The sequence below is a fragment of the Takifugu flavidus genome, chromosome 11 (assembly GCF_003711565.1).
Source record: "Takifugu flavidus isolate HTHZ2018 chromosome 11, ASM371156v2, whole genome shotgun sequence".
In the NCBI taxonomy this organism is placed as follows: domain Eukaryota; kingdom Metazoa; phylum Chordata; class Actinopteri; order Tetraodontiformes; family Tetraodontidae; genus Takifugu; species Takifugu flavidus.
In genome coordinates this window covers 4,342,083-4,463,978 of record NC_079530.1, presented here as the reverse complement: position 1 = coordinate 4,463,978, position 121,896 = coordinate 4,342,083, and the positions used below count along the sequence as shown (strand labels likewise).

The 121,896-nt window shown below is 44.9% G+C and overlaps 13 protein-coding genes and 1 long non-coding RNA gene across 43 annotated transcripts in view; 6 read left to right on the top strand and 8 right to left on the bottom strand.

The window, feature by feature from the left end:
- Nucleotides 1-6,956: 6,956 nt before the first annotated feature.
- Nucleotides 6,957-11,963, bottom strand: ubac2 (UBA domain containing 2). Of its 5 annotated transcripts, none has more exons than XM_057048418.1 (10): nt 11,764-11,963; nt 11,276-11,400; nt 10,370-10,489; nt 9,704-9,810; nt 9,286-9,409; nt 9,157-9,204; nt 8,974-9,082; nt 8,550-8,692; nt 8,327-8,473; nt 6,957-8,179 (listed from the first exon to the last, which is right to left on the bottom strand). In XM_057048418.1, exons 1-10 carry the CDS (start codon nt 11,792-11,794, stop codon nt 8,072-8,074), a joined length of 1,062 nt encoding a protein of 353 aa, XP_056904398.1. In that variant the 5' UTR covers nt 11,795-11,963; the 3' UTR covers nt 6,957-8,071. The 5 variants fall into 5 exon arrangements, with proteins under 5 accessions (XP_056904398.1, XP_056904402.1, XP_056904400.1 ...); XM_057048422.1 differs by having other exon boundaries at nt 8,580-8,692; XM_057048420.1 differs by having other exon boundaries at nt 11,276-11,395; nt 11,764-11,950.
- A 1,937-nt stretch (nt 11,964-13,900) lies between these two features.
- On the bottom strand, nt 13,901-28,469 carry dachc (dachshund c). Of its 4 annotated transcripts, none has more exons than XM_057048408.1 (12): nt 27,667-28,469; nt 23,065-23,174; nt 21,034-21,141; nt 19,448-19,629; nt 19,115-19,235; nt 18,906-19,037; nt 16,812-16,865; nt 16,470-16,663; nt 15,953-16,103; nt 15,326-15,454; nt 15,112-15,237; nt 13,901-14,313 (listed from the first exon to the last, which is right to left on the bottom strand). In XM_057048408.1, exons 1-12 carry the CDS (start codon nt 28,248-28,250, stop codon nt 14,276-14,278), a joined length of 1,929 nt encoding a protein of 642 aa, XP_056904388.1. In that variant the 5' UTR covers nt 28,251-28,469; the 3' UTR covers nt 13,901-14,275. The 4 variants fall into 4 exon arrangements, with proteins under 4 accessions (XP_056904388.1, XP_056904389.1, XP_056904391.1 ...); XM_057048409.1 differs by having other exon boundaries at nt 15,953-16,100; nt 27,667-28,467; XM_057048411.1 differs by having other exon boundaries at nt 13,901-14,319; nt 15,139-15,237; nt 27,667-28,463.
- Nucleotides 28,103-37,842, top strand: bora (bora aurora kinase A activator). Of its 4 annotated transcripts, XM_057048414.1 has the most exons (16): nt 28,103-28,242; nt 32,525-32,640; nt 32,762-32,851; nt 32,932-33,096; nt 34,281-34,348; nt 34,591-34,751; nt 34,880-34,998; nt 35,091-35,136; nt 35,224-35,302; nt 35,420-35,464; nt 35,545-35,601; nt 35,680-35,945; nt 36,055-36,214; nt 36,301-36,863; nt 36,965-37,096; nt 37,180-37,842. In XM_057048414.1, the coding sequence occupies exons 6-16, from the start codon at nt 34,596-34,598 to the stop codon at nt 37,198-37,200; spliced, it is 1,644 nt and encodes a 547-aa protein (XP_056904394.1). In that variant the 5' UTR covers nt 28,103-28,242; nt 32,525-32,640; nt 32,762-32,851; nt 32,932-33,096; nt 34,281-34,348; nt 34,591-34,595; the 3' UTR covers nt 37,201-37,842. The 4 variants fall into 4 exon arrangements, with proteins under 4 accessions (XP_056904394.1, XP_056904396.1, XP_056904395.1 ...); XM_057048416.1 differs by lacking the exon at nt 34,281-34,348 and having other exon boundaries at nt 34,892-34,998; XM_057048415.1 differs by lacking the exons at nt 28,103-28,242; nt 32,525-32,640; nt 32,762-32,851; nt 32,932-33,096 and having other exon boundaries at nt 34,164-34,348; nt 34,892-34,998.
- mzt1 (mitotic spindle organizing protein 1) lies at nt 33,361-34,148 on the bottom strand. Its single transcript, XM_057048424.1, has 3 exons — nt 33,930-34,148; nt 33,699-33,844; nt 33,361-33,477 (listed from the first exon to the last, which is right to left on the bottom strand). The coding sequence occupies exons 1-3, from the start codon at nt 33,979-33,981 to the stop codon at nt 33,454-33,456; spliced, it is 222 nt and encodes a 73-aa protein (XP_056904404.1). The 5' UTR covers nt 33,982-34,148; the 3' UTR covers nt 33,361-33,453.
- Nucleotides 37,793-43,457, bottom strand: dis3 (DIS3 exosome endoribonuclease and 3'-5' exoribonuclease). The gene is made up of 21 exons (XM_057048405.1): nt 42,971-43,457; nt 42,621-42,778; nt 42,354-42,550; nt 42,206-42,279; nt 41,909-42,076; nt 41,662-41,820; nt 41,376-41,483; nt 41,088-41,225; nt 40,836-40,982; nt 40,610-40,726; nt 40,363-40,464; nt 40,100-40,164; nt 39,919-40,003; nt 39,726-39,853; nt 39,529-39,615; nt 39,268-39,424; nt 38,806-39,020; nt 38,531-38,699; nt 38,304-38,462; nt 38,098-38,220; nt 37,793-37,980 (listed from the first exon to the last, which is right to left on the bottom strand). The coding sequence occupies exons 1-21, from the start codon at nt 43,187-43,189 to the stop codon at nt 37,912-37,914; spliced, it is 2,844 nt and encodes a 947-aa protein (XP_056904385.1). The 5' UTR covers nt 43,190-43,457; the 3' UTR covers nt 37,793-37,911.
- A 237-nt stretch (nt 43,458-43,694) lies between these two features.
- pibf1 (progesterone immunomodulatory binding factor 1) lies at nt 43,695-53,844 on the top strand. 4 transcript variants are annotated; one of them, XM_057048407.1, is made up of 18 exons: nt 43,696-44,292; nt 44,375-44,475; nt 44,609-44,807; nt 44,896-45,015; nt 45,475-45,608; nt 45,942-46,050; nt 46,128-46,247; nt 46,317-46,378; nt 46,461-46,586; nt 46,721-46,819; nt 48,170-48,335; nt 48,987-49,137; nt 49,299-49,389; nt 49,804-49,906; nt 51,373-51,503; nt 52,166-52,250; nt 52,774-52,962; nt 53,112-53,844. In XM_057048407.1, the coding sequence occupies exons 1-18, from the start codon at nt 44,026-44,028 to the stop codon at nt 53,112-53,114; spliced, it is 2,256 nt and encodes a 751-aa protein (XP_056904387.1). In that variant the 5' UTR covers nt 43,696-44,025; the 3' UTR covers nt 53,115-53,844. The 4 variants fall into 4 exon arrangements, 2 of the variants coding, with proteins under 2 accessions (XP_056904387.1, XP_056904386.1); XM_057048406.1 differs by having other exon boundaries at nt 43,698-44,292; nt 53,107-53,844; XR_008952874.1 differs by having other exon boundaries at nt 43,695-44,292; nt 52,166-52,962; nt 53,107-53,844.
- Nucleotides 53,845-54,154: 310 nt separating this feature from the next.
- klf5a (Kruppel like factor 5a) lies at nt 54,155-60,371 on the top strand. Its single transcript, XM_057048417.1, has 4 exons — nt 54,155-54,501; nt 55,300-56,377; nt 57,171-57,230; nt 58,727-60,371. Exons 1-4 carry the CDS (start codon nt 54,343-54,345, stop codon nt 58,903-58,905), a joined length of 1,476 nt encoding a protein of 491 aa, XP_056904397.1. The 5' UTR covers nt 54,155-54,342; the 3' UTR covers nt 58,906-60,371.
- A 3,546-nt stretch (nt 60,372-63,917) lies between these two features.
- On the bottom strand, nt 63,918-72,523 carry pgbd5 (piggyBac transposable element derived 5). Its single transcript, XM_057047786.1, has 7 exons — nt 71,471-72,523; nt 68,884-69,314; nt 68,189-68,323; nt 67,557-67,737; nt 66,543-66,740; nt 66,358-66,463; nt 63,918-66,113 (listed from the first exon to the last, which is right to left on the bottom strand). Exons 1-7 carry the CDS (start codon nt 71,829-71,831, stop codon nt 65,918-65,920), a joined length of 1,608 nt encoding a protein of 535 aa, XP_056903766.1. The 5' UTR covers nt 71,832-72,523; the 3' UTR covers nt 63,918-65,917.
- Nucleotides 69,288-69,800, top strand: LOC130533991 (uncharacterized). The gene is made up of 2 exons (XR_008952764.1): nt 69,288-69,379; nt 69,571-69,800. It is a non-coding gene; the product is annotated as an uncharacterized LOC130533991 (long non-coding RNA).
- Nucleotides 72,524-72,648: 125 nt separating the features above from the next.
- On the top strand, nt 72,649-77,764 carry cog2 (component of oligomeric golgi complex 2). Of its 2 annotated transcripts, XM_057047721.1 has the most exons (18): nt 72,656-72,819; nt 73,062-73,223; nt 73,503-73,568; nt 73,636-73,716; nt 73,957-74,057; nt 74,169-74,277; nt 74,477-74,656; nt 74,737-74,861; nt 74,934-75,060; nt 75,139-75,278; nt 75,716-75,777; nt 75,851-76,002; nt 76,118-76,303; nt 76,374-76,446; nt 76,594-76,736; nt 76,951-77,090; nt 77,178-77,361; nt 77,447-77,764. In XM_057047721.1, exons 1-18 carry the CDS (start codon nt 72,763-72,765, stop codon nt 77,534-77,536), a joined length of 2,178 nt encoding a protein of 725 aa, XP_056903701.1. In that variant the 5' UTR covers nt 72,656-72,762; the 3' UTR covers nt 77,537-77,764. The 2 variants fall into 2 exon arrangements, with proteins under 2 accessions (XP_056903702.1, XP_056903701.1); XM_057047722.1 differs by lacking the exons at nt 77,178-77,361; nt 77,447-77,764 and having other exon boundaries at nt 72,649-72,819; nt 76,887-77,090.
- Nucleotides 77,765-77,870: 106 nt separating this feature from the next.
- Nucleotides 77,871-81,255, bottom strand: agt (angiotensinogen). Its single transcript, XM_057047798.1, has 7 exons — nt 81,109-81,255; nt 79,843-80,284; nt 79,401-79,767; nt 79,091-79,215; nt 78,862-79,010; nt 78,487-78,643; nt 77,871-78,409 (listed from the first exon to the last, which is right to left on the bottom strand). The coding sequence occupies exons 2-7, from the start codon at nt 80,254-80,256 to the stop codon at nt 78,233-78,235; spliced, it is 1,389 nt and encodes a 462-aa protein (XP_056903778.1). The 5' UTR covers nt 80,257-80,284; nt 81,109-81,255; the 3' UTR covers nt 77,871-78,232.
- Nucleotides 81,256-83,145: 1,890 nt separating this feature from the next.
- On the top strand, nt 83,146-84,925 carry rps27a (ribosomal protein S27a). 2 transcript variants are annotated; one of them, XM_057047824.1, is made up of 6 exons: nt 83,146-83,191; nt 83,300-83,364; nt 83,715-83,769; nt 84,122-84,207; nt 84,529-84,660; nt 84,750-84,925. In XM_057047824.1, the coding sequence occupies exons 2-6, from the start codon at nt 83,317-83,319 to the stop codon at nt 84,897-84,899; spliced, it is 471 nt and encodes a 156-aa protein (XP_056903804.1). In that variant the 5' UTR covers nt 83,146-83,191; nt 83,300-83,316; the 3' UTR covers nt 84,900-84,925. The 2 variants fall into 2 exon arrangements, with proteins under 2 accessions (XP_056903804.1, XP_056903805.1); XM_057047825.1 differs by having other exon boundaries at nt 83,183-83,206.
- Nucleotides 84,926-86,502: 1,577 nt separating this feature from the next.
- On the bottom strand, nt 86,503-104,341 carry LOC130533953 (bone morphogenetic protein receptor type-1A-like). Of its 6 annotated transcripts, none has more exons than XM_057047793.1 (14): nt 104,147-104,335; nt 96,469-96,549; nt 95,801-95,883; nt 92,734-93,001; nt 91,157-91,301; nt 90,987-91,089; nt 90,783-90,882; nt 90,621-90,708; nt 90,393-90,537; nt 90,050-90,242; nt 89,588-89,885; nt 88,833-89,008; nt 88,137-88,267; nt 86,503-88,048 (listed from the first exon to the last, which is right to left on the bottom strand). In XM_057047793.1, the coding sequence occupies exons 4-14, from the start codon at nt 92,789-92,791 to the stop codon at nt 87,923-87,925; spliced, it is 1,563 nt and encodes a 520-aa protein (XP_056903773.1). In that variant the 5' UTR covers nt 92,792-93,001; nt 95,801-95,883; nt 96,469-96,549; nt 104,147-104,335; the 3' UTR covers nt 86,503-87,922. The 6 variants fall into 6 exon arrangements, with proteins under 6 accessions (XP_056903773.1, XP_056903775.1, XP_056903772.1 ...); XM_057047795.1 differs by having other exon boundaries at nt 92,734-92,887; XM_057047792.1 differs by lacking the exon at nt 95,801-95,883 and having other exon boundaries at nt 104,147-104,337.
- Nucleotides 104,342-105,384: 1,043 nt separating this feature from the next.
- Nucleotides 105,385-121,896, bottom strand: part of LOC130533935 (LIM domain-binding protein 3-like) — a 36,656-nt gene continuing 20,144 nt past the window's right edge. For 4 of the 10 annotated variants that reach the window (XM_057047730.1, XM_057047734.1, XM_057047731.1 and 1 more), the window contains 13 exons: nt 118,054-118,205; nt 117,098-117,164; nt 115,788-115,951; nt 113,787-113,966; nt 112,788-112,939; nt 112,492-112,531; nt 109,949-110,047; nt 108,991-109,184; nt 108,215-108,590; nt 107,960-108,140; nt 107,239-107,359; nt 107,051-107,166; nt 105,385-106,900 (listed from right to left, as the gene is read on the bottom strand). In XM_057047730.1, coding sequence (XP_056903710.1) covers nt 106,811-106,900; nt 107,051-107,166; nt 107,239-107,359; nt 107,960-108,140; nt 108,215-108,590; nt 108,991-109,184; nt 109,949-110,047; nt 112,492-112,531; nt 112,788-112,939; nt 113,787-113,966; nt 115,788-115,951; nt 117,098-117,164; nt 118,054-118,205 — 1,932 coding nt within the window. In that variant the 3' untranslated portion in view covers nt 105,385-106,810. Of the gene's footprint in view, nt 106,901-107,050; nt 107,167-107,238; nt 107,360-107,959; nt 108,141-108,214; nt 108,591-108,990; nt 109,185-109,948; nt 110,048-112,491; nt 112,532-112,787; nt 112,940-113,786; nt 113,967-115,058; nt 115,082-115,787; nt 115,952-117,097; nt 117,165-118,053; nt 118,206-121,896 lie in introns of all 10 variants that reach the window. The other 6 variants (XM_057047732.1, XM_057047733.1, XM_057047736.1 and 3 more) reach the window with 6 other exon arrangements.

The following is a 121,896-nucleotide window of genomic DNA, read 5'->3' as shown; positions in this document are numbered from 1 at the left end:
TCTCCTGGTCCTGTGAAGACTTGATCTCAGGAACCACTGTAGTCCACCCAAGCTCAAGTGTGTGTGTGCGTGCGCGTGTGCGTGCATGTGCCCAGACTGTGTGGCAGCTTCCAACATCAAAGCATGGTACTCATGCCAGTGGCATGGGAGGCAGCAAAGATGTAATTTACTAAATATCACAAACACAACACTTCAAGAGAACCACAACTTGAAAATCAGACACAAACATACACACACCTACATTCCAACCTGTGTCAAAACATGTTTCAGGAGTTCCAAATACCTTTCAGGAAGGAGGAAGGAACACAACAGAACAGGTCACACTGCTGTCTGACAGCACAACAGAAGCCTGAAGCCGCCACCACCACACCCCGCCCCCGAGGACATCCCCATTATACACATGCTCTCTCTTCCTTTACATGCCGCCGCTCCCTCAGCCAATCAGCTGGAGCTGAACAACCAGCCAGACCAGTCAGAGAGTCAGAGCTAAAGATGAGTGACGGAGAGCATTTCAATGGTCTCACCCAACATTCAGGTGAGACTAAACAAATATTTTTTCCTCTGATCACATGACAGCTGAAACAAAAATGTGACAAAGGAAAATAAGAAGTAGTCCGGAATTATTCTGATGATGATACATAACTCATTACATAATGCAAATGATCTCAATGTGGCACATTTAAAGTGGGCTCATCAGAATTTTTCCAAAATAAACCATCAAACACTTGATGATGGATTCACCATTAATGGCACAACAACCAAGAAGCTTAAACAAACTGGTGACATATATTTGGTGAGCATAGGCAAATGCACCCGCACAAAGAAATAGCGCTCCTTCATACCTTTTTGCCTTTCTTCTTTCGATGGGCTGCTTTTCCACTGCCTATTTTCTCTTTGGCTTCTTCACTCATGTTCAGAATCTCCCCCGTTCCACTCCTCCAATCACTTCTGTTAATCCAGCAAGTAGGAGCCTGTGGAGCAGCTGCTGTCCTCACTGTGAAAGGCTGCCACAGAAGCGTCCATTTAGGAGTGAAGTAAAGATTGTTCCATGAAGAGTGGGAGTACGTGTGAGAAAGAGAGAGGATTGTAGCGATGCTCTCTCCCTCCTATTCTTCTTCACGTTCACAAAACACACACACATTCAAGCACGCTCGCCGATGGTCCACTCCCACTTCGCTTTCAGCGGTGCGCAATTGGCGACTCTCTCCAGTGCACTCAGAGGCAGGGCGTGGAGGCTGGAGAGATAGAGGCAGAGGAGGAAGAAGAGGAGGTGGAGGAGGATGTCTGTGATGAAGAAAGGAAGAGAATATAGAGAGCGAAGGAGTATATCCCATGGTAGATGTAATTCTGCCTACCTGAAGCTGGAGACTGGAAACACTCTCCCAAATCAAAGGGACAACTCCAAAAAGAAACAATATAAAAATGGACAGTCAAAAATGGACACATGGAGAAAATAAAGTGGTGGGTAACACAAAAAACATGAAAAGGTATAAATGGCCTGAGACAAAGGAAGCATGTGTGATCTACACGGTGGCAGGATCTCTTGGTTTCTGCTATGGCTTCCTGCACAGACGGTGTAATATGAAATGAGACTCTCAACACGTCTCACAGACCATTGGAGGGGGGAGGGGGGAGGATCATTACATGATGCATCAGGTCCTTCCAGAAAAGGAAGTCTCCCCACTCGGCTCTGCCAGCAGGATCAGCTTACTGGAAACTGGGAGAGAACCGAACAGCAGTGAGTGCTGATTGACAGACTGGCCCACTGTCTGGCTGTGTTGGTGTGTGAGACAGAAGGAAAGGAAGCCCAGAATGAAGATGGAACAAGTGCACATGAAGGGAGAATCCAAGCGTGTCTCTGTCAGGAGATGAGACAGAAATAACACAACCAAACATCCAGCTCTTCCCTAATGAAATGTCCAGTGTAGCTAATAAGCTGGAAGGACAGCGAAGTAATCTGGGAGACAGGGAAAGACACAGAGAACCTGGGAAGGAAAAGACACTAAGTGATCAGGAGGACTTTGAGGAATATGCAGGAGAGAAAGGACTGAGTTTCTTCTGAATATCAGAGAATATCAGGGGCAAATGGCTCAGACATCATCTAACTAGGGCTAAGCTAAGTTAGCATGGCTATTTCTTATTTTTTAGCATTTGTTGTGATGATTTTGTCCAGATGGGATCTTACTTTGGTTCAGGTTGGTTCTTCAAATGAATCTTTGGGATATTGTGGAGGAGTGAGCAGCTACATGATGGAGGAGTGAGCAGCTAAATGATGGAGGAGTGAGCAGCTCTATGATGGAGGATTGAGCTACTGTACGATGGAGTGAGCAGCTGCTAGGTCAAAAGGTGCCTACAGCTGATGATCAGGGTGGAGCTCCTCTCACGTGCTGCCAGTAGTTCGTGCTTGTGTTTGTGTTTGAGAGTGGACCTCCACGCATGTGGCCGGGTTACAGTCCACTGATGGTATCGTCATCAGCAACACAGACATCTGTCCTGGTCACTCAGATTCGAATCAGGCCTACTTCTTGCAGTAATCAGGTCGTGTCCCAACTGCTGCTCACTGATTCAAACTGACCCTCGTTCACGCGGTAACAATGACTACTAAAGACTATTAAAGGCAAATCTCTTGATGCAGTTTTTGAGTAAATGAAAATATGGAACAAAAAGATGCCACATCCTGAGATGGAAGTCATGTGATTCCAATTGGACACCTTCATTGTTGCTCAGTTCTACATTCAGAAGCATGAAGAAGTCTCCTCTGACCTCTCTGACCTTGATCCTGACCCCAGCAGCAGATAATACTAACGTGCGACAGGCAGGCAGGCAGGCAGGCAGGCAGGCAGGCAGGCAGACAGACAGACAGACAGACAGACAGACAGACAGACAGACAGACAGACAGGACAGACAGACAGATAGATAGATAGATAGATAGATAGATAGATAGATAGATAGATAGATAGATAGATAGATAGATAGATAGATATTTTCCTTCCATTACTAAAATGACCATATTTTGTCCTTTCTTATTTTTTGTTCGCACTCAGGTTGGCTGTGAATGTTGAAGGAGGTTACCGTCTGGGTTAGGGCAGTTCAGTCCACCACTCCATTCAGTGCAGAGCCGTTAATGTGTGGAGGGTGTCCCCCAACATACAGAAGATTAAACTAGTATGAGGAAAAAGGCAGCATTTCTGAGTGAGGAGAAGCATCATGAGGTAAAACCATGATAGCTCTTCTCCACTTACTGAGACTTTTTCCCTCCACTGCTGCATATTTCCATTTTTGTACAGCAGTCACAACCGTCTTGGTTCATATCCTCATGAACGAATTCTCCTCTGCTACCTTTCAGCGACTCCTCAGCAGAAGAGAACATCTGCCCCTTGATTCACTCACATGCCTCTCAAACATCATCTGGAACCCTCTTTAAAGGCTCAGCTTCTCCAGGTCAGTGCCCAGGTTTCACACAGCCAGTTTTCGCCATCACTTTCTTTTAATTTGGCAAACCTTCATAACTTGTGGTGTTTGATCTGCAGAGGTTTTTTTCTGTTCTTTAGTAGGTGAGTGTGTGACCCTGAACCGTTGCCGGGTGCTGACGGAAATTTATTGGTAAAGTTTTCTCTTCAGTTTTTATCTTTTTACATTTGATCTCTAACTGAATTAAAGCTAAGTTTCAGACAGTGCAAGATGAGAAAATCCCCCCATATACACACACTTCTGGAGGTGAAATGACATTTTGTGTGTGTTGAAAAACATGGTTGATTCAGGGCTGCTGTTCTACCAGCAACATCATCTCTCCACTTCCCCTTGTCTCCATGGAGACAAGCTTCCCGAGCAGACTGATTTCAGACCGTTGTGAATCAGCACACACAGCGGGTGGGGTGGTGGTGAGGAGGGGGCTCTCTTTCTGTTCAAACATGACCCTGGGAGTCTGTGCAGTCTCTGTACTACAGTGCCAGGATTACATGTGTATGTGAATGAATGAGGTCGATTCTGAGTGAGTGTTCACCTTTGGGTGTACACCATTTGCCGCACATGTACGGATGCAAACATCACAATAATATAATCATGGCCTGTTTTACAAACTTCTCAAATTTCATATCTCCCAAACTAATCATAACATCTGTGAAAGGTCATGTTGGAGGAATCTGGGGGAGAGAACAGTTGGAACCTAATGGGGCCACTGGGCCAACAACAGAACCACAGTTTCTACTTCAGCATTCATGTGAAACATCTGACAAGAACGAGTCTGACACACGTGCACTTAGGGCTCTAAAAACACTGATTTCAAAGCCAAAATATAAGCTTTCATTTGTGCGTGTACAATCGCTGTAAGAAAAGGGTGTATATGTCTGTGAGAGAGAGAGCTTCAAGTAGACAAGCAACATAAGAGAAGGTTTTCATCGGCTTGACACCTTTACTAAATGTAAAACTCTCAGTGACACACAAACAAACACACACACACACACACACACACACACACACCACACGCACACACACACACAACACATAGATGCTTATAAATAAACCCACCCACGCACAAAGCATGCATTCATGCCATACCGTGTGTGTGTACAATTACAGAGGAAGTTAACCTTAGTTAAGGTCAGAGGCGACACAGAGATTACTGAGAGTGCATCTAAGGGTCGCGCTAAAAAGTAATGTATAGTTGACAGAAGGGGTGGGACTACATGACGCACCAGGCAATCACTGAGTCTTGTTCTTGTATTTAAATGTGATCTAAAGTTACTTCATCTCTTATTAATCTCATCCTCTGGGGTCGTGGCAGTGCTCAGGTGGCTACAGCTTCTTTCTCATCACTCTTAAAGAACTAAAATCAGACAAGATCCAACAGCCTCTTGTGTCATTATTATTATTGTTGTTGTTGTTATCATTGTTGTTATACTATGTGTGGGGACTGTAAATGGCTGTTTTGCAGGTGTGCATGAACAGTGTTTCTGGCAACAGGCAAGTCTGGGCAACAAAAACAGTCAACTGCAAGTCTGGGCAACAAAAACAGTCAACTGTCACTCTTTACTACAAGATAATTAACAGATTGTACAAAGCCATAAAGCCTGACATGAACCTAAACAAGTGCTAATGATTAAAGAAGACAGTCAAATGCCAAACCTACCAACGCCTGCAGGCAGGTGCATTTGTGTGCTCCAGTATTCGTGAAGCTCTGGAAATGACAAGGGCAAGTCATTGGTGGTTTTTCTGGTTTTCCTTAGCAACTTGGCATGGACAAATGTGATTCAGGGTACACACACACGCAAACGCACAGCTGAACCCAGAGGTATGTGCAGCCCTGGTGTAAGTACGAATGTAAGAGTGACTCAAACAAACAAATGACATCATTATGTGAAAACACACCAGTGTGAATAGTGTTGGCAGTGGGAAGCTTCTGATCCAAGGTAGTTTTCTGTGTCAACTGTACTGGGTTTCTTCTCTTGAAGACGTTTCGCCTTCTATCCAGAAGGCTTTTTCAGTTCTGAAATCGCTGGGGAGAGAGCTTGAAAATATATAGCCCCTGTGTTTCAGAACTGAAGAAGCCTTCTGGATAGAAGGCGAAACGTCTTCAAGAGAAGAAACCCAGTCCAGTTGACATAGAAAACTACCTTGGATACAATGACCTGGATGATTGAGAATCTACACAGAAGCTTCTGATATTCATATCCTTCACAACTCCAGTCTGTTCTGACTGTTCCCAAACATCACATATTTACAATGAGCAAAGTCACCGTGGGAACGTCAGGAGCTTGTTAGCATCGATCTCTGAGGGGGCTCCCCTGTGCTGTTTTTCTAAAGCAGTTGTGTATGACAGGAATATAAATGATCATGTAGAAATATGAGAGCAGTAGATAGGCTGTTATGTGGGGGTCTCCGTGGCAACCACACAAAATGGCACGCACTCACCATGGCAACAGCAGTAGGGAGGGAATGAAGAGGAAATGGCGTCAGCCATGGTGTTGGCCTCTGATTGCTTTGAAACGATGCATGAACGTCAGCAACACAACATAGACGTAGACTAGAAGACAAACATTTACCATGTCACAAGCATGCATACAGGCTGTGTAAAACACAGCTTAGGTAAAACCTCACCCATTATACATGTTAGAGCTGCATCAACCAGCATTGAGCCATATGAAATTTCTATTAATATGATTTTCATGTAATCATTTTAAATAATAGGTTAAATGAAACTATATACTTTTAATTATGTAAAACTATTTTTGCACTGTTTTCAATTAGACTGATCAAGAACATCACATTCGCCCTATTTTTCAAAATGTTTGGGGTATCGCTTCTTGCTTTACAAGCCAATTAGCTCAATACTATTTTAGTAGTTTTAGAGTTCTGAAGCTATTTTCTGGAAGTATTTGTGAGGCCAAAGGTGAGGGCTTAAATATGAAGCGCTTGTCAAAGAAAAAGCTGGAATGGATTTGACAGGGTTGACAGCACCAGAAGACCCTGAAGAGCTGAACATAAAACATGGCTGCTGCTTCAGATGTACCTTAGAGATGGAAAGTCTTTCTGAAGTGGGAAGAAGCGTCAGAGCAGGTGGGCGTGGCCTGTAGGCGTGACCGGGTGCTGACTGAAAACTTGGCGACAAGGTGCAATATCTCCACTTAGTGACCAGAGAGTGAACTACAGCAGGTGTGTGGATTCCGGGAGAGGGAGAGAGTGTGAGAGAAATTGGAGGCTTATGGCACCTGGGTAAGAATGTGAACACCGTGGACCACTGCATCACGTTCACGTGATGATTGAAAGCTACTTAATTACAACAGTTCAATTCTCTGCTGGAAAATGGGGCCATACTCCACTTTTACTTTAAGGCTTATTTATATTTAATGCTGGCACATCTTGATGCAACAGGTTTAATAACTACACAGTAACCCAGAAAATTCAATGGTGTTGCCAATTAAACATGCAATAAAAGCAGGAAGAACAGACACAATGTGGCCAATATACCTCGTACACATGTACAATTGGATTTATTCCAGAGATGAAAATGATTTATGTCATCAAAGTTGACCATGAGGCAACTTGCCCATCACACATTATAACCCTTAAAATACAAATGGTTACAGAATCACCTCTAATCATATTTTGTAGATCTTATTATAAACCAAATAGAAAACTAGCATCTGTCTTTGACATCAATACATAGTGGCTGCAATATTTATCACTATTACATGTTTATATACATATTTTTTGCCAGTACAGTCATTCATCTCTGTTATTGCATAATAAATACCTTCTTTCTTTCAGATGAAATGCCACATGCATGTGGTAGCACAGATAAAAGCTAATAAATCACAGCTTGAGGCTGAGCAGATACAGTTGCGAAGGAAACCAACAGGACATGACTGAGCTGAAAAAGACACAGCCATCTCACCTTAGAGGGGGATGAGCATTGGTCATCAATCAGCGGTGGAGAAATCAGACCAGTGGCTACGGTTACACACCATCAACATAGAGAAAGAACAATAATGTGGTGTACTGTTAGAGTGGACTCCATCGTCACTCCTACAGGTGACCTGAGACCTTTGCATCAGCATCTAACAGGTTTTCCAGTTGTGTCTTCCTGTACTAAATCTCACTGGTCACGGTGAATCTACTGAGCCACCCTCACAACTGATGTGCACACTTTGCAATCAATAATTTATCTTTCAGAAGCAATTTAGCTGGAGATGCTGGTCCAACTGGTAGAACATGATGAAGGACACTTTGTCTGATTTGTCTGCTTCATCATTCGCTCTGCTCTGAAGGACTTTCTGCACTGGGGAGCCTGCTCTTCCTCCTACACTGCGATGGGAGTCCTGACCCATCTGGTTTCTGTATATATTTTAAGAGGACATCCTGGGAGTTTGTCAGGTCCAGTTTACGCCCACCCATCTCACACGGCAGCTGTCCTCTGGGTGTTAATCAGCCGGTGCTGGTCGCTTAGCCAGGCACATTTTTAGAAGCTGTGTTCCACCTGCCACAGTACCTTTACAAAAGTCTGTCCACATCTCCACTGGACTCTGGAGCTTTGCTCTTTCCTCTCCCTCTGTGTCTCTCTCCCACTGCTTCCTCAGTGTTGTAACAAAAAGTTGGTTGCCACATTGATGTCATTGTTTGAAGCTCTGAGGGCCTCCAGGGCATCGATTCTGGAAAAGCCCATTTCCACCAGCCTCGCAACCTGCCAGGGATCAGTTGATGATCATCATATGTCAATTACCTGACAAGGCTGCCCTGCAGCTGCGCAGGCAGACAGATGCTAGCAGCACTTCATTCTGCTTATTTATGCGAAACAATATCAAGAGAATAAAGCGTGAGTGGAGAATACCTGCTCTTCTGCAATCACAGAGTTGTCCAACAGTGGGGGCTGTGTGGACGCAGGTGTCTGGCCCTGGGGGAGGGGTTGTGCCAGCGGGCGATTGTGTCCTCTGTGTCTCAGGGAGGGGAATAATCTGGTCCAGTGTAAAAAGCCAGGCTGCACAAAATGGAAAACTTTTGAGTCTGGGCTTGTTGCCCTTGTTCATTGGTGATGGGGCACATGGGCCATGTACCTGTGGCTGATTTCTGGGGTTCCTTCTTGCCTCGCTGTAATGAGCCAAGAGCATCTGCTGGTCGAGCAAGTCCATCCTTTGTTGCCTCTGGATTTCCAGAGTGGCGCCCATCCCCAGGGGTGCCTCCTCACTGGGCTTGGAGCCTTGGCAACAACACATACTTCAGAAGCCAAAATCAGCAGGCGTCATGTAGAACTGGCTGATTATGAATATTTCCATCATGCATCATGTAGAACTGGCTGATTATGAATATTCCCATTGCCATTCACAGATCACTGATGTATGAGCTATGCTGCACCAGCAAAAATATACAGTTCTGCAGCTCCTTTGTTGAAACAGTTTAACTGGCTGCTCGACATCTTCCTCTCCAGTGTGTTTGGTCAGAATGAGACCAGGCTGGTAAGCGTGATCAGGGTTTACTCACATGAGAATAGCGGCTCCAGAAGACAGTGTCCCACATGAGACATCCACATGGGTACAAAGAGGAGCTTCTGTAACCAGAGAACGTTGGAGTGGTACAGAGCTCCAGAGATCTGAAAACACAACGGAGACAGTCGGTCATCAACCGCCCAAACCTCTGCTCTATTTAAGACAACAGCCTGCTTACCAGTCCGCTCAAAGCAAGAAGCCACATAAAAGGACTGGAAGTCAGCAGCTGGAAGAGAAATGGACCCTTTCATTCATTAAAGGAGAAGGGAAATTAATTTAGTGCCATTCATCCCAACACAATACTAACCTGCAGGCCTACTACATAGACCAGAGACTTGTTAGTGATGTGGATCTGTCCCAAGACCTGTGTTACAGGCATTCTGGGAATTAACAGGTAGAAAGGCACAAAGAAAGAGAAGACTGGGGCCAGCCTGCAAGAAAAAAACACAATCTTTAAAGGTTTGAAACTACTGTGATTAAATAATTTCTTTAGTGTTACGATCGTAGAATGGACGTGAATGCACATAAGCACGGAGGTGAGGAAGGATTGCTTTATTTTAAAATAGGCTCAAGGGCAAGTTTGGAAATTTACTCAAAAACTACCCGGAATGGACCAGGATACTCATTTTCCAATGCTAGCATCAAAACACGGTCAGAAAAGCAGTTCGTGAAAAAATAAAAGGCATTTTAAGTCAATTGACTTCTATGGTTTCCAAAATACTCACAATCCTGGAGGAAGTTCCTTTACTTCATATTCAAAGAGGATGTGTAAAACCTGGACCAGCAGGACATCCAGCAGTGCAGAGAGACACCAGCAGCCCAACAGGAAGGACTGGAAACATGACAGAGGTCTAAACGACTGAGCAGAAGACTTGTAATCTTTACTTGTGATGGTCACAGGAAGCTTTGTGGAGCTCTGAAGCAGCAAACTGGTTCAGCAAAAGGTTCATTTCTGGAGAATTCATCTGCACAGTATATCAGTTTATTCTATCTCACCCCTGAAAAATAGCAGTGATTTCAGCAGAGCCAGAAGGTGCTTTTGTAGCAGCACAGTGATGTCAATAACATAAGAGCTTTGATTCATTTTTATCAACAACAGTTTTAAGATCGTATTCAGGTTTAGTAGATAAAACTGCAGATAATTTAGAGATTAAGACAGTTCACTCTGAAACTATATAATGACCAAAAGAACAGAAAGACTTCCTGGATTACTCAACATGCTTGGAGGTGCCAGCTTCAATCATTACTACGGCTCTTCATGCGTTATAACCAGATACAGGTTATTATCCAGTTATAATACAGGTTATTAGAAATAACGTGTTTTCAAACTGAATAATCTGAGCTATTTACAATGGAGTGAGGGCTCTGCTCTCAGCAGCTTACATACTTACAGCGAATTTCCTGGTGCCAAATCTTCTCTCAAAGACTCTGAAGTTGTAGATGAGCAGACTACTGCAGAAGGCATCCTTCACATCCAGACACACCAGCCTGCCACACAAGAGCCTCCACACCTGTAAGGAGACCACCAGACACACACCACAGGTGGTGGGTGAAATAATTCACTTGGTATTGGCAAAACAGCAAGAGCAAGGTATCAATGTTAAACCACATGAGAGGATGACAGGAAACAGAATCAGTATTTCCAGTAACCACTGCAGCAGTCAGGTGAGTGGAGTATGAAACAGAGGCCATGATCCATTCAGAGCAGAGGTGTGAAATCTGAACCTCTGTTTTATCAGCTCGGACTCAACTCTCAGCTTGTGTCATCATTGGGTAGTGGGAGTAATCCGATTACTGTAACACTCGGGTCTGGAGTGTTTACAAGCATGTTAGAAAAATGAAAATCACAAAATCCCGGTCTGCATGTTTCATCACATTTATGGGATTTCTTCTGTATGTGTGTAGTGACCTAAGACTCAGATTTGTCCTGTTAAACGCATCTTCAATCTCAGCATCAGTCGTCCTAATGTGGGAGCTGATGGACAAAACAGGCACCATGCTGCTCCAGTCCTTCATTAACGCTCCAACAGGGACACGTGCACAAAGACAGAGTACTGAAGGGAAAATTTTGGCATTTCCTCCCAATTTCTCCTTGTCAGATAACAACTGTCTGATAAATCGTATCACATTGTGTCATCACATGATTGCTTGAATAATGGATAACTCCACTCATCAGATAGTCAGGTGATTTTCATTGTCGGGTTACACTGTGTTTGCATCACTACCTTTACGTTTGTGAGAAGAGGGCATCAGTAGAGCTGCATATACCAGCTTTAGACCCCCTAGATGGATCATACCTGGTGTTGCTGCCGAACAGCCTGCAGGTTGTACGTGAACACATTTTGGTGCTGTGGCAGGAGGGCGAAGATGACCGTCAGCCCGTTCAGAAGCAACAGAAGGCCTTTGGACAGAGGAGCCTTGTCTGGCCATTAAACACACAACAACATACTTCACAACCAAATTACTCTGGCTTTCTTCAAAGGTCTGCAGAAGTGGGAGAACCGGTTAAATTGGGGAATAATTTTAACCAAAACCAGGATCTTTACTATTATATCAACAGTACTTGGTGAGCTTAAAGTCTCATTTGAACAAGACAGATTTGTAATGAACTCTGACACACCGCTATCTTCGATAAGTATATAACAGCAACAAAGGTGCTCTTTGGCTTATTAACTAGTGCAGCTAAAAACGACAGTAGTTGACTGAATTTGTCGACTGACAGCGGGAAGCTAACTCCAGATAGCTAAGCTAGCCGATGAAAATAAGACGGGAGATAAATACTTACACAGGCCACGAGAGCCCGTGGAGGTAAACATGACATCCACAGAGATGAGACAGGGTCCAGAAGAAGACTGTGAGTCAAATGGGTACAGAATTAATACTTAGGGTAGAAGAGTAGCCACGCTGTGAGTGGTAGAGAACGAAGGGAACGGGAAACGCTACAGAAGCCGCAAAAGCCAAAAAGGACGTTTCGCCGAGTTGTGTGACAATATCGAAAATATCCTGGTGGAGGCGCTGTGGCGCCGCCAAATGAATAATAATGATCAATTATTCTTCCTAATGGCTTTTTTTTTTTTTTTACTTTTGCCTCTAAATGCCTCTAAATCAAATCTAATGGTAAAAAAGCCTTGGATATATATAGATTTTTTAAAATTGAACATGTTATTGACCTCAGCACTAGCGCTAGTCTTCCTCTTCTTCTAGCTATTATTTTAATTGTTGTTGTGTCTTACACATAAAACCATTCTGTGTCTGTTCCTTACACTTTGCACGAATACTGTTATAAAAAAAGTTTTGCTCAAAGCATCCATGTAGGTTCCATTCATCCAGGTCACAGTCATCCAGTCCATCCATACTCTCTGCCGGACCTTTATAGAACTGAGGCTTTATTTCCTTGAATGATGTGAGCAGCGTATGAACCATTTTCCAGAGGTTGTGTATATTTGTGACAGTCCCTATGGCTTAAACACTGCCTTGTGAAGTTTTGTTAAGAATGAATTATCCTTGAGCTTGACAGTGGCTGAACGATGTCCAGATGAATCATGTTTTCATGTGGTTTTGGTCTCATGCTTTTAGGATCATATCACACACAGACCAAATCTCCACATGGATCCATCCAGCCGCGCATTTCTGTGTGTGTGCGTGCATGTGCGTGTGTGTGTATGTATCTTCCTGTGCTGTTGAGCTTGCCCAGAACTGAGAGTCCATCTGATAAGATGTGGCAACATCTGTCTAATCGTGTTGCATTTCCCATCATCCACAGATGCAATGGCGTGTTAGTTCCCATTGGTTAGTTCCCACCAATTCAGTCTATTTGGCTGCTTGTGGTTGGATGTGACTACAAAGCAGAGCTCAGGAACAGCTTGCTAATTGTGTTTCAGACCTTCTCTGTCACCGATGTGGGAGTGAGGCCGAAAAGGGTTCCCCTGCCCCTGTTCTCAATCAAAGATAATCAGATTGAACACTGTGGATGTATCTGTGTGTGTGTGTGTCTGTCTGTCTGTTTATCAATAAAAGACTACAGATTTAGAGACAGCCTTGACTCCTGCTGTTTGCTTTGTTCATTAAGAGGACATGGGCAGATGGTTTGCTGGTCTGCTGTGAATCACACACACACACACACACACACACACACACACACACACACAGGCTCAATCCTGTCACCTCAGCTCTATCCCCCATTTATCTTTTCCATTACACATCTCTCGGCAGGACAATACCACAGTGAGGGAGGGATGTGTGTGTGTGTGTGTTTGTGTCCGTGTGTCTGCATCTGAGGTGGTCATCAGAAAAGCTGACTCTCGTGTTCATTAAAGATGGCCAACACTCATCAGCTCATTTGTGTTCAAGCAACTAATTTCTCTCAAATGTTTTTGTGCTGCTGATCTTCCTACAAAATATATATCAAACAGGCTAACCTGAACCCTAACAGGCTAACTCTAATCCTGACCCTGACCCAAACCGGCTAACCCTTACCCAAGACAATAAAAGAAAGTTTGTGAGAAGAATCACCAGAAGGTCTCCTGTGGTTTCACTTTTCCAGGTTGACAGCTGAACGTTGATGTTCCTTTAAGACATTTTTTGTTGTTGTTTTGCCTTTCTGGAGAATAAATCTGCAGATTTCACTTTCAGGTGGAATCAGGTTGGATTCTTTAACTTTTGAGCTTTTCAAATGTTTCAGTTTCATGACTCTAGTGAACCTTTTACCTTTCTCATTCACTCTTTATTCTACTTTAACTAGATGAACCTTTGATTAACTGCTCCACCTGTCCAACTCTGTCACTTCAGTCACTTCATTTTCACCTTTTATGTTAGTCTGTGGTCAGACTAATCTGGATTAAATGACCTGATTAAATGATTATAGGATTAAATAATAATAATCATCATCCATTGGTTTGCAATGAATCACAGACACAAATGAATAAAAAGAATTTGCAATGTTTGTACGGTCAAACTAGGAAACTACTACAGAACATCCACAATACGGGTCATTTACTGACTGTACAACATGCCAATATCTTAGTTTTGTATAATAATAATAATAATAATAATAATAATAATAACAAAACCATCACCATATATATGTATACAGCTCTGCTACAAGTCACATGAATGTCTGGAAAAACAAAAAAGAAAAAGAAACATTTTCTTCCAGGAATCAGAGCTGATGACTGGTCGATTGAGAGGAAACTCAGATAAAGACATCAGCAGAATAAAGACGAGCTAAGATTCAGTGACAAGTCCAAAGATCGCTTCAGACGAGGTGGATGTGAGGAATCTGTCTTCATCCTTTGTCTTCAGTACATCCCAGCAGCCTGTAGGAACACTCTGCCTTCTGAGACTGAGACACACACACACACACACACACACACACACACACACACACACACACAGAGTGTGTCATCAGTGTGTTTGATAAGGTCACACCAACAGGAGCCCAAACAAACTTGATTATTACAGGAGGATTTTTCTGATCACTGTTTTTGGAGCTAAAACTTCCTGGCTCAGAGGAAATGCACCCTGCCCTGCTGTCTGACAGACAATCCCCTTTTAAATGATTTATTACTGGCTGTTAATTATGCAAATAATGTCCAAACAAACTCGTCACGAGGACAATTAAGGCAGACGTTAATTAGTGGCCAGCTCTCTTCGTGCTTCACTGACATTCAATTAAAAGCGGCCCAGAACAAGCGTGGCTGTCTGCTCCGGTGGTCCTGGCACGGCACTGGGCCGGAGCACCTCGCCACCTCGCACTCGCTAATCTCCTGCTGTATGGACAGTAACGTCAGCAAGAATAAATATTTTAAATATGTGTCTCAATTAAAGCTATCACCATGGTGACGCTGTCACCCTTCATTAGCTTCTGCTGTTTCTCGGGAGCTTTCTCCACGATCAAAGGTGAGACAAGAAGAGAGAAGGAAATTTGACTAAGATTAGTGGACCAGAGGAACAAACTAAGTATGCTGCACAAGCTACAAACATGTGAACAGAACCAGTCGTGTCTGTAACTGGAGGGAAAAGGCTCCAAACTTTAATAAGATCTTTGGATGCCAGTCGTCCTTCTGAAAGCAGAAACTTCTCTCTTCTGAAGGTTCGACAATAAAACTCTGGGAGTGTTCTCATGTTTACATACTGAGAGAGCAGGTTTGGGGATCCGAACCTTTTCCTGGTGCCTTGGTGTCCACGCTGATGTCATCGTGGCCACTCACATCCAGGTCTAAGGTCACGTCTGTGTGTAGGCCTGCTGACGACTGATGGCCTGTTGTTTGGTTATTAATCCAGCAGATTGTTAGTTTAGGGCAAATGAACAGCTTAGGGTTCTAAAACATTGTTTTCTGTGTGTGTACCTGTGTGTGTCGTAGCAGTGTGCAGAAGTGTGTGTTCAGCCTGGTCGCGGAGTTTCACCTCCTCCTCCAAAGCCTCCTGTAATCTCCTCTTATTTCTCTTTTCTTTCTTCAGCCGCTTCTGGATCAGAACTGAATCATCCAAGTGACACAAAGAAGCTTTATCATTTCAAAGCATTTAAGAGACTTATCTATGAAATACAAAATAAAGTAAAGATTTTAATACCAGCATAAAGGTACAACACTATCATCAATATTATTATTTCAATATCATTAAAATCCTGATCATTGAATCACTGATCATTGTCATTTAAATAATGTGCATAAACTTGTACTTATTGTTTATACTGGGTCAGTTATGCTAGATTTATCTGTTATATAGTATACTATATATATATTATATGTATATTGTATTTCATAATATCTTATTAACAGTATATAAAAACCTAAATTATAATCTATGATGAAATGGAAACATTGTCCCAAGTAAATCCAAAAGGAAGCAACTGTTTTAGGCTGTTGGTGGAGCTTGAGAGGATCGTTTCTTGGTAGTTTTACGGTCCTGCTTCGGTCCAGTCAGCAGCTGCTGCTGAAACATCTGTGGAGCAACATCTGTAGCAGAAGCTCTACCTCGGTTTTTCTGCTCCACGCTCAGCTGCCTCTCCAGCGTTTCTCTCAGCTCCCTCTCTCGGACCAGCTCCATCTTTAGCTCCGTCCTCTCCAGCTGGTCCTGCTTCTCTTGCACCCGTGCATTCTCTATAGCAACCCTCAACAGACCCTGCTTGGAGACAGAGAGACACACATCAACGGGTCACAGGCTGAATCCCAACTACAGAGATCTGATATCTAGCTAAAACACGTGATGGTTCATTTCTGTATCATGTAAAAACCAAACAAGAGTTCAGTCTCGCAGTTGAAGAATTTTTTGATTTCTCCCAGGAACAGATGAGGCAGAGCCAGAGGAGAATAAAGAGGCTGCTGTTCCTTTCATGGTGACTCTGCACAAAAGCATTCAAAACCTGAGAAGCAGGTCAGCACACGCCCCCAATGCCTTCTACTCAACTATTTCAGGAAATCCCAAAGAGTCGCTGGTTTCCCTCCCGGTTCCAGCTGGAGGGTCATAATGATAAAGTTGGTAGAGCCTCACCTGGATGTTGGTGAGCAAGGTCTCTATGGAGGACAAGCCTTCAGGAAAGATGAAGGGGGCATGGTGGAGAGCTGCTGTGAGCTTCTGGCCCACAGGGAAAGACAGCCGCTCACAGTTCTCCCTGACTGATGGGGGTTTCTGGTAAGCCTGTCCGTCACAGCTCTCCCTGCTGCTCTGAGTGGTGACAGAAGCGTCTGCAGGGCACACAGAGACATTTCCATGAGCTAAGGAAGCGCCGCAGGTCTGCAGGTAAATCAGTTGTACAATAGAAGCTTGGATTTTAAAGGGTGCTCAGCACAATGCACTGAGCTGAGGTATAAATATGAATATATGAGAGCTTACCCTTACTCTCTCCACCACAGAAATCCACTGACAGCTGGACACGTTGATGTAATCCTGCAAACAGGCCACGGCCACTGATCAAACTAATCATTTACACGTTACTAACAGATTTAATTACTTGTACAGAAATAAATCCAAGCATTAAATGGCTGTTTGCAATAATTACTGTGTGCATGTAAACAAAGACATAAGTCTGGCTGTGGAAATGTGCTTGATAGCGTTCTGCCTGTTGGTAAGGCATCACAGCTGGACTCCTCCTATAAAGAGCAGCAAAAAAGCTGCATTATGGACAACCATCTGTCTGAGGCCGTGTTCCTGATTGTGGGGGACATAAACATTAGCTGCTTCCTTCCTTTGCTCGCTCACTTGCTCTCTGTGTGTGGACCATCCTCTGAGACACCAAAGACGGAGACGTCCTGGGAGCCGCGTGCCTGCTGGAGCACAAGCATGCACGTGACACCTGACACATTTCTCAGTCTGTGACAAATGATGCCGTTTTCTCCACTTAACTGACCACAGCAGTTACTCATCCAAAACCATGACTGTCGCATGTCCTCCTAGCAACTGTCATATTCAAGGTGTTCCACAGATGAGAAGCAACCAAACACACACACTCTCTCTCTCTCTCAATCTTTTTTTTCTCCCACTTTCTTGCTAAAAGCATTGCTCTGTAGAGAAAGGTAATTAGCAGGTGCTGGCAAACTCAGCAGAGGGCATCCAACTACACTCTCGTGGCAGACACATACACACACGAACACACACACATACAGATGAAGTGCACAGTCAGCAGTGTAGGCTACCCAGGCTCCTTGGATGTGACTGATCCTTTATTGAGTTACTGTTTTCCGCCTACTTTACCCCCACCGCAACACACACACACACATATACATACACATGAGCGCATGCATACAGCTGCCAGCTTGTTTGATCATTTAGCCATCCCTCTAACCAAGGTCACTGTCTGGGTTTCTCTTTTCTGCACAACTTCATCTCTCTCTGTCCTCCCTGATGAACTACAGCCTGGGAAGACTCTCCATGAGTGGACGAGGAAGCGATGGAGGAGAGAGGACAGGAGAAAGGGAGAAAGAGAGGGAGAGAGAGGGAGGCGGGGGGATAAAATTCTGCTGATGTATGGTTAAAGGGAGTGAGGTGTCAGGGATGGCCTCTGATCTCTGCTGCTTGGATATGTTGTTCAAAGACCACTGAAACAGCACACACAGCCGAAACCAATGCAGACACACGCGCGCGCACAGATGCACGTACACACTTACATACAGTAGGTTGTCAGCCCTGCTCTGTACCTTTTTCAGCTCATTATAATATCCATCCTGTGTAGGTCAAACATAAAAGCCTAAAATGGAGCAAACGTGCACGTGACTCATTAGCATACACCTCAATCACTCAGGTGATGTCCTCAGGTGGCTGCTGCCTTTATTGCTTTGTCAATATGTTGACAGAACCCTGACAGGTCTGAAACCAGAGCTGGGAGGTCTTTGTGATGTTTCCATTGGATTACGGAATAATGGGATTCAGTACTAGAACACAGGCATGCGCTCCCACAGACAATTCACTGTGGTTTTCTGCTGACTGTTTGTCCTTGAGCAGTCCTCATTAAGCTAATGCAAACTTCCCTGACAGAGAGAACCAAACAACTGACGTGGCAGCACTGTGGCAACGCAGCTCCTAACGACAGAGAGGCAGCCGTTATGCAGATAAGGTCCAGCTGAGAGCGCGGGAGGCCGCCTGGCTCATTAGGCCACAGACCCACAAATGGCGCGCTAATGTAACACCGCTTCCTGCTCTAATGGATCCTGTTTCACAGAATTATTTGTCTTCTGCTCTCAGTAGGAAGCCAGGAAGCAAGAGCAGCGATGAACCAGAGAAGAGGCAACACCGAATGGTTATCCACCCGTTACTGAGATCCCCTTAAAATGCGTCTTCACGCAGGTCAGACGATGTTTCCACTGACAACACTTTAAGACAAACTTCAAACTAGAATTAGTCCATAAAAAGAGCACATCTGACAGAATCAAGCATGAAATAGCAAATAAAGGTTTATAATTCCATAGATACAGACATAAGAATGTACCTCACCTCTGTTGTTGTGGGTCTTCTTGTTGTCTCTGCAGTGTTCCACTGGACTACTGGACTCTCTGGCTGCTTGGACCACAGCAGGAGAATGTCCCATGGCACCATGACCTGATGACACGCTGCTGTCCTGTGTGGCTGCAGGGACAGGTTGTATCAATATAATGTTCTTGATGAGTTCTCTTGGCTGTAGATCAGACAGCTGAAGCACATACGTGTGTTTTCTGCTGTTGGTTCTGTGTGAGACGGTGAACTGGACACACTGCTGCTGTGGTTTGAGGACATGTGAGCGTCCTCCAGTGAAGGGGTGGGGGACGGACTGTCGCGCACTCGCTCCTACAAAACAAGGTCCCACAAAAGGTTATCTATCTCTCTATCTCTCTATCTCTCTATCTCTCTGTCTCTCTATCTCTCTGTCTGTCTGTCTGAGCATTATTTCCATGGTATGGATGAAGTTGTCAGCTGCTGCACCAGTCTGACCAGTAATCCACTCCCTGTTAAACTGGTCACTGGTCAGACTACCAAGGCTGATGGGCCTTTGAGTTCACCTTAATGACGGAGGTGGGAGGAGCCCTGCTGAGGGGCTTGGCGTGGAGATGTGCGGCGTTAGCCATGCTGGCCAGCGTGCTCAGGCGGTTTATCTGGCTCATAGTCATGGACACGGAGGCTGGCGCCAGACTGGCAGGGATCAGAGGATGTGACATCATCATGAAGGGCAGCTGATCCAGAACTGGTGGAAGAAACCGAATATAAAGAATTGTTGAGGGAGAGGAGAACACATCTGTTGTGTCCTCGAAAGAAAAGACGCTTCTTTTGTCCATCACAGCTTCAAAGATCAGCTCTGCTCAGTCTGCTGGAGTCTCTGAACCAGGCCCCCAATAGGTCCCCCTCCTGGATGTTGGTACTACCTGGACATCTGCTTCCGAGCCACAGCGAGGACATCTGCGTGATGAGTGGGAGGACAGTAGAAGGGCAGAGACCAGAAGTGGACACATACAGGACACAAATATCATGTCCAAACTGTGAAGAGAAGGCCAGACGGCTCCACCAAAATCCAACCCCTCCAAACCAAACTCTTCATCCCAGCCAGTGGGCTGTTCTTAAGAGAGACCCCCCACTGGGAGTTACAGCTCTTCTCTTCACCAAACCATGGGGCAGTTGGGGGAGGAAATGACAAAAACTATTCATAAAAGGAAAAACAAAAGAAACACAGGAAGTGGAACAAAAGAAGCTGATGACAGTCCTGGTGTTGGGCCAGCAAAGCATGCTGGGTCATTATCCACAAAAAAGAAAACCTCTTGGCCTCCGATGCACATGGAGAGGAGAGAGGCTGAGGTGGAGAGATGAAATAGGAAAATAAGATGAAATCATGATGGAGGGTTGGTGGCAGATTAACCTCTCGCCGTCTCCCAGAGCAGAAACCAGCAAACATCTGCTGCTACAGGAGCTCAACACCAGCAGCAGCCAGTTTGAATGCTGTGCTGCGCTGGCTGCCCTGTTTCTGAAGCTCCCTACTGTAAGCGCCCCCCATCGTTCCTTCTCACGCTTCATTAGAAGACATCAAAAGTCACAGTTCTTCTCTTGTGATCATCCAAACAAACATGACTGTAAACAAACACTTGTGCTACATCTCCCAGAAGATCTTGTTAAATTCAGAAATGACTGCTTGCTGTCCCGCTCAGCACTTCTGTGAGGGTGTGTGCACGTGCGTGTGGGTATATATCGCCTTTGTAGTGGTTAAAGCTCTTGCAAAGAGCCCACAAGGCTGTGGGTGGCGCTATGGAAAGACACACAACACACAGCGTGTTATGTGCTGTTGTGACTGGTTGTGTGTGTGTGTGTGTGTTGTGTGTGTGTGTGTGTGTGTGTGTGTGTGTGTGTGTGTGTGTGTGTGTGTGTGTGACTGATTGTATGTTGTGACCACAACTTTAAAATGATACCAAATGGAGGATTTTTTTCAGTTGCAGCTTTTTGTAGCATTTGTGTCCCAGATGATTAAACTCTCTCTGTCTGAACACTCCAATATGACGTGTGTGAGTGTGTTTGAGCTTACAGGATGTCATGTGATCCTTCTGTGACTCTCACCAAACATACATGTGTATTTTTACTGTATGTGTGAGGACTCAGGACTCACCCAGTCCTGGACTGTCTCCATTCTCTCCGTTGGACCTGCCAAGATGATGGCTGCTGCCGTAACTAGCCATCGTCTCCAACTTGATCTTCTTGGCCAGGACAGACAGATCTGGACCACAGAAACAGATACAGAAAAGAAAAAGGAAAGAATCAATAAGAGACAGAGCAAAGAGCCCAGTGGAGGATGGAGGAGGAGGCAAGAGGTTGTCATGGAGGACAGAGACCAGTGCTGCAGCAGCTGGTTGGTGTGTCAGACATTTGTGCATCTCTGCTTAGAGACAGAGCTCTAGCTTCTGCTGCCAGTCCAGTTAGAAGCACCAGTAGCGATGCAGCAGCACTTGTGTGGCCTGAATTGGAGAAGCTGATTTGACCTACAAAGAAAATTAAATATCTCTTACACTAATTCAGACAAACACGGTGAATTATTAAACTTGGACAATACAACCGTGGAAACGCAAACACAATGTAATTCTTAATTTCCTGAAATTGTGAAAGACACTGAGCTGTTGTCACTGAGCCATTATCTTCGTCTCTTCTTCTCCTTCCAGTTCTCCTCAATCTTTACTCACTTTACCTTTGCAAATGTCAGCATCACAGCAGGACATAAGCCAGTGCCTCGCCTGTGGGTAGGTTTGAGAGCCAGAGGCCAAGAGGCTGTGACCAAGAGGACACATCAAAGATCTTCACCCAAGCGTCCTCCTCGCTGTCTTCTTCTGTCCTCTCATGTGGTGACTTCTAATCAGCACAACTGACATTGATGCCTTGGCCTCGGCTTTGGTGGGAAAAGATTCTTTTGTTGATGAGAATGATGCTCTTAAAAACACACACACACACACAGACTCCAGCACCTTTGAACAGAGACAGGAAGCGGCTGTCACAGAAAATGGCTTCTTTTGAGGAAGAGAATTAAAAGATCAGGCTGGACTGAAGAGCATAAAGCCAAAGGCAACTCGAAGAGCTGCAGTAGGGTGCCAACAATTACCTCACACACACACGCATACACATATGCGCGTGTGCGCACGCGCGCACACACGCACACACACACATGGTGGCTGATAGGGATTTATTAAATGTGCTATCTGTATGAAAATATCTCTCCACTTCAGTAGAAAGGGCGGGAAATATTGAATGGAGAAACTCTACTGAGGCCTCAGTCCTTATTTTACTCGCAAACTGGGGCCATTTGCTGGTCCTCACAACAAATTTCCCCAGACTACCCAATTTGTAGTCTTTCCATTCCTGCTGTATTGTTGCTATATTGTAATATGTTATTTTGAGTTCATTTATTTCAACCTCTGTAGCCACCGTATGATGATAATTTACTCCAGAGCCAAAACAGACTTTTTAGAGGGACTCCAGCGTGGATTTGCAAGGCTGAGCGTGTGGAATTAAGAGTTAGGGAGGCGTTCTCATGGGGACGGTTGATATTTGGATTTAATATTAACTGGCAGAGATCACCTCTTCTGAAGTGGAGCAACCATGTGATACCAGCTGAATGGGCAGACAGAAATGTCTTTAAAGTGTTCATGTCCACCCAACAAAGAAAGAGCAGCGTGTAAATCAATGCAGTTGCACATAATAGCAATAATCGGGATTGCTTACATTGGGTTGGTGCCCATATGTAATGAGCAGATTAGCTGCTATCCTTTCCTCCACATTATTCCAGCTGTTCTATTCTAATCCACTCTTATCACTGTAGCAAATGCTAATTAAACTACAGATTTATTCAAATACTGTTATCATTAGCCACTTTTAGGAGAACAATATCGATGTGTGATTAATTTAAAAGGCAACTTCCTTTTTCTTCCTTTTTCAAAATAAAATATAAAATCTAAATCTCAAAACAGATTATTTTGCCTCTAAAACACTGAGATATTAAACTTACTTTTTGACCTTCTCATCGATGAGCTACAGTTCATTTAAATATCAAACAGAAATAATCAGACTTTTGTTACTTTTTCAGGCTCAATATTTTGGGATATTAAGAGCAGCTGAATGGTGTGTGGTTCTTTGACAAAGCCTGGGTGGTCACCTGCAGGAGGCATGATCCCAGCATGCATCAGACTGCCGTGGGCCAACATGTGGTGAGTCCCGCCCTCAGTCCCAGGCTGCAGCCTCTTGGGCGGTCGGCCGGGTCTCGAGCTGCAAACACAAAACCAAAGCTGAGGTTAGTTAGGAAGCAGTCTGAAAACTGTCCTCCATTAGTCTGTAATTCATGCTGAGCAAAAGATGGGTGGCCTTTTCACAAGAAACAAACCTCTGAACCTGCTGAGGAGTCAACAAGCTAAACAATGAAACCAGACCAGTTTCAAGAATGCTGCAGGACGCAGCAATTTGATCTCCCTGTGGATACAAGCAAGCAGAAAGGCAGTTCCCCTAAAGCACCTCATTACTGTTCAGCTTACTCCTTTGTTTGCTTATTAAATGTGTTTGCACACCTCCATCCCTTCCCAGCCTTCCCCCATTGTTCTTTTCCATGTCATAGTAAAAGCTGTGACTACAAGCAGATTCATACGCTTTAATTGAGCCAGACATGCTCCATCAGTTGGAGAGGAAATCTGTGAAAAGCTGTCAAACATCACTTTGGCTCTGACGAAATGGTGTGAATGTCCCGACAGGGAAAATGACACGGGACACATCAGGCTTCATGACAAGAAGCACAATTCAGCTCCTTTCACAAACACACTGGCACAGAGATACAAAGATGGCTGAGGAGAGAGAGCCTGAAATGGTGGGAAAGAGTGACAAAACAGAGAGACATAGCAGCAGAGAGGTGACAGCAGCAGCAGCAGAGCAGTGACAGCAGCAGCAACAGCAGCAAAGCAGCAACGGCAGCAGCAGCAACAGCAGCGGCAACAGGAGCACCAGCAGCAGCTTCCTAGTGTGGAGGCGTCTTAAAGCAGATTTTAATTAGAATCTAATCCAGCCGTCATTAAAGCCCCATAAACAAAGCTGTCAGTCAAGAGATTAATGGCGCTTCATTTGCATATTGCATATAATTCATCAATTACCCAGCAGAAAGGACCAATCCCCTGTTGACACACCCACCGTTGGGGGGGCCACAAAGAGACTGTGTAGTCACTAACTGTAGGAGAGAAACAGGTACCCTGTTTGCGCGTGTGTGTGTGTCTGTGTGTGTGTGTGTGTGTGTGTAGTGTGTTCAAAGGTTAATTTGATGAGCCGATGAGCTCCACAGTTCCTGCCCTCAGTTTTAATGAGTTGTTATTATTGTCTCTTATTATGGGCCAAGACCGACTGGGATGTGACAGCTGACACCAGATATCTCACACACATACACACATACATGCACACCCCACACACACTCTCTCACACACACCCACACACAGGCCTATAGACCACGAGACACATACTTACAGGACATGACAGACAGGCTGCATAATGCAATGAAATTCTACAAATCTTTAGTGTGTGTGAGTGAATGTGTGTGAGTGTGTATGTGTGAGTGTGTATGTGTGTAGTGTTTGTGCATGTACCAACACCGTAACAACAATGTAACACTACAGTAATAGCAACACTATAATAAGAGTGTATCAAGAGTGTGACTGAGTAGTTAAGTTAAAACATGAACACAGACCAAAGCCTGCATCTGGAGTTTACTGCAGCTGCTTCCTTCTTACTGGCTGACGTTCACATGCGCTAATTAATGGCCAGTGTGTGTGTGTGTGTGTCTGAATCGTGGCCACATGGAGCTGGTGTCTTTGTATTTGTTGCAGTTTAGGAGGCACAAAGAACTTATTTTGTGTTTAGTCTGCAACTGTGCTGATACATTAAAATGACCCGTAGAGGGAGGTCGATGTGTGCGCTGTGCACATGAGTGTTTTTTGGGTTTTTTTGAGTGTGTGTGAGATTGGAGAGCACCAGTTCCCTGAGGTAGGATTAATGAAAAAGCCTTTCATGGAAAAGTCATCAAGCTGAGGGGATGGAATGAGAGAGGGGAGGGGGGTGAGAAAACAGTGTATTGTGTGAATGTGTGTATATGAGAGTGTATAATGCATGTGTGTGCATGTGTGGAGGAGGGGGTGTGTGGCGCATGACCTATTTGTCTCAAACTTTAATTAAAATCTCACCCAGACGTCCCACCTCATGCCAATGCTCTGGACTCTTTCTCTCTCTCTCACACACACACACACATACACACAGACGCACACACTCTCTCTCACTCTCTCTCTGCGGTGACCATGGAATGTGAGTTGGTATCAGAAGATCCTTGCTGTGACCAGCCTGGGTCTCTTCCTGCCAACCTCACACACAGCTTTTTTCAGACCTTAATTTCAGGTGATCACAGCATCAATCTTTGCCTTCTCCAGCAGAACCAGTCTTCCTGCACACGGCACCACCAGTCTGATTTTGACAAGTTTACCACTTTGTACACACATACACACACACCCGCACACACATACACAAACTTTCAAGCACACACATGTTTTTTAATGGCTGCACTCCTTACATAGCATGTGTGTTACATGAAACATGAAACGCCAAACATGGCAGCTGGAGCTTAGCACAGGTGACACAGAAACAAAACAAAGATGATGGATCTCTCTGTTCCTCACTAATACACACACAAAAACACTTACACACAAACAGGTAGCGGTGAGAGAAACATAATAAAAGAGGAGGAAGTGTTAGAGTCAAAATACTGAAACAGCTACTGGCTTTGAGAGACTGAGGTGGTGATCGGTAGCAGCTGTGTGTGTGTGTGTGTGTGTGTGTGTGTGTGGTGTGTGTGGTGTGTGTGGTGTGTGTGGTGTGTGTGTGTGTGTGTGTGTTATGAAGTTATGAAGACACCCTCTCTCTCATCACTTCTTCTCTATAAAACATCAAAAAAAAGTAGAGGTTAAAGATGAGCTGATCAACCCTTTGCACACACGCGCGCGCACACACACATTCACATATACAGTACACACATATACACACTCTCTCACAGAGACACAGACTCAAACACATACAGACACACACTCTCACACATACACACACTCTCACACAGACACACAGACTCAAAGATATACACAGACACACACACACATACACACACAGTGAGAAAGAGCTCTCCTCTTCATCTTAATACTGCTGACTTTGACAGTGAGTTATGACAGTAGGGCTCAGCTTTGAAGAGTCCACCTTCACACACACACACACCACACACACACACACACACACACCACACACACACACACACACACAGACAGAGAGAGAGAGAGAGAGAGAACTGCTGCTTTGTAAGGATAAAAGAAAAGAACAGAGGATCAGGTTGCCTTCTACACACCATGTTCCCTCTGTGGAACTAATGTCATTTAGCAGAAAACACACCAGCGTGACCGTCTGTGTGTGTATGGCTGTTTGTGTGGGTGTGTGTCACAATTACAGAGAAAAAAGGCAAAAAAGCAGGCTGTTGGGATGTAAAGTTAGAGGAATGAGGAGCATGTATCTGGGCTCCTGAACAATCAGCTGAGACCTGCTGCCCTGCTCCACCTTCAGTCACCTGCTGACCTGTAGCCCCATCCCAAAGTTCTGTTCCATGTTCCAAACCACTGAAGACCATTACAGATTCATTCTATAGAGAACATGAGGTGCTGTGTGGTGTCAGAGGAGACAGACAGGACAGGCAGACAGACAGGCAAGCAAGCAGGCAGGCAGGCAGCAGGCAGGCAGGCAGGCAGGCAGGCAGGCAGGCAGGCATCAACACCTGACACAACAGCATGAGCCACCAGACACAGATTCTATAAGATGTTGTTGAAACCTGCATCCAAAAAGAAGCACTGCTGTTATAAAGCTGTAAACTTCTATACTCTTTCCAAGTGTGAATTCCAGGACAGGTGGTGTTAATGTGACCCCTCCACCTAGCTTCATGTGTTTGGAAGCTCAGTGAGACATCGGGACTGGTCTCTGTATGGAGACCCATGGAGCCGGTCACCATCTGACTCCTCAAAACAACTCATCTACATAATCACATCATAAACAGCAGAATTCATTTAATCATCTCCTCTGTTCTGATACTCAGGGCTAAATAGTGTTGATATGATAAGACAGCAAGTTATTAGGGAAGGAAAGCGAGCACAGGGATGAGAGAGGGAGGCAGAGAGCTGTTCCTGATTTAAGCTGCCGCTTGGGGCCAGAAGGAAAATAATTAATTTCTGTGAAGAATCAATTTCTCAAAATGACAGTGTCAGATTCAATGTGTGCTGTGTGTTTCAGAGAGACAGTGTGTGTGTGTGTGTGTGTGTGTGTGTGTGTGCGCGCGCGCGCGTGAGCAGTGACAGATCACAGTCTGTGATAACATGGCAAACTTTTAAGAGTTTTTAAGATGCCTAAATCTCTTCATCATCCTTTTATTAACAAGTCATTATAACATGAATCTAATCACCCACTATCAGTATTTAATAACCTGCCAACAACTTTTAATCTTAATCTATAACCTACATCATACATCACACCTCAGCCTTTCGTGGTTTGTTGTTTATAAAGTGATATTGAAAGGCTATAGCAATAATAAGAAAAATGATATTCTTCACAAACTTTTTTCTGAGTTCAGGTAGCACATTTCTCTCGCACACACAGAGAGACACACACACACACACACACACACACACACACACACACAGAGCAGACTTACTTTGCGTTGGTGCAGTCGTTGTAAAGCGTCTCGAAGTCCTGCCTGGAGATCAGCTTGCACCGGTTCACACCGGGGGCGATGGCCCCCAGGCCCCGCAGCACACGGACCTGCTCCACGTTGCAGACTACCGGTGTGATGTCGAGCCTTTTCAGCTTCGTGTAGACGGTGTGAAGCCCCCCGACCAGGTGCTTGAGAAACACGTCGAAAGCCTGCGGCAGACAGATGAGTTCCCTGTCTTTGACCGTGAACGAGGCCAGTTTGGCCCCTTTCACCTCCACCAGTCTGCACTCGTTGTTCTGTGGCGTGCTCTCCACGGGGGACGGGGTGGCGTAGACCGGCTTAGCGCTGCTGGAGAGCGGAGCTCCTCCGCTCTTTAACGGGCTCCCGTTCGGAAGTAAGAAGTCCCCTCGGAACTGGTGCAGCAGCAACGAGTGAGCGACCGGAGGAGCCGGGGAGGAAGCGGCGGAAGCGGCCGCAGGTGGCGGAGAGATGGTGGTCGGAGAGCCGGAGCATGGAGCCGGGTGGTGCGCCTGCGGAGCCGTGGAGAGCAGCGCCGGAGCAGCCGGAGTGGCCATGGTAGACATTCCCGATCACTTGGGGGGGGGGGGGGGCAACTACCAAGTAAACTATTTAAGAAAGTTGCATTGACAGAGAGAGAGAAATAGAGAGAGAAATAGAAGAGAGAGGGGGAAGAGAGAAGAGAGAAGAGAGAAGAGAGAGGGGGTTGGTAGAGATGAATGCAAGAGAAGAGAGCAGGTCCGAAACACAGATTTTATAATAGTTGGGTCAAACTGAGGAGAGCTGAAGACCCTGTCACATCATCATGGGAGGAGGAGCCTGGATATGTTCGTAGAGGGGGGGGGAGTATCCTATACATGTATAAACTTTTCAGAAAACTATTTATAAAGCCTTCATTGGAAAAATGATGCCCTGATCTTGATGCTTCTAGGCTGACAAAAACACCAAAACAATCAGCTTTGTTCACTGGACACAGATGAAGAAAAGTCATTATTTTATTATCACTGTTGTTTTTGTTATTATTATCAGTATCATCAGTATTAATAGAACAATAACCTTGCTTTGACAAATTGACCTCTTTACCTGTTCCTTGCACTGCGTTCTCTCTCTCTCTTTCTCTCTCTCACAGACACACACTCGCGCGCACACACACACACACATCATTTACATATGGAGCTTGCAGTTCTTTCAAAGTGGCTTTCACGGAACATTGTGTTGATAATGATCTTGGTCGTAAGGGGGAGAGAAGGGGGGAGATCTCCGGAGACCATCACACCTTAAGACAAGAGGATAAAACTCTGACTGTACTCCAACTCAAAGGACTTGAACACTCTTTTCCTCATACCCCCTCCTATAAACCCTCTTGTGTTTTTTAATTGGCAGAAATTAATCTTTAGGAGGTAGATGGTAGATTTACATTCATTAAAAGTCAAGAGAGGAAGCCAGGCTTGATGCTAATCAAATCTGCTTAATTATGCTTAACATGAGTATCTCCAGGGGAAGAGAGAGAGAGAGAGAGAGAGGAGGGCTGGCAGATAAGGCAAACTTTTTACTTTTTGCCTTTGATAACTCCTGCTGAGTCTGGCCTTTTCCCTGCCAAAACCAAATGTCACGACTCTTCTTCTCCCCATCTGTAGAAACTAGAGCAAAGAGCCAGAAGAGTGAACCAGGCATGGCTGCTGGTATTATTTCCCACATGTAAAAGTATTAATCCCTCAGACTGCTGATTTGAGCTGAAAGATCTACTGAGTGTTGGAGCTTACAGAAATGATTAGAATTGTCACCTCTGATTTTATTGGACACAACCAGGACACATATGGCTTTACAGCATGGTGGAGTCTCCTTTGTCCTATCACAGGAAGGCCAAAGGTTTCATTCCTCCTGCAGCTATTGTGCTTAAAAGGCCATGAAATGGTCCAACATGTGCTGTCAACTCTGTTATTGAAGAATAAAACTTCAATAGGTGATGAAAAATAAACACGATCATTTCTTAAAGATGAATGTCACTTGTTTAGTTCGCATCCAAGGTCATCACTCTGTTCTGTGGTTGGCTCCTAAATCATAGGTTGGGTCACCTCTGCTACCTCAGTGCTCACTCACTTCTTCAAACATAACTTTTGTTACATTTCTTTTGAACTGTGTGGTTGTCATGGCCTAAAGATCATGTTGCTTTCATGTTGGAAGACCCACCTCTGGTCATTGCTACACATCTGATTTGGCCACGAAGCAGAAGAAGCATGAAGGAAATGTGTAGGTGGTTAGATCATCCCATGAAGTGTAAATACCACTCAATCTGTTCTCATTAGAGAAAGAAAACACACCAATCACTTTGCCTCTATTCAAGAGACTCTGAGGTCTTGGGAAAGATGTGTAGGCTGTGTGTGTGTGGTGTGTGTGTGTGTGTGTTGTGAAGAGAAGGAGGAGGTGACAGAATGATGTTTTGGCATTTGTGTCTACAAAGGGGATCTGAAATGCCACCACCATCAGCGCTGCTTAATTCATAGAAACACACTCTTAATCTGAGCAGACAATCCATCCTGACAGTAACTGTTATGACTCAAATCAACGTTAAGTGAAGTTAGTGTGTGCGTGTGTGTGTGTGTGTGTGTGTGTGTGTGTGTGTGTGCGTGTGTGTGTGTGTGTTTTGGTATGTGATTAGGTGTTAGTGTGTGTGTGCTTATCAGTGTGTGTGTGACTAAGATATCACACATCCAATCCACATTGTGCGATGATAATGTGGATTGATTATGGATATGATAATGAGAGGCCGGCGCGGCATTGTGACCTTCACAAGGTCTAATTGAAACAAGCGTTGGTCCTCCAAAGCACTTATCAAGTCACACAGCACATCATTAATCACGGAGAATACAAGCTGTCACTGTAAAGCGCACGCACACACACACACACACACACACACAAACTTCATTCTTTTCTAACATGCACATCATCACTTGCTCTTCACTCTCTGGCAGTCTTCCTTCTCTCTTTCTCTTCCATGTTCACACATTCACAAAGCTGCCTGTCAGTGCGGAACGCCTTGTATTGTCTTCTTTAAAGGAGAGTGGACAGCTCGTTCAACCTCCATCTTGATTTTCTACAGGAAAAGTTGAGAAACAAACAGTCTGTTAAATGTTAAAAAGATGAAGAAGAAAGCAGGGAACAAGGTTGGACGCATGCAGGAACAGCTGCTCGCCTCACCCAAAATTGAATTAGTTGTTTTACTAGCTACCTTTATTAATAGACAATTTTAGGCTTAAATGTGATTCTGCCACCTGATTAAGGCAACATATGGTTCCTACCTGTTAAACACGAGCGATGCCAGATTTACGCCTGACTGAGCCCCTCTCATTAACTAATAAGGCAAATATGATATTAGTCATTACACAGTCCAACACACAGAATATCAATTTGATAAAGGTGGTTCCGTGATCAAAACACAATGGAGCCACTCTGCTGTGTCAATACCATCACTAACTTTGTTAATTGTTATTCAATTAAGGCCTTTTGTTAATGAAGACAATTAATACTTTCAAACCAGCAGGCAAATATATGATTATTATGCATCTATGCAGAAGATGCTAATTACATCTGCAAATCGATCAATTCCACATTAATCTGCCTGGAAAATCTGAAAAAACAACAAAGTCACTAAAAGACTTTGGAAGTTGTTTAAATATTATTATTTTGAGTGTCATGTCATTATCCTGTCTGATGATCTGTAATGATGCTTTTAATAGTTTATTACCCAATGTCCTTGTTATGGTGAGACTGGGATCTCGGGAGTAGCTCTAACAAGGTCAAGCAGCAACCCTTCAGGTCAAGCAAGGGTAGAAAGATGTGGCTGCAGATGTGATCACATGTGTTACACCTCTTTTGTGACTGTACTGTGGAGGTCAGACAGCGACCCAAGCCACCAACGGTGCAGCACCTCTCATCGCCTTTAATCTCCACATCACCATTGGCCTCTGAAGCTTCTCGAACTTAAAGAAAGTTAAAGCTGTAGCAGCTCATGAGATGTGAGCTTTCTTACTATAAAAAGTTTTTTAGTCCAGCGAGAATTCCACCAGATAGCTGAATATTCTATCCCTGAAATTCTGATTTAATGAGAAATGAAATGTGAAATGGACACAAACAAAGCCTTGTTTGTGCAGGTTGACCATTAGAGCTGCTTGTTTATGGCTGGTGGTAATTAGTAAACTGAACTTCACTCAGATCTCTGACTGTTGCTGGAGATGGCTTCACACCATCTTAGATGTTTTTGATGAGACAATAAGGTTGTAATTTGGGTTTGTACAAACATCAACAGACCATCTTTCTGTATGCATGAACAGTATCTAATCAGTCTGGTCTAATTATTTTTTATAATATCCAATACAAACACCTGGCAAAGCACAGATCTTCCTAAGCTAAATGAGAGCGGCCTCGTAAATCATCCAATCCTCCTTAGCTGGGGTAATTATCAGACGTACAAACACCCTCAGATGTTGGGAAATGAGGACCTGCTGTAGCCTCCTGAGTTTATATAGTCATGTGACCTGACCAGCGCCCTAGTTTAACACCTCTCAGATGTTTATGCATATGTGGACACTAATCTCTCCATCAGGACTTTGGGATTTGTGCTTATTTTCTTTCATAAGATCAAAGTAGATGGCCAACATCAGGAAGAGCTTCAGCACATCAAACAGAGCATCCTGAATCCACTGCATTCAGACGTGTCTCCCTTTGTAAACGAAGCCGTTCCCGGGTCGCCCCCCATCGCACAGATGTGTGCAGATGGTAGAAACAAGTTTAAGACAGTAAATGCATTTAGACTTGCTGCTTTCTTCGGTCCCATTTTTAGGGCTGATGTGCCACGTTTACAAGCCTCTGGCTGAAAACCTTGCAAGTCACATGCATGTGCATGTCCTCAGACAGAAGAGATGTGAGTTTGAGCTTCTACCATCTGCGTTAGCCCAGGTAAGAAAATTTTGTACTCTCAGCACTTTTCCTCATCTTGAAGATGAATAGATCTATTTCACATGCTCTGTGAGCTCAGACATGATGTAGGAGCTTCATTTCTTCCCCTCTTTTTTCCCAGGCTTGTGGCATATATGAAACACTCTTTCAGAGATGGAGGGCACACAGAAATGCATTTAAGATTGTGGTTTGACAGGATCTCTCTGCCATGGTACGCTTCTGTTTTGTTGGGAATGTTCTAGCAGTCTGTCCTTTTCACCTAAGATGACTGAAAAATCACTTCCTTTACAGGACAGCTGGAGTAAAAACTGGTTGTATCCTACAAAGACATTACAGCAAAGCAAAAAATGCATCCTTTGTTAAAAAACAAACCCAAAACTGCTGTTGATGCTGGCACCAGAAACCGTTCCAGTAGAATCACAAACATACAGCGCCACCTTCTGGACACTCAGTGAGGTATATTATGTTATTTATTAAGCAATAACTGTGTAGCAAAAAATAGTATAATAATATTAACAATTAATAGTTATAATACAAATATATTTAAGAATAGCATGCAATACATTTACTAATCAAAAGGAATTACAGTACTGTTAACAGAGGATGATGTTACCACAGAGGGGCCCCGGAAAAGAGTAAGCCCTGCGACAGAAGCTTCTGGCTTCATGTTCAGAAACAACTCCAGTCAGGTATGAAAAGTGGAGCCATAAAGCCAAACAATTCAAATTTAAACGAGAATTTATTGAGCACCAGCAGAGCCAGCCAAGGTGGGCTGGGCAAGCCAGAGCTGGCCCCAGATAGCAGAATCCACCCTCAACTGGTGCAGTTTTCAGAAGCCTAAAGGAGAAGACATAAAATCACAACCCATTATGTTAGGCCTTCACAATAGACTGTCCCCGTTAAACAAACTCCTCTTTCTGTCATCTCATGGTGTCCAATGTTAAGCGGTCAGCTACAACCACCCAAAGGAGATAAATATTAGACATTTGTTGGTGACGTTTGGCTAGCACGTAAATACCCCACAATGTGTTTTCGTGTGTCCACGGAGGCTGGTGTACCTTCAGGGACTCCGACGCTTTGCGCAGCTCTTTGATGACAGCAGATAAGGCCTCTGGGTTGATGCCCTGCTCACACAGTCTCACACAAATGGACAGAGACTCCATGTCCAACCCAGTGTTCAATAAGCGGGAAATTTCCAGCAGGACTGTGAAAAAAACATGGTCACGGATCCGTCGGTGGTAGTGATCAACACTGACATGGTTTGATCGTTGTGGTACACCTGTCCTTACCGTCCATGGTCTCCCGAACTGCATTCATGTTTGCGTTCGCTGCACTTGCCATAGTGGCTGCGAAAACTGTGTCAGAATACTCGAGATTAAACCACCGGAACTGTTACGGCTGCAAATTTTGGATTCAATCTATGCAACATTAACATGCATCACATCATATTTTGAATGGAAAATAACAGCAACTATCATGGACGCTAACGGCGGATGTGCTAAGGAAACTATAGGCGGAAGTGACGACACCATATTCCTTTTCTGATTGGTTCCCCGGAACTTCCGGCCCAATTTCTATTGGCCAGCTCTTTTTACGGGCTAAGTTGAAATAAAGGTTTGAAAGCTTTCTGTGTTTGCTAGGTGGTGTTGGCAAAGCCTTCAATGGAAGCAGGTTTTTGCTCTGCGTTCCTTCTGATTTTTTAACACTTGTAAGTATCGTTGGGGATATCTCACTGTAATTAATTGTTTTCGTACAGGTCCGTGTAAAGTAAGCGCACCAACATAATTTAAGTTAATAGAATTCCTTCCTGCTCGTTTTAGAGAGCCTGTAAAATAGAAATGTAGTTAATGTGCTCCACTAAACCAAAGGAGTCGTGAATTAAGACAGATGTTTTCCTTCTTTCAGTAGAAATGTGCTGCTATTTCTGCTCATTTTGCTCACTGTTGTCAGCTAAAATGGGAGACCATGTCGAGATTACGTCACAGATCACCCCAGAAACTCCAGGCAGGCCTTTCATTAGAAATCCCTTTGAAAGTCCGAATGATTACCATCACCTCCGAGAAGCTCTGGTGCCGAGTCCTTCTGTCTTCAAGTCCAAGCCTTGTAAATCTGTAAGTGTTAACACACCTTATTTTAAATCCTGTACCACTGTATGACCCTTGGAGAGGCGCATCATGCCAATCCACAAGTGTTGATTGTGGACAGCTTTACTTTACTTATTTGTCCCTGTCTTAATCTGTCTCGCATGGAGACTCCTCCAAAGTTTGATTGGTCTATTGAGGAAATGGCAAGTCTTCTCCCAATACACATAGACCAGGAGGAAATCCAGCTCCAGTCTTTTTGCCTCAGCCAGACCAGGTAATGGCTGAAAGACACATAATTGTCCTGTTAGATGATGTGATGTATGAGCAGTAACAAAAGCTGATGCTAGTTTTCTCTAAAAATTCTAGACTGGATTCTGACATTGAGGAGAAACGACAAAATGCTATTGAACAGGCATGAGATTCAAGTTGAATTTTTATTCCTAAATATTTTATATTATGTTCACTTTTTTAAATTTATATTTGCCATCTCCCATTAAAGTTTTTCACCAAAGGGACCATTGTACCTTCTCCTTGGGCAACGACTAACACCCGTAAAACCTGTCAGATCAAAATGAAAAGTAGGGTCTGATTTCCTTTTTTTTTTTTTTTTTAATCGCTCTGTTATTTGATTTCAATTCGTATTTCCTCTGCATTTTAAAGTGAGATTCATTGAAGGTTTATCCATGCACTTGTAGGTTGTGGATCTGTTATGATTGCAGAAGAGCCAGAAAAAACCTCAGGTAGGTTTAAGTGGACACCTTCAGGCTCTGATCTCCTCCTCTCTCTTTTACTGATGTCATTGAATGCTCTTTCTTCACAGTTGCTTGTCAGACAACTCTTTCGTTACCTTTGACCTTTGATTTAGAGAAAGTTCTGGGTAAGATTTTGACATTTGTCCTTGAACTCAAACCATATTATCTTCTAGCATTAACCCCCCTCCCCAACTGTCCTGCAGGGGACTATTACCGCCATGCCGGGGAAGCATCTGACGCGGTGCAGGAAAGTCTCAGTTCCTCCTCTTTAAGGAGAAAGCTCTTCCTTGATGGTCAGGGCAGTTACAGTGGCTCTGACTCTTCTGGTCCTCCAACTCCAGAGAGAAGTTATACCAGGCAGGAGAGTCCTCCTCTAAAACAAGTCCATGGCGCTGCAGAGGAGGAAGCTGTATCTTCTGTTATTGACTCCCCTCTGGCGTGTGGAAGGTTGGCTCTGACTCCCTCTACGGTGAGGCCATGTTGCACATTTATCCTTGAACAATTTGCCTGTGATGAAAGGTTCATAAATAAGCTGTTGTCTACCCAGACTTTGGAAGCTGTTCTATTTCTAATGGCAGGGCCAGTTCTCCTCCAGTCCCATCCAGAATGGCTGCTTTCGTGACTGCAGCCTTGGCAGTATCACCAGCCCTCTGTTCCCTGACAGATCGTCTCCTGCTGGCCTGAGCTCCCCTACAGTGTCTCCTATTGTTGCATATGCAACAAATGCATCAAGCTCAGGTATTTTCTTTTGCTAGAATAAATTTTGTGATGGAATTTTATTGCATTTCTCTTCTACCTCGGTCTGAAACAGTTAATCATTTCAGCTGACAGCAATCAGCCGAGCAGCGTTACTCCATACGATGTCCACCCGAGTGTAAATATGACTCCCTGCACCGAGAGGCCATTTGTGGAGGGTTGCTCTCCTATTCATAGCTGCTCCCCGCATCACCTTCAGAGCTACAGTGAACACCAGAACGGCAGACCCAAGCCCCGGCTAAGACTTCACTCCAGACTCTCTCCTCCCCTCATCTCCCCAATCCTTAATCCAAATCTACCAGACCATCAGAGGGCTGAGGATCTGCTTCCTTTTTCCTCCTCTTCTTCATTTCCTCCTATGGATCTAGATCCTACGTCCCCCTTGGGCCACAATCCTCAACTTGATGTAGGTGAGAAAGTTGCCCCGGATCCTTTGGAACCTCTTAAAATGGAGGAAGACAAGCAGAATGGGATGGCAGGAAGGTTGGAAGATGAAGAGGAGGAAAGTGGAGAGTCTTCAGGACACCTGACCAGCTCTCGTATGGGAAACATGTCAGGGACAGACAGCACTCACATGTGTGTGTCCGTCCTGATGGAGGGCAGCAGTTTACGCTACGACTCCAGCATGCAGGTTGGTTTCTATACTTGGATTTGGAGCCTGCAATTAAATACAGTCGCTAACTCTGTGCCGGTGCTGCTGCCGTGTTTTGTGACTTTATTGCATGTGTTTAGGTGGACAGCGGCTACAACACCACATCAGCGGGGGCCAACAGTCTCACAGACTCTGAGAGCCACTGCAAAGAGTCCTTCAGTTCAAATCTGCTTGAAGAAGCCTTTCAGATTCCCAGACACTTGAAAGTAAAGGTACTATTGAGATCCCACAAATATCAGTCTGTTCATTTGTATTTTTGTTTGTTTGTTTTATTCAGCCCCAAAATCTTTTGCAGGTATTCTACCCTCATCTCTGAAGCTCGACTGATGCGTTTAGGACGTCCAGTTCAGAGAATTGTTAAAGTGACATTTACACTGTATTTGTATCATTTATTGTAATGAATTTGTAGCACGTGTAAAATTTCCTGCTTTTATGTGGTTTAAGGCTCCGTGTTTAGGTCACAGGTTTGATCACAGCTGAGCTTCTACTATCAATACTAAAGAGAACAGTGATGGTTGACAGCATCCCTACGAAGAGGACAATTTTCACACATGTAACTTTGAGCATCATTTCCCATCACTTCAATTTGATTTGATACTGATGTATTCGGTGCAGTCGATGCTGCCTCCAGGCAGCAACAGAGTATTTATGTATAAAGCAGTTTTATCATGGTTCAATCATGTCACCACTGTGGATCATATCTGGATTGGCAGGATATTCTTAAACCCTTCAATAATTTCACTAATTGCAGCACAGCCTCAGGAGCATTTTTAGCAGATTGTGACATTAAATCTAAATTGAATTATTTCTCTAAATAATTTTTATGTGTTTGACAACCCAACATTTTCAGGTTCTCTTTTGCCTTTAACTGCTCTGCGAATTCCAGAGTTTAAATAATGAGTGCAGTGTTGCTTCAATGGGGCACATTTATTAAAATGAATACTTGCTTCAAATGAAAGAGTGAATTGTTTCAACAGCAGGTCTTTCATGGGCATTTAATCCAGAGAATCAGCTGTTAATTTCTGGATCAACAGTCCAGTTTTGGTTTTTTGGCCTGTGGTTCCACATCGGGGGCTGGCACACTCACACCTGGGATCTGAAACAGGTCATGCATTGTGGAAACTGGTTAAAATGGTAAATGGATAAAAACATTGTTTCCATTCTTTAGAAGGGCGCAGGATGATGCAGCACTGGTACGTGAATGTATCCTTACCACCGGATCCACCAGAGCCATGCGGATTTTTTGATGCTGGATGTTGGAATCATCCAGTCTGATGGTGACTTTCACCTTATCAAATATGCAAAAGGTGTGTTGCTCAACTTTCAGAGTGGGGCCCTAAAACACACACATGCAGGAGACCCTTAGACACACTGACACACAGACGGTGCTCCAGTAATACCAAACACTTGGATTCATACCGCTTCATCAAAGACAAGATTTGGGGCTGACTTGTCTTTGGTGTCAAAGAAGACGGTTCCCTCCAGACCAAACCTGGGGATGAGGATGATGATGGCGTTCTTCCTCACAAACAAAACAAATCCCTCTTCATTCAGAATGCCTCTGCTCTTGAAGAATAACTGGAAGGAGACAGTTTGTGTTAAAGCCAGACTGACACCGCAGAGCTGTTGCTTTGAATTGGCACTACCTGCGTGTGGAAGGCCACAGAAGCTCTTTGTGCATACTGGGCCATTTTATGTCTGTAGTTGAGGTTGTTGGAAAGGGCAGACTGCTTGTGTTTGTCCATCAAATCTGGGTAGGTGGTGTCTGCTCCTATAGCCACTGCAAGCAGACGGTGAACAATGATATCTGCATACCTGTGAAGGAGACCAAGAGCACCGAATGTGCAAGAGAGGAAAGGTATCAAAACCTGGGAGATACACTATGAATGGCTCCCCTCCCCAGCATGCATCATCTTCTTACCTCCTAATAGGCGACGTGAAGTGTGTATAAATGGGCGAGGCCAGGCCATAGTGGTGAAAATCACTGTCCATGCCAGAACAAAAATAAACAGCCTGCATCATGCAGCGGGTGGCCAGGATACGCAGCAGAGTGTTGAAGTAGAGGAAGCCTTCCACGCTGGCCTTGTCCAGGGAGTAGGCTAGTGCCTTGGCTGAATCTGTGTGGATCTCCACATTCTGACGTGAAAAAAGGTGAAACAATGAAACAGAAAATTATGAGTAGGATATCTGTCATAGTTTCAAATAAACTGTGAGGGAAATTAGTCACAACATAGTAAAATAACTAAAGGTAACAAAAGCAGCTAACTAAAAGAAGTAGTGTTACATCTGAGAGGACAAAGCTGGTCACCAAAAAAACTGAAATCAAAAGAAACAATCACTTTCTGCTAAAGTGAATGAACATAAAGTTCTGAGGGTCTCTCACCTGTGACTTTGAAGCCTTATGCAAGATGTCATAGTTTGATGGAGGGGGAGCTGGATGTTTCCTCAACATGGCACAGTCTGGAAATTCATCGTAGATTTTCTGGGCAACTGATATATTAGCCAGCAACATGAACTCCTCCACCATGGAGTTGGTCTCCCTGACAATCAGCAGAGGCTTTTTAATTTTTATCTACATAACATCAACCCAGGAAAGGTCCAAAGGAAAGCTGGAGGGAGAAAGCTTCCTTCTGAAGCTACTTACAAGAGCTCCTTTGCCTGGAGGTCGATGGGGTCGTGGGTTTCACTGTCGATGTGGAAACGTACCTCTAATGAGGATAACGTCAGGGCTCTGAGGGGGAATCCAACACTCATCCCTTTAATATACAACTATTATATAAAAGAGAAAATTGCCGTGGCAAAAATAAAAGCCTCATTTTCAATTCTCAGCTTTGGGCTCACCCATTTTCAATCCTCCGTTTCTTAAGAATTTTGGCTAATTTGTTGAGGCCTCTTAAGCTCTTGGTGATATTGTCATTCTTGGTGCTATCATCGATCCTCATCTGGGCCTCAGCATAGGTCAAAGATGCCTGAAGAGGAGTTATTGCTATCATTGACTATTTTGGCTCCTGTTTTCTGCGTGTGCGTGTTTTACCTTCGAATTAATGACACTTTTTGTGAACCTTGTTTTTAGAATCTCAGACTTCTGGTTCAATTCCCAAATACAGGAGAAAGCAAACCTGGACAAAAATACACAAATGGCAAAGAGCTGACACCTGAAAGAGCACAAAATAAGGAGTGTTATGGGGTATTTATGTATGAGGAGAAGTCCCTACCGGTCAACATTTGATCGTAGAGAACAAAGATTGGAGCTGAGGAGCTCAGGGACCATATCTATCCTCTGAAATGGACAAATTCAAAGAATACAACATGTATTTTAAATCCTAACATTAAAGTTGAGGTCTGATGATCAGCCAACACACAGAAGATAATAAGTGAATACACCAGACCCTTTTATTTATTGGGTCTCAAATGTAAAAGACCTTTTATTGGTGTTAACAATGATATTCAGATACCAATGTTGGATGTGAATACTTACTCTACCACACAAATAGACAGTGGTGCCGCGGTTTGCAGCTTCTCTGTCTAAAGCGTTGCCAGGTCTGATGAAGTGGCTGACATCAGCAATGTGGACACCGACCTGCAGAAGCAGACACATCTCAAACACTGACACAAATAAATAGTTCAACGAACACAGTCTAGGTCACATGTGTCAAACTCAGTCTTTGAGGGCCACGATCCTGCCGGGTTTTCTGTCCTACCAGGCTGAAAATTCAATTTTGTACCTCGAGGGTTCCGTCTTCAAGCTCTCTACAATGCAGAGCATCATCTATATCTGTACAGCCAGGAGGGTCCACGCTGCACACCGTCAGATGCCTCAGGTCCTCCCGCTTCTCCAGGTCCTGATATCAACATTCATAAATAGACACAATGATGTGATGCCAAAGAACAGGCCCATAGCCCACTGGTAAATATTGAATACGCATTGGTACTGTATGTTGTTTTCACTACCTCCGGCGTGATGGCCCATGGCATTTTGGGAAGGAAGCTCAACACAGCTTGAGAGAAAGGCTGGTGGGGAACATCGTGCTCTAGCAGCAGGACCTCCTGCTCTGTGTCTTTTTCCCCAGCCTTCCCAAGACTGCGCACAAAGTGACCCTGACAATCAGGAAGAATGAGACATGCACGGCACTCAGTTTTCCCAAGTGTTGCGATAATGCTTGTATACCTCTTCCCACCACGTATAGTACACTTCCAACTCACATTTGGGTATCTGGAATGTTTGGGCCAGCCATCGATGGCCACCATGATCCTCTGACCGGCTAGTGCTGATGCCTGACGGGTCTCAATGCGTATTCGAGGTATACGGCGTTCTGCGGGGGTGAAAAGGTGCCTGGTTGACTAGATAAAAGAGCAAAGCAAAGGTCAGCTCTTAGACTAAAAGGCAGACAATATCCACATTATAACATTTGCTGGTTGATACATATATTTGAGGGCACTAAGCTTTATGACAATGTCCAACTTATGGTGTAAAGAGCTGTTTACACGTACTTCTTTAATCTGAGAGACATTAAGCATGCCACAAAAAGGTCTCCAGTTCCTTTTGATGATTCCCACAACTTTTCCTGTGGGCTTTTGGGCTGCCGTGAATGGCTGCAACTGCTCACACACAACATGGGGCTCATTAGAATACCAAAAAAAACACACACGGCACAAGAATAAACCACCTGCTGTCATTTCATTCTGACTATAAAAAGCGGAAACTCAGTTCGATTATTTTACATTAATTTGTAATTGCTAGCCAAAGCCAATAACACAAGATGTAAAAAAAACCCACTTTGTCCTCTTCCTCATTAGCATTTTCGTCTTTAGCCTCGCCTTCATCTTGGAGAATGACTGAGGATGGCGCCACCCACTGACTCTGTGGTAACAGTTGCACGGCAACAACATCCTGGTGGACGGCTCTGTTGAGGTTCTGAAGACCCTGGATGAGAACCTGGAAGGAGACTGACAGGTGTATTTCCTCTGGCAGTAAGTAATATCGCTGAGATTGTTCATTCACACATGAATGTAGACTCACGCACCTCTGTCGCATCTTCTCCACCTCCATGTACAAAGACAGTGGCCTCCAGATAGTTGTCCCTGCTGGCCCTAAAGGTGCCTTGGAGTAAGGAGCCATTCTTTATTCCCGTTTGGATCACTGACAAAGGGAGGTGCTCTGCAAATAACACCTTGTTACTGGTAATGTCATTCTGAGGAAGAAGCGAAAAAAATAAATGACTGGAGAAGAAAAGTTGATTCCGATACAAATTCCATTTCAAGTGAATTACTACCTGGAAACCTCAACAATAATAAACAGTCATAACACTGAAAATGTCTACCTGGTCATCACTTGACAATGCCAGACGATCCACAAGCTCAGGGTTTGCTATCAGACTCTTGATGTACTCTTCACCTAGAATGAAATGCAATAAAATCTTTGAGACTGAACCGGAAACTCATATTTTTAATCAGAAAAAACATTTTTACATTTGAACACCAGCAGGTTGTTCTCTTTTGCTTTCTCCCTGTTTCCTAGATCATTGGTGAGAAGGACCACCCTGAGCTCATCTCCATCAGGCTGGTGACCTTTGAGATGCTCACTGTACCATTTTGCTGCCACACGGATCGCACGGTCATTGCGATCATTGGCACTCTCCCCCGGTTCCCGTTCGATGAAGGTCTCCCTGGAAAAAAGAAAAAAGAAAAATGAATACAGTTACCACATTTAAGCATAATCACAGCCTAGTTTGTCACCTGTGGTGTTCATTAGTGAAAGTGTAGAAGTGTTTCTCTTTGTCCTGTATCATATCCTTCACACGTTTGTAGACTGGTGCGCTGCGATGACGAACCTCCTGCAGGACAGTCTGAAGGATGATGACATTACGAATCACAGCCTCCTCCAACACATCAACCTGCACCACACAGGAGGGGGGCGTCAAAACACATTTATACGGTAGTGTTAAACTCAAAGACTACAATGCATTACATGCATTAAACCGCTGTCATCAATTTAAATGTGGACTGTCAAGAAATGTCAGCACAGTCACGTCATTAGATTCTTTGATCACGACAACCTTGGATGGAAATTAAAGATATGTTTATACCTGGTGTAGAACCACATTTGTGTCCGGGATCAAATAATGTGGGTAAGAGCATAGATTGCTCTCAATACACGCGTCTTTTTGAAGGACCGGAGACTCCTGTTTGCATTCTGTGCAACTTTCGCTTCCACACCAAATATCGTCTCTTAGATAATGCTCACGCACAACCTTCATGACTCCACCCGACCGGGTCTTCTTAACAAAGGTTTTTGACTTCAACATATTGCTGATAAAATCTTCCAACAGTAAATGGAACAGGAATTTGCTTCAGATCTCATTTGAAGAGAAGTCGCGATACATGTGCGAAGTTAATCTGTTGGTCGATATAACAGTCCCTGAGTTATAGGACTATTCTGATTTCAAGAGCTCTCAATTGGTGACTTTATGTTACACTAATATTTGTTCTAGAAAATTCTCCAGTATTTATACATCTGCTCAAAACACACGCGCGTACACACACACACACACACACACACACACACACACACACACACACACACACACATATTTGCCATTAGCTTTTGCAGAACCGATTCTCCTCCGTTATATTTGGTTGGCCAACTAATTTATGTTTTGTGACAACGCCGCAATTAAAGGAAACGGGAGGGACTAGTGGTCAATTTTAAACGAGGTGTTTTTCTTAGAGCGTTCCCTGTGCTCTGGAGAAGTATTGCACCATGTGTTCTTTTTCACGGCGCTTGATTCGTGGTAGTTATGCTGTGACACGTATATGGCCACAGGGGACGCTGTGACATATTTGTAAGACGCGGTTGAACATTTAACATTAGAAAAAGAGTCAAACCGGCGGCGGCTAGTAAACAAAGGGGAGCGGGATCTTTGAAAACGAAAACAAATGGCCATATATCTTTGTTAGCAAAGGCTAGCGAGTTTAATGTTGCAACGCGATAACTGGTGTTAGCTTTTCGGCTACATTGCTTCCCTGTTGGCGTTGGTTTTCAGCCATTTCCTTGACGTTAACGCTGTAGCAGGCATCAGAATCACATAGAATATCGTTTATCTCCTTTCTGGACTGAGGGAACTTGAAAAAGAGGTTCAAAATGCCTCCCAAGAAGTATCGCCTGAAGCCAGCTTCAGCCAACGCCTCCAGCTCCCTGGACATGGAGTCGGAAGACATCAGCCTGGAAACAACCGTTCGAACCACCGACGACGTTTCCTCGTCCGATGAACAGCGCGGCGGCTCGGAGAAGGTTACCCGCCAGTTCATCGAGAGGAAAGAATTGTTACACACCATCCAGCTGCTGAAAATCGACCTGTCTCAAAAAAACCTGCTCTTAGATAACATGAAGGCCGACTACATGTCAAAGGTAGAAGCAGTGAGGCTGAAGCTACCTTGAAGTCACTTGTTGGTATCCTTAAATCTGTTTTTTTTTTCTTTGCTCCCGTTAGGTTGAGGAGCTGGAGGAGAGGCTGAACGATGCTCTGCACCTAAAACAGGTGCTGGCCCTGAGACTGGACAGCCAGCTGAAAGTTGCTCAGGAGGACAACAGGTACATCACTGATGGTTGGAGGGTAACGTCCTTAATCACGCTGCATCCAGCAAACTCCAAGTTACAGAAAGCTGGTATTGAACCCAGCAACAAAACCTGCCTCCTAAATCCTTTTGGCTGTCCTCATTACTAGGAAACAGCAGAGCCTCCATAAGCGAGAGATGGAGGCTGTACTGGCCAGACAGCAACAGCTGGAAGAAATGAACCATCGCCTGTGTCAGAGTGCAGGAGAGGTGCGGACATCCTTCCGGGATCTGGACCTTTCCCAAGACAAGTACCAGGAGCTTCGCAATCTCCCAGATGATAAAATCTCTGTCCAGGAATATGTAGCTGTGAGAGACACAAATGGGAGAAGAAAGACCAAATGTGTGGCTTGTTTGTTGGGAATCTTCTTGATGAGTTTTTTTCGGCTGTGTTTAGATGCGTTTCTACGAGGCGGTGACTCCCCTCCGGTCTCAGGTGGCCCAGCTCAGCGTGAAGACAGACAGTCTGACTGAGGAGCTGGACACAAACAGAACACAGATGAGAGGACTGATGGACGTAAGAGAAAAACACATTTGAAGCTATTTCTGTTATATCTTGAATATCTCTACTTCCCCAGTTGTGAGTCAAACCTCACAGAAGATTTTACAACTAAAAGGAGATTAGAGTCAGGGAAAAGTTATTATTTTATGACCTCACATCTTCAAATGCCTTAAAATCAGAATGAAAGAGAATGGAATAAAAACAATACCACATTTAAATACAATAATGTGTGTTTCTTGAGCCTGATTAGCATAAACGCTAATGTGCACTCCAGTGGTTCGCCCCCCTACCCTATCAGTGTCTTTCAGTGTTTTCTGTTATTTATTTTAAATTAGTTTATTGTGCAGCACTTTGGAAAGCTTGTGTTTTAAAAATGTGCTGTATAAATCAAGTGGATTGGATAACTCCAAAGCTCTACTGGGTTCTTGGGTAAATTTAGCCACTGCACTGTTAGTTTCTCCTGTCTGTCTGCAGAGCTACGAGGAGGAGCGGCGGATACGCACAGACCTGGAACTGAGGTGTCAGAGACTGACCCTGGAACTGGCCGACACCAAACAGCACATCCAAGAAGGAGACTATCGTCGTGACAACTACCCAAGCATCAAGCGGTTTGTTTGTGTTTGACTTTTGACCATAGAGAAGCTCTGTCCCTTTGGCTTCTTACTGCTAACAGATCACCCTTTGGTCTTCACTCAGAAAATGGGGATGTTCTCTCCTTTTAAAAATATATGAAAGTGGTACTGAGAGCTGGAAACCTGACTGGTTTTATCTGTGTCAGAGCAGCCAGTGTTGTAGTGGAACTATTGACTACCCAAAATTCACCATAACATACTGAGGCTATGATTGTAAAATAACAGGGAGGGTGCTGCCATCTCCCTTTACTATTGGAATTTACTGCTTGTCTTCTCTAGCTAATGATTAGATATTGCTCTGCTTTATAGTGAGCGCGACAACTTTGAAGCTGAGATCAAGGATTTGACAAGAAGATTTGAGACTCTAGATGTGACTCACACGGCCGTTAGCAAAGAGAGGAACACGCTCAACAAAGAAGTAACACACACTTTCATGTCACGGTAGAGTGCACAGATCTGGGCTTGTTCCTGGTATCTTCTTTTCTTGTCCTCCAGGTGGCGACATTGCAACAGTCTGTGACTCTCCTGCAGAAGGACAAGGAGTATCTTCACAGGCAAAACATGGAGCTCAATGTCCGCTTAGCTCAGGAGGAAGAACGTCTGCAGAGGCTACAGGTCTGATCAACCGGAGCCTCTTTAATGGAACTCACTGACATACTTAAGCTGTTTATCTTGCTGGTTTAGGTCCAGTTAGATGACACCAAGAAGGCCAGAGAAGACACCTATGAAAGATATGTGGCCTCCAGGTTTGGTACACAGACACCCAAACCCCTGACAGCCACCCTGTTTTTACTTTGTAGGTTCATTTTTATATTTTTATGCAAACAGAGACCAGTACAAGTCAGAGTATGAGGACAAGTTAAGAGATGAGCTGGAAAATATCAGGCTGAAAACCAGTCAGGAGCTAGAAAACTTACAGCGGAGCTCCAGGGAGATGTATGAGAGGGAAAACAGGTAACGGCCATTTAATAACCTCATGTTTGAATAAACACGGGTCCTTAAGAGAGGCTTTTTGTCCCGTGTGAAGAATAATGAGGGTGTTTCAGGCATGTTTATTTGGATGGAGATGTTGAGATCTTTTTTATCAGGAATTTACGGGAGGCCAGAGATGATGCCGTTTTGGAGAAGGATCGAGCTGTGGTGGCCCAGAGAGACCTTCAGTCCAGATATGAACACCTGCTGGAACAGTGAGTCTTCTACAACTTTTGTTTTCTCTTCCTTCATCTTTGCAAAGAAAGAAATGCATCAGATGAAGCAAAGCTGACAAACAACCAGAACATCCTGGTCGGACACATCTGTGCACTCTTCCAGCAGCGTTTGCTCTGGGCTGCTGTGAATAGGAGACAGTGTCCTTTGCCCTCTCTAGGGCTAGATCAGGACCAGGCTGGACCAGAAGCTGACCTTCAGTTCCTCTGAGGGTGGCACCCAGCCCTTGTTTCTGGGAAGTGAATGACTGAACAGCAAGTTGGAAGAACGACAGCTGGAAACAATGTGCCCAAACTGGTTTTAATGGCTTCACCAGTTTGAGCAGGGAGGGTTTTCTGTCCTTCAGCTTCTTCAGAAACTCATTGGTTCATTTCTTACTAACGTGATCTGAGGACAAGTGCAGAGGCAACATTATCCCTCCCTGAGGTTTCTACTTCATGCCATTCATTTCTCTAGATCCAAACCACCAGCTGTTGGCCCCTCCACACAAACACTTTCACTTGTGCTCTCACACTGCTGTGTGACACATTCCCTCTCTGTGCCGCGTCCCAGGACAGCACCGACAGATGTTAGCTCCCAGCCTTTGACCCTTGACCTCACGCTTGTTCCTATTTTTGGTGTAAATGAGCTTCTGATGCTGCTGCACAGAAGGAAGCTGCATCTTCATCGGTGTTTGGAATGTCCAAGTGTGTCAGGATGAGCTGCTATTAACTTGAGAATGTAATTATTTTAATGTTCCTTTTATAATTAATAAACATTTTCCATAAACCATTAAAATAACATAGATCAGGTGTTGGTTTAGAAATAGTGTTTTAAAATAGTCCATTTGGAAGTATACATTTTCTGTATGTGTCAGATCTGATATGATATTTGTTATAAAGAAATTACTGCTTGTAATGATAATAATAATAATTTTGGCCGTCAGTTGACGTTTGAGACATTTGCTAGAGTAAAACTCAGGAGTTTGCACTGTAGGACAGTTGGCGTTCATTAGAACATTTGCTGCTTCAGTCTCCACATTGTGTGTTTGGTACCTACGCACTGTCTCACCCACACAAATGTGTGCATCATATGGTGAAATGAGCATTTGACAAAGCTGTGTGGAAGCATCTAAATAAAAGAGAGATGAGGTTCCTCTGTGAACAAAACCTCCTTCACTGATGCTATTTAAGTGTTTCTGCTTTGTTCTAAATTTAATATCTTCCTGTTTGTTGGAGTAGAACTATCTGAATGTTGTTGATGATGGGACCGACCCCTCTGTCATCATGAAGGGATGCATCCATGTCTCCCCCAACTCAGCTGTCAGTCTAACAAGCTGATTACCTGCACAGGTTTCAGCAGCTGCAGCTGGGCACCGACAGCCAAGTAGCAGAACTGTCGGCTCAGGCCCAACTTTATGCCTTGGAAGCAGAGCGAGCTGTGATGGTGAAAGAGGAGAACGCTGCGGCTCTGGCCCAGTGCCAGAGGGAGTGTGAGAAACAGCAGAAGAAGCTTGAGGTAAGGGCGCAAACACCACAAATATCTGGACACACGTTCACAGGTACACTGTTACATAGCTCCGTGTTACATAGAAGTTCTCAGAGCCCACCTCAAAAAGTTATTTCAGAAAATTGCAATGCTGCTATATAATCTCCTAATTACGGTAATTAAGTAAATTGTTCTTTTTGCTTGAGAGTCCTCCACAGACCTGCAGCCAGTTCTTATGTAACATTTTGTGCTACTGAACAACTTTGATCCCCAGTCTTTTGAGGTGTAGTTACCTGGTAAATAATGGTGTTTGAGTGCTGTGATATAAGCTGAAACTCACCACATGTTGTTGAAGACCTGATAAATTCAGCAGTGAGATGAGCAAAAGTCTTTTCATTGGATGATAACATGCATGAGGGCGAAGACACAAGGACATGGACCATTTGTGGAAGTGGACAGAGCACAGGAATAACACTGTTGTGCAAAGCATGACTCCTCCATTAGTTACCTGGGTGTCAATACACAATTAATTGTTAAAGATGACACCAAGTTGCAGAGTAATTAGAAAGAAATGCAGCTTTGCCAGTGCCTTTATGCCTGTATACATGCTGAATTCATCTAAAATTCCTTCACATTTGAAATGATTGCAGTAAGGGGAGCTGTTTGCTGTGTCTCCTGCAGCTCCTGACGGAGGAGTTTTACAAGCTGCAGACGTCATCGGAGAAGCGTTCGTCAGAGCTGCGCACTCAGAATGCCGAGCAGGCCTCCCGGCTGGAGACCTATGAGCATCTTGAGCAAGAGTTGGACCAGGTTACCATCCAGGCTGCAGAGAGTAAGAACAAACTCCATTTCTCACATTACTCTGCAGGCAGAAGAGCCCCAGAAGACTTCAGAGTCAGAGCATGTCTGTGATTGAACAAGCTGTTGATGAAGAATCAGCAACACACATCAGTGTTTTCCTGTAGCAGCTCAAACTCTATTAATCTGTTGCAGTTGAGGATGAAGAAGAGGCAGAGAGAGTTCTGTTCTCCTACGGCTACGGTGCCAATGTCCCCACTACTGCCAGGCGGCGACTTAAACAGAGGTGCAGCACAGCTCACACACATAGTTGAACCTTGGGGCAATAGCAGGAAGGCTGGCCTAGTAGACTCTTCATCCACACATGTTCCATGTGTCTGAAGGCCTTAAAACCTAGACAGTGGACGATGTCACTGATAAAGCTTCCATTAAGCTGTAGACTGCAGTGTAGATCCTAGCAGCACCAGGAGTCTCTGACTTCATCCCAGAATCATGAATCCTGTCCAAGAACGTGTCTTACATCTGTTACTCTTAGTGATAGAGAGAACAATGGCTCCAAAGTCACATTGGTCTGGGTCTGACAGGATGGACCTTAATGTTTGGCAGCCCACAGCTGTGTTTGATCTCAGCGTAGCTATGTTAACATGGGCAGAAACTTGTTGGTATTGTCTTATTTTGGAATTTCCAAACTGTCTGCCAGTGTTCACCTGGCTCGCAGGGTTCTACAGCTGGAGAGGCAGAACACATCACTGAGAAGAGAGTTGGACAGCCACAGGTTAAAGTCTGAGCAGGCATCTGAACAGGTACACACACACTGAGAAATGTGCAGTCCTGCCTGGAGACAGACATTAATAGGCTTAACTTTATTTCATGGAATTAAAAGCTAAACTCTGAGTTTGGCATGTTGGCACCTGCAGCACACTTTTGTGTTCCCAGCATCACTAATCTGCAGTGACTCAGCTCTGGTTGCTCCACAGCTTCTCTCACATCCCCAATCATTTTTTCCAGAAGGCTCTTTTGGTTTGCTGAGATGTTAGTTGTTATCACACATTCGCTCTTGGTGGCCCCGCCCACCATGGGTGCCATGGAAGGCCACTTGAGGAGCACGGCACATGGTTTCGACACTCCAGACCGACTGTCTGTTTCGGTCTTCACGCGTTCCCTCTCTTCACGTGTTTGGACCACTTTCACAAATATCTGTGAGAAGTTTGTAAAAGAAGATTAGAGCTCAGATTTTAGGACACTTGCACAAAGAGCAGAAACATTTTTGCTCCTCCTTTTTGTCTGTTTCTGTGGCCTCTGGTCAACCTTCTGAATCATCAGGTGTGTTTCTAACAAGATGTGTAGCTCCTCCAAGGGCTTTAACACTGGAAAGACTGGTCGGACTCCTTCGTGATGGCTGAGGGTTGGGTGAGGGTCAGCAGTCAGTCAGAAGCTTACTGTCTGACACCAGCAAAAGAGTGGGATCCACTTGTGATCTCAGAGACCCTTTGGTGAGAGGTGTGAAGCCTCTGCAGAGATTTAAGCGCCTGCAATGCACCACAAAGACACATTAGTGGCTAATTTAAAGGGAGAAATGTGTGACTCGTACTTGTCCTGCCTGTTGACACAGTAAGAATTACTGCCAAACGGCGTGACGCCCTGCAGCACTCGGCTCAACTCTCATATTGGGTGTGTTTATCGCAGGGTGTTCACAGGGTGGCTGTTTAGTCATTTCTCTAGATGCTATTACAGTCTCATAACAATCTAAACGAAGGCTGTTTGAGTCCTCCTCTAATTCAGTGTAAAAGCATGAATATTCTATATTTTAGTCATTTGAAAGTATAAGGGTGTTCACCACGCGCACACACCCCTCACTAACTAGCCATTGTCCACACCAGTCCTCCCAGTTCTGCTGGCTGTGTTAGTGGTTTAATGAGTCACGCCCACACTTAAATTATTGTTTAACTGGTGAATCATAACTCTGACTTGGAGACATTAGTTAAAGCCATACGTACACGTGCTTGTATGAGGAAACTTTGGAACTGGTATCAAGGTGCTGCTGCTCCACAACATGCAGAGACGAGGTTGTGCAGTACTACTGTTAATCAGGAGGACACAATGCCTCTATAAAGCCCACATTTATGAGCTGTTCACACATCTAGAGGCCATCAGAAATGAGAGTCACGACTGCTGTTATTTTCATTTATCCATTAATATTGACAGACTTCTAAGAGAGGCTTCACCTGCCTGTTGGGGAGGTAATTGTTTCAAATGTTTTGCTCTGCAGTTATCAGCAGCCAACCAGCTGTTAGAACAGACGCAGCAGCCCTATAGCTACCTGGTGGAGTCGGTGAAACAAAGGGACGCACAGATCAGAGCCCTGAAGGACACCATCAGCTTGCTTGAAGACAGTGTCAGGTACCTGTGGAGAACTCAAAGTCATGAGCTTAATCTGCTGACCAGACCATCCTCAGCTTGTTCCATCAACCCCCCACCACTCCTCTATTTTTTAATGTCAGACATCTGAATCCAGGTTTATTCTTGCTGCTGACTGTGACTGTCTGGCTCTGACTTTAGGCTGGCAGAAGATTCATATTTCAAAGAACTGAAATGCTGTCAAACCTTTTGAAATTCTAACAAACCTAAAACCTGTTTAGCAGGATGTAGATTGTTATCTGCGTAATGCTTTGGAATTTACTTGATGCAGAACTGTTCCCTATTCAGAATATAATGTTATTAAAAGCCACTTGTCTCAAAGTCTTTCAATTCCAAAAATTGTATTATTTTGCTGGATTTCAATGAGAAAAGTGCTTTGAGCAGTTGTTTTAACATGCTACCACACCTGCTCCTGCTTGTATCAGCCTGAGGAACATGAACTATAAAGAAGTCTTTAAATATTTCTTTAAATGTGAAAATGTGACACCTGTGAAATTTCTGCCAGTTTTAATATGCTGAGCACCTCAGCAGCATCAGGACAGGCCTGCAGTGGAGAAGACCAGTGTCTTTTGATGTGGTAAAACCCAGTAGGTAATTTCCTTTATTAACCTGTTGTTCTGTCTACCTTTCTCTGTCAACATCAGCTCTCTGAGGACAGAACGGACCACTCTGCAGCAGGTGAAGAACAACATGGCTGCAGACCTTGAGAGACTCCTCAACAGCAGAGAGGTGCCGAGTGTTCCTGTTGTTCTAGCAGACTTTAACCTGATCGTTTCACACCTAAATATCAGCAAGCCTCACCCAGAAGTTCATGCAACATTTAGCAACACATCCCGGTTGTGTGGGTCCCAAAGCAGCATTTGCTGTTTGGAGTATGTGCCCTGTCACAGACAGCTGCTCTCAGCCTGCCTGTTTGAGATTCCACCAGAGTGTGTGTCAGTGTGTGTGTGCACTTGTCTGTGTGTGTGTGTGTGTGTGTGTGTGACATACCACGGCTCATGTCCTCAGGGGTGATAAATAGAACCATGAATTGACCAAGAGTCCTTGCTGCTGCCACCCCTGCAGACTCTCGGTGGGATGAGCCGACTGCAGTCTCTTCCCTTCAGAGGTCCAGCTGTGATGTTCACCTGTATAATGTCACATAACATCTTCATAGATGTCACAGTTAAAACTGTGCAGGTTGTCCTGAAGGTTATGGCATCTTATTGAGCTGATTGGTGGGTGTTTTGACCATGTCCATGTGCTTACTCAGGAGCTGGCCATTATGAAGCAGGTCCTGGTCCGTATGTGTCCCAAAGACAGAGACACTTTAAACCTGGACCAGGGAACCAGGACAATTGTGGGGATCTCCACTACAGGTGAAAAGCAGCTATGCGGCGGCAGCCGCACCAGCAAGACCACAGGAGGTGACTGGCTGAACAAATCCCAAGTCACAGTGCTGGTGAGTATCTGAAGCAGTTTCAACCCTCACTAGCTGCTCCTCTAATGTGCCTGGACTCTTCACACCGAGGAGCAGCCCATGGTTACTGCCATCAGCTGCTTGACATTCATGTCTGATAATCTAAAGACTTTTTCTTCTTTTCAGAGCAGTAAAGGAGCAACAAAGAAGCTGAAGCCCAGGTGAAGTGTAGTGTTTTACCGACGACCCTTTCTGTCACTCAGGGTGTTAAAAGAGTGAAACTTGGAAATTTTTGTGATTTGATTTGATTCTGAAATGTAAAAGTAGAAGCTGCTGGAGTTGTGGAGCCTTCTGTTCTCCTGACGTGTTGTTCTGCCGCTCAGTGGCAATACCTTCCACACAAGCTGCCACGCTGCCCAAACATTCCTCTTTCTTGGCAGGATCTGCTTCTTTGGGTCTGTTCATGGTTATCTTCACACCATTTCCAGGGTTGAAGATAGCATTTGCTTCAGATAAACACTAGTGGAGGAAATGTAGCCCCTGAGACACACAAGTGGAGGCTTCTTTGGCTTTAAATAGAGACATAGTGGGCATACCTTAGTCATTCTTGCTGGTATCATATTAATCCCAGCCAAAGGGCTCCTGGAGTGTCCTCCCTATTTTCTACCTCTGATGTTTTTTCTTTAGTCAGTGATAAAAATAGAATTACAGTAAAAACCTGCATTATTGTTTTTGTACATGAACTGTATTTAATCACCCTTAATGCCATGTACACATGTGATTATGGGCTGTAAATATTGTGGCTTGCCCAGCAGTTAGAGCTGTGCAGCAGTGGTGGAACTCGATCCAGCTGTTCAGATGTTCACCAACTTCCATTTGTGTGTATTTATTCTTTGATTTTTATAAATGAAAAACTGTATCCCAGTTGTGTGTGGTTAATGTGTCTGTCTGACCTCTGACCTCAGTCCTTCCTAGTCAAATAAACCTCTGCCAGCCCTGACAGACTCCTGACGTTATAACAACTGTTGTCATTTGTAATAATACGTACACAGCATCTGGCCCAACGAGACAGGAACCCTGATGGACGACTAAGTATGGGTCAGTTCCTGTCTGAATGGGTCCTGTTCGCGGGATATACCAGCAGCCCCTCGCTGCTGTCTGGACGGGTGTAGGGCGGTGGCTCGTGAATGTCAGATCAAAGGCTCATGTGGGCGGCGCCTGTGCTGTATTTACAGTGTTTGGCCCCGCCCCCAGCAGGAGCTCCAGTCTGGTGCAGGAAATGTAGCAGCCTGGTGTTAATAAGCTCTCCACCTGCACCACCACCTCCTCAGCTGCGCTCGTCCTCGCCAGCATCCCTCCTCTCTTTCACGGCTTTTTCCATACCAGGACCGGCGCTCCTTTGCGGCTCTGCGTCGGAACTTCATGGCCGCCACACTGGCGATGAGTGGCGGCGGACAAGAAGACCCCTTCAGTCTGCTGCAGAAGGAAACTCTCCCCCTCGGGTTCCTCTTGGAGGACTCGGTGCTGTTCGGCTTGGACTGCAAGGTTACGGAGAAGAGTGTGAACAGCGATTACGCTCAGGTAACGCGTCAGAAATCACACATTCATGATGAATTTGAGGAATGGGCGTGGCAGTTTTATTGTAAAGCAGATTTCTATATTTTATTTTACTGCGCACGGACCTCCACCCGGCCCATGTTGTTCTCCTCTTGTTTTCCTCCCTTATCTGCCGGACTGAGCGAGCAGCTGGACGCGGAGCCGAGCCGCTCCGTCTGCATTCGCCGCATGTTTTCGGTGTCCGCCAGTTGGCCGCCAGTTGTTGTGTGCGCGGCTCCCCATCATACCAGGCTGACAACTGACTCGAAATGGGGACAAAAAGCTCCCAGCTACTCTAGCCCCTGGTTTGAGTCAGCGGCAGCGGCGTGTGGTGGAGAACAGCTGGTGGATCAGGAGCCCAGAAATAGCCCATCCCCAGCCTGCTGCTGCTGCTGCTGCTGCAGCTGACTGGGAGCGATGGGTGTTTCCCCAGTCCCTTTCATGTTGCCGCTTCACCCTCTGCTGCAGGCTTCTGTAACTTTGCTACAAATCGGATCCTCTGACCTGTGATTTTAGACCACAGGAGGTGTCAGAGTATCCAGATTTGCACCATCACCATCAGCTGTCTGATCTCAGCCTCGCAGGCAGAAGGAGAGTGTGGCCACCGACTATCAATGACTCCTCAATAAATGTTTCTGTGCTGACTGTGGACTAAAACCTTTTGTCTTCCCTGAACAGCAGTGATGGCTAGTTGTGATTGAAGCCCTGTTCATTCATACTGCTGTTGTTAAGGGTACACTGGGATGTTCCTCAAACCTAAAGGTGTGTTCTATGTTTCCACAGGCCAAGTCTGAGATGGACAGGTATCTCTCTCCACAGTCGCTCTCCCTGCTGCCTCCTGCAACAAACCAGCACAAATCACAGAGGGATGGCGCATCAGCCTTGGATCCCTTCTTTGCTGATGATCACACGGGGGCTCCCTACACCCTGAACATGAATCTTTACCTTCCTGATGGTGCCTACCTGCGGATGGGCTTGTGTCAGCAGGCCAGGCCGCCTCAGCATCAGAGCCACACAGGGGTCGCTCACATCAAAACTGAGTCAGCCTCCTCCTGTTTCTCCCCCAACCTGCAGCTGCACAGCCCCAACGGTGCTCCCAACAGTAGCTGCGGTACCCCTGGGCATGGCAGCGTTGCCATGGAAACATCAGCCATAAACATGACGTTGACAGGGTTACCAGATTTCACTAGTGTTTTTAACCACTCAGGAGGCAGCCATGGTGGCAGCTTGGTGCCAGAAGTGTTTGTAAAACAGGAAGTGTCATCACAGTTTGACCACCACCATGACAACAGGAGCTCCATGTTTCAGTTGTTGAACTCTGGCTTGGACCATCACCATGGTAACAGCATGGAGGGCCAGCAGCAGATACACACGTCTTCTTCCACGGTCCATGCCCCTTTCCACGATCTGCCCGTAGGCTCTTCTGCATCGCAGGCGTCGGCCAAGCCCCCCTACCGTGGCCTGGATCCTGGGGCCTACACACATCCTCCACCTCAGACTCACCCTCATTTCCTCCAGCAACAGATACCCTACCTGCCTCCTTCCCCGCCAAGCTCAGAGCCCGGCAGCCCGGATAGGCAGAAGGAGCTGCTTCACGCCATGTCGCCTCCACCATCGTATGCAGCCTCCATTGCCTCCAAGTTGGCGGGTGGTGGTCCTGCACTTGTTCCCGGCCCGGGAGCAGGCAGCATGGCCCTGTCACACACAGCAGGTCCCACCCCAAGCACCAGCCAGGCTGCCATCCTTCCTCCAGCCCCTGCAGCCCCCTCGGCCACGAGTCAGCCAGCCGGGCCAGTTCGCTACAACAGGAGGAACAACCCGGACCTGGAGAAGAGACGGATCCACCACTGTGACTACCCAGGTCAGAGCTGAACACCACACACGCTGTCATTTACTGCTGTTGTTTTGGCCAAACAACAAAACATGGAAAGTAGCGTAACAAATGAATGAAGCTACAACAGAAATGAATTGTTGGACTTGAGGTGATGAAGCAGGAGTTTAGATCTGCTGTTCTCACCAATTGCTGTGGCTGCAAAGTCATTATTATATGTGTGTGTGTGTGTGTGTGTGTGTGTGTGTGTGTGTGTGCGTGCGTGCGTGTGTTTGTTGGATCAGCATTCACTCCTTAAACACATTCACCTGCAGTCACACTTCAATGGTGTCACTGGTTAAAATGGTTTGACTCTCTCTTTCGTGCATGCTGGAGTTGTGTGATGTGCAGCTACTTGTCGGCTGTGTGTCGACGGATCGCCTGTGGCAAAGTGAAAAGCTCACACAGCGTGTCAGGACCAGTCTGGCTTCTGATTTTTAATCCAACCAACCATCAACCTGCACGAGCAGAGTTTCAAATTCTGGCTGAATCCAAATGTAGTTGAAACCTCCAGATCTGGGAGGTTACAAATGTGAACTTGTAGACCAGGTTTACATCCGTATTCGGTCAGAAGATCTGCGACGTGCTGAACCCCCTGAGCTGGATGGGTGTAGTCGGTGGACGAGGTGAAACAGAGCTTGATTCTGTGTGATCGCCGCCGTGTGGCTTTGTGTCATTCTGTGTAAATAGTTTCTTTAAACAGTTGCATTCATCACGTTGGCCGGCTGCTCGTCATTATTACTCAGACACACAAGTCTTTACTGAAGCCTCTCTTTGTTTTCAGGCTGCAAGAAGGTCTACACCAAGTCGTCCCACCTGAAGGCCCACCTCAGGACCCACACCGGTAAGATTCTATTCACCACACTTAGTCAGAAGGGACTCCTCAGAAGAATGACGCTGCTGTGCGACTTGTATTTCGGTGTCGTTGCTTGCACCATGTTGCTAGGCAGTGTTGCTTTCCTGGTATGTGAGTGTAAACGTATCCCATCCATTTCTATCTTCTGCCCAAGATACTCTTCCATCAAAACAGGTGGAAGTGACACACTTCTGCCAGAAGGTGTCTTCAGTTCTGAGCATGTTTCCTGTGAGATTAGATGTTAGCATTAAGGTATAAACACTTCCTGTCTGTGAAGACGTAAAGATTCATCTGGAGCTCCTGGTTCTGCTGCAGCAGCATCGACAACAACCAGACCTTCAGGTGTTCTGACCCCAAACACACCTCGCTGCACCTAAAACAACACAGCTCCTTCGTATGTCCTCACACTCATCAGGACACATACACCTATACACATGCTCTAACACACACACACACACACATTCACAAATTCACATGCACACGATTGCACTTGTCAGTAATCTGTATGAGATGACTCCTAATGCATTTGGCTCCCTGTGGGAGTCCCCACTCTAATCTCCATCAACATCCATTATTTTGTGTGTGTGTGTGTGTGTGTGTGTGTGTGTGTGCGTGCGTGTGTGCGTGCGCGCGCGCACGTGCGCGTGCCTGCCTGCCTGCCTGCCTGTAGAGCTGCATTTTTTTCTTGAATGTATTGTGAAAACACCACCCCTCCCCGGTCCTTCTGTCTGTTTGTCTTGGCATCTTCTCATTGTCTCAGTGTTCATGCATTTGTTTCTGTGTGTGAGTGTGCTGAAAGTCATACTGTTGTTGACATTCTGACTACCTAATAGAGGTGTTGTTAAAGTCCTCAGTTCTTTTTGTTTCGAAGGACTAGTTCACTCTCTTTCTCTTTCTCATTTCTTCATATTTCTGCCTGCACAGATAAAAGAAATAAAAGTGTGTGGGTGTGCACGCATGCATGCGCACGCACCCTTTCATCTCCTTCGGTGCTCTTAGCTGTTCCAGTGGAAACTCAGCTGTCTGATCTGTGCTGATCAGTACGGCTCTGTTTTCAGGTATTTGAGCTCTTCTCAAGAGTTTGGGTATATTTGAAAGAGCTGAAGCTGAAATGTGTCTCCAGCTTTACACAGATGAAACTTTAGCCATATCTTGGTGCTGACTTCTAATAATTGTGGCAGCTCTGCTTGCCGGCACCTTTGACTGCTGAGAGCCTGGAGGTGAAGTTCAGAGATTACTGGGGTGGCAGAGTGAAAGAAAGAGTGAAACCATGACAAAAGCAGAAGCCAGATGAGTTTGTGGGAACCTTCTCAGGATGTGTTGTTAGGCAAGTTGACTCCTCAGAAAAGCCAGTTCTCCCAGTTCCTCCTCCCATCTGATGACTCATCCAGTGTGTGTTTGGTGGCTGTGATCATCAGGAGATCAGACCACGGTGGTAAGATGAAGGATACCTCTAATCCTTACTCTGCTCTGCCCTCCTCTAGGTGAGAAGCCCTACAGGTGCACGTGGGAAAACTGTGACTGGCGCTTTGCCCGTTCAGATGAACTGACGCGTCATTACCGGAAGCACACAGGAGCCAAGCCCTTCCAGTGCGCAGTGTGCTCCCGTTCCTTTTCCCGATCGGACCACCTGGCCCTGCACATGAAGAGACACCAGAACTAGCAGCACGTGCACACGTGCCGTCCTCACACACAGAGCACTTAGCCCGTCTGTGGGTCAGGACACAGAACCAGAACCTCCAGTTGTAACTGACAGACATTTCTTTGGATAAAACAATGAAGAATGATGTAATATGAGAAGAAACTCTTCAGGTGTACATTTGTCTGTTCTAACACAACTGGTTCCATCTAAAAATAAGAAGCTTTTGTTGTAAAACTAGTCAGGCCAAACATTCTTACTTCTTGGTTTGTTCCTTTGTTTCTGCAACTGGAATCTCCAGAGTTTGTTATTCATGTTGTTATTACCACATCCTCAGTTTGCACTAGAAAGCATAAGCAAATCTCAGCCTTTTCTCATCTGCTGAAACTGTTGGTCCAGAGAACGCCTTGCTGTTCAGATATTAAAACCTCTGTCCTCCAGAGGGACAGTAGGGACAGAGAGAGGAGAGACAGATTCCTAGTTTCAGATGGAGGAGAAGTGAAGGAGAAGAGAGGTGGATGGTCGCTGAAGTGCAGCAATTACCTGATGAATTATTCATCAAGGACTGTGAGCAGGATGGTGGGAGGTAAACCCATGTTGGATGTTGACGCTCAGGCTCTAATCAGGCGTCTTCAGCAAACATCTGCAGATGTTTCCCTGCTGTCACATGTTTTTTCAACCAAATTCTCATCTCCACCTTCTCAAGTGCCTTGTTTTCAGGTGGATATGTTTGTTCAGCATAGCAGCGCTCCAACCACTGTGGAACCCCCCCCCCCACACACACACACACACACACACAACTTACCCTCCCTCAAATGGCATTAGTCTAACTACCCAGGTGATTTCAGGCCGCCTGACCGTCGTCCTGAGACTATTCAGCCACTCACCTGAGGACAAACATGCCCACCCATGTTTTCTTACAGTGTCAATATTGAACATGCTTAGATTTGTAGTTCTGCAGAAATGATTTTTCCTGCCACAAGATTTTCAGTTAAGGCAGTAAAAGCAGTGGTGAGATGCCGTAAAACACTAAAACACTGTAAACCGTCAGCCACACCATCAATCATACCGTCAGTCACACCTTCAGTCCTACTGCCAGTCCCACCATCAGTCGTACAGTCGGTCACACTGTTGGTCACACCGGCAGGCGTGTTTCCTGGTGAACGTATTTATTTGTGCAGCAGTGGGGGGGTCAACACACCAACTGCCCTTTTCCCCAGCAACAATGCCTTAATGTAAATATTTGCACTGTAAATAATAATCTGATTATATTCCATTTGTTTTATTTTGTAAACAAAAAGGGAGAAAAGGGAAAAATGCCCCCAACAGCAACAACTGACCTTTTATTCTTTTAAATATTCTTGTCAAAAGTATTGTTTTCTACATTTGTCCTAGATTTTTTTTTTCCTTGCTGAGTAACGTTCCAAAGACAAAAGTTGTTTTTCTTCAACTGAGTGAAGCCCTTCATAATAAAGTCAGAAGACATTTTACAGGTTTCTTCTTCTTTTTCTGTTCCTTTTGATTGTTTAAATGATGTTTTCAGATTCCATATTAGAGAAGCTCAGAAGAAAGACTGAAATCTGCATCATGATGGTTCTGGTCCTTGGTTCTGGTCACTTCAGGGGTGGGAAGATGTGGAGGAGAGCAGCTCTTGTTAAGGACATGCAGCTAACCTGCAGCACCCTTGCTCGTCCATAAACAATAGTCCTTTGACGTCCCACTGAGAGACAATGAACAAGAAAATAAATGTGAGCGCCAGTGGAGGAACCGAGGGGAACCCCAGCACCAACACATGTTCTTGATTGAAGTCACGTATGTGACCCCCACTCTGTTTAATGTACCTCAGATGTCCGGACAGAGCGAAGGTGGAGGGAGAGAGTGAAAGAAGTGAAAGAATCTAAACAAAAGAATCTCTGGAGGGACCCAATCAACCACTTCCGTCCTCCTACATCTCTGCCTGTCCTCCTCCGCTCTTCTTCTTTCATTTCATTTTTCTTCTGTCTTTCCTCTGGTGGAAACCTCATCTGTGAGTCCGGGGGCGCTGCTCTGTGGGTCAAAGTGGACTCTGTTCTCATAACCTGCCCCCCCTCAGAGCTGCAGGTTTTCCTCCACAGAAACCTCAGCCAAACTTTTGCTTTCCTTCTCTTCTCTCTCCAATGGGAGATAAGAAAGTGTCTACACTTTATTTCCACGCATGTGGGTTAAATTTAATTGTTCTTTGGGCTCTGTTGCCGTGGCGAGGGGGAGCTACCGCTTCATGTTGTGGATCAACTAAATTAATGTGGCACATCTGGAAGAAAGCTTCTGCTTGCTCCACCCTCTGCTGCGTTGCGTTGGTGTTATTCCCAGTTTCCCTTTGTGTGCATGTAGTGTGTATGAAGGTATAATGTTTCCAGTCTCCGCTCTTGGAGCAGACCACCCACTCAGAAGACCAACAGAAGGACAGCAGGGAGCCCAGAACTCCACACATACATGCAGGTCCTCCAAAGTCAACCTCTCCCAATATTCTCAGAATAGAACATGTTGTTACCAGAGATGGAAGATAACAGAATCTCCGACTCCTTAGAACAAAGATAATAACTGGGGAGGTTTGTTCTGAGGCTCCTTCCATCTTTGGTCCAGGTGAGGCTTCATACTTGCTCAAGCAGCTCGATGTTCCTAACATTCCACCCTGGTGGGTCCAGTTCTCTCCTGTTCTGCAGAGTAATTGTGCAGAGGTTTGTGCTGGTGACATGTACCTGTGTGTATGTGTGTTTCTGCATATATGATATTTCAATCACACCAAGGAGTTCAACCATTTTTGTGAGGACAAAATTCTGCTGTTAAAGCAATGCACATTTTAAAAGCTGACAGGAAAACATTGGATTTGAGACTGTTGGGATGATGTTTGAGGTGGAGCATTTCTCCATCACACCTGCTCACTGTTCTCCTGTTGACCATGAGTCACTGTTGGTCTCAGTCTGTGGGTCTCTTCTACCATTGAGACCTTAGCAGAGGTGAAATAGACACCAGCTGGATTATTTAGAAGCTCCATCTTTGTTTTCTTGTTCTAAATTCACATTTGAACCACATCAGGAGGTTCCCCTCAGCTATGATGGATGATGGTCCCTCCTCACTTCTACCCCATCATTCCATCCTAAACACACATGCTGTTAAAATTGTGAAGGAAAAGACCACGCTGGTTTCCATCACAAATGTCCTCTTCCTCTTCCAGTTATCTGGAGGCAGAAACATCCTCAGATGCCTTTAAAAGATATCAGCTGATTTCAGATTCAGTTTAAGATTAAAGCAGCATTTACACCCGGACCCTGACTCTGACCCTAATCAGACCTGACCCTGACCCCAACCCTAACCCTGATCTGACCCTAAGGCAAAGTTAAAGAGATAAGTTCTGCTGCTGTACGACCAAAGGAAATCCTGATTTCTAAATTTGTACTTTACGCAAGACAACACGTGAGAGTGATGTCAGACAGGATGTAACATCACTGAACACACACATATACACACACATACATGCCTATTCTTTCTTCTACCTGTCCTATCCCCTTCTCCTTCCTCTCTAATTGCTAGCCATCAGCAAGAGGGTCCCCCTACATGAGCCTGGTTCTGCTGAAGGTTTCTTCCTGTTAAAGGGGATTTTTTTCCTGCCACTGCTGCTTGTTTGGGGGTCAGGCCCTGGGTAACAGATGCTATATAAATAAATAAAGACTGATTGATTGATTGAGTGATTGAGTGATTGATTGATTGACACATAGTCACTGAACACATGTATACACACACACATACACACACACATTCACTGAACACACATACACAGACACAGTCACTGAACACACATAGGCCCTCTGTCTCGGCAGCTCTAACTTCCCTCAGAATTCAAAACTGATGATGATGATGGAGGAGGAGGGGGAGGAGCAGGAGGAGGATGATTTCACTCTGGAGTCCCACTAACAACACAACTGGTTTCATCTGTGCTCTCCTCACCCTGTCCTGTTCTGTTGTTTAGTCATGACCTGAGTGGGAGAAAGAGTGCAGACACACACACACACACACACATACAGACACACAGCTGGTAGTCATTGGTTCCATGTGTCCATATGCAGTAAGTGTGTGAATCTCTGCAGAGATTTGTGCCGATGTTACTGCATCCCACCACTGAGTGGCAGCAGAGACGTCTTCCATCAGTCAACTGTTGACCTGAATCTGTCTGGCGTTTCCCATTGATGATCATGATCATGAAACTGGGAGGTGTTTGACCTCTGACCTGTGGATGTGAGCAACGTTCACAGATGCTAACAGGAAGTCTCTCCTGTCTCCTGTAACCCTAACCCAGAACAGGCAACACACACACACACACGCTCACACTCTCACACACACACACACACGGGCAGGAGCACAACTAATATTTTCTCTGAACGCTTCTTGACCTCCGCAGATGAAATAACAAATCACTAGTGAAGCTGCTTTAATCTCCAGGTTTGGGTTTGCCGCTCGTCCCTCTGTTCAAGAACACATCAGAAAACATCAGCAGCAACTCTGATCCAGCTGAGCAGCACCAGGAGACGGGATGGTTGGAGTTTGCTGCCCTCTTCTGTTCAAATGCGGTACCAGCTCTTGACAGATGATTGACATGGATCATATAGGAAGAACTACTACTTTATTTTCCAACAATGCTAAAGCTGATCCTGGCCAGTATATCCAGTATAAAGACTTGATTAGTGTTTGATACATATGCAGCTTTATTTTTCAGCTGTAAACAATGAAGATGCTGCTTTAAACTGGTTTGACAGGTCAAACACAGTTAAACCATCTGATCACGGCAGGATCAGACAGTCAGTGCAAACAGTCGGTGCAGCAGCAGCAGCAACAGGTTCAACAGGGTTTTGAAAAACAGCAGACAAGTTCTTGACTTCCTGTTTTGCCCAGCAGCAACATTTTAAGGAGAAGAAGCCTGTCAGGGCTGTGATAAATGATACATAAAAATCAATGATCCAATAGTTTCAAAGGGAAATTTTACACACACCCTCACACACACATTGGGTTTGGTTCTGTATTTATTTCACACTCATCCCACTGACACCAGGTCTCCCACCAAGGGAAATTTCTGTGTATGAAGGGTGAGGTTGTCCTTTGTGACCTTTGATCCCAAACGAACCACCCTGTGGTCTTAAGGGTGTGATCTCCTACATGCGATGCCACCTAATGAACAAATTCAGCAGTTGGAGCTGAAGCCCTGAGGAGGTCCTGAGTTCTTGTCAAGGCTTCCAGCTGCTCTCTGGTGAAATGTGAATGTGTCCGATGAGAACAGAAGCTTCAGTGTCACAGCTGAAGCCTCGTTGTGGTCTTAATTCCTCAGGTGCACACATGGATGAAGGCGGACCTAAGGCTGTTTTTGATCTAGTGTTTTGATGTAAATATCCTTTGAATCAACCTTCCTCCTCAGTAAACCACCAAAACGAGGTTATCTGTGGTCTCCAGCTCTTGACCTGCAGCTGTGATGAGTGTGTGTGTGTGTGCTGGGACAGGAAAACTAAAGCCCAGAATATCCTTCCATCAGATGTCCTCATTCTTCATCATTTTCATAGATTTTTTCCAACCAAACATCTTCCAGTTGCACGTTCATGAAAACGTTCTGATGTTGGATAACATTCTTTAACAATTATTTTTTGACAATGATGCACTAAAACATTGTTGGTTCTTCACATCTAACTCACCATCAACACAAGTATGAAGATCCCACGGTGAAGCTCTGAAACCAGAGCTTCTCCAGCATCTGAAAGCTATTCTGATCTCTAATGGGACCATCTGACATGTCTGAAGGCTTGTACAGGCAACAGACTTGAACCAAAGCACTTAGATCTTCTCCTGAATCTGGTTATGCTCAAACGCTTTCCTGACCTTCAAACTAACAGGGTGGGCACCAGCACAACAGGACATCACAGTTACTTGCATGCTACAGCAGCAACATCTGAGGGTTTCCACTGGTCTGACGGACATCTACGGTTCTTTGATCAGCAGAACAGGCAGACCCGAATCTGGACGGGTCAAATGTGTCAGTTTTCATGTGAAGTGTGAAAATAATCAGCCAGCAACTACGTGATGTAACCATGTTGCTGAAGACGAGAGGTTGTGGTTGAAGAACGGCTACACTCAGAGGCTTACACACCAAAGAGGAATTAGCACGTAACTGTGGAAGAGTGTAAAAAAAAACCTCACAATCTTGAATCTGAGTAATACACAGTAGACCAATTAGTTCATACAGCACACATCTGCACCAACATCTGCACTTCCAGTGTTTTATATCATTTATGTGTATTTACACAACTTAATTTATGTTCAGAACCAAAAGATCAAGCAGCAATGAAAAAACAAAAACCATTATTTGTTTGGGGGTCTGACTGTTGTGTGATGGTGTTTTGAACCACTAATGAGGACAGAAGACATCTGAGAGACCAATGAAAGCAGCTGCAGGATTCATTAATTCAAAGTCCTTCTGTAGCTGCTGTACCGTAATTCTTTTCTGCACTATTGAGTGGAGACAGGGTCAGTGTGCTGCCAGGGGCGGGGCTTCCTGTCACTTGACATTGTTCCTTGATGCAGAATGCAGTAACACCATACATCTGGGTCACAAAAGCCAAACAGTTACAAGCTCATCATCTTACACACAAACAGCAGTTCCACTTTAATGCACACACTTAAAAAACACTTGGATTCCACCAGGAGCACACTGGACATCCCAGGCTGGAATCATGCAGCATGTGAGCTCACCGAGCACACACGGAGCTCCATGCCGAGGAGAGAGATTCAGGTTGTGATGATGAGCCGGAGGAGCTGACGGGATTTTGGTCTGTTCTCCTTCATCTCTGCTTTTGAAAGAGCTGCTGAAGTGATGCTGAGGCCTGAGAACCGTCTCTGCTCCAGGGTGATGACAACACAACAGAAAACAACCACAGGGGACACGTGGGCTTGGCACTGCTATCAACATGAAGACACAGACACAGAGCATGTGTCCTCCTCTTCCTCCTCCTCCTCCTCTTCACTGTGTGGGGGAGCAGTCGTCTAACTCCAGCAGCTCTCTGACCAGTCTTTCTCCAAACTGCGCTCGGCTGTAGCGTTTCACGGCGTAGGCGTCAGACATCTTGTACAGGATGTAAGCGTTGTTGATGGCGATACTGATGCTCAACCAGAACACCTGCTGCCACGTCTTGTTGGGTTTATGGAAGATGAAATATCTGTAGGTGGATAAACAGCTTTAAGACTTTTTAGTCAGCATCTAAAACAATCCTATACATGGACATCTGGACCAACATGGCCACCTGGACCAACATGGCCACCTGGACCTACATGGACGCCTGGACCAGCATGTACATCTGGATCAACATGAACATCTGGACCTACATGGACATCTGGACCAACATGGCCTAGTAGAACAACATGAATATCTGGACCAACCTGGATGTGACTCTTTTCACCTACTTGCTGTATTTGTCGTCGTATTTGCAGATGTAGCTGAGATGAGCCGCGAACGCCTCCACAGCCAATGGACAGGGGATCTCTCCGCTCTTCCTCTTGATGATCATGCCTAACACATAAAACATGCTTAGTGAGCTACACCCACCTCACCTATTGCGTGCCTGCAGGTGCATCTGTAAAGCTCCTACCTTGTCTGGTTGGGGAATAACTGTTGGTGAGGAACCTGAAGTGTCCCTTGTTGTACCAGCTGATCAGAGACAAGCTGCCTTTCATCATTATTCGCGATTGGCCACGTTGTGCAGGCGTGGAGCCACAGACCAGCATGCTTTGTGGTAAACCTGTGCAGTCGCTCTTCCTGGTGCTCAGCAGACCACAACAGAAGATATCTGGAGGAGACATGATGGAAAAGCTTTCGGTAAGAAAGCCAACAGGTTGAAATCAACCTTTAACACAGATTATTTCTGATATTCTTGGTGCGGAGGGTCTTTATTTGGGCGGGAAGTCTAAAGATCGAAGATGTAGACCTGCTGGAAGTCTGGAGATCACTTGTTTATGCTGCACCCATTTATCTTGATGCCAGCTGGATGGCTTGTCTTCCACTATCAGGGCTGCATCCGTGATGAGCCACGATAGTGCCTCCCACTGTGAATAACCTCCTCCTCAGACTAATGCCCAGTAATCAGCTCTGCTTATCAAATAATTAATGTATCTTCATGGTCTATGCCTATTCTGTCTTCTACCTGCCCCTGCTTCCCTCTCTGCCCAGCCAGCCATCAACAGGAGAGTCGCCTGTATGAGCCTGGTCCTGCTCAAGGTTTTTTCCTGTTAAATGGGAGTTTTTCCTGCCACTGTTTGTTGGGGGTCAGGCCCTGGGATTCTGTAAAGGGTCTAGAGACAATTTTGACTGTGACAGATGCTGGATTGATTGATTGATTGATTGATTGATTGATTGATTGATTGATTGCACTAACATCATCCATTTGACAGAAACAAAAACAATCATTTCCCAGTCTCATATTTTAGGCTGCCTGATTTGTTGGAGCTTTTCCCAAATAATGTGACTTTTACTGGTTTCCTATCTGGTGCCCTGCAGCTAACTGATGTCAAATGCACAAATGCATGTTGCCATAGTAACTGTATCTTTCACCTGAGGAACAAGGTGGCACGAGCAAGACACCAGCAGTGAGGTCAAAGTCTCCTACCTTGTTCGCTAAATTCAGAGAAGAGGCTGAGACTTGTCATGGACGGCCCGGTGAAGATGATGCTATTCTTCCCAGAAATGTTCTGACACAGCTGCTTGGCCACAAGGCTGTGAAGCTGAGGCTTGTTTTTAAGCGCAGCAAGCCCATCTGAGCCCTGACCTTCCTTCAGGTGGACTGAGATCTGCACAGTGGATAAAACAGGTGAGAGGAGCTACAGTTTCTACTGTGGCTAGCCCTTGTGGTCACTCTGTGGTGGAAGCGACTCAGTTAACAACACTGATATTCCTGTTGGTGTTCATTAGCTGCAGCATTTGCCTAGTTAGCTTTTAGCTACTACGCTTAGTGGGTAAGAGCTGTGCAGGGGCTGATGGAATCTGATTGATTGACTCCATTAGGTCCATTAGGCCTGGTAAAGGCTGGCGGTCAATGTTAACTTGGACACTTAAAGGAAATCTGGCTTTAATAACAATGCTGGAAAGACCTTTCAATGGTTACAGCTACCAAAACTGGACCTTCAACTCCCAGAAAAAGATGAGTTATCATTAGACATTAACCTCAGAATGCTCCATCAGAACCACAGACAAAGAATGGATGTCCTGACCGGTCCTAACCCTAATTCTGGATCCTCTAACCTGACAGATGAAGCCGGTGGATGTGCACTGTCGGACCCACAGGCTGAATTTCCTCTTCTTCCTCTTCCTCAGCTCTCTCTCAGTGCAGGTGGTGATGAAGACAGGATCCTCGTCAATCAAGGGCTCATGAAGAACCTGGAGAGACAGACAGGATGAAGAAGTCCCCACCATCCAAAATAAAAGCACCCGTCACAGGGTCAAATCCCAGACAGCAAGAGGGAGAGACAGAGACAGAGAGAGAAAGAGACAACAGCAGAAACCACAGCCAGCCGCCCACCCTGGTCCTGCTGCTGGTCTTGTTGCTATCAGGTTAGTCTTGTTCACCTAAACCTTCTCAGAACTTGCAAACACTTACAGAACTTGCAGAACAATGCAAACAGCTAAAATATAAGACAATGTCACCAATCAAACAAAGGCTTTGAAAGACGGATGTGGGTCAGACTGGTACTACGAACTTCAACCAAGTCTGAAGGCCGACCAGAGACTGGTGGAACAGCTGTTGGTACAGTTTATGAATGAAGAATTAATTCAATCAACAAAATATGAGTAGATGTTTATAAAAACAGCAAAATGATCCAAAAACGTTGGTTTCAGCATTTAAGTTGCCCAAGAGAACTTCAGCACCCAACAGCATTTGTACGTTAATTGTTTGCATCATTGCAAACAACCACTTCCACGTGTCTCCAGCTGTGTACCTGCGTCTGGGAAGGCCTGAAGGTGTGGCTGAATGACTGCTGCAGTGAATCCAGGAAAGGCTGGATCTTGTACAGGCCCTGGTTGCTCCCCTGTGATGGCCTAAATGCCACGATGTGGAAGTACTTGAGGATCTTCTCAAAGCGGGATTGGCTCATTTTGAGGGCGATGCTCCGGTTACTGAAGAAGCCTGAACTCCAGATGCTGAGCACAGATTCACAGCGATGTATGCTGGTGGAGGTGACGAAGCCCAGGAATGCCTTCATCTCCTCAGCTGTCACTGGGTGCCAGCTTTCATCTGAACCATAGCGCTCCTGGAACTTCTTAGCATACATGTTGGTCTGGACAACCATGTTCTGGATGCAATTGTCTGGGACAAAGAGCTGGAAGAAGTCCAAGGCTGTGGCGGTGTCCGGCATCTTCTGAGAGGGTCCTGAATCAGACAAGGAAGGAAACAAGAATGAATACAGCTCTGGGGGTCTACAGTTGGGTCTACAGGTGAGTCTACAGGTGGGTCTACTGGTAGGTCAACAGGGAAATCTACAGGTGGGTCTACTGGTCTCATCATAAGCATTTTGTCTGACAGTTGACCCTGTGGACATCAGGACGCTGAAACTGCTTCATGCATCCATAAAGTTAAACAGTAAATAAACAACTGACCAGCTTCACTGGTCTCCTATAATCTATAGGTGCTACTTCAGGCAGCAGCATGTCACATGGGTGAAGAATAAGTTCCTCCTCTGAGGTCCTGATTGCTCAGATGGGTGAATTAAACTGATAACAGGACAGGACTTCAGCATCGTCTGGAGGGTGAGGAGGAAAAAACTGGAGGGTTCAAGGATGCAGAGCTGAAACATCTAAACCGTGTCGACTAAAAGTGTCATCACTGGAATTCTAATAAACCTGAAAGTGAAATCCACATGTCCTCACAGAAGATCCTCTAAGACAACCTGACTCAGCACCACTTGTTCTGGGAACAGGACAAAAATACAGCAGGAGACAAAATTCTGACAGGTCTAAACCTTCCTGAAAACTGGCCATAAATCCAGATTACAGCTTTCAGACACAGACACTCGTCATGCCTCTTCCTTCCTTTACAACAACAATTTTTTAAACCTCTTACATAAAGTGAATGATTAATATTGGACTTGTATAAGCTGTGCTGATGGACCAACATCTGTCCACAGGAGTTTTTATAGCAATTAGGATCGAGAGATTAGTCAGCAGCTCAGATTTACGTCTCGGATAAATTTACAAATGTTCAAATCCCAGATTGAGACATAATAACATCTAGAAAACACAAAAGCTGTGAAATCATGTCTCATTTTTCCAAACATATCAGATGATCTAGAGGAAATGAAGAAATGACTCTTTCTTAGTCCTCAGTCCTCAGCTTCAGGCAGCAGGATGCTGAGAGGACAAGTATAAAGTGACCACACTGGTGACATGGATGGACCAAACCTGCCTCTGTATTCCCATAGACTCAAAATGAAAACACTTCTGAGAGCATTAGAACTCGTCGTATTCTCCCACCAGGGATAGACGGAAGCAACAACAGACAGAGCAGCGTGTGGGTGTAAAGTGGTGAAGGGGGGTCAGAGATGGAGGGGGACAGACAGAGGGAGGGAAGGACAGAGAGGGAGGTGGACATATGGGGAGGGAGAGACATAGATGGAGGGGGATGAGGGGCAGAGAGGGAGGGGGACAGAGGGAGGGAGGGACAGAGAAAATTAGGGACAGAGAGGGAGGAGGATGGACAGCGAGGGAGGGGGACAGAGATGGAAGAGGACAGAGAGAGGGGGGACAGAGAGGGAGGGGAACAGACAGGGAGGAGGAGAAAGAGATGAGGGGGCAGAGGGGGGGACAGAGAGGGAGGAGGATGGACAGCGAGGGAGGGGGACAGAGAGGGAGGGGGACAGACAGGGAGGGGGCATAGGGGGAGGGACAGGGACAGGGAGAAGGAGAAGGAGGGAGAGAAAAGAGAGGGAGCAGGACAGAGATGGCGGGTGACAGACATGGAGGGGGAGGGACATAGAGGAGGGAGAGAAAAGAGAGGGAGGGGGACAGACAGGGACAGAGAGGGAGGAGGACAGAGAGCGAGGGGGCAGAAGAGGAGTGACAGAGAGAGGGAGGAACTTACAGGGAGGGGGAGACCGAGATGAAGGGAGATAGAGGAGACACAATAGTAGGGGGGAAACAGACAGGCAGAGAGGGACAGACAAAGCTAGGGGACAGACAGGGAGGGGGAGGGATGGGGGAGACAGTGAGGGAGGGGGACAGACAAGGAGGGACAGAGAGGGTGAGACGGCCAGGTGCAGTTCTAGCAGAAGCAATGCTATGGAGTTAGGTTCCATGTCATGTGGACAAAATCCACCATGTGTATTCAGTGCCTTCTGCAGTCGTGAACATGAAAAGGTGCACACACGGCTTCTATCTGTGTTTTTTTCCACACGCACACACGTGTGTGCGAACAACGGAATGGTTTCGGCCTCTACATAAATGGTTGCTGCAGTATGACAACATGACAGTGACTGGCGTCAGAATGGAAACCAGTTAAGAACCGGTCCTACCATGACCCTCCGTCCTCACCGTGAGTGTCTTTGTACGGCGGTACGGTGACATCTTGCAGGACCTCCGTCCAACCCTCCTCCTCTGCCCGATTGGGACAGATGGAGCCCGGGGGGCCGACTCCAGCACTGCCACCTGGACCCCAGCCCTGCCCTATTTCCTTGTCGCCCCGTTTCTGGTGGTGATGCTTCGGCTGCTGCTCCTCCTCTCCTACCTCTGCGATGTAGTTTTCGGAGTCCGAGTCCCCGGAGGTGCTGTAGAAGGGGTTATCGCTGCTGTCGTCCCCGGACTCGCCGAACACGTCGTCGGATATCTGCAGGCTCTCGTACCGGGAGCGGGCCGCCTCCAGCAGGGACAGCGCCTTCCGCCCGCACTCCGCCATCTCTGTAACGATGCTGTGTGCTCTCCTGTTCCTCCCTCTTTTATCGGACAGGCGATGTAGAGTCCCGGCTCCTTCCCGGGACTGGGACAGGGAGGCCGGTGATCAGGGGCGTATAGGTGCAGGGGAACGTGTCCGCCTCAAGGGTACAGAGCAACGGGCCGACAGTGGTGACAGCATCCGGGTTGGATGAGAGAAGCAGAGACAGTAGAGAGGAGTGGCTGCTGCTGCATCACCTGACCGCAGCAGGCGGCTCCTACAGCCAATAAGGCCCAGGGTCTCATCATGGACAGGAGTGTCTGCAGGAGTTGGAAGGTTGGACTCAGGTGGAGGAATCAAGCGTGAAACACAGAAGAAGCCATGTTCACTGTTCACAATCGTTAGTGTAAACATCTGCAGTTTGAAACCTCGGACATGAGCTAATGGTCATTCAGAAAAACAATTATTTTATTTTATATAAAGGGGCATCATTCACAAAAATAAAACATAGAATATGCACGCGTTTTTAAAGCAAATTAAACTCTAGTGGACCAATGTGCACATTTTGCATCTCTGTGCGATATTGTAGTTCAATCCTAGGACCCTGGTTGTGTTGAACCCAAGTTCTGCTATTTACATTCTGTATTTGATGATGTAAGTGTGATTAAACATGATGGAGCTCTTGTTGGAGTCCGTACACCATCTTAAAGTCAACTTTAATAGTATATATGTCCCCAATCTTACAGAAGATGGAGACAAATGTACGTATCCATCATCCACAGCTCCAGGGGTACCAGCGTTGTATCACCTATGGGGGCGCTGTGGTCTATTGGAAATCTGTCTCGAGGAGTTCCTTCTTCGTTGATCCTTTGCCATGTTTGCGGAAGCTTATTCAAGGCTATTTGGAGACTTTAGTTTTCGCATGTTGTAGCAAATCTGTGTTTTGTAATCCGGCATGAATCTACCGAAGGGACCAGAGTCGTTGTGCTTCGACAAAGATATTTTCATCAGGGTAAGAAGATGTTCACATTAGCTCTAATCATGCCCCAACCATATTAGCGTAGATGTAATGGCAAAGTAGGTAGCATTCGCTAGCTAGGTGACTACCTGTTCATGGTGCTTTTTCATTTTACTGGCACTTTTATCACCAGTATATTATTAACGCTGTATTGCTGCGTGGCATTAAATACCGACTTAACTTTGCAATGTTTCTGTTTTTGACCGCCTCTTGAATCCTTTGGTCTCGGTCTGTAGGATGACTTCGACGTTGATCAGTTCGTGGCTGAGTGTCGGAAACAGGTCCAGCTGGAGGAGATGAGGGAGGACCTGGAGCTTTACTACAAGCTGCTGAAGACGGCCATGGTGGAACTCATCAATAAGGACTATGCCGACTTTGTAAATCTATCCACTAATCTGGTCAGTCAATACCCGATTAAAACATGGATAAGTTCGAACATCACTGTTTATGTCTGTTAATAACTATTTGTGTGACAAGTATAAAATAGAATTTACCAGTCCTGACACTTTTAGAAACACAACCTTTAATCCACTGTAAAGCATCTTTAGTGCCAACAGGACCTGTACAGCAACTCCAGTACTGATGATTAAATCAAGTACATTGTGAAGTACTCAGCCGTCAGGAGGGTTAAGGGTTATATAGGTGTATAATAGCACAACCTTTTTTTCTTACCACAGGTGGGAATGGACAAAGCCCTAAATCAACTCTCTGTGCCATTAGGGCAGTTACGAGAAGAGGTCCTGGTACGTGTCTAATGAGTATCAGTTAATGTAAGTTTGGATGATTTCTAATAACTGATGTGTGTGACAGAGTCTCCGGTCGTGTGTGAGTGGTGTTATTCAGGCTATAGACGACCAACTGTTCAAACATGAAGATCTGCAGAAGAAAAAGGTTTGTCTTATTACAATTCTGACATTAGGGAACCATTTTTATGCAGGTTCTGAATCACCCATCTCACTACTTTACCAGTATGCACATGAATCCATTCGACCTTTGAAGTGAGCGAAGTAAGCGTTTTAGTCAGACTAGTTTAAATTAATAGTTTTGATCAGCTTTTCAGTTTTTAAGTATTCTGGGAAATGTTCATAATTGATGAGCTGATTTTTTTTTTTTTTTAAATATAATTGCTAGGTGTGTGTAATGAGGCTGATTCAGGTGGTCCGCTCAGTGGAGAAGATAGAGAAGATTCTTCACTCACAGAGCTCCAAGGAATCAGGCTCTCAGGAAAACAGGTAAGAATGAATATTTACATTTTCTCTGGCAAAGGTGGCTTGGGCTCAGAATTTGAACAACACTTGAATACTCTCCACAGGCTGAAAGTGTGTGTGTTTGCGTGTGTGCAGCTCATTGTTAGCAGGTCAGATCCTGGAGAGAATCGCAACAGAGTTTAATCAGCTGCAGTTCCACGCTGTGCAGAGCAAAGGCATTCCGCTGCTGGACAAAGTCAGACCTGTAAGTGTTTATCGGTCAGTCAGTCTGGAAGTTATTAGTTATTAGCCATTATTCACTTAGCCAGTCAATAAGTCTGTTTGTCTGGTGTCACAGAGTTTACTGGGGAAAGCTCATGTCCTTTAAGGACATCTTTTCTGTGCATCATGAAGCATTTTTGCTAGTCATAAGTGAATCATTCAGAAGGTTCTGTGTGTGCCAGCGTATTGCAGGGATCACCTCCATGCTGCAGCAGTCATTGGAGGGTCTGCTGATTGAGGGTTTGCAGTCATGTAATGTGGACATAGTGCGTCACTGCCTGAGGACATACGCCACCATAGACAAGACCCGAGATGCCGAGGCTCTTGTAGGACAGGTGCTGGTCAAACCATACATGGATCAGGTAAACACTCCACGGTAAGAAGTTTGGCATTGAACCATCAGCTAAGATGTTTGTTGACTGGTTCTGTCTCTCCTCTTAAGGTGATCGTAGAAGACGTAGTCACCTCTAGTCCAAATGGTCTAGAGAAGATGTACTCCAGACTGTTGGAGTTTGTTCCTCATCACTGTAGACTGCTTAGAGAGGTGACTGGAGGGGTGGTCTGCAGGTACTGGTATGAATAATGAATCAACTGGTGGTGGGAGGTTAATTTGACATGTGATGTTGCCTCACTGTGCAGTGACAGAGCTGACACAGTGCCAGGTTATGATTTCCTGGTGAACTCTGTGTGGCCTGAGATGATCCAAGCAATAGAAGAGAGATTGTCCTACCTGTTCAACCCGGGGAACCCTGAAGTCTTTTATGAGGTATATGTCTCCAAGTGAGGCAAGTCTGATTCTCTGCTACACAGGTTAGCTTTAACTTCATCTGTGGCTTTTCTCCAGAGGTACAGCATCAGCATGGAGTTTGTACGGAAGTTTGAGCGTCAGTGCAGTTCACAGGCTAGTGTGAAGAGGCTGAGAGCGCATGTGTCCTACGCCAGCTTCCACAACAGATGGAACCTGCCCGTCTACTTTCAGCTACGGTGCATCAACTTTCCTGTCCTTTATGGGGAACTCAGTCGATATTAAACCCACAAGTCAAGAGTCATACCTAAAGTCACACAGCATCTGTCATTCCTTTGTCATCAAAACCTCTTTTTGTGATGTTTATCTTTTTTATATTTTGATACAAGCAGACCAACAATCTACACATGTGAAACATCATTCACCTGAGAAGGGAGCTTGACTTGACACACAAACACACACACGTATGGTAAAGGGCGTGTGTCATCATTTTAGATCAGTTTGTACAGAAGGTCAATATTTTCAAACACATCTGAGGGTTTTCATGGAATCAGCACATGTGGATCACATCTGGGGCAGCTGGGGATGAGCTCTCTCTGTCTAGCTGTCTGTCTCTATTTGTCTACCTGTCTCTATCTATCTCTGTCTCATCTCTGCATCCCTTCTTGTTTTTCAGGTACAAAGACATAGCAGGACATCTGGAGAAGACCATAAGTGAGGGACTTCAAGCAGCACCTGGTGGGTTTATCATTTTCCATCATGAGCATCAATTCTTCATGAATTTTAGCTGCATTAACTGTGTGTGTTGCAGTGGGAAGTATGTTCCACCTGCAGGTATCTGAGGTCCTCTGGTTCTGTTTGATGAGATGCTGGTCTGACAGAGTCTATCTGCCACCTCTGGCCCATCGCCTGTGGAAGCTCACGCTGCAGCTCCTCGCTCGATATGCTAAATTTCTTGATGAGGTAATGTTACATACTCCAACAGACAAATCCATAGTTTGCTTTGGTATGTAAGGGTTTCAGTTTTTAAAGGTGTGATGAAACATTGAGACTTTTCTTGATGTTAATTCAATGACAGGTTTTGACAAAGCCTTCCGTCATGGAGCTGACCAAAGAGCCCTGCAGGCCTCTACCCAGCTCAGCTTCCTCCACCTCCAGCCGAACGTCAGTGGATGAAGGTGGCAGTGAGGGTGGGGGGCCCATCTCCCTGTCCACCAAACAGCTGGTTTACATCGCAGCAGATATCCAGAAGCTCCAGGAAAAAGTATTCAAATTTAACATGTGTATTCACATCCAATGAAGCCCCCCTACTTATTGCTTCATGTTTTTGGAAGATGTCAGACTTGTCAGAGGTGGTCAGACGGAGGCTGGAGGCCATCGCATTCAAAAACTTTGCTGTTGTGGATGGTGGGTGACTGAACCTCCATTAAATTCTATTCTACCTTCATGATCATTACAATTTTAAAGATGCAGGCAAGCCTTTTGGACCGGAATATGCTACTGAGGCCGCCATGTTGATCAGGCTGTTCAATTAGCTTTTCTCTTCTCTGCTAGCTGCCCTGTTTGACTCCAGGGCTCGTCTGTCTAGCAGCGTCCCGTCTCTGAACAGCAGGATGAGCCAGCATCTGACCGAGCGCTGCTGTCGCTTCCTGAAGAGCGCCGCTGAGGTTCCACGCCTCTACCGACGAACCAACAAGGTAAGGCGCGCTGTGGCTGTGGAGCTCTGATCTTCTCTGCCTCGTCACGATTGGCTGTGCAGCATCTTGCATCTGAGCTTGTGTCACTCGGTAAACTTCAGCATCTGTTGTGATGTTAATGACACAGTCGTCCTCACGTCTGAGTTTTAGGAGGACGTGTGGTTGTTGTGACACAAGGGCTGAACAGGAAATGTTGTTCAACCTGTCTGAACAGGAAGTTCCTGTGCTTGCATCAGCCTACATGGACAACGCCTTACGACCTTTACATCAGCTACTGACTGACTCGATGGGGCTGGTGACCCCTTCCACCACGCACGAGTGGCTGCATGTGGCGCTGTCTGAGTGCACGCAGAGGTGAATGACACTCCTCAACCCGTAGTCCTGTTTACATGGCCATACATTCCAAAGAACGTAATGAAACTGTGTTTGCTGTCCATTCAGATACTATGAGACCATCTCAGAGGTCCTGAGCTCTGTGAGAAAGATGGAGGAAAGTCTGAAAAGACTGAAACAAGCCAGAAAAGGCGCCACCACAGCCGCCACAGCCGGAGCCAATGGTGGACCCACAGATGACGGCAAGATCCGGCTTCAGCTGGCACTAGATGTGGAATATCTGGGGGAGCAGGTATGATCATGGAACATGTGAGAAACCTGTTAGAAAGCAGAAGAACTTTCGATGCACGCTCTTATTCTTCCTTCCGCTGTCTCAGATTCAGAAGATGGGTCTTCAACCTGGTGACATCTCCATGTTTTCCACTCTGATGGATCTGGTGAAAGAGGCCAGAGAACTTGCTGAGTAGAACTTGTGAAACTGCTCTGCTGCCAGGCTGCAGTCCTTATGTCACCATTATCCGACCGTAACAGAAACATCTTTAGTTGTGGATGTGAATGATCATGAGGATTCTGGCTTTCACTGTTCTTCAGCAAAGCACCAATCAGGATGTCAAATGTCAGAGAGAATATGCTTTAATGTCTAATGTTCAAAGGTACTTTGTCTAAATAAAAGCTGAATATTATTAATTGATAAATATGAGAACTTTATTTCCTTTTTCAACCTTTTTATTGTTTCCTCACAAAACATCTGTCCACATTTATGAGCATATGTGAATAATACTCAGATGTACCTACAATGAGCCCATTTAGAATAGTTAAATCTTTATTTTAGGTTAAATAACTTAATATTTTAGAGAATCCATCCATTAATTACAAATGAAATAAACAAGTTTGACATCACATTCTTAGTTTTTGTCTAAATATCTGCCTGTAACACATTTAAATTGTTATTAATATAATCCCAAACAGAATGTCTAATACTGTATGTTTAATTACAATAAAGAAACAGAAACTGGCACTTGTGGTTAATGAACAAAGGCTGTTGTGATTCAGAGGAAAAAGCCTTTAACTGCTAAATGTTTTCATAAATACAGTCCGCTCAGCTTCATTCTGCTATCAAACCTGGAAGAGTCCCACTGGAACCATTCCAAGCAGCAGTGGCTTCACTCTGTGGGGTTTGTGATCTTTCCCAGCATGAGGATAGCATTAGAGTTGGCTTCTGAGACACAGAAGAAGAAGGGCCTGTTGAAGGACAGTTTCAGAGGGCTGCTGGGTCCCTCAACAGACTCCTGGACTTCAGTTCCTTCTTCAGACATCTCAAATCTAACTTTGTTGATCACCTGAGGAGGCAACGGGGATATTAGCGATGCACACATGCAGCTCAGCAGGGAGAGAAGGTGATGTTTCTGACACTCACCTGGTCAACGTTGAACGGTTTGGTGTTGCCCAGTTGGCTGAACTGGGCCTGGGAGCCCAACAGTTTGGCCTCTATTTCTGGATTCATGTTAGCCAGAAGATCCCTCATATCATGCACGGACGACATGGAGAACTTTGGGAGGGTCAGTTCCAGCGTGCTGGGAACGGAGATTTGACATTTTTTAAAGCTCAGCCAGTGATGATGACAGGTAATTACTCAAAACAGCCTTCATTACAGTAAGAGAATGCGCTAATATAAATGCTAAGATAATTTTAGAAATGGAATCAACATGGATGCAAACCCTGATGTACAGGGGTGTAAAAGACTTTAAAGGCGAAAATATGATCTGATTCTCTGAAAAAGTGCAAAATCCACCCTTCACTGAGGTTCTGGATCCAGTCAGATATGATGTTCTTGGGCAGTTTTGACTCTACATTGTGGAGATCGGTCCGTTCGTGAGGCAGGACCAGCAGCATAGATGAACGTTTGCTCAGGGGCAGCTTCACGATGGTGCACCGATGAACCTTGATAGAAGAGGACAGCAAGTGGGTATAGCCAAAATGCCCGAATCTTCCTGCTGAAAGCATCTTTGAGCCTGATTCACCTTATCATTCAGGTAATGGTACTGGCCCGTGTGGGTCATGAGTGGAGCCTTTACTGTTGTCGTTTCATTGATATGGAATTCCTGCATGGAGGTTCTCTCGGGTTGGAAGGCTGTTCTCCAGCTGCCTACACAGATGAAGCAAACACAGTCACACATGCTGATCTTAAACAGTTCACTCTTGGATAGCAATGTTTAGGCTTAGATCACATAAGGTGATATATGATGACTAAAGTAAACTTCAGGCAGATGTTTGTGGTGCAAAGACCAAGTGAAATGTTCCATTCTACAAAAGAGCCCACAAACAACAGACCTTGGAAGTTGAAGGATGTCAGAAACAGAAGGTTACTGCTGGAGTTCAGGTTTTTGAAGGCACTCTTCACTTTCCCATCTGATGTCTTCTCCACAAAATTGTTGACGGTTAGCTCAGCCACCTCAGGGCTCGAGAAGTTCACACTGCGGATGAAGGAGGCATCGGAAAAGTCCTTTGTGCCCTGAACAAAGTCTTCAGACAGCTGAATTTGTGGACGAGTAAAGGTCCACACATGGGTAGTGATTTCATCTTTTGGTCCATCATCAACCAGGGAGTTAATGTTCTGCAGAGTCTTGAGAACTTTGTGTCCATCCATCAGGGAGACGCAGTCTTCTCCATCAGAGTCTCTGCTGAGGCCCAGTAGAGACTACAGAGCAGACGATGTGGTTTCAGCTGGGTGTCATGTGGGTGTAACACTGGTATTCATGCACGAATATAATACCTGGAAGGAGCTTGCTGTTTTCTTGGAGGCTCCCAGATAAAAGTTGACGAGGGTTCCGCAGGTGCTGACTGGAGACAGGAGAGTGTTGGTGCTGTGACGCTTGCTGAGTGCCTCGTACATCCTCAGACCCAGAACGTTGACAAGCCCAGCCAGAGCCATGGTCCTCTCTGTGACAATGTCTCGCTGACCTTCTATTTTCACCACATCTTTGCTGTCTGGTGTTAGGACATCAGTCTCAAGGGGCGCCACAGGAATAGTCTGCAGAGGCTTGGATGTCTGGGTCTGCAGGCTCTCACAGCTCACGTTCTCGGCAGCAAACAGGGAAAAGGGATGCACGTAGACACGGTTGGCCTGGCTTGGTGAGAGGTAGCAGCAAAGCAGAAGGGCTGGAAGAAGTGGCTGTAGGAGCTGCATTTTACCTTCTGTTTTGGGTCACTCTGATCTGTGCAGGAAGACAGACAAATGAAACAACCTGCTGGGTTTAGTGTGAGAACAAGCGTCCCAGTCAGATCCGGTTGAATCTGGTTTCATGTCAGTGATGGATTGAATGCTCATTGTTCCCTCTGCTGCTGCCAGCAGAAAAGACCTACAGGAACCTTCTCATACAGCAGAGGGTAACTGAGATGAACCTCTTATGCAAACACAGGACTTTATTCTTTGAGCTGAACATGCAGAAATGTGGACTCATGAACTTTAGGAGGACATGAGCAAACACTGACATGGCCTTGGTCCCATATCAGTTACACTGGTGCTGTGTTGGCTGTGAACATCAGTTGCACCAGTCGCAGACATGTCAAACTCAGTCCTCAAGGGCCACAATCCTGCCGGGTTTTCTGTCCTACCAGGCTGAAAAGGCATTCAGTGGGAAAGAAAACCCGGCAGGATCGTGGCCCTCGAGGACTGAGTTTGACATGTCTGCGACTGGTGCAACTGATGTTCACAGCCAACCTGTTTGTTCCCAGTGTCTCAATGACAGTCACAGACTTTAAGAAATGGGATGGTTGATTTTAAATTTTGACCATTTTATAAACACAATCTGATAAATTCCACATTTTTCCAGTAAACTTTAACCCCTAAAACTGTGTGGCTCAGTTTAAATGTATGGATGCATCTACATCTGACCTCCTGGATCTTCTATTTATACTTTAAAGGTTGTGGAAAAGTTTGGTTTATTTGAAAAGATCTGAACTTTTCCTGCACATCTGGCAAGTTTTCTCTGCTGCTGTGATTTACCATGAAAAGCTTGAAGATAAAGTTTGCTCTTACCGTCTGCTGCTGCTGCTGCTGCTAGTGCTGCTGCTGAATGAGGAGGAGGCTGTTTCGCTCTCTTTATGCTGCTCAGCGTCAGGAATCCACTCTGGTTACTGATTAACCAGCTCTGACTCAGCCAACAGCAGATAAACAACAAGCGGTCGTCTACACATACATGTTGATGTCCTGGAGGTTGTGTTCGCATACAGAAGAGTTACAGTTTGAGATGAGTCACCAGAACATTGCAGAACTGAATATTTGTGTCTTTTTTAATGACGAATGTTCTCTCCTCAAATCAAACACACGCCAACGGAAGCAAAAACAAATAGCATGTAATGTTGCAAGGTGATCAGGTTACTTTTTTAGATTGAAAGCATTGCAGGATGACTTTAACCTGTGGACTGTTGTGGACTGGGCTGAAAAGAAACTGGGAGTATTGTGCATCCACCATGATATGAACATCCAACAATCATTATATTCTACAAGGAAACTCCTCCAGTAGACCAACTCCGTGCAGCATCTTGGTTTACCCCTCACCTTCAGAACATGTGACCTCACCTTGCTCTGCTTGCTAAACTGTCCAGGAGCTGCAGAGTCTGATGTCAGGTCAGCCATTAACAGAAGAAGCCACGCCCAACAACGCCATGTAGGCCCCACCCCTCTGACACTGCTGTCATCAGCTGCAGGGAGAGGTTGGACCAGTTTGATGAATGTGGTCCTGCACCGGTGAGGTTTCAGTCCAAGGTCCCTGCCTGGTTCTGATTCGATGCTGCATTAAAAACTAGCTTGGAGCTGTGGTCTCCCCACGGCAGGACCTTCCCGACACCACAATCAAAGGCTCTCATGATACCGTGACAGCATCTGAGTACCAGACATGTAGCTTTATAGTTTATCTCTTTCATTTTACTTGTCTCTTTGATATTCTGAGCAGATGAGCCCATCAGGTGGTACCGGGTAACCATGTGATCAGCTTCTCTTTGATATCTGTCTCACGGTGTCTCCGTGAAGTCATGCTGTTTCCTTCTAAATGTCAGAGATTCTGAAAGAACACACAGAAAACACAACCTCTGACGTCCAAAACATCTTTACTGATTACCCTCAATATTGAAGACGGCCAGATAGAGAAGAACCGTTTCATGTTCTTTGTTTCAGTCCACCAGGTATCACTGAGGCCTCCCCTGTCTGAGGCGGGCAGCTTGTCTGTGATTAGATGCCACTGTTGTTTGGAGAGATGTGGGGTCTCCTGCCTTAAGTCGGCCCTCCGGGCCTCACCCTGGCTGCTCTACTGACCTCCCATCACCTGCTCATATCCATGATGGTCAATAGGAGCCTCCTATAGGCTAAAGCACACCTGATCACCTGTGAAAAGATGGGATTAAGTCCATTTGATAAATGAAAAGATGACAAAATCAGATGGAAAGTTACATTAATGACTATGTCCAGAATAATAGTTTACAATATGCTACTGCATGAACTGAGTCAGTTCTGAAGGAAGATGTGTAGATTTGGTCCCAGTTGGTTTCAAATCCACTTCTGAACACCGCACAAACTTTTTCTAAGACATGATAAAATGATGAATGAGTGATGGGTCAAACAAGTTGCAGGTTACAACCTAGTTACAAGTTACTGAAGCCCCTAGTTTACAACAAAAATACTTCATTAGTACAAACCAATAATATGATGTTAATACTACCACTATTTTAGTACCAAATAGCACTGCTGCTCAATGAACTGCAGGTGAACAAAAAACTTCTTCAAGAATTAATACAAATGAAATTGTGTCTGTTTTTCGACTGTTTATTGTTTGAATTTATATATTTAGAAATTGATCTTCTGTTAAAATTGGTCATTCACGATTGTTGCTATACCAAAACCTCAAATATGCGTTTACAAAAGGTTCAGTAATTGTGCAATAAAAATCACATCCAACAAATAACGCGTCTATATTTTCTGTTCGACGAGCATTTCAGGCGAATTGGTTATTCTGATCCGGCATTGATCAGGCCACCTACTCACTCCATGCAAACACGGGTAGAAAACCCTGTCGCTCGCACCGAAAGCCCTCTTCTCATGATCCGCCATTAGGAGTCGGCCTGTGGTAAAATCGTGCTCTGTACTTTAATACATTGTTTGTCCAAATATTCGCTTCCCAGACATCTTTCTATACAGACACAAAAGTTAAACATTGTTCGTCTTTCCTCTGAAGGTGGAGGAAACGCCAGGATGCAGATTTTCGTCAAAACCCTCACGGGGAAGACTATAACCCTTGAGGTGGGTGAGCCGGACTGTGATGGAGGGATTGGCTGTTCAGTGGCTATAGCTAACACGCGCATTAAACACCGCACTTACAGAATTAAATTATGTTCAATCTTTAGCCTAAAATTATGCACAATGCACGTTTGTATTGCCTGTATGCTTCTTGGTTGACGAATAAATTCCGTAAATACTATTACTATGGGTTAGCTTAGTGCTATCAGTTAGCTGTAATTTAACACGTGTAATAGAAATAGAAGTTGAACATCGCTGTCTTTATTTTAAAATCATGGGGCAATACCTCGTATAATTCACCGACGACTTTCATACAACATTGTCTAATACTTCTTTTGTCTTTTGTTTTTCAGGTTGAGCCTTCGGACACTATTGAAAATGTCAAGGCCAAAATCCAGGATAAAGAGGGTGAGTCGGTTTTGTAGTCGGGTGTGTGACTATTAACAGGCATTCCCGATTTCCCTCGGGTAAAGGTATCTGATATTTAATCTGGCACAATGTTTAGTAACATCTGGTTCAGTCTTAAGTTGGAGAATTAACGGGACCATACAAGAAGCTACACATTTTAAGTTCAGACACAAGAATTGCAACTCTTCTCACCTAGCTTGATGTTTCAGAACAAATTGCTGCAGCTCCATTTCTAATCAAACGAGTTATACCCTTGAGTTCTATTGACTGGGTGATCTTGGTGCCTATTTGTGTATTTAAGATGGAAGGCTGATAGTAGTGCTTTAAAGCTGAAGGTGTTCCTCTCCTGCAGGTATCCCTCCTGACCAGCAGAGGCTGATCTTTGCTGGGAAACAGTTGGAGGATGGACGCACACTCTCAGATTACAACATTCAGAAGGTGAGTGTGATGTTGTACCTGAAACTGTACGTATAAAAGTGTCGGTACAAACGGTGGCTGGTGTGAGCGGTGGTGGCCGGCGTGGGGTCAGTTGGGTCTGTCAGTGTGTTCTGATGCTCTGATTGGCTGTTTAACTGCATGCCTGGGTAACTCCTGTAACATGTCCCTTCAGAGTGGCGTCCTGAATTGTAGGTCGCCATTTACTTTTCCATCAGACTTTCAGCTTCTCAGAACAAATGTGATGGTTCCTGGAACAGTTTCAAGTTTAGTCAAAGTATGTCATATGTACTCGTGAATGTAAACTTGTCTTCTGCATCTCAGGAGTCGACGCTTCACTTGGTGCTCAGACTTCGAGGTGGTGCTAAAAAGAGGAAGAAGAAGTCTTACACCACTCCAAAGAAGAACAAGCACAAGAGGAAGAAGGTCAAGCTGGCTGTGCTCAAGTACTACAAGGTGGGTACAGTGATGTGGGATCAGCCTGAATCAGGTTGTCCCTCTGCTGCACTGTCAAAGTGTTTTCTCACCTTTTTGTACTTGTGCAGGTGGATGAAAACGGTAAAATCCACCGTCTGCGACGCGAGTGTCCAGCTGACGAGTGCGGCGCCGGCGTGTTCATGGCCAGCCACTTTGACCGTCACTACTGCGGAAAGTGCTGTCTGACATACTGCTTCAACAAACCTGAAGACAAATGAATAAAATGAAAACATGTCTGACAACATCCCAGCCTTTGTTTCTTTATCCCGGAACCAGAGCTGTTCCTGTATAACAGCTCAACTAACATTAGCCACTAAAGCTACATCAAGACTCTTGCAATACTACCAGCTCATATCTAAAGAGAGATGTTTCTTGGCTGAGTCTTAGAGGGTCACTAATTATAAGACTTCATGCAGGATGCATGATGTAAATGATTACCACCTTAAACAATGGAAACGAGTGGTCTGTGACTAGGAAGTCCCAGAACTTAAAACTTGCAGTTTTTAGTCTCACTGTAAATCCCAGCATTCATCAGTTCCAGTGGAAAAAAACACCTTCAAACTACATGAACCGCAATCAAATTGGCTTTAAATATTCAGGTTTATTAACAGGTGGCAGCGCAAGACATGAAGCTTCGTGCCTTTGAAGGAATTACAGCGGTGCATAAGAACTTTTGGGTGCAAAATGAAACGATGGCAGGTTTGACCTTGAGAATCCAGAACAGACTAAAACAGGTATGTCCACACCCAGTCTTCTAGGGCCATAAGCCGGCTGGGGTTTCTGTCCAAACAGGTTGAAAAAGCATTCAGTGGGATAGAAAACCTGGCTGGATTATGGCCCACAAGGACTGGGTTCGGACATGCCTGGAACAACCAGAGTGTCTCAAAGGTATCCAAATACAATTGAGGTATGGGCGTGGACATGTGACAGGTGTTGCCTTCAGTTGATGGTAAGCTTAATAAACATAGGCAACAAAATAAAGCTTTTTGGACCCGCGTCCTTGTAGGTATTGAGGTTGAGCGGTTACCGTTCAACTTCTCTAGTAATACAATTTAAAAAACTGCTCCTTCACATTTTGCACAATATATATAATTAATTTACAACTTTCAGATATAGAAAACAACTGTACTATTTCTAAAGAAGAACCAAAATCATTAAAGCACTTTAAAGGAAAATACATTTTTTCTACATATAGAATATATATTATGAGTTTATAAATATTACATTTTTGGTTAAATGTTATTAGCCTTTTGATTTTGTTGGAATATTTAATTTGAACTAGAGTAGCTCAACCAAAGGGACATCCTGATTTGTATGGTTTGAGAGAATTTAAACATGCCAAGACTTTAAGATGTACATACGCCATTAAGAGTGAAAAACTAAAAGGTATTCACGGTTTAAAGAGGGTTAGGATGCATGTTCTCTGTACCATGAATGCGCAGATACATCTGCATTCTTCGTGTTGCCTTCAGGAAATGTCCTAAGTATCAGCTCCCCTGGACATCTAGTCAGTGGTATAGCTGGTCCAACATGCGGCGCTCAAACATTAAGAAGATGCATCATTAAGATCGACATAATTCATGTTACAATTACCAAATCAAAAATATATTTTCTAAAATTGTATTTTATAATAAAAACAACCCTTTTTGTATTTGTTTCTTACGCTTTTTTGAAAAACTAATTTTAAATTCTTAATTTTGTTTTCAGTATTTTAGATTTAGATGACACCGACTGTTTTAAAACCGACTACATGACATTACGGGAAAATCAGATTGCCGTAAGAACAAAGGTCAAGTGAAAAAAAGCAAAGGATGCTGGTAGTTTGTGTAGTAAAATAAGGTTATTTACTTAGAAAGTGTTACACTGGACAGACTGTATACAGAGTTTTCATTTCCTTGGTAAACTCATAAGGCACCAAACAAGAAACTGTACAAAACACAGAAACCAGGCAGATTTACATATCTGATTATTCTATGAGAATTCCTGCATGTTAATGACAGGAAAAACACGTGTTACTGCTATAAATAGCTCCTGTATCAACTTAGCTTCACTCTCACGTGCATCCTAAAACAACATGTGCAGGTTGTTTTGCTGCTTTTGAAAACCAAAAACAGTTGAACAGGTGCTGAGTCAGCTAAACTAGCTTAGCTTCAATGGTGAAATAACCAGCTGTAATATAAAGACGTCATATCTTGCTTCTACCATTGGAGCTAAGCTAGGCTAACTCCATTCTGGACAACTTTCCCAAAGACTTAAATAACTTCTTGATTAAAGGCTAAAATACCTGGACAGGTTAATGCTTCAATGCAGGGCTGAAGTTTTACTACGTACCATTTGAAAGAAACCCAAGAGCACCATCATAGAGTCAACAACCTCGATGAGTGGGAACCTTTCACGAGGTTAAAAAGTACCCAGGTGTGGACAGCAGAGATGGTTCAAACATGACGTCTGACAGGAAGTCATGTGATCAGATGTGATTTCAGCAAAAAAACAAATGGACGATTGTCAGCTTGTCGCTCTGGTGTGAAAACCAGAAATACATCTGAAATCCTGGCTGAGAAAAGGCTTCAGTGTGACAGTACACATCTTGGGACACCTCACGGTCTGCTCTCACTAATGAGTCCACATCAACTTAAATCAGGCTTCAAATCATCATGAGCGTAGCCAGCCTCACTCTAGGCTAGCTAAGTAGTTAGCAATAATCTTCAAAACAGTGCTCATAAGAAGGCCCCTCCCACCACTAACAAGCTAACCTTCTACTCAACTAACTTTGGGTCCTTTGGCTCCACCCACTGACATTTTCTCTAAACCATTGAGTGAGCAGATTGACATACAAGTGACAGACACACATGCAGGACGGGGACGTCTACATCAGTGTTGTGACGTGTTCGTGTTGAGGCAGCGTGGCGCCAAGCCTAAACTTTTTATTTACATGTAGTTTCACAGATGATAGAACCGCTCTAAGCTTTGAGGTTCCACAATGGCCGGAGAACTTGTCCTGAAGAGGAAACTTAAGTAAAAAAGGGGTGCTTGAAATAAAAAACAACTACTTTTGGGAGGCTCCTCCTCCTCCTTGTCATCAGAACTGCTGACTTGTTTGGCTTTCACAGAAAGCGTCAAAAAGGGAGAAGAGGTGACGGCGGCGACAGTTCTGCCTCTACGAGGGTCCACTGGATCCTTCCAGCAAGCTCCGCCTTCACCCCAAGAAGAGTGAGGGGCCTTGAGGAGGAGCAGTGGGCGGTCAGACTTTGATGTCCTGTGACTCCACCATCTTGGCCAGGGTCTTCTTCACTCGGAGGATGGTGAGGCGGGAGGCGGGGTTAAGGGCCCAACACTCTGACATCAGCTTCAGCATGGCACGAAGACACTGAGCATGTGCACACAGATTAAAGAATTACATTTATAAATGTTCTGACGGGATTCAGAGCAAAGTTAGCATGTTAGCTTGTGGTCACCTCGTTACTGTTCCAGCGGTTGGAGACGGTGGGCCTCAGGCCTTTGACACAGACCACCTCCAGCATGTCTTCATAGGATGGATCCGATGGAACCATGTCGTAGTATGGCAGCTGGTAGTCCTCCACCATCCCTAAGAGCAGACAGAAAACCTTGTTGCAACTTTGGAGGTGAACCAGAGCTGGTCTTTTGACTTCCAGGTTATGCAGCCAAGTGACTCCACATAGTAGTTAGAAGCAGAACAATCGCACACTAGCACAGTGAACACAAGCACGATTGTTAACAGGGACTCCATGGAAACCACAGATGCATTTACATATGCTAACAACAACTAGCAATAATGGCTACATTCAGAAAAGAAGGAACCATCAAAATCACTGATAGCTTCCTGTTGGATCTTAATTTGTTGTATGTGTGTATACGTGAGTGAGTGTATATATGTGTGTTTAAATGAGTGTGTGTATACTGTATTCACACACTGTAATGAGTGTGTGTATTCTGTGTGAGTGAGTGTGTGTGTGGACATGTGTGTATGTGTATATGCATGTGTGTGTATTAACTGTTTGTGTGAGTGTGTAGGTCTGTGTATATATGTCTATGTGTGTATATACTGTGTGTATGTGTGTACCTCCTGTCACACACAGATACAGTATACACAGACATATACTGTATGTGTGTGTATGTGTGTCTGTGCGTACCTCCTGTCACGCAACGTCTGCCCATCTCCCAGATGATGAGTCCGTAGCTGTAGATATCGGCCATGATGTACGCCTGGAAGTGATTTTTGTTCAGGCTCTCGTTCAGGACCTCGGGGGCCATGTAGCGCCGTGTCCCAACACGGGTGCTCAGAGGGATGTCCACTTCATTTGTGTCGCTATGGCAACAGTAAAGAGAGCTTCAGCTGCAGTTTAACAGGTTCTGTTGTTCTTAAAGACATCAGCTCTTTCTCTCAGGGGTCAAACATCTCCTCTGTCCTCATCTTACACCAGCTTCCTCCATCTCGTGTCTAACTACCTCCATGCTGTCAGGTCTTCCTCTGGACGTCCTGCCAGCACTTCTATCCTCAGCATCCTTCCACCTTCCTCCTTTGGACATGTCCAGAGGGTCTTTACCTACAAGCATCTAACTTGTGCTGGTCCTCCAATGCCCTTGTTGCCCATACCCTAAAGAGAACCTCCAAGTCTTAATCTCTGCCTCCTGTCTCATCCTCAAGTGTCTGTCTCTAACTCAAATCGCCTCAGCCATTTTCCACATCTCCATGGTTCTCTCTTCCAGCATGGTCTTCTCACGCACTAATAATCTTGCTTCAGCTAACTTTAATTTTTCTCCAGTACAGGACAGACCTTCTCTAGGTACTTCCCCCTCCCAGCTGTCACTACACATCAGAGTATCATCTGCAGATAACCCTTTCTCTACCTCCCATGTGAATTGCTATAATCACATCTGGATGCACCTGTTGAACTTGACGGCGAGGCCGAGGTCAGCAATGCAACACGTTCCATTCTTCTTGATCAGGATGTTCTTGCTCTTCAGGTCTCGGTGGGCGATGGCAGGTTTACCTTGTGTGCCATAGATTTCAGTGTGAAGGTGACAGAGGCCACACGCCGCCGAGTACGCCAGCCGCAGCAGCATCTGCGTATCCAGCGTGGTCAGCTTCAGGTAGTCGTACAGCGAGCCGTTCTCGTGGTAATCAGTGATGAGGAAGAGTTGTGTGAACGCACCCGTGCCCTTAATGTCAGCTGCAATGAAGCCTGTGGGAGGAGCCAGGTAAAAACAGACAAACTGAGCTCACAGATGCTAACAATCGTCAGTCCCGTGGCTACGCCAGATTAATTCCCTGGCCTTCTCCCACTGTTAGAATTAGACACATCAGTTACCTAGATGCTAACATGATGCTTTGATCGTTTGTTCATACCGAGAATGTTATCATGTCTCATCAGGACTGTTTGGTAAATCTCCGTCTCTCTGAACCAGCTGGCCTCTTCTCGTGTGAAGAACACCTTGACAGCTACCTTCTCGCCTCGCCAGCGGCCAAGCCACACCTCGCCATAACGCCCCTTACCAATCTGACGCATCATCTGGATCTGCTTGGCGATGGTTCGCTGCACCTGATAGGGTGAAACAGGAAAACGGAGACCACCTTTGAAGCAGCCACATCATCTTTATTATCACATTAGCAGAAAGATTATCATTTTCTATACTGCAGGCTGAAGGACACACAGAATATTAGTTCTTCTACTCCAGTGCTGCATGCCTACCAGCAGAGGGAGTCCCGAGCCACTGCCGGAGCTCTGTGATTGGTGGATGAGATCCTTGAGTGACTCCCCAGCAGGAATAAAGACTTCCTGTTCCAGATCCTTGCGATTCTTGTGATACTGCTGTCGCTCACTTTGCCACTTATACCTGACAGGCAGGTAAAAAGTCATTAATATGACTACAATGATAGTTATACAAGACAAAAAGATGTCTTTAGGTGTGGTGGTTACCTGTAGTAACAGACCACAGTGACACAGATCAGCATGCAGCAGCAGACCGTCATGGAGATAAGGAAGGCCAGCCAATGAGGACTACCCTCTAAAAATAAAAACCACTGATGAGGTCATCTGTTATCAGTTAATAAGTGATAAGCAGGCATAGGGCAGCATTACCAGTGGGGGCCAGCGGGGGTAGTGTGGGCTGCAGGTCTCTGTTACAGAAGTCAGTGTTGCAGCACTCGATGGTCCTTCTGGTCTGAGCTTTGGGAGAGTCCTGGCAATTCAAACAAGTGAACTGATGTGGCCAGTAAAGTAACCATGACTGATTAAAACACTGTGTGTACGTAGGAAAATACATTTACGTGCGTGTGTACACACCTTACACTGGAAGTGCGAGCCTTCATACTTCATGCAGCCCGATGTCAGCAGGGCCTCCCCGTGTTCGTCTTCCTGGATGATGGCGAAGCACTGACCGTTGGTTCTGAGAAGGCAGGTTCATTAATAACAGTGATGGGAACAGTTTCTTTCTAGTTCTATTGAGAACTCACTGGCAGGTGTTGTTGGTGGCATCTTCAGGACAGTGTCCAGAGCAGTAGCAGCTCAGAAATCGGGCGGTATCCTCTGGGGCGATGGTGGAGTCCTCGGGTTTGACCCCTGTCCCTTGCAGGACATAGTCAGGGTTCTGACCAGCAGCTGGGTGAACAGACACCCAGCAATACAGAAAAGATCAGCTTTCACTCATTTGATCACAGGAAAAACATCAGAATGAAGCGCAAAGATGGAGCCTCCACACAAGAATATCTTTACAGCTCCTTCACATGCCATGACCCCATATAACCTCACACCAGGCCTGCTTGGCTCAGTCATTAAACTGACGCCAGTTTAACCTGACAAAATTTTACCTGCCACACCAACAATTTATGTCAAACAACTTTATAATTTGGGATTAAACAACTTGATGCTGCTGCGATTCCGGTGTGGAATCATCATTACCCTTAATCTGGAATTAAATTTTACTGGACAGAATGAATCTTATGTGATAATTTTTTGTGATTTTATATAACCAGGTGAAGAAAAGGATGGTGTTTGTTTATGTTGGAAATGGCTGCCCTCTGTGTGTTTGTCCCCACATGTGTGCTTAATTGTGTGGAGACTGAGGTCTGGCAGAGAGGATTCTGGGTAATCAGCCTCTCCCTGTCCTCTTAAAGTCGCAGTGTAGCTTCTGGGCATTTATTTATGTCTTTCAGCAGACCATCTGAGGGACAGTGAAGGCCACACTGCCGTCGAGGACTTTAACATTATTGATCTAGACAAAAACCTGAAAAATAGACTTTGCTCACACAGTTAATTCATGTTGGAAACCGACTGTCCTGAAGAATATGGAGGCCATAATGTGTGAATATGTCAAAGTCAGTGGCAGAAACGCTTCTTCCACACTAAATGTCTAATCTAAAAGGATTAAACTGACAAGTAGTTGAATGTGAAGGTGAAACAAGTATAATCCTTAAATGTCTTCCATGAGGGTCACATTTCCAGCAGGGCTTTCATTACCAAGGTTAAAGGTCACGTTCTCTTTGTTTTCTCTGTATAAATGAAGTGTTTGTGTTAATGTAAAATTAAATTATGTTAAATGTTCATATTCAGCAGCATTTTCCCCAATATGGGGATATGCTGCTTCTGTCCATCAATCAGCTTTAATCTCTTATTTGTGTAATGCTGTGAAAAACGAGAATGAGCACATGGAGCACAAGAGATATATCTGTCCTCGCAGGGGGGAAATGAGTTGTTTAACAAGGTGACAAAGTCTCCACTGGGACTTAGCAATGTTTCCGCAGAACAATGGCTGTTGGGAGCATTTAGCACGGCTCACAGCTCTCACCGATCATACAGGAAATAGTTCATGTGCAGAGAGGAAGTGAGAGTGGCAACAATCAGCCCAACTGTTTCCTGCAGGGATGAAGAGCGATGTCACTTTGCATCCGACACAGTGTGACGATGTTTGTCTGACACTTTAAACAAAAATTTTATTTGATCTGTTATTTTAATCTGTTTAGATCTGAAGTCTGTTTAGTCAGAATTTGGCTGAAGTTGACAGGCTGTTAATTCTATCAATCAATAATCTCACCATCAGCTCTGAGGCTCAGCAGCAGAGGAGCAGCCAAACACAACCAGAGAGCTCCCATTTTCCAGCAGGACCGGCACAGACCAGGAACGTGAACAAATCCAGGCCCACACAGGGGCTGGCCTCCGGTGTTGTTGGGTAGACCTGGGTTCAGTATCTAAAGGTCAATTTGGGGCAGGCAGCAATGGGAGAAGGACGGTGGAGGATGACAAAAGTGTAGAGAAGGTTCACAGTCTGAGTTCAGTCTCATAGATGGTTTAAGTCCAGAATCCTGTTGATAAAGAAGGCACCAGAGACAACAAAGGTTCCAATTCAGGTTAAAAATGGTCCAACAGAACACCTGAACATTTCACCAGGAAGGCACTTCAAAAGTACAGTAAATGAAATGATACAACACAGACAGGATGAGCCCAGTTGGTCCGTCTCTGAGATGTTGGTCATTAATGAAGATGTAGGATTCAAAAGTCTGAGCAACAGATCTGACCCCCCCACCCAATGCTCAGTGCTGGCCTCCAACAGTCCCAATACCCACCAAATTGTCTGTCCAGGAAGGTTCTGCAATTACATGAGCAGGCCCCGAATAACAGTGTTGTAATTAGTGGACACTGAGTGTGACTATACGTGCATGTGTGTGTGTGCACAGCAAAACATGCTCTGCGTGTCACTTTTAATTTACTGCGAAGGACAAAGAGGTACAACGTGTGGCCCACTTTTCACACATCTCTGGCTGATGAGGTTAGGAACAAAGACACACACACACACACACACACACACACACACACACACACACACACACACACACACACACACACACACACACACACACACACACACACACACACACACACACACACACACACACACACACACACACACACACACACTCTCTCTCTCTCTCTCTCTCTAATGCATCTCCGTTCTGCTGGCCAGTTTTAGATCTCTGAAAGTCACTGTTCCTGAGCATGAGGTGACATCAGTTGTGGCTTTGCGATGGCTGCTCTCCTCTCCATTTGGCTGATTTTCTGCTCATTTCAGCAGGTATAATAACAGTGTGAGGACCGGTTGCAGGTTCATGTTGACACAACAGCAGAGCAGAAGGAACAAGGTCACAGCACAAGACAGCATCCATTTCCTTTAAGATAAACAGCTGAAACACTCCCATCGGTGAAAAACCTGTGAGGAACATGTTGACCTAATGAGACAGACTGATAAAAATGTCTCATTTAAGTTTCAGCGTTCCTCCTGAACCAGGAAGGTAATCAAGAGGTAACAATGCTAATATACTCTAAACAACAAACTGATCCGATTCATCCTGCAGTTCATTAAAACCCAACACCTACAATTCAACTGTCCAACAAACATAGGAAATGCTCCTAATCCAATCAGACAAGGGGGGCTGGGAAATGCAACATGGTGGGTCCAGACTTGTAGAAGGAAGAGAGAGGATGCCCCTGGGTGTAATAACATTTCATTTGGATGTGGATGTGTGTGTGTGTGTTAGGGGTGGAGCCTCCTGCAGCATCTCTTTACTACAGGAAACACAGATGATGGTCATTACGTTGCCTGCAGCCTTTGAGCAAAATGAAAGAACCATTAGAACCTCTGTTATCGTTTAATAGAACTTGCATTTTACAATATCAAATAATTTCATGCAGAATTTAAAGTCTTTTGTGTGAATCAGCCTTTTTATTGTTTGCTTTATTAATTATTAACAATTCTTGGATATCAATAAAAGACAGTTGCAACACTGATATGAGCCTGATAAGAATCTTCTCTTCTAGCATGAAGCAGAAATTAAAAATTAAGTCTTAAATGTTGTAAAATGACACTAAAGCAGAGCAGGATGGGGGTGGCGAGGCAGTAATAATACCCGCCCAACCCCTGAACAGGCTTTGGTACAAAAGGCCAGACAGCAATAATCAAGCCATAATGCGTCTCACTTCCTGCCGTATGGCGGCGGACTACATAAAGGACCTGGGGGCTCGACTGGAGCAGCTAAGCTGAGCTAACCGTAACCCTGCTACAGGTTCTGGGTGGCTGGAATGGTTTGTGTGTTGGTCCCTATTCAGCAGCCACCTCAGCACCAAAACTGTCCCCCCAGCTGCAGCCTGACTGGCTGGATTGTCAAGAAATTAAGCAGAAACTAATCAGAAGGATCAAATGGACTGATTTCTCAGCTAATTTGGGAAAATTAAAATAAGCGATAATTAATTAGGTGATGCTGAGTTTTTGCCATAACCCTCAATCTTAGCTCTCCTGCCAGATTCCTTCAGAGGCCCATCTGTAGGCAGAGGCAGGCCCCTGGGTGCTGCAGCCTCCTAGCGGTGTCGGCACCCTGCCCAGACTCTCTGGCTCCAGCACCATTGTCTGCTGGGCTGCCCTGCAACTCGTCCCAGTGATGGATTAGCATAAGAATACCCAGCATACCCACAGAGTACCGCTGCTGGCCTCTTTCTGCCAGCATCACCCACCTCCTCTTCTCCAACCTCCTTCCCTGACTCCCACAAATGTGTTTGAGAAGACACTCTGATAAAATGCAGGTGTGAGGAAATTATAGGATAAATTGACTCTGGGTCAACGTTAACACTCTCCACAATAAAGCAGCTGTCAAAGAAAAACCCGAATCAAAGTTGATGGTCTGTCTGGGAGTGTGGCTTCAGGCTAATGCTAAGCTAATGTCCTGTCTGTTAACCTTTGACTGCAGTGCTCATCTCTGATTTGAATTGAATTACCAAACTCATTTTCCAGTAAAATTCAGTTGTTGAGGGTTCAGTCAGATCTGGTTTGTGTTTGTGTTCTGGTGACAGACAGCAGCCCTGAAGCCTGATTATAGAAGATCTGTTGAGCAGCTGCAGTTACACATTTTCCAGCATGCACAGGGACAGTGTGCAACCTTCTCTATTGGTACACATCACCCAGTTAGAGATGAGGTTAAAAGAACTGGTACAATCAAGCAAAGACACATGGTCATAAAGACACATGACAGTTAATCATTCCGGTTACCATAGAAACCTGTCACCAAGAGAACATTGCCTTTGCTGCCATGATTGTGTTCATAAAACACACTTACCTGGACCCTGTCTCAGTTAGACCAGTCCAAACAGAAGCATGCTTGGCCACTGCAGATTCTCTTCCTAATCTTTTACATTGTCTCTATAAAACAGTTTTATGCACGTTGAAACAAAACAATACAAAATATATTTGCTTTTCGTGAGTCAAATGAGATTCAGAAAACCTGTTTTGAAGAAAGAAAGCTGAAGTGTCAAAGTCATGATAGCAGTTTATGATGGCCTGTTAGACAAAGTTAGACAAAGGCCACGCCTACTGATCAATAATGCCCTGATAAGAACCAACACTGTCCCAATAGCACTACTCTGATCAATCAGGTCTTTCTGACTGTTCCACTATATTATGAAGAACATAAAGAACAGCAGACTGTGGAAGACATTTAATCACTGTATATATATATATATATATATATATATATATATATATATATATATATATATATATATGTGTGTGTGTGTGTGTGTGTGTGTGTGTACACACACACACACACGTATATAACCAATTGTTTTGTCACTAGATTTAGTGAGATTAGCCTATGACTTCCATTGAGTAAAGGCACAAACTGACCAAAGTGGAATCTTCTGAGTGTAATCGTCTTGATTGATAACAAGTGAAACTTGAAGCACTAATTATAGCTCTGTGTGTGTTTGTGTGTGCACGCATCCATACCTGTATTGCATCTCCATGCTAGAATATAGAGTGTGTGCACAGCTCCATGAGACAATGTTGGCTCTCAGATCTATTAGCAATCTGTCAATCAAAAACAAGAAACTAAAGTGAAAAGTCCACAAAATATTTGTAGATAAGATGCACACATGAATGTAGATATATTGAGTGAAGAAGCAGCCATCTTACAGCTAAGATGCTCTGCATCCGTGTCAGTATCAACACGTGACTGTGACCAAATCAGGCTCCTTCCTGCTCACCATGACACCAATCACTCCTCTGTATCCCTCACATATACAAGTCCCAGACTTTTAATAACAGAAATTATTATTAGAAGAACCACAGCAGGATGGCAGTGTGTGCAGTACATCTAGGGTCCAGCAGGGCAGTGTTGTTCATTGTTCAAGGAGAAGACAAAGCTGGTTTATTTTTGGCTGAAATCATGTCAGGCTGTATAGAGCAGACCTAACCAGACAGGAAGTTCCTACACTAGTTCTATACTAGACATGGTCAAGTAAACAGCTACACCTGATTCACGTCAGCAGCAAAAACATGTGGAAGGACCACGGACGCACCACCAAACCAAACCATTCCGCACCTTCAACACTGCAGTGGTGAGCAGAACCGGGCCCTGCTGGGTCAGTGCTCATATGTTTAATTGTAATGAGGCGTATAGTAGGCACGTGTCTGCTTTGCACAATCAGGATTTCTGGGACCAATACCGATCGGTGAGTTGAAATAAACTGATAAAGGATCACGATAACAAACACTTCAAAGTTACATCCTTAATAAACTGGTCGCTGTACGGTGATGTTGGTCTGAGGTCACTGGTTAAAACAGTAAGTGTCCTGCTCAGGATCTGCAGGCTGCTTCTGTCCTACAACCTCACATCGACAGATTTATGTAATGATGCTCCAACCAGTTCCAGTTCCAGTGTCTATCAAGCACCAGAGTTCTTCCTATACAAAAGGACACATTTCTTCTTATCATACTTAAGGGGTTGTCATTAGGTTAACATCTCAGCTATGCTGCTATAGGCCAAGGCTGCCGGGGTCCAGAAACATGATCACCTGACAGGCCTCTGTCACCCTACTGGGAAATGAAATGGTCTGGTCTGGTTTCCTCATCAAGTAGACTAGTGATGCTATTTCTTGTGTAATTTTTCTGCCCCCACTCTATTCATTTACAGGTATCGCCGTCTTCAGAGCTGCATAATGACCTCCAACCCCGCTGACACACTCAACCGGCAGCTTATTCAGTATAATGTATTTTTGTATGTATTTCTATGCTCTATGCCTCTCCTCTCCTCTCCCCTACCTATTCTATCCTCTACCTGTCCTCCCTCTTCTCACCCAGCCATCAGCAGGAGGGTCCTGCTCAAGGTTTCTTCCTGTTAAAGGGGAGTTTTTCCTTGCCACTGTTGCTTGTCTGGGGTTAAGCCCTGGGATTCTGGAAAGTGCCTTGACACAATTTTGATTGTAAAAGACGCTATAAAAATAAAGATTGATTTGATTTGATTCACTACTTAGTCAGCAGTGGAGTTCCTCAGTAATCTGCTCAACATTTCTAATCAATCTGTAATTTCCTGTTTTCAGGATTTGTCTTGTGTTCATTTAGTCTTGCGTTTATTTATTGAGTCCCGTGTGATGCACATCAGGGTCAGGGTCTGGTTACGGTGAGGAGCTGCTAGATGGGTTATGTCTACGACGGTCCTCACAGGACCTGTCTTGTCTGTTCTTACTATATTTACCTTTATTTAACAGGAAGTTCCAATAAGGAACCCATTTTGGGGGGGCGGACCTGATTAGACTAGCAGCATGTCCTCTATAGAACGGGCTGAAAACACTCCGGTTCAGTATTAGAAGTCAATCATTTTTAGCATTGAAACTGTTCCAGTATTGATATCGCTCTGTGAAAAACTCTCAGGATGGGAGGATGTCACGCTCTACTTGATTAACTTTCATCACACACTTCTTTCATTAATCTGTGTCTGATACCAGGAGAGGTGCTGGGACAGAGTACAGCTCAGACATGTGCTATTCATGTATGATGATGCAGAGTGAGTTTGAAGAAGATGAGCCATGAGCTGCTACAAAAGGCTTGCCCCCTGTTGCACGAGGCCTCGTCCCATATGACAGACACATATGACAGACACATGTTTCACAACATGTCTTGCTCAGGTTTTCCCGCCTCCTTGGCCAACTGTTCCTTTAACTATACAGTTCTGTTTAATCTTAGGACCAGTGAGAAAGACAACATGACTGCCATTCTAGGCACGCCCACTCAAAAGTTCTGACCAACCACAAAGTTGCCATTCTGGCTACGCCCACTCAAATGTTCTAACCAATCACACAACTGCCATTCTAGCCTCGCCCATTTAACAGTTCTGACCAATCACACAACATTTCTCAGACACCAGCTGACAAAAAAGTCCTGCCTGGATGACCTGTGGAAAACAAGCTGGAGGACTGACAGAACATGGCATCACTTTGTTCTGTCAGCCCTGAGAGTGAGAACACAAGGGAACCCAAGTTGGAACAGAACCCGGAAGTTAAGAAATAAGACACAAACCACCACAGAACGAGACATGTCCACCAATCAGAAAACAGACAACTGTGGCAACCTGACATGATCAAGGTCAGTGGAGTCAGAAGTTAAGATGCCATGTGACCCTGCTATGGCCACTCCAGCCTATCATACAGATTAGTCAGGAGAAACATTATCACCTGGAGACCTGAATAGCTTCCTAATGGGCCAGAGCTTCTGCAGAGAGCTGGTCTGAATTATTTACTGGGCTGGGCCGGCTGTATTTAGAGCTGTGATCAATACCATTAAAGGACAAACTGCAGAGAGACGAGGAGACACGACCTTCAGGGAAAGCCACAGTGATGTCTAGAGAGGGAGAAAGAGCCTGAAAGCAGCAGACAAGCTCAAAGTGCTCTGCGAGGTGAAACCTCTGAACAACTGAGAATGGACTTATAATGCTAAAACCCCTCAGATTTTCTTCTCCTCAATCAGCCATATGACCTCCATCACCCACATTCTTCACTCAGTTTGGACAATTTGCCCTCTAGTGAACTTGGACTGAAGAGCAGATCAATATTTATGGGAACTGAGCATGTATTTAATGTCAGCTGGTGGAGGAGGGAAAGAATGCTCTGTCTGTTTGTTGGTTCCTTCATTGCTGTAACAAAGAGCAGGAGCAGGAGGAGGAGGAGCAGTAGCAGCAGCAGTATTTTCCTTCCTTGCTCAGCCACCCTGTCTCCAAACCTACAGGGGGAGGGAAAGAGGGCTGACAGAGGAGAGCTGGAAATGTGAAACCTGATCTGGTCCTCCTCCACCTCACCACAGAACCTGCAGCAGTAATCTGATCCTCCAAGACTGGAGAGGTGGAGGAGGGGAAGAAGCGAGGAAGAAAGACAGAACTGAGGGGAAAGCATAAAAGAACAGATGGAAAAGATAAAAAACATTTAAGTTCCACAGAGTCAATGAGCTGAAATAATGCTCAGAATTGAAGCTGCTAGTCCTTTACATTCCTCTTGTTCTAGCCAGGGAACCTCTAGGAGAACAAGAGAAGCCAAAGAGAACAACAATGAGAATGCAGAAAATTTGAAGTGAAGACTGTGCGGATACAAACCAACAAGAACATCTGTAAAATGGACCAGAACACACAACGACAAACCACCAAGGCGTTTTTCCAGTAAGAGTGGTTTTCTATGACACCAGGCTACCTCTTCAACATCAGTGGGGTGTTCAAACACGGCGGAGACGATACTGTTAGCATGTAAACACAAACAACTGTAGAGGACATGGAAACGTCTCTGATACATGTTTAGTTGGGACCGTTGGTGCTTTTATCATCACAAATTACGATATAATTATTTATTACAGTCGGGGAACAAACCCAAAGTGCAGCAGCCTGTAGTGAAAATGTACACACAGCACGCAACTGCAGCAAGGCTTTTAGCAATCATTCATTCATAGATCAAATGTTGCTGACAGATTTTTTCCTCAGCAACAATCAATCAGAAAATACAGGCAGAGCAGAGTTAGCGCTGGTGGCTCACTAGCCATCTCATTGTCTGCATACAGGAAAGAACGCAACTTTCTAAATATACTAGTTTGTCCAATGTGAGCTCACCGTGAATGAAGTAATACAACACTGCTTCAAGTCGCAGGACTCTCCGACCCTCCATTGAGCCTCCAACAACTTTGTGGTCTGGTAGAAGCAAAGTCCTCAGTGGTCCAGTGTTTGTCTTGAAATCACGTTTATGTCCACTAGTTCCTTTGAGTGCCCATTAGAGAGCTCCAGGTAAACCTCATTCATGGTTTCACCTGTAGCTCCATCATCTCTTGTCTGCCACACAGCTCAAAGCTGCCTGGACCTCCTTGTTGGACCAGGGTATCACCTCACTTTTAGCTGTTTGTAATGAGTAAGAACATCCATTTTTAAAAGACAGGCTGCAGTCAGTGGGAGGCTCTACCTACTCAGAGGACACCTGAACAAGATGGCGGCTGCTCTGCCTGTGATTGATGCCTGTGTGGTTGTTGACCGACATCACCTGTGGGGCTTTGTCAGACAGGATAAATCCAAACAGCTACTTGAATGACATCAAAACATTCATGTCCTTCAATCCAGCAGAGAGACGCTTTAACGGAATGCTTTTGTGTTTGGAATCAAGGTGGCATCAGAACATGAAGATTTCAGCAGCACTCATGTTTACCGCTGCTAGTCAATAGTGATGAGATTCCTCCTGTAGTCATGTGACTCAACGGTAAGAACGTGAACATAGATGTTAGAAATTCCACTGAGTCCTGATGTAAATGCAGGCTGATCAATACCGATGCCAACGCCAACTAGTCAGTGAGTACTATAATCAATGAAGATATCAATATCGCCAGTCACCTCAAGGACCATCACCAACCAAACTCCAAACACAGGTGCAGGACGCGATCTAATAAAGATTATGTTTGAAACGGTTTAGCAAAAAACAACAAGCACAATGGGGTTTTAGGGAAGCAGTCTGAGTTCAGAACCATGCTAACATTGGGCCTCATTCACCAATATGTTCTTAAGAATCTTCTTAGATTCTTTCTTAAGTTGTTCTTAAGAAGTTTCTTAAGAAAACCCTACCAGATTCATCAACGCGTTCGTAAGCCTCAGAATTGTTTGCAGCTGTGTTCTTAGATTGATGAATGCCATCTGTTCGAGTTGAGAGCGCGTGCCAGGTGAGTCTAATTAACATACGATTAGCATAAGTCACTGCCCACTAATGCCCATAAAAGGAACTGCAGCAGGATCCTGTAGACAGAGCAAAAAGCAGCAAAATGCCCAAAGCTTGCCTCTCCACGCCCGATTTCTGACGCCGTGCTGAACAATCAAGAAAGGATGGCTAACACGCTTGATAAAATTGCCTCAACCCTGATGACTATAGCCAACACGCTTAAAGAAATCAACGAGAATGTAAAAAAAAAAAAAAGAATGTAAAAAAAAAAAAAAAAAAAAACATGTAAAAGCTGTGCTCTGAAACCGGTCTCTCTTATTTTTTCTTTTTGAAGTGAATCAAGACTGTTAGACTGAAATTGTGACAATAATGCATTTTATTCACAAACGGGCAATTAATCGCGCTCGTGAACCGCGTGCCTGCAGTGTGGCCCCATCATTGCTTCAGGACGCACATCCTCACGGGGTTGTGGCTCTGTGTCCAAACATATCCAGCGCCCCTTTAAAATACTGATAGTGCGTTCAATGGTGGAGCGACTGCGCGCATGCATCTGATTGAATAAAATTTCCTGTGGAGGCTGAGGGTTGGTCAGTGGTGTCAACAACCAGGGAGACAGGGCATATCCTCGATCCCCTAATAAAATAAATCAAGATAAAAATCAAATAAGAAGACAGTTTTGGCATGGTTTCCAATTTGTTTGATTAATGTTAAGTCATTGGCACATTTACGTAATTTGAAAATTCTCCGTAAATCACCAAAAATAGGAAATAAATATGACAGAATTATCATTGTAATATTAAATTTTATTGAACTGCACAAGAGAAGAAAACACAACCATGCCAACATGTCGGCAGTGAAATGTGTGTAAGAGTACTCCTGAGTGTTCGTAGGATTGGTTCTTACCTACGCATAAATCCAGGATAAGAAGAAATTGGTGAACGCCACAATCTTCGTAAAATGTTCGTAAGTGGGACTTAAGAACAAATTTGTTCGTAAGAACGGTTCGTGAATGAGGCCCATTGACTCTTACCACCAACAAAAGGAGAGATGTGCCAAAATCATGAGAAGTCCCGTTAGATGCTCATCCCCCGGCTATTTGTTCTTTACACGCCACTGCGTTTACTTTGTCTTGTTGTTTTTAACCATTTCTGACGTCTTTAAATATTTATTACATCATTACGTCATGACATCAAACGGGACGCCTCCCAGGTCTGCTGCAGAAAACCTGTACGTGAACGTCGCCAATTGCCGATTTTAAACGGATATACCCACGTGTCTCACCCGCTGATTTTGATGTCAAAATTACCGTCTCCGAATTCTAGGGAAATTACCGTCTCCGAATTCTAGGGAAATGTTTCTCTGTAATCTTACACAATAAAAGCTCAAAAGTGGATTTAATGCGAACGTGTATACATTTTCTTTATGATTTATTTTATGATTTACTGACTGGGACAATTGGAAAAAAGATCCTTTTTTCAAAAGCTGCATTAAAATGGAAACCATCCCACGGTCCTGGAGTGTGAGAGTGATTCGGATGGACAAATCTTTTCTGGTTGTTCCAATAAAGGGCCCCAACAGAGCCAGACGGAAACAACAACAACCCAGGAAGACGCAAACATGGCGGATTCACAGGTATCACACAGGTAAAGCACCACAGCAAGAGACGGAAAAACACCAAAGTTAGCAAACTATGCTAACTCCCGACAATTTCATAAATATCTGGTTGTAAGACAAAATGCCTAGAAGTCGAAAACAACTATAACAACATGCGTTTGAATTAGAATTACATTAATAGCAAAATGTATAAACGCAATGTACAACGATTACTAGAATACAAGCAGATAATGCTAAGTACTCTGCCATAAACTGCTCAAGTGAATTAATACGTTAAATTCTGTAGGATAAAATTAAGACTTATTCCACTGTAATAGCGCACGAGCTGCGCTATGAGGGAATGTTAGCCGACAAGCTAATGAAGATTTAGAAGTAAATGTCCGGATCAACTGCTGCAAACTCCACAGATCACCCAAATAAACCTTCCGTCGATCTCCTGTGATCGACAGTGGCGTGTTTACGTCAAACTGTGATCTGATAATGGGGGGGAAAGACACTTTGTGTTGCGGCGCACAAGAGCACAACTTTTCTTTCCACGACAGCACCCTCAGGGCCCCGGCTAGTTTCTGATGTCAACACTAAAAAAATCCGTTCCCCCAAATTAGGTTGTTTGTGTCAGCTGTGTTCCATCACATACAAAAAACAATCTTTTAAATCTTTTGTACACAAAAATCGTTTCAAGACAAAGCCTAGAAGCGATGGGGGCCTACTTTAGCAACAACACATCGTAAACACGGAGCATTCCACTGGGAAACGCGTCTGACAGCACGTAGACGGAGCCCAGAGTCAGGCTCAAACCGCAGACTCAGACCAACTTTTGGATTCGTTTGATCCGTTCTTACCGTCCGTCTTGCTTTTAATGTCCTCCTGTGGAAATGGTAGAGCCTCCGATGCTAATGCATCCTGGATAATAACGTCCACCAAGGAGCAGCAGCAAAGATAGGGGGAAAAGTGGAAATTCCAGCGTTTTTGTTGGAATGTTGTCGCCGCCGCTCGCGCTCACACGCTCTGCGGAGGAGCTCGCGGATGATGGAGCGAAAACGCCAGCAACAAAGATCGTATATCACAAACAAGATGGACGACTCCGCCTATTACCAGCTACAATTTCAGTTCGCTCTCTTCCAAAGTGTATAACTTTTACAAGCGTTTGTAGAAAATTTACATACACAACTACAGCAAAAAATTATCTGGAGAAACACTGGGGCGTCTCATTGATGCAGTGTACAGTGTACCGTTGCCTAAATAAACATGAGTAACTGTCAAATACAGTTAACATTTCTGACATGAGTGTTATGATCCATTAGAAAGGTATCACTAAGCACTTTGAGAACAGTTCTACATCAATATATCCTTTAGTTCTGCTTAATACATTATACCTAGCTAATATAATTGCCTGTTTTTGGCTATTGAAAGTATGTCAGTAAAACCTCCTTTGCGGCTGTAAGGTTGTTGTTCATTATAAACTGAAAACATGAAAATTACACTGACATCCCGACATACATACCAACATGTTTGATATTAACATTGACACAGACTTTCTTAGTCTTTGGTTTACCAACGTTTGAATGGAGTGAGATAGCTTTCATTTTTTCCCTCTCTGTACTCCAAAAGTAGATTTTAAAATTTCGGATGGCACAACACCCGGTACTGCACTACTATAGGGCAGTTAGTGGTACTATTGATCTTAGTACTATTCTTACTCGTATTATTGTTACTGGTACTATTGTTGCTAGTACTATTGTTAATACTCTTGTTGGTACTGATGCTGCTGACTCAATTTATTCGAGCCAAATATTGTTGCTAATATTTCTAATTATAATACATTTCCTGTTAGTACTAATTATGAATGTAATTAAAGGTAAGCAATATCAGAGTTAGGATTTACCCACCGAAGATATACTTCATCTTATTGGGAACAGTCTCATCTCAGTTTTGAACATAAAACTCTCCCTACATTAAAAGAATGTGCACATTATAAAAATCACAGCCAGATTATCAACTTCTGAACATCTTCAACTGTATTAAACCTGGAACACGATAATTCATTAGGTTCAAAGGCATCAAACAAATGAAGCCAAAATGCCATTTTTCTGTCATTTATTTTTCTCTGGAGATCAAAAACAATTGTGATGGAATTTATCAGTGCTGCTCCAATGCTAATAATCCACATGTCATGAACAAAAACCATAAACTGAGAAAAAAACATAAACCTCTCGTACGTTGCTGATCTGCCGTTCTGTTGACCGCCAGGTGATACAGGATATACTTCCTGGTATCTCATCAAAATAGGCTTTTTGATCTTTTCCATATACCTTTGTATCATGATGCAAAACAAGCGCATATCCGCAGCCCACACTTAATTCTGGCAGGTTATCCTACACACCTAAACTAGTGCTTAATTCTCCCCTGTGGTGTGTAAAAAGAATGGATTATGGAGAATGTGGAAAATCAAAAGTTAATTGCTCAAGACAACAAGATTATTTACTACAGCAGCTTGTCCTCACCACAACAACCCCCTCGCCTGACCAGGTGACCCAACCAAGTCGAGTACACAGATACACCGATTGACAGTAGTTGTAGTAATTTTTCTGTTCTGTGCTGCTGTCTCTGTAGCTTTTTTTGTCTCTTAACTTGTAGTTTTTCCAGTTTATATCTGAAATATTTTGTAGTGGTAGTATATTGCATAGTTTTGTATCACTTGAGGTTTTTGTGTTGCTGTAGTTGCTTGCTTCAGGTTAGCATGCCTTTTTCAACTGGGTTTTGCCTCCTTTTTATCTATCTGTGTAGTAATTTGCATCTCTGTGAGGTCCTCTGTTTTTCTTAATCACAGTCGTGTGTCTGTGTGTAGTAGTATGTGTATGTTTGTCTACTTCCAGTGGCTGAACTGAGGCAACTGTTGTGCATTTCCAAAACACCCATGCTAATTTCATGAACACTCAGACTTCGAACAACATGGCCGAAAGTTGGCATAAGGCTTCATGGTCACATGATCAGTCTGGACCAGCTGTTTCTAGAGACAGTTGACACACGTTAGAGTACAGAAGCAAAAGCCATTCAAGCACTTTTAGTAAAGTGGAAAAATACATTTCAAACTCATCTAAAGCAAACAGGCACAGATGTGAAACATAAATACAATCATAAAAATATCACTGGAGACTTCTATTGAAATGTTTGTTTTTCATGTTAGTAGTTTTATAACAGAAATATATTCTAAAAGTTGTACCAATAGAAAAACATTGGTAGAGTTTTATGTAGGATTTAACATTAAACCTGTTCAAGATGTTTCACGTCATTATTAGTTATTTGGCACACTAGACTCTATATTTACCTGCAGAGGTGTGCCCAGGTTAGAAAACAGTAACTTGGCAGTTGTTTTCTGTTTGAAAACAGAATTCACGGACAACCTTCTCATTTTTAGATCAATGCTCAAAAATGTCAAACCAAATTTGCACTTTTACACACACACACAAGCATGTGAAAGGAGCCATAGTCGTAGAGGTGCTGGTCTACACGTTGATGGCGTGAGCATGCTTCTTGCACAGGGGTTTGTCCTTCTTGGAGTAGAAAGGTTGACCCTCGAGGTTTACATGGCAAACCTGCACATACAAGAAACAGAAACAGGAGCACAATTATGGTTGGTTATGAAGTGTGTCCAGCCAGTGGAGCCTTTTGGAAGCAGCAGGCACATAAATATTGTCCACATAGTCCCACAGAGCTCTAGTTTTTTAAGTGTGCAGTCTTCTTACCGCACAGACGAAACAGGTATCGTGCCAGGTGTGACCCAAAGCCTCGATGAACTTATCACCAGCTTCAACAGGGAAGTCACAGCCATGACATTTGGTGCTGAACAGAGCAACGTAATCTGGAATTAAACATCAGATCAGATTTGAGATGACGGCCCAGATTTAAGGTGACAGCAGAAACACGTGTGTACCTTTCTCACAATACGGTTCACCGTCCTCCATGTGGAACAGACTGTTTCCAAATGCCTTTCCACAAGCAGCACAAACAAAGCATGTGGTGTGCCAGGTTTGCCGGAGAGCGTGCATCACTTCCTGTAAAGCACACCACAGACGTCACTTCGTGTAACGCACACACCACCCATGTCACTTTCTGTAACACACACCCACACCACACGTTACTTCATGTACCACACACCACATTCGTCACTTCATGTAGCATACACCACATACATTGCTTCCTGTAACATACACACCACACATGTCACTTCCTAAACACACCCACCCCATACGTCACTTCTGGTAACAAACACCACACATCACTTTCTGTAACACACACACACACCACATATCACTTCCCATAATGCACATGCCACACACGTCACTTCCTGTAACATACACACCACTTCCCATAACACACACCCCATACGTCGCTTCCTGTAACACACACCACATACACGTCACTCCCTATAACACACACACACCACACGTCACTTTCTGTAACACACATACACATCACTTCCTGTAATGCACGCGCCACACACATCACTTCCTGTACCACACACCATACGTCACGTCCAGTAACACACATCCTCACATCACCTCTTATAACGCCCAAACACATCACTTCCTATAACACAAAGTGAGGAAGGACACACAGGGCAGGTGGGCAAGAATGCAGGTGAAGCACCTCACCCCCATGATCTTGGTGTTGCAGCGAGCACAGGTGGGAGCAAAGAACTCTCCGTAGCAGTTCTCACAGTACACATTGTTCTGCTCCTCAACAAAGCTCACGTCAGCCAGAGACATGTGACAATAGTGACAGTTAAACTCCTCAGGGTGCCAGGACCTGCCAAGGGCCACCAGGAACGGCCCCCTGAACAAAATAATAACAATGATATGTTACTGTCAAACAAAATACTTGCACTTTCTATTAAGAATGTGAGTCACCTGATGACGCTGTTGCAGGCTCCACACAGAGGAGTCCGGCTGCTGGCAGCAAACCTCTCTGCTCTCTGAGCCACACCCCTGGCTACAGGAGAGAAGGGGGCAGGGTTTGGGGCAATAGGGGAGGGACTTGGTGCTGCAGGGGAGGGGTTGGGGATGTATTTTGGAGGAGGAGGGGCAGCCTGGGGCAGTGGTGGTACTTTCATGGTGGAAGTGGGTGTCTTACCAGGGTCATATTTATCAGCAAAATTAGGGTCACAAACCCAGGGTGGTCTGTTAGAGGGGCTGGGGGCGGATAGGGTTGGGGCTGGGGCTGATGCTAGAGGGCAGGGCTGAGGGGGAACTTGAGCACTGGCAGGTGCAGGCACAGGTGCAGGTCCTGAGAAAGAATCACAGTCTTTAATTGGTGCCAACATGCAGCAGGTCAGGTGACACCACTGAAAAACTGTTTTCAGAAACCAAGCCTGTGCCGAATCATCAACACCTACCAGATCCACATGGGTGCCATTCGAGTGATCTTAATTATTTTTCCTGATTAACACTCTTAAAACACTCTTCTACAGCGTTTGACAGAAAAGGATGATGTGATGTAAAGGTGTTCAGGGATCATTGGTGGCACACTACTTTTCACAGTGCATGATGACATTGGGTTGTAGTAAATGGGGTCCAGCAATCCTCAGCAGTCACGTACTGGGACACCCACAAATGGCATGCACCCTAGTATTTAGGGAACAGTTGGGGATTTCAGATGCAGCAACAGCTATCACAGGTGCCCTTACCTGGCTGGGATGGGTAGATGCACGCTGTGCTGACCACCTTTGGGAGGGTGGAGCCAACAGGGATCTGGATGGAGCTTTGCTGAGTGGTCGGGAAGTGCTGTGTGGGGGGCTGCTGGTAGTGCTGTGGCACTGGTTGGTAGTGTTGTGGAGGCGAGGCCAGTGGAGCTTGGATGGCAGGAGGCTGAACGTATTGACTTGACAGGACATAAGAACCAGTGAGACACCGAGTCTACAGTAGTCAGAGAGAAACCAGGCTGCAGACACCAGCAGCTTCAACTACAGATCAGACATAGCCTTCAGCTTCACCAACACAAGAGGTTTCCTGGCTCCTGGAAACAACATTAATGTTCCACCTGCTGATACTAACCTGGTCTTCTATAGCTGTTGATTTGTGACACAACACTTAAAGTTACACATCGTGAAGAAACTCAGCTTAACTTGCATTTTCCAGACACACCGACAAACGCAGAAGTGAGTCATGGGACCAGTTAGAAGCACTGCAGTGTGCGATTGGATGGTGTTTACATCTTTTTGCTCTGGTGTTACACGGACCTGACGTGGTTAGTGATGATAAAATCAGTTTGCTTCAATGCAACAACCTTTAATTAAATATCTGACAATGCTAACCTACAGCACGACACGGATGACAAGGCTTCAACATGAGATAAAATATACGGAAGCCCTGAATCCGCCTGAGGAAGAACAACAAATAGAGGGTGATGCCCCAGAAACACCCCAGGAGCAAATGGGGTCAATAGTAACACAATGTTGAAAATAATTTACATAGAAAAAATTTCACAATTTTCAAATAAGTTCAGATGAAACTTCACTGAATTTCCTATAAATATCTTATTTGTCTGTGTTCTTATATTGTCATTTAAATATTTACTTTTTTCTTTTCTTTTTTCCTCTGGTTTGGCCCATTAGCTTTGAATGATGCCAGCAGCTGATTGGTTACCTGTGAGGAGCAGAGGCGGAGTCCAAAGGCAAAATGGCAGCACTAGCAGGTGGAGCAGAAGGAGCGGGGCCAGCAGAAGCTGGAGCATGCTCAGTAGAGCTGCAGCACAGGAAGGGTTAGGAGCAACCATCATACATGATGTAAAGATGTTTTCTATGTATAAAGTCTATATACTATAGGAACATACTGTGTGTATGATTATTTCTGCTCACTGAATCTACATACATACATGTGACACACATGTGTAAACTCTGTACATGTAGCTCTTTACAACACATGGGTTAGGAGAGAGTTTGTTAGTGGCTTCATGGAGAGACTTTGGAGTTTGCTCGGGTTGATTTTAACACATTAAATATTGTAAAGATCCTCTCAGCTCGTGCATGAGGACACATCAGCAACAGACTTTAACAGTGGAACTTTGCAAAATGGATCCAAAACATTCAATCAATTCTTATTTAAATATGTTAAAATGTTTAAGGTTAAAGTCAGGAAATGAACAAATGGAGATTTTTGGTTTTGGCCTGTTGCCGGGGGGTGGGGGATGAATCGTGCTTAATGTTGGGATGATTGAATAAAGCTCTGTCCATCAGAAGGGTGAGGGAGGGGAAGAAACCACACAGACAGAATTCTGACCCAACCAGGCCCCAGCCCCTCATGCCACTGGCTTCAGTGAGTTAATATTGATCAGTTTCATTTGGTCAACGTTCATGCTGTTCTTCATGGTTTATCATTTATCATTTAAAAACAGAACTCTCATCATGTCTTTTGTTCCCCTGCAAAATACACAGGCCCCTTACACGGAACTCATGACCTTCAAATGACTTTTAAATGAGAAACACCGAGCACGTTTTTACTTTGAATTTTATCTCTGCCTATGAAACCAATAATAAATAGTTTTAACATCAAATGTCTCTCAAATGTCTGAGACAATAATCAGTAGTCCATAATCTCCCTGCTACCTAGGATTTTTGTTTTAATTTGGCCTTTTAAGAAAAAAAAGGTGTGATGCTGACCAAGAAGCCCCTCCCATTCTTGGTACAGTTACAGTTCTGTACTTGGACCAATCCTCTTCACCTTGTACATGGGAACATTATTCGGCAGCATGGGATAATTTTTCATTGTTATGCTGATGACACTCAGCTTTATTTATCCTTGAAACCAGAGGAGACAGAGAAGTTAGTGAAGCTCCAGACCTGTCTTAAAGACATAAAGTCCTGGATGTCTTCAAATTTCCTCCTCCTTAACCCAGGAAAAACTGAGGTCATGGTGTTTGGTCCTGAACCTCTCAGGGATAGATTAGATCATATGATCACTCTAGATGGTATCTCATTAACATCTAGTCTCTCTGTGAGGAATCTAGGAGTAACTTTTGATCAAAATCTCTCCTTCAACTCACACATTAAATTAGTTGAGGAACATCACAAAGATTAGGAAGCTACTGACGCGGCATGATGCTGAAAAGTCAATTCATGCTTTTGTTACTTCCAGGCTGGACTATTGTAATTCTTTATTATCAGGGTGTCCAAACAACACTTTAAGAAGCCTCCAGTTGATCCAAAATGCTGCAGCCTGACAGGTATTGACAAAAGAGATCACATAACTCCTGTAATGGCATCGCTTCATTGGCTGCCCGTTAAATTTAGAATAATTTTTAAAACCCTTCTTTTGACCTACAAGGTCCTCAGAGGCCTAGCTCCATCCTACCTGGAGGAGCTAGTGATACCTTACCAGCCCAATAGACCGCTCCACTCTCAGAATGCTGGTCTACTTGTGGTTCCCATAGTTTCTAGGAGTAGAATGGGGGGCCGAGCATTTAGCTACCAGGCCCCCCTGCTATGGAACCAGCTCCCTGTCCAGGTACGGGAGGCTGACTCCATCGCTACTTTTAAGATCAGACTTAAAACCTACCTCTTTAGCTTATTGTTACTAATTCTGTAGTTCCAGTTACTATCATAGATATACAAATTATCATACTTAGGGGGTCATCTAATCGTTAGGTCACATCTTAGCTATGCTGTTATAGGCCAAGGCTGCCAGGGTCCGGAAACATGATCACCTGACAGGCCTCTGTCACCCCACTGGGTCATGGTCTCCTCTCCTCTCCTCTCCTCTCCTCTCCTCTCCTCTCTCCTCTCCTCTCCTCTCCTCTCCTCTCCTCTCCTCTCCCTCTCCTTCTCCTTCTCTTCTCTTCTCTTCTCTTCTCTCTCTTCTCTTCTCTTCTCTTCTCTTCCTCTTCCTCTTCCTCTCCTTCTCTTCTCCTCTCCTCTCTCTTTACCCAGCCAGCCATCAGCAGGAGGGTCCCCCTACATGAGCCTGGTCCTGCTCAAGGTTTCTTCCTGTTAAAGGGGAGTTTTTCCTTGCCACTGTTGCTTGCGCCTTGAAACAATTTTGATTGTATAAGACGCTATATAAATAAAGATTGATTTGATTTGACAGTTTCCATGACAACCATTTGTATAGGGATTTGTTTCAGTGGGCGAGGCAGTGAAGAAAATCTCACAAATCATGTGCTCAGTGTCGGGGGAGGCATCAGACCTGCCTACCTGCTCCTCCCCAGCACCTCCTCCTCCACCTCCTGCTGTCCTGATAGGGGAACAGAGATAAAGATAGGACAGGGGGCACAAGTGAGCAACACAGCATCAAACCATGGCTCAAACCACCCAGAAGAAGAATTAAAAGAAACCTTTTCATTATTCTGACAAACTTGTCCCTGTAGCTATCAAGCTAAATAAGTTAGCATCAAAAGAGAACTTTTGTAAAACATAAAGGGGTAGAGAGGGTACTTCCCATTGTGGAAATGTTCCAGTCCAACATAAATGAAATAAAAGAGGAACCTCACCATCTCTGGTTCCAGTCATGTGGGCCAGGACCTGGAAAGACCTAGACTGCATGTTGGTGCTGCAGCAGCTCCGATAGTCCTGGTTGGGGTTCTGCACCGCCTGATATACTGGGGATGCACTGTCTACTAAACGCTCCCTAACTGGAAGAATACTGTAACCACAGACATGGGGCACCAAACACACCCCAAACCAAACAGGTCAAAAGGGCCCAGAGTTTTAGGAGTATCTGAGCTCAACATCTAGCTCAAAACAGCTACATTTTCTCCAAGAATAATTTGGAAAATTAACAATTTCCAAAGGAATAAATGAATAACATGATGAAGAACACTTTGTGAGCTCTGAAAAATGAGAAACTGATGTGTTGGACTGGCAGAGAAAGGAGGAACAAAATCAGAACATCCAGTTTAGATTAGTGCTTTTGCCAGCTTAACCAGTTTAGGGACTTGTCATTATTGTAAGGCAACAACAACAACAATAATATTAAGCCAGGTGACGAAAGTCATGGTAATTGGACACCATACCAGTGATTGTTGCTTCATTTCATAATTCATGTTAGCATATAAACATGAATATTTATGTTCCTGTTTACAGATGAGGGAGTCAAAGTTATCTCACGTCACATTACACAAGTGTCGCAACTACTGTTAGCTGTATTAGCTGTTCACCATGAACAGTAGCAGCAACATGAAAGCCAAATCCATGTTTGATAATAGAATATTAATAATTCAAAGATGCTTGAGCAGCATTTATCATGCAAAAACACCTGGAAAAGAGTCAATGTAGCATCTAAGTATAATGTACACACACTGTCATGGGGTCTTATGCACACACACACACACACACACACACACACACACCCAACCAGGAAGAGAAGAGAAGCGCCACACACACAGAGTTATTGGAGCCTCCTGGGGACAGAGACATCTCGCACATGTGTCACCAAGAAGGAGCAGACTCGGAAGAGGTGAGGAAGAGGAAGGAGGGGGCAGAGCTCTTACCCTGCATCGTGACCCTTCCCCTGCGTCTGCCCAGCGATGACGTCCATGATGGCATCCTGTGAGTAAATGCCAATGGGTGTGTTGTACTGGGCGTGGATGATGGTGGCCTTACCGCCAGGGCCCTTCACCTCAATGGGCTTATGGGATGAGAGGGCGGAGTCTAAAGCCCCGGGTCCAATGCTGATATCAGTGAGGGAAGAGGAGGGAGAGTGGAAGGAAGATGGTGAGGGGGCGGGACTGTGATGAGGGTCACGTCTCACAGAATGCCTCATGCTCACAGCAAACAGTACCATGCAACAACAAACAGGTTCAAATTCACACACATGCACAAACACGCACACGGTCAGCAGCACTCACAGATACATTTACTCACACACACACACACACACACACACACACACACACACACACACACACACACACACACACACACACACACCTCTCAATGCCAGTGTAGACCTGACAGCTGATGGCATTTTTGTGCTTCTGTAGGGACCACACAGGAGGTCCAATATCACTGGGGTAAGGTGTGAAGGTCCCACACTCATCACCAGGTTTATAATACAGCCAGAACAAACACACCCTCTGCTTCAACTGGAGCACAGCCAGGTATTACACCTTTATCACCTCCGAGCAGGTGGGAGACCTGGTGTCTGCAGACCTTGAAGCTGCCTCAGAATGTGTGTGCAGAAGAACCCTGTTCATTGTCTCCAACTGACTGAAATAATGGAACGTCTTGAAACACATCACTGATCTTTTTACCAGTCCACAAATGCAACATGGTCACATGACGACGTGCGGTTTTACACCAAAATCTTTGGCAGTTAACAAACAAGATCAGACTCCACAGACAACACGCAGGATGTTCTTCTAAAGCCTAAAGAAACTTCAGATGAATATCAGTAGCTTCCCACAAATCTGTTTTTTTTTCAGATTTTTCACTTTAATTCCAACAATTTTCTTCTGAGCTTGAAAAAAGCACTTTCCCCATATTTACTAGGAAAATATAGTTCAGAGAAAAAATAATGTCTGTGTGTCCTGATGTTACTCTGATGTTTCTGATCAAATAAATAATCAATCACCAGCTTTTATCAACTATAATTTACCAGCACTGGACCATAAATCCATCAGGCTTTTACTCTGAAGTCAGCCTGATGTCTCCTTTTTTAAGCTTATGAACCAGGAAGCTGGAGTAGCTGTTGATGAGTGGTGTATTGATTATTGACCACAGCATACCATGCTGTATAACCAATGGAGAGAGGAGATACTGACTGTGGAGCAGTTGGAGCAAAAACCTCGTGTGACCAACAGAAGAGGAAGAAAAAAGAAGAAACATTAGAGGAGGAGAGATGGTTATGTCAAGTTTGTGGAGGACAGATCACATGACTTCCTGGATCCTTCAGTTTATCCCTGAATAAAAATTCGGTGATATTTCAATCGGCCAAGGTTCTTTCACAATGGAACGTGACCTAGAGAATTTGTGGAATAAAAGGGGCTGCTACAAGAGTGAGGCTAAATGTTAGGATTTTCACATGTACCATTTGGACTTTCAGACAGAAATGTTGAAATTGGATGCGACTTATTAATTTATTTAGTTTGTTAAATTTTGTAGTAAAACACATCAGAAGTGAGAATAACCTTTCTTCCTCTGTGATTTAAGATCCTGAATGTCCCAACTGTTCCTCCGATTCTCAGACTTTTATTGCTCCACTGATGTGGCTGAACATAGCAGGAGTCAAAGAAGCAGAGCGCTAAGGAGTAGCACTTGTACACAACAAGTCAGTCCAGTGGGACAGTGGCCTGCTAAAATTATGATCTGTTGGAATCACTGAATGAAACTGACTCCCATCCAGATTTTTGATTCCTTCACTTCTTCTTTAATCCCCAAGGCTGACGTCTCATTGGTGACCTTATTCTGTAGCCCCGCCCTTTTGCTCTGTGAGGAATGTCCTGCAATGTTTCCACACCTTCGTCACGATGCCCCTCGCCGCCTCCACCTACCCTGCCTGAAAAGCCGTCATCTCTCTCAGAGTGTCCTCTGAGTACAGGCCAATCGGGGAGTTATATTGCTTCTTGTGGGCGGGGCTGACCGCCACTCTGCCTTCTGCAGGCCTGGAGGGGGCGCTGCAGGTAGATGAGCAGCCATTCGCCTGTAAAAACTGAGGCTTCACAGGGAGGGAGCAAAGCATGGTGGGTAATGCTATCAATGACAGCGCCGATAAGATAATATGTTGATTAATGATGTCTCCTTTTAAAGAAGATTATCAGAATTTTTTCTGTTGATTAAAAATCTTCAGATCCTTTTGGAACATTTTAGGGCTGACCTTTATCAAGATTCAGATTTTTGGAGGTTTTGAACAAGGTTTTCTTTAGCCTTTATCCAACCTTATTTAATATTAGAAAAGCTGTACTACAACCACGTGGAGCTTCTGTACACTCATGCTTGTGTTTTTAAGTTGTTTGCCAGAGTTGGAGCGTTGTGAAAAAAAATCAGATGGCAAATCTCATATATCTCATCAAGCACTTGGTTCTCAACTATGGTAGGCTGCTGCTATGATTGATTGCTCCTGTCTGTAAGAGCTGGAAGTGGAGGCACTAGTAAAAAGTGCTGTTAGCCTGACCCCTGTATATGTGATACAAGAGAAGAGACACGCAGTTTGGACATTAAAATCATAACATAAAACAGCAACCTCCGCTGCTCTTAAGTCTAGCCATTTGCACCCTATTAAAAAATGAATAAAAGGAGAATGCATATCAAATTTTTCCACCATTGAACAAACCTTTGAATTAATTGGGTCAGCCCTAAAACATTGCTGATGCTTTAATACTAAATTTAATAACGACAAGAGAATTATATAGAATTTAATTTAATCCCTTTAACACCATCAAGATCTAAAATCTCACTTTTTAAAAGGCACCAAAATTAAATCTAAAATATGTATAAATACATAAAAATGTTTGGCTTTGACTTTTCTCACGTTTTTAACGTTCACATCACTCTAACATTGAGTTCATGTTTTCTTCTGTCGGTCTTCCTGTGGCCACCAGGAGGAACCAACTACCACAGTCCAGAATCTGTGTGTGTGTGTGTGTGTGTGTGTGTCTGTGTGCATGTGTGTGAAAGAGAGAGATTTTGTGTGTATGTGTGTGTGCACGCGTGAGCGTGTGCATGTGAGTGTGTGCGTGCGTGCACTCGTTTGTGAGAGAGAGAGTGTGTGTATAGACGTGTGAGAGAGTGTGTGTGAGGATGAGTGCCTGTGAGAGAGAGTGTGTGCAGGTCAGCGACAGAGATGCATTATGGGTGCAGTTACCTGTTGAGGAGAGAAAGAGGCAATGGCGTCCACTCTTGGCGCCATCGCAACGGTGGGACGCTTTGACCTTTGGAGGAGGAAACAGAGATGATGTCATCGCCCTCAGACTGTGACTCATTGGCTACAACTCAGTGTTCAACATGGCTAAGCTCATCATGAAGCTCAGGGACCTTCAGCTCAACAGCATCCTCTGTCTCTGGATACTGAACGTCCTAGTGGCCAGATGGGCGGTACCACAGCCTCCACACCAACACCGGGATCTCTCAGGGCTGCATCTTCAGCCCACTCCTCTATTTCCTGTTTGCGCATCACCGTGTGGCCTCACACAGTTATGCCACATCATCAAGTGTGACGCCAACACCACCATCATCACCATCCCCAACACGGGTGAAATGGCGCACAGAGAGGAGATGAAACCCCTGGTGGACAACCTGGTGTCAGAACAACAACTTCCAACTCAGCAAAACCAAGAACGTAATGTGGACTACAGGATGCAGCAGGTGGAGGCCATGCTCACATGAGCATCAACGGGAGGGTGGTGGACAGCTTCAGGTTGCCTGAGGACCTGGACTTATTGCACCATCATCACTAAAACTCTTCTTTCTCCACACACTCATCACTGACTCTAGCATCTTCGACAGGTGAACCACACAGAACCATCTTTGTTGTCACATTCCAACATTCAGAATTCGTTCTCTGGTCTAAATTCCTCTCTGTCCTCTTCTCTCTCACACCTTGTTCCTCCCTCTCATCTGCTACCCAGTTTAACAGCATGTTCATCTTTACTATCATGTTGTACCCACAGGACAGAGGTCAGAGGTCAGAACTGAAAGTCTGACAGGATGTGGGAACTGAAAGATCAACACTGAGCTCAGCTGACATCAACATAACATCATATTAGTGTAGTTAGCTGCGTTAGCGCCTCTGTTGAGACACGTTTCATTCTCTCCACTCACTTGCTCATGGTGAGCGCCAGGTTGTAAGAAGCCATCTTAATCTTGTTCTGGGCCTCCAGGTGAGTCATCCCGTCTGTGTTGACGCCGTCGATAGCAACAATGAAGTCACCTGGGACGAGATTAACCTGCGCTGCTTTGCTGCCTGGAGTGATCTGTCCCAAGACACAGAGACATCTTAACAAAAACAGAGATTTCCAATTTAAAGTTGCACTGTTTACTTTGTTGTTGTTGGGCCACACTGCTTGACCTTTTACGTTACACCATAACAATCGATAAAGATGCTAGCCGGTGAGCTAGCAGCCACTGCTATATTAAAGGCAGCGTTAGACGTGTGTATGTGTCAAAACTGTTTGTCAGTTCGGCTTTTGGAGTAGCGATCACCAGCAGCAGCAATAGTAGCAGCAGCAGTAGTAGTAGTAGTAGTAGTAGTAGTAGTAGTAGTAGTAGTAACAGCAGTTTTACGTGTAGTAGCAGTAGCAGCAGCAACAGTAGTTGGTGCAGTAGTAGCAGCAGTAGAAGTAGCAGCAGCAGTAGTAGTAACAACAGTAGTACTAGCCACAGCAGCAGCAGTAGTAGTAGTAGCCACAGCAGCAGCAGTAGTAATAGTAGTAGCAGTAGTAATTTCTGTTGTAGTACTATCTCTTCTCCAGATTACCTCAGCAACTCCAGCCAGATCAACAGGAACAAACGTGTGTGTTTGTGCACTGAACTGGACCAACTAGTCCAGATTGTCCCAGTTTCAGCAGTGACCCACACAAACAAACACAATAGTTCCTGACCACAAGCTAGAACAGTTGAATGACAGAAAGTGCTGAATAAATGAGAGAGGTCATTCACAACACAACTTCAAAGGACAAACCAGTGAACTGGCATCAAACTGGGAGTGTAGAAGAACCATATACTGGGTCTGGCATTCATCATGTGGTATCACAGTGATAACAGTGAGCTAAAAGCAGACTCATTCCTTTCAACAGCAGCTAGCTACAGTTAGCTGGCATGGAACCATTTTGTGTCAATATTTTTTTTCGACTGGGCTGAGTCAGGGATTTTTAGTTCCTCTGACCATAGTCCCTATAAGTCTTTTAGCTCCCACCAGGCTCTTCTCCCTCAGGATAGGAAACATTGGTGAGGATTCATCAATCATGTCTCCTGTGTTTCACTCTGAGGTATTTAAGACTGATCTGTAAACACCACCATTCTCACGTTGACCAAGTAAACATCTTTGCTGCAGTGACTTAGTTAGCCGATATTAGCCAAATGCTAACACCAACTCTTATTAGGTGATTGATTGAGTGAAGGGTTTATTTTGAATATGAAGGAATGCGTTTGTTAGAAATATCGCAGTGTCAGATTTACTTGTTAAAGAGGTGCTTGATGCTTCCCAACCCTCACCAACCACAGGATATGGGTTAGATTTGACCACTGCGGCCAGATTTAACAGCTTTAACTCATCCATGATGGTAAAAACTTTGATGTTGCCCTGTTTGTTGTTTGTCACCTGTGTTTGGTTGTTTTCCTCTTTACACATGAGTGTTACAGTTTGTGTATCTGTTTCTTTGTTTTGCATTGATGTTTCACAGTTGTGTGAATGTATTTTTTTTCCTTTTTGACTGTTTTTGAATGTCTGGCTTTTGATTGTAATTATTTGTCTCAAATGTTTGTTTTGTTGAAGCATTAGCCTGGTCGCAGTTATTGCTTCTCCTCCTGAACCATCTCAGCCATCACTGTTTCACTAGATTCTTGCCTCTTTGTATCTTGTATCTGAGGACTGTTGTAATCTGACAGTTCAGATGCAAAAAGCAAAAGGCTGTTTAATCAAAGCTCAGCCTTTTGACTCCACAGGTGGTAGCTAGCTCCACAAGTGACTTCACAGATTAAAATGTGTCTTTGTGGATGTTTATTCCATAATATCCATCCATCCATCCATCCATCCATTCTCTACCGCTTATCCGGGGTCGGGTCGCGGGGGCAGCAGCCTAAGGAGAGAAGCCCAGACTTCCCTCTCCCCAGCTCATCCGGAGGGATCCCCAGGCGTTCCCAGGCCAGTCGAGAGACATAGTCTCTCCAACGTGTCCTGGGTCTCCCCGGGGGTCTCCTACCGGAGGGACATGCCCTGAACACCTCACCAGGGAGGCGTCCAGGGGGCATCCTGACTAGATGCCCAAGCCACCCCATCTGGCTCCTCTCAACGCGGAGGAGCAGCGACTCTACTCCGAGCTCCTCCCGGATGGCAGAGCTTCTCACCCTATCTCTAAGGGAGAGCCCAGCCACCCTACGGAGGAAGCTCATTTCAGCCGCTTGTACCCGTGATCTTGTTCTTTCGGTCATTACCCAAAGCTCATGACCATAGGTGAGGGTAGGAACGAAGATCGACCGGTAAATCGAGAGCTTCGCCTTTCGGCTCAGCTCTCTCTTCACCACAACGAACCGGTGCAGAGTCCGCATTACTGTGGACGCCGCACCGATCCGCCTGTCGATCTCCCGCTCCATTCTTCCCCCACTCGTGAACAAGACCCTTGAGGTACTTAAACTCCTCCACTTGGGGCAGCATCTCCTCCTTTACCCGGAGAAGGCACTCCACCTTTTTCCGGTCGAGAACCATGGCCTCGGATTTGGAGGTGCTGATTCTCATCCCAGCCGCTTCACATGCGGCGGCGAACCGATCCAGTGATAGTTGGAGGTCACGGGCCGATGAAGCCAACAGGACCACATCATCCGCAAAAAGCAGAGACGCGATCCTGAGGTCACCAAACCGGATCCCCTCAACACCATGACTGCACCTAGAAATTCTGTCCATAAAAATTATGAACAGAATCGGTGACAAAGGGCAGCCCTGGCGGAGGCCAACCCTCACCGGAAACGAGTTCGACTTACTGCCAGCAATTCGGACCAAACTCTGGCACCGATCGTACAGGGAGCGGACAGCCCGTATCAGCGGGCCCGACACCCCATACTCTCGGAGGACCCCCCACAGGACCCCCCAAGGGACACGGTCGAATGCCTTCTCCAAGTCCACAAAACACATGTGGACTGGTTGGGCAAACTCCCATGCACCCTCGAAGACCCTGCTGAGGGTGTAGAGCTGGTCCACTGTTCCACGCCCAGGACGAAAACCACATTGCTCCTCCTGAATCCGAGGTTCGACTATCCGGCGGACCCTCCTCTCCAGTACCCCTGAATAGACCTTACCAGGGAGGCTGAGGAGTGTGATCCCCCTATAGTTGGAACACACCCTCCGGTCCCCCTTCTTAAAAAGAGGGACTACCACCCCGGTCTGCCAATCCAGCAGCACTGCCCCCGATGTCCACGCAATGTTGCAGAGTCGAGTCAACCACGACAGCCCTACAACATCCAGAGCCTTAAGGGACTCTGGGCGGATCTCATCCACCCCCGGGGCCTTGCCACCGAGGAGTTTTTTAACTACCTCGGCAACTTCAGCCCCGGAGATACGAGAGCCCATCTCCAGGTCCCCAGGCCCTACTTCCTCACTGGAAGGCGTGTTGGTAGGATTGAGGAGGTCCTCGAAGTATTCCTTCCACCGATCCACAACATCCCGAGTTGAGGTCAGCAGCACACCATCACCACTATACACAGTGTTGACAGTGCACTGCTTCCCCCTCCTCAGATGCCGGATGGTGGTCCAGAACCTTTTCGAGGCCGTCCGAAAGTCGTTCTCCATGGCCTCACCGAACTCTTCCCATGCCCGAGTCTTTGCCTCGGCAACCGCCGTAGCTGCACTCTGCTTGGCACGCCGGTACCCATCTGCTGCCTCAGGAGTCCCACAGGCCAGTAAGGCCCGATACGACTCCTTCTTCAGCTTGACGGCATCCCTCACCGCTGGTG

Bases quoted from the DNA above. Each gene is read 5' to 3' on its own strand.
- ubac2 (XM_057048418.1), bottom strand. From the start codon at position 11,794: ATGTTTACCTCCACGGGCTCTCGTGGCCTGT. The intron at 9,410-9,703 runs GTGAGTATTTTG...TTTTTCTTGCAG, and splicing joins AAGGAACTTCCTCCAGGATT to GCTGGCCCCAGTCTTCTCTT. The intron at 9,205-9,285 runs GTTAGTATTGTG...TTTCTCTTCCAG, and splicing joins TCTATGTAGTAGGCCTGCAG to CTGCTGACTTCCAGTCCTTT.
- dachc (XM_057048408.1), bottom strand. From the start codon at position 28,250: ATGTCTACCATGGCCACTCCGGCTGCTCCGGCGCTGCTCTCCACGGCT. The intron at 19,038-19,114 runs GTATGTGCTTCA...CTGTCCCTGCAG, and splicing joins ACCAACAGCAGAAAACACAC to CCACACAGGACAGCAGCGTG. The intron at 15,238-15,325 runs GTACACACACAG...ACCAAACAACAG, and splicing joins CACTGCTACGACACACACAG to GCCATCAGTCGTCAGCAGGC.
- mzt1 (XM_057048424.1), bottom strand. From the start codon at position 33,981: ATGGCAAGTGCAGCGAACGCAAACATGAATGCAGTTCGGGAGACCATG. The intron at 33,845-33,929 runs GTAAGGACAGGT...TTTTTTTCACAG, and splicing joins AGTTCGGGAGACCATGGACG to TCCTGCTGGAAATTTCCCGC. The intron at 33,478-33,698 runs GTACACCAGCCT...CTTCTCCTTTAG, and splicing joins AAGCGTCGGAGTCCCTGAAG to GCTTCTGAAAACTGCACCAG.
- bora (XM_057048413.1), top strand. From the start codon at position 34,551: ATGTGCTGCTATTTCTGCTCATTTTGCTCACTGTTGTCAGCTAAAATG. The intron at 34,752-34,891 runs GTAAGTGTTAAC...TCTCGCATGGAG, and splicing joins AGTCCAAGCCTTGTAAATCT to ACTCCTCCAAAGTTTGATTG. The intron at 35,946-36,054 runs GTGAGGCCATGT...TTCTAATGGCAG, and splicing joins TGGCTCTGACTCCCTCTACG to GGCCAGTTCTCCTCCAGTCC.
- dis3 (XM_057048405.1), bottom strand. From the start codon at position 43,189: ATGTTGAAGTCAAAAACCTTTGTTAAGAAGACCCGGTCGGGTGGAGTC. The intron at 42,551-42,620 runs GTGACAAACTAG...TCTTTTTTCCAG, and splicing joins TTCACTAATGAACACCACAG to GGAGACCTTCATCGAACGGG. The intron at 40,727-40,835 runs GTAGTGAAAACA...TGTTGATATCAG, and splicing joins CATGGGCCATCACGCCGGAG to GACCTGGAGAAGCGGGAGGA.
- pibf1 (XM_057048406.1), top strand. From the start codon at position 44,026: ATGCCTCCCAAGAAGTATCGCCTGAAGCCAGCTTCAGCCAACGCCTCC. The intron at 44,293-44,374 runs GTAGAAGCAGTG...TGCTCCCGTTAG, and splicing joins AGGCCGACTACATGTCAAAG to GTTGAGGAGCTGGAGGAGAG. The intron at 49,390-49,803 runs GTGCAGCACAGC...ACTGTCTGCCAG, and splicing joins AGGCGGCGACTTAAACAGAG to TGTTCACCTGGCTCGCAGGG.
- klf5a (XM_057048417.1), top strand. From the start codon at position 54,343: ATGGCCGCCACACTGGCGATGAGTGGCGGCGGACAAGAAGACCCCTTC. The intron at 54,502-55,299 runs GTAACGCGTCAG...ATGTTTCCACAG, and splicing joins TGAACAGCGATTACGCTCAG to GCCAAGTCTGAGATGGACAG. The intron at 57,231-58,726 runs GTAAGATTCTAT...GCCCTCCTCTAG, and splicing joins CCACCTCAGGACCCACACCG to GTGAGAAGCCCTACAGGTGC.
- pgbd5 (XM_057047786.1), bottom strand. From the start codon at position 71,831: ATGGCGGAGTGCGGGCGGAAGGCGCTGTCCCTGCTGGAGGCGGCCCGC. The intron at 68,324-68,883 runs GTACACAGCTGG...CTGTCTCTCCAG, and splicing joins TCAGGCCTTCCCAGACGCAG to GTTCTTCATGAGCCCTTGAT. The intron at 66,741-67,556 runs GTAGGAGACTTT...TGTCTCCTCCAG, and splicing joins CTCTGAATTTAGCGAACAAG to ATATCTTCTGTTGTGGTCTG.
- cog2 (XM_057047721.1), top strand. From the start codon at position 72,763: ATGAATCTACCGAAGGGACCAGAGTCGTTGTGCTTCGACAAAGATATT. The intron at 74,657-74,736 runs GTAAACACTCCA...TCTCCTCTTAAG, and splicing joins TCAAACCATACATGGATCAG to GTGATCGTAGAAGACGTAGT. The intron at 75,279-75,715 runs GTGCATCAACTT...CTTGTTTTTCAG, and splicing joins CCCGTCTACTTTCAGCTACG to GTACAAAGACATAGCAGGAC.
- agt (XM_057047798.1), bottom strand. From the start codon at position 80,256: ATGCAGCTCCTACAGCCACTTCTTCCAGCCCTTCTGCTTTGCTGCTAC. The intron at 79,216-79,400 runs GTCTGTTGTTTG...TCATCTGTGTAG, and splicing joins GACATCCTTCAACTTCCAAG to GCAGCTGGAGAACAGCCTTC. The intron at 78,644-78,861 runs GTGGATTTTGCA...CTCCGTTCCCAG, and splicing joins ATCCAGAACCTCAGTGAAGG to CACGCTGGAACTGACCCTCC.
- rps27a (XM_057047824.1), top strand. From the start codon at position 83,317: ATGCAGATTTTCGTCAAAACCCTCACGGGGAAGACTATAACCCTTGAG. The intron at 83,770-84,121 runs GTGAGTCGGTTT...CCTCTCCTGCAG, and splicing joins CAAAATCCAGGATAAAGAGG to GTATCCCTCCTGACCAGCAG. The intron at 84,661-84,749 runs GTGGGTACAGTG...GTACTTGTGCAG, and splicing joins CTGTGCTCAAGTACTACAAG to GTGGATGAAAACGGTAAAAT.
- LOC130533953 (XM_057047791.1), bottom strand. From the start codon at position 92,791: ATGGGAGCTCTCTGGTTGTGTTTGGCTGCTCCTCTGCTGCTGAGCCTC. The intron at 91,090-91,156 runs GTGAGTTCTCAA...CTGCCTTCTCAG, and splicing joins GCCACCAACAACACCTGCCA to AACCAACGGTCAGTGCTTCG. The intron at 90,538-90,620 runs GTAACCACCACA...CCTGCCTGTCAG, and splicing joins ACTGTGGTCTGTTACTACAG to GTATAAGTGGCAAAGTGAGC.